This window comes from Sciurus vulgaris, assembly GCF_902686455.1.
Source record: "Sciurus vulgaris genome assembly, chromosome: 3".
Lineage (NCBI taxonomy): Eukaryota > Metazoa > Chordata > Mammalia > Rodentia > Sciuridae > Sciurus > Sciurus vulgaris.
In genome coordinates this window covers 11292400-11436578 of record NC_136463.1, presented here as the reverse complement: position 1 = coordinate 11436578, position 144179 = coordinate 11292400, and the positions used below count along the sequence as shown (strand labels likewise).

Sequence of the window (144179 nt, the reverse complement as noted above, 5' to 3'; positions counted from 1 at the left end):
AACTTTCTTAAGTTCACATACGAATACACCACCAGTGAAACTCCACATCCTGTACAATCATAAGAATGGGAAGTTGTACACACATACACCATGTGTGTATGCTATGTCAAAATACACTCTACTGTCATGTATATCTAAAAAGAACAAATAAAAATTAGCAATTATTTAATTTCTAGCAGAATAAACTAAGAAACGTTGGCTTATAAAGAAAAAATTTTACATAAAATAAATTTAATTATAAATAGCTAAGACTTAAGGCAGAAAAACACATTATGACTATTGTGGCCCTAATTTTTGTCTATTTCTTTATTTTGTTGAAATTATAAATATGACTGAATGTAGACATAAAAATTTTAAATGCTTAACTTACAGTATATCTTTTCTTCCTGAATAAAATATTGTTGCAATAATAGAGCTATGGTGTTAATTAATTGGGGGAGGGGCAAAAATATACTTTCAAGTCAGTTTTCAGCTTTCATGCATTTGTTTTAAGAAATAGATATGCAGGTCATTGGGCCATTGCCGCCGGGAGTGATCCTGGTTCCCACCACTGAGAACATTTTAGGCACGGATGTTCTGGTCCCTTGTGACATTGAATATTAAGTGTCCCCTGCAGGAATATGTGCCCTCCCTGGGGTCATATCTGAGTCACCACTGTGAGTCAGAAGCTCTAACTCTTCCAGAGTTGCTCAAGCCTCAACAGGAGACCTGTTAAGGCAAGATGGCATCACTAACGGAGAAAAGGCATTTCGTTTTTAGATCAAGACCCGGCCCAAGCAGGAGTGGTTTGTGCCACTTTGTCACGGCATATAAATCCCATGTGTTCTGTCAAAAAGACCCCTGGAGAGCAGAGGCTGGCCGGAGACTACCGCAGGCGGAACGAGAAAGTTCCCCTGCAGACTGGCACGGACCTGTGGTCGCTATGGAGACGGCGGCGGCACGTCCCTGAGGTTGGTGCACTCTTATAGATTACGTCGAGGCCTTCTGCTCAATTTCCCTGTGGAATGATCAAGATCAATTTTACACTCAGGTGCAGCAGCTTGAATGTATTTTCTCTTTCTTCTCCCAGGGCACCTTAAGGTCTCAGGTCTCTGGCATTGATAAGTGGGACTTGACCACAAAATCGAGTCTTGCCACAGGCCTTGGCCCCTTGGCCATAGGCTACATAGATGGCATCTTGATGTCAGGTCCTACCAAGAACAAGTGGCCACCATGCTGTGCTCAGTCACCAATTCGATAACTGACGTTGGTCCGGACGGGAGTCCAGGTGGGATTCGAGGACCCGCCCAGCACCCTTATACCGTTTCTCCTGCTCAAGTAATCAGTGGAATATTCCAGAGACTATTCAAGATGGTCCCTGCTGTGTCCATTAATAAAAGGATGCCCAGCAGCTGGTGAGGCTCTTTCGACTCAGAGACCACGTATACCCACCCGGGTGTCCTTCTGGTCCCCTTCGTGGAAGTGCCATGACAGGCAGCCACCTTCAAATTGGGTCCTTCTCAATGACTAGCACTGGAAGCTATTCACCAAGCCACGGCAGAGCCAGCTGGCTGGCTGGACCCGTAGGTGTCCCTTCCCCCCATGAGTGCGGACTGGAGTCCATGGCAATAGGATTTGCCACTGAGGTGCTTTGGCTTTGACTTCCAGATGTGCTAGCTGCCTGAAGCCTTGCTGCCCAGGGTGCGCCCTTCACATGGCAGCTTGCTATTGCTCTGATGGAGATGGACCATTTCAAGGGCAAAACACCCGTGCGACTCTGGGACCTCCAGTACCCTTTCTTAACCTGGGTTCCAAATTCCACCCCTAAAGCAGACACCCCAAGCAGAGTTCTATCACAAGATGGAGACGGCACATCCAAGAAGCAGTAGGGGATTCCAGTGAGACAAATTCCACGCATGCGTGATGATGTCAGAATGAACCCCGCTGTTATGTTGAACTACAATGCACCAATAAAAACATTTAAAAAGAAGACCCATTCAGGCCCGGACACAAAGGCGACAGTCGACTCCATGAGCTGGTGACTTCCGTGCTGGAGGGAATAGGGCTCCAGTAGGAGACACGACGGCTCCTGCCCTACCTACCCAGGGGCCATGGTTTAAGAAGTTCTAGCTGAAGGCATGGCTGGTTTCTGATAGCTCTGTGAAATTGAAAGGTAATGGCATCCAGTGGGACTTTGTAGCATCTGCCCTCTGGGTGGCTGCCTCTTAATTGAAACTGGAATAGGATGAACTTAGACTGGATGAATTTATCCACTGAGATGAATCGTACATGGTGGTGGAAACTATGTGTCAGCTCACTGGAAATTCCTTCCTCCATCTTTAGAAATTCCTGGGATGTGGCAAAAGGTCTACCCATTGGTTAGGAGACTGACAACTATCATTGTAAGCAAAGGATAAATCTTTGTCACTTTTGTGGGTGTTCACGGCAAGAGGCCTTTTGAATGAGAACAGGAATGGAAGTTTCCAGCCAACAAAGCTTGCATCAGAAAAGCAGTCATTTAAGTTTTCCTCAAATGTAGGAATGGGCTAAATCCAGAGAAATGAGCCTCGAAATCAAAGAAACCAAGGATGCAGCAGAATACTGTACTTTCTGCCAAGAAAACCAAGCAATATAATGCATAGAAATTTGGTTGATAATTGGCAGGTGCATTGGCCTGGCTTGGGTTTGGCAGATGGGTTACATTGGACCTTTATTGGCCAGACACGGTTTCTTCTGGTAACTTCAGCAGCTGACGCTCCTCCTTACATAACGTGTAGATGCTAATGTCACCATAGTTTCCTGGAGAAAAGTCTCTGCCATGTGTCGGTGTACCCTACCAGACTCCAGTCAGACCAGGGCCCTGCTTTTACGGCACAACACACAGCGATGGACACAATTTGGTGGCATAGGCCGAATCTTCCATCTTCCCCACCATCCTCCCACGAAAGGAGCCATGAGCAGTGTCATTGAAGACTAAAACAATTAAAGAGGGGACACCAGGAAGGACTAACAGCAAGTTGCTGTCTTTGCCTCACTGGGGCTGTTTGGACGTCCATACTTCAAGCCACTGAAAGGGAAATACCCTGCAAAGCCTGTTGGGGGATTCTGAACATGGAGGCTGTGAGCACCAGGAAGTCACCTGGTTAGGCTCTGCTCTATCTGAGGAATCCCAAAGTCAAGTGCGCCCAACCTCTACTTTTCTTTAGTCCCTGGGGAAGAGTTTTCCCTGGAGTGGTTTGTGGTTCTGAAATAGCACAGCCTTGACTCTGAACCCCTAGAGGACACAGTGAGCCGAGGTCTGTAGCCAAGGTCTACTTCTGGTGGTTGACATTGTTGTGACCTTTGCTGACCTTTGTGCAGGGGGAGCCTCACCTGAGGCTGGTAGCTGTATCTCCCTGCTCAGCCATTTGTGTGCAGACACGAGGGCTAACTTTTTGTGGCTCCCTTCTTTCTAGAATTGATTTCAGGCCACTCTTGAAGCCTTGAACTTTGACCTCTACCTCCTAAATTCAACGAGACTGCTATTTTCTGCTTCAGCTCTCTTCTTAGCATTGGAAAGTATCAGAAATTTCCCTGAGGGAGAAAACTGGGCAAAAATGGAACTTGGCTAGTGCCTGGTTCTTCTTTCAAGGGTGATAACCCTTCCAGTTTTTGTCTGATTTTGTTATCCTCCTCTGCCTTTGGATAACTCTCCACAACACCACCAATTTTTATCATCAGAAGTGTTGATCTGATTATATCTGATTATATATATATTTTTTCTTGCATGAACTGGTCCTCACTGATAAGGAATCAAATTGTACATTATCTCTGGAGGGGTAAAGCAGGACTTTAAACTTTAGTATCATGAATTATTTATGGCTTCATTTAAACAAGGGGCATTGAAGTATTTTTGTGTTTGAATAAGCTTCAGATTACAGGATTGCTGCTACTTTGAATAGGCATGAAAATCTGAAAGGCACATGACTTGGGGACTTCGGGTCTTTTGGCAAAAAAGAGCGCTTTGGGGGCAGCAACCTGTCTCCAGTGTGGAGACTGAAAGTATTTGGGAGACAAAATATTGACGCTTGAAAGCGGCAGGCTTTCCACTTTTGCAATACTCACTATTTTGGAATATATTTCCAGACAGGGCCTGCCAAGAAGGGTCAGATTCTCGGAAGTCGGAGACATTTGATGCCACCCAGGTGGCCGGAAGTGCAAAGTAAACATCTCATTACTGGTACAAGGCCACGGAGTGTTGAATTCTAGAACCATTCTGGAACTGGAAGTCCACAGCTGTTTTTAAACTCAGACCCCACTGTGGTACCCTTTGAAAAGTTAGCTTGGAGACATAAAGGAAAAATAAAAATGGGCCTTTCGTGTCAGTTCTGGAAATGGAACTCAGTGCTGGAAAAAGAGCAACTCTTGTGAGAGATTTTGTACAGACCACTTCATGGCAGCTTCGAACTCCAGGGGGGTTTTGTTGCTGTTGGTAAATTGCTTTTGGTTTTGAAAAGTTGGCAAAGGAATCTCCCATGTCTTTGCTGAGAAAGTTGGAGACCTTTTACAATGTTCTAAAAAAAAAAAAAGAAAAAAAAAAAAGAGTTGCAACCAAAGTCTTTTTGTTGACATAAGGAAAACAATTAACCCCGTGAAGAGAGAGCCTACAGAATGGGAGAAAATCTGTACCACATGCACCTCAGAGAAAGCACTAACCTCCGGGATATATAAAGAACTCAAAAAAACTCAAAAACCCAAATAACCCACTCAATAAATGGGCAAAGGAACTGAACAGACACTTAACAGAAGAAGATAAACAATCGGTCAACAAATACATGAACAAATGTTCAACATCTCTAGCAATTAGAAAAATGCAAATCAAAACTAAGATTTCATCTCACCCCAGTCAGAATGGCAATTATCAAGAATACAAGCAACAATAAATGTTGGTGATGATGTGGGGGAAAAGGCACACTCATACATTGCTGGTGGGATTGCAAATTTGGTGCAGCCACTCTGGAAAGCGGGGTGGAGATTCCTCAGAAAACTTGAAATGGAACCACCATTTGACCCAGCTGTCCCTCTCCTCGGTTTATACCCAAAGGACTTAAAATCAGTATACTGTGGTGACATGGTCACATCAATATTTATAGCAGCTCAATTCACAATAGCAAAACTATGGAACCAACCTAGGAGCCCTTTAACAGATGAATAGATAAGGAAACTGTGATATATACACACAATGGAATATTACTTAACCTTAAAAAGGAATAAATTACGGCATTCACAGGTAAATAGACGGAGCTGGAGAATATCATGCTAAACGAAATAAGCCAATCCCCCAAACCCAAAGACCAAATGTTTTCTCTGATATGAAAATGCTAATTCACAAAAAGTAGGGGTGGCTAGGGAAAGATAGAGGTACTTTGGATTAGGCAGAGGGGGGTGAAGGGAGGAGAGGGGCACGGGTATAGGAAGGACAGTGGAACCAATTGGACATTATTACCCTAAGTATGTAAAAGATTACCCGACTGGTGTGATTCTACATCATGTACAACCAGAAGAATGAGAAGCTGTAGGGAACATTCCTTAAGCTTATCTGACAGCAGTCACTGACACCATGGTCTAAGTAAGCCAAACAGTCTGAACAGAGAAACTGAGGTAATGCTAAAGACTCGCCATGGAATGAAGGACTTTGCAGCTGCTGAGGCTGAGTTAGGAGCTGAGGGGAGGCCTCGCTTGTTAAGCATCCCAGCAAGCTGTGATGTGAGCTCGCTGTGCTGCCTTGTCTCATGCTGTGTGCAGGAGCTTACCGTCCCCCAGTCCTTTGTCTCAGACTTGTTGCTGGGCAGAATTGCTTAGGCATGCTTGGTTTGTCTACACTACCTCGACATATAGTTCACCTATAGGCTGACTCTGTTATGCTTTCACAAGTGTGTTAACCTGATAGGATAATGTGCCTCTATATGTCTTGTAAATCCTAAGTAAAATTAGATCTGTGCTTTCAGAGCCCGGAGTCTGATGTCCGAGTGCACCAGGTAGACATCGTATGTCCTCCCCCGCAGCGGACCCCGTCTTCGAACATCTACAAGAAGTCACACTCCATTTATGTATGATGTGTCAAAATGCATTCTGCTGTCACATATAACTAATCAAAGCAAATTAGAAAACAGAAGGAAAAAAAGCAAATGGGATGGAGGCAGGGGTTTCTTCATTCTTCCTTGTTTTTTTATTTTTTTCCTAGATAAGAGTAGTTACTGACTGAGGAGACAGGAAGAAAAATAAGACTCTAAGGCAAGACTTCTGGACCCACTGTTACATGTAGGTGTAGGTAGTTGATTTTCTGATATGTAGCATTAAGGATATTTAGTTCTGTACATCTTGAACCAAGAGTGCCCAGCATTAAAATTTAATTAAAATCCTGTTATGTTTAGAAGTTGTGGCCTCTGGGAATATCTTTTCTTTGGATGATATTCATAGTCTCTTTCTATCTCTTGAAAGTCTGAGAGGTCCAAAGCACAGAAACAAAATTTAACATTTACTTGGTTCCTATTCTAGAAAATCAGAAAATCCCTTACTCCGCACTTCCACATTACTCTCCTTCAGGGTGATCTCGTTTGACCTGAGATGTTTACAACGCAGGAATTTTATCTCTTAGGGACCTTTGGCTTCACCCACCATTTTTTTTTTTCTGGGGCTTGAGGTAAAATGGAAGATTTAATCTACTCTTCCGAAGTTTTGTGAATTCAACATCTAAGCTTGCAGCCTTCGGAGCTGCTTCTGTGCTCTGCACGTCCCCCTGGACTTGGCTGGAATGTTCTCTGCACAGTGAGGAGAGCATCAGTTTCACTGGGGTCCCTCTGCCCTCTCTGCCTCTCTCCTCATTAGTCCTCGAGCGCTTTCTCTGCCAAGTTTTTTCTCTGCCCTGCTCTCTTTTATGATGCATTCCCCAAACGTACTGATGTATGTGACTTTAAAAGGAAGTGGCTACCAGCTCATTGACTGGGCAGGGACTGGGGAGAGGAGACAAAGAGGTAACGTGGGGAGAGATGGTGATTTTGGAAACCATAATGCATCATATGGAAGCTGGTACTCCGGGGAACCAGACGGAGGTCCCTCAGGGAAGGACTCTGAGAGAGAACGTCGCCCTCTTTGAGGGTCACCTGTGCTTCCTTGTTTCCTAGAGATGAGATTTGTTCTACTGGACTTTTATTTGGAAGTAAATAATTTTGACACTTATTTTCTACACTTCACAGTACACACTGCCAGGCATAGAAATGCATAAAGCTAATAGATCTGTTTTTCTATCCTGTATGGAAAGAAAATCAACTCTTGGCCATGGTGTGTGATTGGAATATGCCTCTGTCCTCCAGGTGACATGTTCCTGTCTTTCCAGACCACCCAAACTCTGGAACTTGCTGCGTGATTTTCCACTCTGCACATTTGTTCCTGATCTTTTCCTCTTTGGGCTATCTTCCCATCCATCCATCCAGCTGTTGTGCACCTGAGTCTGTGTTCCCCAGAGTCCGTGAGGGTCAGCCAGTTTCACTATTGTAGCACCCTGTCTTGTGACCTTTTCTTGCCCAACTTCTTCTCCTCTTCCTATCACAACAAAAAATCAAGTTCTAGTGTGATTCACGATTCCCGCTTAATGCTCACACCTTCATGACCTGCCTAGATAGCATGTGACTTACAGCACCTATCCACTAGTATCATTAACACACTCAATACACCTGTGCATCCCTAGCATCCGAGCACCAAGTGCCCCCAACACACCCTAAACAGACACATGTCCCTATATGTTACAGTAATAAAACTAAGACAGGCTCAAACCCCAGGGCAGATACTGAGGAGATGAAATAGCCAAAACCAAATAAACAACATTAATGAAAGCACAACCCCCCAAAAAAACCAAATTCCTGGCAGTTTAGCTGAGCTAAAATGAATTCTTGTAAAAAAATAAGTTCTTCTTTCTAGAACTTGGTCAGAATTTTTGATTTTTATAATAAAAAAGACTGTACTTGCATTTGGAGTCCATTGATTTTAAGAGTGTTTTATATTAAAAATAGTCTCTCCTCAGTCAATACAGAGTAAGTTTTATAATATGCCTGAGATGGTTTTAGAGACTTTTTTTTAATACTACTAAACTTCCTTCAGCATGAGAAGGTTAGATTATTATTATTGTGGTTCATTGTTGGGAGCTTCCTATGCTGACTTCGGGGTGTTAAAAGGCAATTATCTACATTCGGGGGTGGTGGCACGTGCCTGTAATCCCAGAGAATCGGGAGGCTGAGACAGGAGGATCTCGAGTTCAAAGCCAGCCTCAGCAAAGCAAAGTGCTAAGCAACTCAGTGAGACCCTGTCTCTAAATAAAATACAAAATAGGGCTGGGGATGTGGCTCAGTGGTTGAATGACCCTGAAGAAAAGGCTATTATCTGTGAGGTTTCAAAACCCTATATTGAATCCCTTCTTCAGCTCACAAGCACTGACTTATTCAAGGATAGATCAAGCTTAGGAGGAAGTTCTGAAGATCCGGGAGATCTGAAAGAGTGCTGTTGGGGGCCATTGCCTCTGAGGGACTTGCATCATTGTGTTTGAGACTGAAAGCCACATCTACGAAATTTAGTGCTTTTAGATGCTGTGTGATTTATCTAGGTCACAGGTTAACTGGGGCTACAGTGCTCTATAATGGGCAAAAACCAGGGCCGATTGCTGATGTCTAACTTTTGGTCTTAAAATTTTATGTCTTTGCAGTTGCTCTCTACCTCCAGCTAGTACACTAGGAATTAGGTAGAAGGTTGAGGTCAAAAGTTGGAGATGAAAGTTCAAAGGGTTTTTAGTGGAGGGAGTGTATGTGCAGTTGGTTAAGGCAAGCTGCTCTAACAAAGATCCCCAAAACTGACTGGCTTTATACTCAGGGATTAAAGCTCTTTCCAGGTGGCACAGAAAGGCCTACCCTGATGTTCAGAGAACTCAAGGATCCAAGGATGACATCCAGGGGCTCATGGGTTTGGATGTGGAAAGATGACCAGTTCATTTTCATTCATACCGACTAAAAGCAGACCCTGTTTTCCCTTCCCTATGTGACTTGTTGCCAGGTAGCAAAGAATTGTTTGCTCCTGGCTTACAGTGTATGCAACTAAAAGAGATGGGAGCAAGATGTCTATGAAGGAATTAAAAGAGGGAGCCAGGCAGGTAGTCCAACTAGGTCACTGGTCCCCAAGGACCAGGATGAAAGGGTAATGCATTTATGAGATAAAAGACAGAATACAAAGTTAAGGGTGGAAGGCTGAGTCTCCAAGCTGCAGGCACACTTTGCAGATTTTATAAGTGGCCTGAGGCCTTGGACAGAGGCAGGGAGTTCCGGCTCAAGGTGGGAAGGTCAGAGTGTGATGTGCACTTTACCGTGGGGTTGTTGTGAAGATGGGATTTGCTGAGCGAGAGGGAAGAAGAAACGCATCTCCTCTTTCCCACGTATATCCAGCAATTTTCTGCGTCTCTGGTTATTGTCTATGTCAAACTATGTCCACTGAGATAGCACAGGAATTCAGCCTTCCATCTCTGAGCCTGTCGGTTTATGGACCACACTGCACCAAGAGCCATTCCTTCAGAACCCACGCCAGCAGGCCACACCAGGGCTCAGACGCTTCAGTGGCTGCGGTGCTGGGCTGAGCAGGGGGGATGCTGCTCACTCCGCACACTCTCCCCTCCTCCCCTGCCATTATCCTGGCCTTATTTTCTACTGCTTCCTCCTTCGCTCTGTCCATCTCAGTTCTGCCAGTGGTATTTCTCTTCCTTGCACACGCCCAGAGTGCTCTCAAGACAACACCCTTAAGTCGCTCTTGTTTCTTCTGCCTGGGAGAGTCTTCTTTTGGTCAACTTCCTAACCACATGGAAAAGAAGGTTCTTTTCCTTTCGGCTTCTGAATTGAGTCTCTCTGTCCAACGGCCCAAGAGCTGAGTGAACCCTGCCAGTCCCACTTGGTGAAGTGCAAAGCAACCTTTCCCCAGTCAAGCCTTCAGATGAGGCTGCAGACCCTGAGCCCAAATCTTGATTACGACTTCCTGTGAGACCCATGGAGCCTCAGAGAATCCAGCTGGGTCATTCCAAAATACCTTATTCACAGCAATTGTGAATCAGTAAACGTGTGTTAGCTTAATACGGTGATTTTAGAATAATTTGTTAATGCAGCAATAGATAACTAATAAAAGAGACTTTGAATGTTGAAGGAAGACATGCTGGATGTAAGTGGTACGCTTGGTGCCCAAAAGTTGGGAATTCACAGGGGCATGTGGGACTTTGCTAGTGCTGGTTGGGAGGAGTTCATGAGATATCGAAAGGCCCTGAGAAGAAATGATAATTGGACAGGATTCACAAAGAATGCCACCAAAATATTTCTTCTGCTTTTTGATGTGATAGTGCTGGGAGAGGGGAGAGGTAGAGAAGCTTGAGAAAAGTAGCACAGTAATGAAGCCAGCATGGAGGAGGAAGAGATTTTAGAATGTGTTTTGTCCATTATTTTCATGACAGTTATTTTTTGCACCAAAGCTTTCACTGCATCCGTAATTTATATTGGTCAAGGGCCTTTTTCCACGAGGAGGGGAACTCTAGGATCCTTGGGCTACAAACTCCCCGGTACCCCACGTGCTTCCATCATACACTCTAAGCTTAGTGGGCTGCCCTCTCTAGAACTCTGGTGGGCTCCATTGCTCATCACCTGCTGGTTGGTCCCTGGGGCTCCTGTCCCTTCTTCTGGCCTGTCTTTTGGGATGTCTGTTAGGTGGGACTGCAATTGACTATGAAATCTAGTGAATGACATCTTGACATCTTGAGCCTGCTGAGTCCATGAAGTGATTTTAAAACCGTTCACTCCTGGTCTGTTCCAACAGTCGGCTGGCATGGTCTCCTGGACCCAGGCACTAGTGAACTCAGTGCCCACAAACAGCCTCTCCCCGGTCCTCTCCACTTTGCTTTGTGGGAAATTTGGGGCCATCGGCCCAATCCGCGAAAACTTTGATTTGCCAAGCCTGATCTTCGTTTCTAGCCCTTATTTTCTGTTGGAACCCCTTCTAACATTTCAATAGAGAAACGTGTTTCATTAACTCTTGGGGAAGGAGTGTGGGGGGTGGGTCACTTTTCCTGGGCTGAATTATAGACTATTAGAAGCGTTTCAGTCAATTTGATGCCAAATGTTTTTGTTCTCCAGAAGTTTCTAATTTGTCATTTGGCACTCCTGTTTTTCAACAATGCTCCAGAGAATTTCCTTGTTTTTGTATTCTCATACTTTCGTGTGATGGAGATGGATGCTAAACGTTTTCTCAACTTGTCATCTTTAAACGGAGAAGCCACCTTCTCGATGGGTTCTGTGAGGTTTGGAATGTGTCATTGGAATCTTGCGGTTGGAAAATCGTGACCTGACTCATCAGTCCAAACTCAAACCCTCTCTCCTCTCTGCCCAGGCAGCTTGGGGCTACACAGACTCCAAAATCCACTTATGGAGCATGTAACGTGGAAATAATAGAACTGACTGCTGCTTAGGTTTTTGTTCACAGTGAGGGAATTTGTATTTTCAAAGGCCCTTAGCACAGTGCTTGGGAGGCCGGGAGTGTCAGCTGAAAGGACTTTTTAATGACCGATTTGAACACAGTCATGCAGTGGGGAAGTTGACAGAATCTTCTTCTCTGCTGCTCTGAAGGAAGAGTCTGATGTCCCGGGTCCTAGAGTGACTCCTGGGCTAGGTTTGCTCCTGTGGGGCGGGGCATCTTCAGCAGATTGAAGCTTAAATCTCTTTTTTTCTTTTCTTCTTTCTTTCTCTTCTCTTTTTATTCTTCCTCTTTCCTTCTTTTGTTTTAGGCTTCCATAGCCTCAAGTTTACATTTTCCTTATATTTAGGAGTCTCAGTACAAATAAAATTTCTCATCACCGCCCCCCCCCCCCCCCCCCCGCAATTTCCCATGCCAAGAGACGTAGAAGTGAGTGCCATTCTTAAAAGGGTCGATGCATCTAGGGTAACCCAAGCATACTGAAGGGCCAGGCTGGGTCTCCTGGGACCGGAGAGGCAGTACTATGTGGACCAACTGGAGTATTGTTAGGAGACAGGTGGTTTGTCTAAGGAAAGTCAGAGTTTTGAGCAGTAGAAACAACAGGCAACCACCACATGCACACTCTTATTTTTCGGTGGTCCCTGCAATTGGGTGGTACACGAATCCCTTCTTTAGCACCTTGGAGCGCCCTCATCGTAAGAACCCTATGCCAATCACGCACGTGGAAGCTGAGGTCAGATGCTACGGAGAGGGGTCTTGTGGGCAGTGTTTTCTGCAGCTGTCCTTCCTTTGCTTTATCCCCATCCTACGGTTTTCATTATTCCCTGTTGACATTCTCCATTATAACACTTCCAATGGGAGCAAATACAGCCAGTCAATCTTCACACATCAGTTTGAACTGATTCGTCCCTGAAGCAATACATATGTCAACCTACTGACTCGGTCATTCCCCAGAGCAGACCTATCTCAAAACAACAAATTGTACATGGTTGATATGGACAATTTTTGTCAATTAAAAAATAAATTTAAATACTAGGGAGAAAAAAAACCCACACAATTGATTTTGTTAACAGATCTTAAACAGTGGTGTAGATTTGTCAGGTGTCCTTATTTTGAGATTTGATGTATTTTGTGATGAACTATTTTTCCTGAAAGCAAGGTAACAACTTCAGTTGTTGTTGAGCTTACTGTGGATTTGTAAGAACAAAACTATGTAACTGGCAGAGAGAATAATGCTTATCTTTGTGTTTATTAGGACAGACTTCATGCTTTACAAATTGCAACATCTGTGTAACATCTGTGAGTCCCAGGGAGCTCTGAAGGAATTTGAAATCAAACTGTACACAAGAGTAACTCTGTCACTTAGTTTATGACGTTGGGAAAACTTCAGTGAACACCGGATGAGCCTCATCTTTAAAAGCAAAATATCATTCTAGTCATATGGAGTCTCTGCTATAAAACTAAAATAACCTCAACATCCATTGCTAGAAGGAAGAACATATTCCCTGGGTGGAGAGAGACTAAAAACAAGTGTTTGGTAGCATTTAGTTCCTTGGACCTTCATAAGATTTGTGACTCTCTCTTATTTTCCACAGAGGCCAGGCTGTCGCTTGATAAAACTTTTATTGTTTAGAAGGTTTAATGAGCTAGATTCTGGACCCTGGGTCAATAGTTTATCCTAGACTATGTCATCATTTTGAGTGTCTCAGTATTTCCTCAAAATTTTAAAAGTGAATAAAAAATATTTTTTTTAGGTGAAGAATTAAGATCTAATAATATCTTTAGAAAGTATTTGAGCCTTCACTTAAGTTGGGTCTCATATAATCTCAGCCATACCAGAAGAACACCATATCACAAGTGGGGATGAGGCAGCCAGTCCATTTCAGGCCAAGCACATACACGTGTGTTACAGATATTTCACATGCACATTAGCATTTGTAATTGTGGTAAAATGCTTGTGACATAAAATTGAGCACTTTTACTGTTTCTGAGTGCACAGTTCAGTGTGACCAAGCAAATTCACACTCCTGAGCATTCCATTGCCAGAATATTTTTCATCTTGCAGTACTGAAACTCTGTGGCCGTTGAATACTAATGTTTCTCCTTCCCCCATCCAGAAGTGGAGGAGATCTGAAGCCCAAGGCCATCTGACACTGGCTTCTTTCTAGCTTTGTGTTTGTGGATAAATCTCACAACCCTGCCAAACCTTGGTTTCCTCTCACATCCTGCTCACCTACTGCATTTTTGTGAGACTCCAATGAAATGCTGCAGGTAGGAGCTCTTGTGAATCATGACATTCTTTTTTTTAAAAAAGTTATTTTTTATTGGTGCATTATAATTATCCATAACACTGAGATGCATTGTTACATAGTCACGCATGCACATAACTGTAATATTCTTTACAGATGGGGTCTGTAGAAACAGAAAGCCAGATGTCCTCATGTGCAATGTTTGAAGTGGACCAAACAATGGGCCTGTCTAATACAATCAAAATGTTTCACTGTCAGACAGATCCTTGCCTGCTAAGTGTCTGCTCTATTCCTGTGGAAGCAGAGATTCCAGATAATGCTTAATTTTTTTTTATAGGAGAGTGAAGCAATACCATTACAGTTGGGATCTAAAAGTGTGCCCCAAAGAGCTCATACGTCAGGCAATCCGGGAATGTTCAGAGGTGAAACAATCAGATCATGAGAGCTGACATCTCATCAGTGGATGAACCCATTTAATGGATTAATCATTGGTGTGGAGTACTGGGTGGTAGCAGTAAGCAGGCAGGGGGTGGCTGGAGGAAGGACATCACTGGGGATGTGACCTGGACTGTATCTGTCCCTGGCCCCTTCCTCTCTCTCTTTTTGCTTCCTGGTTGCCATGGGCTGATAGCTTTCTTCTGCCATGATGTTCTTGCTCTCCTTGGGTCAGGGCAATGGAGTTGGCTGACCATAGACTGAACCTCTGCAAACGTGAACCCTAAATGAACTTGTTCTAAGTTGTTCTTGTCAGGTATTTTGGTCACAGTGATGCAAAGATGACTAACACAAATGCCTACTCTTAAAGAGTATTTACAACAGTGTTGTTCAAGATGAGTAGCTAAATGAAGTATGCAAGTAATTAGCCTAGCTAGGAGACCATGTAGGCCTAATGTCAACCTCTGCTCTCCCTGGGACCCCAGATTCCTTCAGTACACTAAACATCCAGTGGATGGAAAGCTCACCCTTTTCCTCAATTTCTTCACAATTCAACCAGGAAGGGAAGCTTTAGATAGTCAGTGCAAACCAGAACAATCCAGAACAACATATAATCAAATGCCACATTAACTACCACCAACAGGGGTGCCAACAATGACAATTTTAGGAAGATTCCATTGTGAGCTAGGGATAGCTGATGAAGCCTGATGTCAGGTGCACATACCAACCACGCACAAAACAATGGGGGCAGGAAAGATAATCTAGTTAAGGAGTAATCACACGTCCTAAAAGCTAATAGCAATTCTTTTTTATTGCGGGGGGGTACCAAGGATCGAACTCAGGGGCTCTCCACCACTAAGCCACACCCCCAGCCCTATTTCATAATTTATTTAGAGACAGGGTCTCACTGAGTTGCTTAGCGCCTCACTGTTGCTGAGGCTGTTTTTGAACTTGCGATCCTCCTGTCCCAGCCACCTGGGATTACAGGCATATGCCACCATGCCTGGCAAAGTTGATAGCAATTTTGCAGTAATATTTGAGGACTTTTTTTTTTTTAAATAGCTAATATAAACCTTGATAACAATATGCTTGAACGAGACTTGAGCGTGAACTTGAACGTGAACTGAAGGACCTTGCTATGTGACACGTGATGTTCCATCTCCCCTAACATCTGCCATGGTCTTGGGTAGACTGGGGGTTGGGCGGTTACTCTTCCGCACTGAAGCTGCAGTTGTACCATATACTGAAGCAAGTCTCCAAATCACAGTGGCAGAAGACGATCACACTGCAGCTGCACACATTTATGGGAGTCAGCGATTGAAGATGGTGATTGAACAATTCATGATTGGTACCTCAGGAAGAGCCCTAGCTATCAAGGGTGAGCGGCGGGAAACTCAGAGGGTGTTGACACGTGTTGGGAATATTGGTTGCATATGGTATGGGATAAAAAGTAACAGCAAATAATAGATATATATGTTTTTCCTTCAGGTTGCTCCAGTGAACCCTGATCACAAGACCCAGGTGCCAATTCAGACCTGACTATATTACTTCCTGTCGCACGTGTTCACTTGACTTTCGTATCCTCTGATAGTAGACCATGATTGAACATATTTTCTCATTCTCAAAACAAACTTTTTGGAGGAAAATGAGATGATCTTTTTGCTCAGCTTCCCGGCTTCATGAGAGCAACGTACATTTTGAATTTTCCTACTTTCAACTTGCCAAACTGGTTGGGGATATGGGTTTATTTCTCACTCCAGAAGCAAAATATTACCCAGAGGGTTTGACTCCTCCAATATCTCCAGCCAATGTTTGAGATTTTTCAACAGCTGCGGGAAGTCAACAAATAAGAAATATCACAAATATGAAATTTGTTGAGGATGACCACAACCCTAACTTCCCACCTTAACAGACAGATGAACAAAATACTGATTCTACTAACATGAATTAAAGCAAATGCTAATCTCCTCCTTTCCAATTGACTCAACAGTTTAGGGCTCAGTCCTTAAGAGGAGACTACTCTTCATAGAATATCATTAGTCAGGTGTCAGAAGCCCACTAGCTCATTAATTTCTTGCAAGATGGAAATAATATTCAAACATATCTAATTTTTGAATCCAATAAGAAAGTGACAGAAAGAATAGGCCAAAATCAATAAAACCAAAAGAACTAGTGTAAACTTTGATCATGTTAATGTGATCACTCAGTACTCCAGAAGCCAAATTTTTCTCCAAAATAAATGGGAAGCCCAAATTTTTGATGAAGCAAACACAATACTTATCATGTTGGTGTGGATGCAGATCAAAGGTTTAGTGAAAAAAAAAAAAAACAAAGAAAAAATATTCAAAATCTACCTCAGAAGACTCAAAATCAGTTCCCTTTTGATTCAGGTTAATGTTTCTGCATTCAGGAAAACCAGTTATTAAACTTATTCCTTGCCAAATTACATAATGGTATGAATTACATTCATGAGGGACTCTACACTGTTTTAATTCTAATCTACTTTAACTATCAAAATTGAGACAAGTACTAACCAAAGTGCCTGAATTTGACACAGAGGACTTTTAGGTCAGTGAAACTGCCCTTTACGGTACACGTCAACATAAATTGGTCCTAACTCATGGAATGTACTACCTACAGTGAACTCTGAGGTAAACTGTGGACTTCAGGTAACAATGATATGCTAATGTAAGTTTATGAGTCGTAACAAATGTGCCCCTCTGGTGGGGGACATTGGTCAGGAGAGGGATTGTGCATACGTGAGAGCAGAGGCTGTGTGGGAAATCTCTACCTTTCAGATTCGCAAACTTAAACCTGTGCCGTGGAGAGCAGACTGCTCTGCTCCGAGTTGCCCCATAGGTACAGAACAGACGTTTTCAGGCTGTTACATTTGTTACTCCATTTTTTTCTAAGTAGTCGTTTGCCATAAGCTACTCCCTTTGGAGCTTAGTTGCTGGGTGGAATGACTCTACACCTCCTCTGTACAAGTAAACCACCGCCATCTGCCTGGCACCGCCATCAGGTATAAACGGATAAATCCATAGTGCTAGAAAAAAATGACCACCTGTGCACGAATTGAGATAATTATAAGCACTTGGTTGCTGTTATGGTTTGGATGTGAGGTGTCCCCCAAAAGCTCACGTGTGAGACAATGCCAGAAGGTTCAGAGGAGACATGATTGGGTTGTGAGAGTCTTATTCCAATCAGTGATTTAGTCCCCTGGTGGGATTAACTGAGGGGTAACTGAAGTGGTAGGGTGTGGCTGGAGGAGATTGGAATTGTGATGGGCTGGCAGATCTGGCTCCATGAGAATGTCACAGGCCAGACTCTAAGGGAAATGACTAAACAGACTCCATTTTGCTCTGAGACTCCATGTTATGTAGGAAATAAGCTTCTCCAATGGGAACACCCCGCCTCTGTACTCGTCATCAGTTACTTCTCATGACATGTTTAATAATATACAATGGCAACTCCTATGTAGTAAAAATTGCTGTCCTTTGACCTCTATTGCTCTTAACCAATGTACCATGTAAGCAGTAATTGTGTGGATGTTAGCAACCATTCTTTAGTTTGTACCTAGGTAAGAGTCAGTTTGACCCACTTCCCCCTCTGTCGATGATCTCACGATGTTAGTTTGTAATTTTGAATCATAGAAACAGACACTTATGATTGATGTGATTTTTGGTATGAGAACCCCACAACCCTGTGGTTGGGGCTGTTCTCCCAATAGCCATTTTTTGGGGCATTGTGTGAGACAGTCAGCCGGCCAGCTTAATAAAGACTCAAATTCGGACTTCTCAGTGGTGATCGGTCTGTTCTTAAGTTGTGCCCCATAACAAGACCCAAGCTCCAAGCACACCAAGCATTAGTACCTCTCTCTTCCTCCCTCCCCACTCCTAGGGGACTCACCGCCTTCTAGCATATTTGAGCATCACGTAATCCATCACTCCTGAGGCACCCACGGGGGTCCTCCATTCAAGCAGTTCTCTTCCTTCTGCATCAGACGTTGTGAGCAACCCCAGACTGTTGCCCGTGCATAGGAATTCCACCCCGCTGCACTGTGGCTTCGCTCCACAAGCTCCGTGGGAGGGGTCCTTAGATGGGGAGCAGGCCACCCATTTCCCATTTTCCCTCTCTACCCCCCAAATGGCCCTGCCCAGACTTTACTGAACAATTGGGATAAACAAGGGAAAGAGTCCAAGGCTCCGGTAGTCCCCTGGGTGTGTGTGAGAGGCCACCTTCAAGTCACCACAGGATGCAGTGGTGGAAACTAGATTTTCTACATGCCAAAGTCTCAAGAACCAGTGAAAGGATAGAATGCTCTTCCTTTTAATTGCTTTCTCAAGTGATAATTGATGTAGGAGCTCAAGCTGTTCGTTTTTCTTTCAGCATTTGTCTAAGATTTTTAGTCCTTCAGGTCTGAGTCTTTTTATCCTGATTTATAAAATTAGGCATCAGTGGTTCTTAATGACATGAATACTGTGTTTCCTGTGAGAGTAAGCTAAAAACAAATAGGGTTTTGAAGATTTTCTTTCCTTTGTCTCTAATATTGATTTGAATCTTTCAGGTTCCCCTAAACTTACATAGCTTCACTTAGCAAAGTACATGAGATATAAAACATTTCTTGTTGAAGGAAGCGTTTGATGTCACTTCAAAAAAATTTTTTACACATTGCAAACATGGACTGGAAAAAAGAAGACAAGTCCCAGATTACAGCCTGATGGAAACTTGGACTCGAATAGAGTTCTTGGCGATTCTGGAGAGTCTCAACTCTGTACATTGCTGTTGGTAAGGAGGAGGTGGCTCAGGTCCAGAATAGGTGGCCATCAATTTTGTCAGCATTTAGGAAGTTACTTGAAATCTTTGGGATGTCTTGAAAGCAACCAGCAGAGAGGTTACAACGGTAATGAGGTGGATAGAGACAACTACTCCCTGGGGTCCCTTGGTGATCATGTCGGAAGCTGCCTGTTCACCTAAGGGACCCACCATCCACAGAATTCATCATAAAAAATAATATAAATCTATTAAAGGCATAAGGTCTCTGAGATAAAGAGCCTATGTTGAATGATTTTGTTTTGATTTGGCATGCTTTATTTGAGTATGAAAAAATATCTCATATGGTGTTGAAATATTTAAGATACATAGGAATTGAGTTTCAAGAAGAGTATGAGAATTCAGCGATAGTCCACACACACACAGACATACACACACATGTGTACACATGCACAACACAAGGAACAGTACAAAAATCCTGTGGTAATGTTGATTCTCTTGGTCACTGGGAGTTTTTCTCCAGTCACAAACACGTCCATGGCTGAGAATCTTCCAGATGTTTCCATCTTTTAAGGGTTGTGTTCCTCCCAAGATGAGTCATCCTTCTCCATTCCCTGAACTATTGCTTGCTCAAAACAAGCCACTTTTTTTTTTCTAATCCTCCTGCAACCCTTCTTAAATTAAGCAAAACTGGTCAATTCATACATTTTAAGCCTCGGTGTGATACAGAGTCAGGCTGTCCATGGTAGAGGCCAGATGGACCAGTCCTCCTTCTTGCCCTCCGCCAGCAACTTGGCATGGCAGGTTACTCACTCTGCCCAATGTGGACTCTGCTCCTGCTTGAGTCTTGAGCTGTGGGAGGTGAGACCAGAATGAAGGAGAGAAGAGGCGATTTCCAGGGTGGCAGTGTTGAGAGTCCTCTGTCAGTGGCAGCACTGAGATTTCGGTGGCTGCGTCCAATGCTGCTGGCACCAACCATCCTGCAGCCACGGGCTGGCTCTGCAGTCCTGAAGCAGACTGTCCCTGAAGTGTGGCGTTAGCTGTTTTATCCTACCATCAGACTTCTTCTGGTTCCTGACCATATTCTGAGACTAGTTCTTTAGCTTTCCCAGATTTTCTGTGAACTCCCCAATATTTCCATAGGAAACCCTTTAACAGTGACCAAATTTGACTTCTGCTCCTTCAATCCAGACTCTTATGTTGTCTACAAAACAATTTCCTGAAGCTTTGGCTTGTGACTGAGATCCTTCTCAAGTCTCTTGAGACACAGGGTATGTACGTGTGCATCCATGGGTCATTATACGGAAGTGCTGGTTTATCTTCCCAGGAAGCTGGCAGAAGGAAAAGGAGAACAAATACAGCAGAGTAAATGACCTTGATCCAGATCCTTTTTCTATGAACGGCACTATTTTGTCCGAAAGTCATTCAGGAGGGTGGCGAGGATGTGTGCCCACAGATTCTTGCAGGTGGTCATCTCTGACCAGGAACTCTTCGAATTTGAACACTCCTATACCTTTCTCTTCTCCATGGACACGTTCCTACACCATAAGCCGTCCCAGTTTCCTCTCCGAAGAGTGAGACCCATGTGCTGTCTTGTTCTGTGAGTCCATACACCCACCCACCTTGTCCCTACCCATAGCTCCTGCTGCTTATGTGGCCGTGTTTTAGAATAAGTGGTTCTGTCCCTGGTCCCCAAGTGCCCTGAACCGCATGAAAACCAAGGTTGTGATCCGGCCCCTTCCCCACTTTTTACCTTACTGTACTTTAGCTTCTGTATATGAGATGGAAAATATGGCCCTTGATTTTCTGGGTCTGGCTTATTTCACTTAGCATGATGATCTCCAGTTCCATCTATTGACCAGCAAATATCACAATTTCATTCTTCTGTATAGCTGAGTAATACTCCATTGTGTGTGTGTACATAAGTATATCACATTTTATTGATCCATTCATCTATTTTATTTATCCATTCATCTATTGATGAGTACCTGGGCTGGTTCCCTAACTTGGCTATTGTGAATTGTGCTGCTAAGAACGTTGATGTGATTGTATCACTATAGTATGCTGATCTGAGTTCACTGGGACAAACGCCAAGGAGAGAGACAACTTGGTCGTGGGCTGGTTCCATTCCTAGTCTTTTGAACAATCTCCTTATTGCTTTCAAAAGTGATTGTACTCATCTGCAGTCCCACCAGCAACGTATGAGTGTAACTTTTTCTCCAAATCCTCGCCAGCACTGATGATTTTTGTTCTTGATGACGGCCATTCTGACAGGAGGGAGAGGGAATCTCAGAGTGGTTTGGGTTTGCATTTCCCTGATGGCCAGGGATGTTGAACATTTTCCAAATATTTGTTGGCCTTTTGCGTTTCCTCTTTCGGGAAGTATCCGTTTAGATCTTCTGCCCATGTATTAATTGGGGTTTTTTTTGGCAATAAGCTTTTTAAATTCTTTTTATATTCTAGATGTTAATCCCCTGTCAGAGAAGCAGTAGGCGAAGATTTTCTCCCTTGCGGTGGACTCTCTCTTCACATGCTTGATTATTTCCTTTGCTCTGCAGGAGCTTTTCAGTTTGATGCCATCCACTTATTAATTTAGAGGGAAGGTCAGTGGAGTAGAACGGAATTGAAGGGGAGAAAGGAGGGACATCAAAGGGGAGGAAATGCAGAATGGACTTGATAAAATCACCCTAGATACGTGCATAAAGACGCCACAGTGAAGTCCACCTTTACGCATATCCTCAAAGCACCGGTTAACAAAAATATTAAATAGAAGGAAGACCAATCGAGTGGAGGAAGGGGAACAGGGGGAGGGAGGAAGGGAAGAAGAGAGGAGGCACAGGGGACAGAAATACAGCAAATTAAATTCCACGCATGTGTGATTATGTCCAAATGAACTCAACGACTGTGTATAATTGCAGTGCACTAACAAAAGCATTAAAAAAAAAAAAAAAAGAACGAGAAGAAAGAAAACCGAGGTTGTGCTGGAGCAGAGAGACCTTTCGGCACTGGGTCACTAGAAAGGGCAGAGCAGACACAGATGAACACTGTTTCCTTCCGGTCTTGCCAGCATCTTTTCACTTTGGAGGTCAGACAACGATTTGGTCAGAGAAGATACTGTAGATCCTCCCATGGCTGCCTGCGCAATGTGAGTGGAGGAATACACTCAGTGTCCCCATGAAGTCCCAGGCCTCCCTTAGCCTTCATCTTGGCCTCTTTTCTTGGGTTTCCCCAGGTGTGCACAGGTTGGTCAGCAGTCAGGTTATTTTCTCGGCCTTTCTATGGCTTGTCCACTTCAAGGACCTCTCTAGCTCCTGGCTGGTCTGCTGACTGCCTGGAATGGAGTCCCCCACCTCCAGCGCGGAGCTGCGGGTCTCTGCTGCCAGCTCACCTTCGTCCCACATGGACTTTCCACGCAGCTTCTGTGGCCTGAGCCTGGGGCAGGGCCGGGAGCCTCAGGCAGGTGTGCCCAAGCACTAGGGGTTTGGCCAGATGCAGTGGCTCTTCGTTAAGAGGGGCATCTTCACATGTGGCTATCTTTTTTTTCTTTTCTTTTCTTTTTTTGTACCTGAAATGGTTGCTTTTGAACAATTTTGTCCAGTTTTCTATTCGTTTTCTGTTAAGGGGACAATACCTGACCCTGTGGTGTTTTCCCTGGAAGCTGTCCTCTGACGCATCTGGGAAACGAGACAGATGAATTTAAGTTCCCCTGTATGAGGGCTTATTGTTTTTACCAAAAAACAAACAAACAAACAAAAAACCCTCAGTTTTTCTTGGTAGAGTGTCACCATTACAGAGTTATTTTCTTGCCTACCTACAAGGACTCGTTTTCATTTCCCCTTTGTTTTGTGGAATGTTCCAGACTGACACATCTCTCTCTCCCCGAGAGGTTGTTAGCAGCTGTGGTATTGTCAAATGTTTATTTATTGTGAAATTGGGCTGGCCAGATTAGGTTAATTCCTTTGAGATAATCTGCAGATGAAAAATTATACTCTGCTCTTTTGAAACCATTTGTAGAAATGGAGTATTGTTTTTCCATGTGCCCCAAATTTTTATCCATCCTTTTCTTCTTCTCGGGTGTTTTCTAAGTATTTTGTTTTGGCTTCTCTCTTCTTTGACCCCTGTCCTAAGAGTATGGCTGTGATTTTCTTAATTCTAAGCCATCTTAACTCCCTTTTTCAATATGATAGGGTACAAATAAAAGTTGAGACTTCTGTATGCAATAGTTCTATTATTTTCTTCTAAAATCCTTGCACATTTAAGTTAAAAGCTTGCTTGTTGTATCAGGCAATCGAAAGCTATTGAATAACCTGTATCATGCTTTCTACGATGATACAAAAATCTCAAGGGAACAAATAGTTGGGAAGGAACAATATAACCCTTAAACCTGTGTTTCTCAGTCTTTTAAAATCCAAGTTTCCTTTAAACGAGAAGATACTCTCACTGTGCGATTGATATCATGTGGAATGTGTTCAAAATCTTGCTTTCACTTGAGAATACCTTAGTCCTTCAGTTTAATATCTTTGAACTCCAGAGTAGGCAAAGGTTAGAGTTTCAATATCCATTAATACCAGGCTACCTCTATTTTAACTTAAAATTGTAATTAGATGCTCCAAGGGAAAAAAAAATAGCTAATATGACTTAGTGGCATTGAAATCCCAAATTCAACATGGATATGTTATTGGGAAGGACTGAGAACCCACCTCCTTTCCTGCTCAAGAGAAACGTCAGATTATTAATGCTCTCGTCACCTGTTCCCACAGCCAAAAGGGAAGTACACAATATCAGACTAAACCATGGTCAGTTTGTCATCCTGAAACTTCTAGAGTATACAGTGAAGCAGCCCCGTTTAGTAGAAGTGAAAGTGGAATAAGCATTATTTTTGAAGCCCTGGTCTTCAGAAGTAACTTGCATGGTGCTTTTGAGAGAAGAAATAATGCTCTCATAATTCTACCTTTGTGCAAATTGCTCATTGACTCTTTTTTTGTAGGGGTGCATGTTGCCACATTATATATGCATGGGGTGCAACCCATGCCATTTAGGATCCCGTTCTTGTGGCTGTCTGTGACGTGGAGTTACATTGGTCCTGCCTTCAAACAGAAGCACGGGGACGTTATGTCCCATTCCTTCTATAGTCTTAATGGATCCGATTGCTTAACAGATGTTCTTTGCTTCTTTTTATTCAAACTTCTTAAACTGTCATCCTTCTGGAACCCCAGAAAGTTGTCATCAAAACTCAAAATGGTGGCAGGTCCCCTCCTTGCCTCTCCAGTTGGGCAACCCTCCGCACCACCCCGCTTCTCCCAGAGCTAGCTCACTTTTCCCTTTTCCTGAATTCTTTGCTACCCTCTCTTCCGGTCCTGCTGGGGTTTCTTAAAGGAGCCCTGGCTCTTGAACTTTTTGACCAACAGAAAAGGTCTTCCTTCTCATTTTTGACTGGTAGATGAGCAGCAGAGAAGTTCAGAAGTCTGGGTCCACACACACGTAGCAGTCTCCCAGTGTTTATTTTTAAGCATCTCTGCTATTCAAAACCCTCCCCAGAGGAAGCTGAGGAAATGGCCCTCCACATAGGAACCCCGGGAGTTTACGACGAGCACAACTTGGACATGTCCTTGCTTAGACAGCTGCGACCGAATGCTCAGCAGCTGTTGTTCACATTTTGCAAAAAAAAAAAAAAAAAAAAAAAAAATCCAGTCAAATCTGATATTGGATGGGGCCAAATCATGGCCCTGGCCTTTATGCAAACATTGGTCAAGAGGCCTTTGGTTCAGGGCACAAGTCTGAAAATAAGTGGCTCTGGGAACTTTTTGGCTCCCCCTTCTCTCTTCCCCCAGGCCCAGTTCTCTAGGTTGAGACAATGATCTCAGGGCATGTTGGTCTTGCCCATCTCCAGGTCGGAATGGGGAAGGGACTGAGTGGTTTCATGGAGTGACAGGGGTCACTCCACCTGCTTCTCCTTCCGTCTTGCCCCTCCTGTCTGCCTCGGCAACGACTTGCCATCTTATGACTCATATTTTAGAATCAAGTTCAAGGAAATGTACCCTCCAAGTTTTCTCTGCTTCAAGCTTTATATTCACAACTAGGAAGAGCTAAGAGCCAATCCGTCTGCTTTGCTCTCACTTTGTTTTTTGTGCGATTATGTCAGCATAGAGTTTATCATATTCTGTTTTCATTCTGGACGCACAGGAGCTATCGAGACGCTTCAGAGCCAGACAGACTTAGATTCAAATTCCAGCTCTGCCAAGGATTGGATCTAGATGAAGTGCTCGAACTCTTTATGACATGGATTCTGCACCTGTAAAGTGGCAATAATCATCTTTTTGGCTTAAGAATGACTGTAGAAGATCTGGATAATGTCTTATTTTCCTATTCTTGTAGCCGTGTCAATGCTTGACACAAATGGGGTCCTAGAACACATCTATTAAAAAAAAATCACGCAATCCGCTCTGTGATACACACACAGTCTACATTCTCAGAAAGGCAAACTGCTCATGTCAACTCCATTCCATCGTCCTAGTCATTGATTTTGCTGCATTTTCTATTTGAAGTTGAATTTTCCTGCTTTCTCTGGAGCTCAGACACACACAAATTATAACCAGAAGGATCAGTCACATTGTTCGAATATCTGGAGACCATGGGTCAAAGAATGTTCCGGTCATTTTTAGATGTGTAGCTTATTTTTAAATAAGGACATTTGATGGTGATGGTCTTTCACAGGCCCTTCCAGTTTTTCTCCACTGAGTTGAGTACTGACTTCACATTTATCTACCATCTGTCACATACTGGCAGCTGAGAACACAAAGACAAATCCGACATTGTCCTTACCCTTAAAAAGTGATAGTATAAAAAAGATAGCCTCTTCAACAAATGGTGCTGCAAAACTGGAAATCCATCTGCAGTACAATGAGATTAAACCTCTATCTCTCACCCTGCACAAAATTCAACTCAAAATGGCTCAAGGGTCTAGGAATTAGACCTGAGACCCTTCACAAAATAGAAGAAAGAGTAGGCCCGAATCTCCATCATGTTGGTTTAGGGCCAGACTTCCTTAACAAGACCCCCATAGCACAAGAAATAAAAGCAAGAATCAATAAATGGGATGGATTCTAACTAAAAAGAATTTTCACAGCAAAGGAAACAATAATGTAAAAAGAGAGCCTACAGAGTGGGAGAAAATCTTTTTCACACATACTTTGGACAGAGCACTCATCTCCAAAATCTATAAAGAACTTAAAAAACTTCACACCAAAAATACAATGAACCCAGTCAATAAATGGGCTAAGGAACTGGGCAGAAACTTCACAGAAGAAGATGTACAGGTGATCACCAAATATATGAAAAGTGCTCATCATCTCTAGTAAATAGACAAATGCAAATTAAAACCACCCTAGGGTTTCATCTAACTCCAATTAGAATGGCTATAATCAAGAACATAAGCAATAAGTGTTGGCGTGGTTGTGGGGAAAAAGGCACACTCATACATTTCTGGTGGGAGTTGCAAATTGGTGCAGCTAGTAAATAGACAAATCTCTAGTAAATAGACAAATGCAAATTAAAACCACCCTAGGGTTTCATCTAACTCCAATTAGAATGGCTATAATCAAGAACATAAGCAATAAGTGTTGGCGTGGTTGTGGGGAAAAAGGCACACTCATACATTTCTGGTGGGAGTTGCAAATTGGTGCAGCCACTCTGGAAAGCAATGTGAAGATTCCTTAGAAAACTTGAAATGGACCCACCATTTGACCCAGCTATCCCACTCCTCGATTTATACCCAAAGGACTTAAAATCAGCATACTACAGTGATGCAGCCATATCAATGTTCATAGCAGCTCAATTCACAATAGCTAGATTGTGGAACCAACATAGATGTCCTTCAATAGATGAATGGATAAAGAAACTGTTGTGTATATACACAATGGAATAATACTCAGTCATAAAGAAGAATAAAATCATGGCATTTGCTGGTAAATGGATGGAGTTGGAGAATATCATGCTAAGTGGAATAAGCCAAGCCCAAAACACCAAAGGTTGAATTTTTCCACCTGATAAGTAGATGATGATACATAATGCAGGGGGCAAGAGAAGAACGGAGGAACTTTGGATGGTGTAGAGGAAAACAGGGCGGGAGGGAGTGAGGGAAGGAGAGACAGTAGACTGAGACAGACAGTATTACCCTATGCGTATGTATGACTACAAGAATGGTATGAATCTACATTGTGCTCAACCATAGAAATGAAAAGTTGTACCCCATTTGTGTACAATGAATCAAAATGCAGCCTGTAAAAATAAAAATGAAAAAAGTCATAGTATAATGGAGGAGAAATCTTAGCCACAGATGATTACATTTCAAAAAATCCAAGGAATAAATGACTGAAGCTTATATCTATCATTATCATGATATTATATAAAATATTATTGCCTTTTAATTTTTATTTGGTACCTAGTGATATATTCGTGGCTCTCATTTTAATAATTGTTTTACAGGTCTTCTTAATGATATGGGGTAGCCAGGGCTCGACCTCCTCTCAGTGCACCTGACTGTAAATACCTTAGCCATTCTTTGTTCTTAACGATTTGAAGACAGTTGAACTAATTATACATATTTCATTTTTACTTGATACTCCTAAAAGAGGCAGAGGATGAGAGCAAATAATCTAGTGGTTCTCAAATGTCACATGGAAGGCTTGCTAAAGGCAAATGGTTGGCTTCCACCTCCAGAGTTACTGAATGAAGAGGATTGAAATGGGCCTCTAGACTTCGCATTTCCAGCAAGTTTTCGCACATAGTGATCACTTTGGCATGCGGATGACCCTCTGAGAACCCCTGCTTTGAAGAGAAGGGTAGAGAGAGCACAGGCGATCGTGAATTTTTCATGTGGGTTCAAGAGCAATTTGAACCCACCCATGGGGGGTAGTCCACAAAGCAAGAGGAGTTTGCAATTCCCAGGCCCACTGAGTTACCCGTCTTCTCAAGAGACTTCAAAACATATTGCTGCCTTAAGTATTTAATAATAGACCTATATACTGTTTATTCAAGAAAAAATTGAATCATGGCATGAATCTGAAATTTGTTTACTCTTGACGAAAACTCCATTGGTGTCAAATCCAATTGCTGTCTCTGGAGCACGGCAGTATACGCAGAGCAAGCAATCCTCAACGCCAAGGTGAAACACTCCAGGTGTCGAGGGGCTCCAGATTCCCCCATCCAGAATGCTGTGTTTTCCTGTCTCCCACAGAATCACGGGTTTCCTTGGATTCGAAGTCAAATGCCTTTCCACTCACAAAAGGCCTTAGATCAAAATGCTTCTTTCCTTTTCCAATTATTTGACAATACTTTTGTTGATAACGTGCAATATGACCATGGATTGCATGTCATCCTCCTGTCCTCTGGCTTTATCCTCACTACATGTCAATACATGTGAAGGAATTGTGAGCACCCCAAGAAATATCGGGGTTCCTTTGTCCACTGCCTTCTGAAACGAGTGCTCAGTAAGTGCAGGAGGCAGCTCCACGTGAGGACGGCCGGAGCCCTGGCAGTCAAATGTGGTTGAAGTTTGGATGGGCGAGTTATCCATTGTGTGATCGTGGCCAGTTATGTGACCTTTACTGACCCTCTGAGCATCGATCTCCATGTGTAAAACAGAGAAAGGTTGGGTGCCTGAGATTCTTCCACCACAGCAATGGGACATGCGGAGGCTGGACACGGTTGTGGGGTTGAACCCTAAACATGTCTAGAAAGAGGTGAACGTGGGCTTAGATACCTTTGTTGGGATTCCGAGTCTCAGCTTTCTGTGAAACAAAAAGTGCACACTTAAGCCCAACAAATAGAGATAGGAAACCTCTCTGTTAATTGTTTTTATCCATGAATTGGGGGTAGTCACAGGAGGTAATAAGAATTGGTTTTTAATTAATATATTTAGAAGATGAAGAGCGATAATGAGGCCAATATCCAAAGAATTAGTCTAAAAGGCTGGTATGGCAGAATGTCCTAGAGTGATTACCACCCGTATCTACAGCTTTACCAGCTCATCGTCAGGTTAGAAACTATTTTAACAGGATTTCAGTGGAATTTGTAAATAGCAGGCCACTGAGTCAAGAGAGAGAAAACCATGTGAAGTACACAAAATAACAAGCACGTTTCAAAAATATATATATGATATTTATTTTCCATTTTTCACCGACTTGATCATTTGCTCTGTTATTACATTTATCAGCTTTCTGAAATCAAGTGACACATATCCACAGAGAATCAGTTACAATCCAGGCATCTCAAAGGCCTATGTTTGAACATACCACGTAAATGGGACACAGTTGTTTTACATAAAAGTGCAATCTATTCCTAACAGCAGGGTTGGGCTTTCCAGAGTGCATCTGTACCATAGTGTTACCAGTGAGTATATTAACTATATTGATATCAGACATTAGGACCGGCGATGCCTTATTACTCTAAGTCATAACAAACATACTAAAACCTATTCTATTTTTATGAAGATATCAGCTTTTTAAAGTCTCAAATATCCAGAGAGAAAATACATGGAATTCTGACTCTGGGTTAGAAAAGCGTGTTTTAAGATTTCGGCTCAAAAATAGTAAAGAAAATCTGTTTATCATACTCAGAAACTTGAACAATTGTATAAAAGTAAATACATTTATTCAGCATTATACAGATAAATGGAGCCAGAGCAGCCTGCAGAGGCTGGGCTGGAGGCAGCTCAGACAGGCCCTTGGTGCTGTCCCTGCAGCTCCCCGGCATGGGCCCCCTCTCCCCGCAAGGAGAACCATCTCGGTGTGTGTAATATGGTTTCTAAGAATATGATACGGATGCTACCAAAATAAATGTCTTTAAAAAGCAGCCACAGCCTTACAGGGGAACAGGAAACCCTCGTGGCCTAAGGCTCTTCCTGCGGGAGGAGCTTCCACTGCACAGAAGGATCAAGTTCATTATCAAAGTCATCCAGCTCCTGCTCCTTGGAGAGCTCCAGGAAAACCTGCAAATGAATACAGGGGAGGGCTGTCACCTGCCTTCTACAGCTTCAAGCGCAAAGGGCATGCACATCCCAGGCACTCAGCTCCATGGATGATATGAAAGCACCCAGCCAACCCACCTGCTCCAGGGTGGACTGCGAGAGGCTGTACTCCTCCAGGTGGAAGCTCTGCTTGACTGCGGAAGGAGAGTGCGCGTTAGGGGATGGCAGGTTCTCAGGCCTAGATGGTCTTGTAAGTCAACGTGTCGCACAAACGATGCACGTTTGCACGATTTAAAGAGGTGAAGGTCACATTTATCATGTTTTAAATGCATCATCCCCTTAAAAATATACTGATACGTTCACTTAGATGTGGAACAGAAACGGCTCTTGTTCGGCTTGTGGGCCGTGCAGTTTTTGAAGTCTGAGTTTAAGGGAGAACCCGGGGCCGACAAAGCTTCCGTGTAGATTATAGGGGAGAATATCCGAGGTTTCCCTAGGGAGTGGCTCTTTCTAAATGGATTGAAAACCCTTCTTGTTGATCAAAATAGACTGTGAAGGGCAGTCGGAGTTTGGCTAGGAGCCCAGCAGAATGGAAACAGGCCGGCCCCAGTCTGAGGCTAGTGCTGGGCCGGGTGCCAATCTAGGGAGTGCAGGGAATAGCCACATGGCCCGAAGGTTGGGTGCTCAGCCCAGAGAATGGAGAGAAGATTGTGGGCATGACTGCAGATGTGATCGAAGGAGTCACAGGGTCTTCTAAAACCGGGAGGTCGGACTCTCCTCCTTAGGGCAGGTGACAAGCAAGCAAAGATGCCATGGGGCAGTGACAGTTAAGTCAGTCTAGAGGGGGAGTTCTGGTCAGCACAGTTCAGGGTTGCAGAGTGAATGGTCTACCATGGCCAGGAGGACCTGTGGTCAGGTAAAGCACAACAGACCCAGGGAGACGGTCAGTGGCCAGACAAGAGCCAGTGTTCTCATATACTGCCGAAGGCAATAAAGCGCTATGCCGGCTGTTAGAAAGCATTTTCTTTAAATGCACAGATGATTAAGTTTTGACTTAGGTTGGGCCAATATCTATGCAAAAACACATGGAAAAAAAAGAGTCCCACAAAGCCAAGATAAAAATCACCTCTGGCATTCTGTGCCACACACGGGAAACACCTTCTTTGCTATGATTCTGGGGCTCCTAAAATTCAATCTGAGATTCCAACTTTTAAATTGAAGGCATTAGGTCACATTTCGTTTCCCATGGGGATAGAGTATTACGTCATTCAGAATTATCTTCTTTTCAGGGTCTTATTTTAAAGTCATGGTACTTACGCTTCTCCAATTTAAAGAAAGCCTGGGCTAGTGGCTGCACGTTCTCCACTGGTAATTTATAAACCATCAGAGAAGAGTACCTGAGAGGAGAGGAGAGACCAACTGCAGCAGACGCAAACTTACCTGTCAATATCGCTCTGGTCTTTTCTACCTTTTATAATCATGGTTAAGAATGTTTAATGCTGAGACTCTGCCTTAAAATAAAAAATAGAAGGGAGTGGGGAGGTAGCTCAGTGGTAAGTGTCTCTGGTTTCAATTCCTAGTACCCAAAAACAAAACAAAACAAAACAAAAAGCCTAATGTCATGTTGGATGGGTATCATGTTGGACAGCAGATCTTTAGAGTCTCTTCATCTTACTTAACTGAAGATTTATGCCTGTGATTAGCAGTTCCTCATTTCCCCTCTGCTCTGTCTCTGGAAACCACCCTTCCACTTTTGGATTTTATGAATTCGACTATTTTAGATACCTCACAAGTGGAATTGTGCAGTATTTGTCTGTACGTGACTGGCTTGTTTCATTTAGCATAAAGTCCTCAAGGTTCATCTGTGTTGTCATGTACTGCAAAATTTCCTTCTTTTTAAAGGCTGAGTAGTAGTCCATTGTACGTATAAAACATGATGTTTTTAAAATTCCATTCATCTGTTAGTGGATACATAAGTTGTTTTCATGCCGTAGCTGTTGTAAATAGTGCTGCTTCAGTGCAGCCACTCTGGAAAACGGTATGGAGATTCCTCAGAAAATTTGGAATGGAATCACCATTTGACCCAGTTATCCCACTCCTCAGCATATTCCCAAAGGACTTAAAATCAGTATACCATCACAACACGGCCACATCAGTGTTTATAGCAGCTCAGTTCACATCAGCTAAGCTATGGAACCAACCTAGGTGCCCTTCGACAGATGAATGGATAAAGAAAATGTGGTGTATAGACACAATGGAATGTTACTCAGCCTTAAAGAAGAATGAAATGATGGCATTTCCTAGTACATGGACAGAACTGGAGAATATCATGCTAAGTGAAATAAGCCAGTCCCAAAAAACAAAAGGTCGGATGTTCTCTCTGATATGTGGATGCTAACATACAATAAGAGGGAGGGGAGAAGAGAAGTTCACTGGATTAGACAAAGGGAAATGAGCTGAAGCGGGGCATGGAATTGGGAAAGACAGTAGTCTACAGTTCACATATGAACTTTCCTACGTTCATATGTGAACACACGACCAGTGTAACGCCACATCACGTCCAACCACAAAAATGAGAAGTTACACTCCATGTATGTATAATATGTCAAAATACCCTCTACTGTCATGTATAACTAAAAAGAACAAATAAAAAAATTTAAAAACCAAACTGACAGTGCTGCTTCAATGAACACGGGAGTTCAGATCTTTCTTTGAGGTCTTGGTTTTATTTCTTGTTTATATATACCCTGAAGTAAGATTGTTGGGTCATATGGTAGCTCTGGTTTTCTTTTTTAGCTTTGTTTTGGAAGAACCTCCATATACTGTTCTCCACAGTGGCTGCGTCCTTTCGTATTTGCACCAACAGTGTGCAAGCGTTCTGATTTCTCATCTTTACCCAGTTGTCTTCCTTTTCAATAGTAGCTCTTCCAACAGGTGTGATGTTGTCTCCCATTCTGATTTTGATGAACATTTCCCCAATTACAAGTGACACTGAACTTCTTCTTTTTTTTTTTTTTTCCATATGCTTGTTGCATGTCTTCTTTGGAGAAAGGTCTACTGGAGTGGTTAGCCCATTTTAAAATCAGGTTATTATTTAGTTATCAGAATACAGGAGTTTCTTATCAGATGCACAGTTTGCAGATACCCTCCCCCCTGCAGCCTCTGCCTTTTCCCTGTGGATTATTGCCTTTGTTGTACAGAATCTCTTTAGTTTGCTCAAACCCCACTTGTTTATGTCTTGTTTTTGTTGCCAGCACTTCTGGTATCATATCCGTGAACTCATCTCCAAGACCCATGTCATAGGGTTTTCACTTATATATATTTTTTTTCTAGGAATTTTAATTTCAGGTCTTAGGTTTAAGTCTTTAAATGCTTTGAACTGATTTTCACATAGGGCAGAAAATGGGGTCCAAGTTCATTCTTCTGCATGTGAATATCTAGTTTCCCCAAAACTACCTGTTGAAGAGACTATCCTTTCCCCATTGTGCATCCTTAGTCCCTTTGTTGAAGGCCAACTGACCATGTCAGCATGGATTTCTTTCCGAGCTCTCTGTGCTTTTCTGTCTGTCTTTATGCCCGTATCACAGTGTTTGGATTATCTGGGTCATGTGGTATCTGGTTCTTTACTTCGGTAGACAAGAGTCTGCTTGGTGTCAATGAAAATTCTCAGGTGAATCTCTACCCAGAAGTGGGGGAGGCGGCTCACTAAGAGGAACAACTGGAGGGCAGGAGGGGGCGTAAGACAGAGAGTTCTGAGTCCTCAGGGGTCTTGCCTGGCAGTGAGCAGGTGCACAGCAGATGTTCTTCCAAGATTCGCTGTGTAGGCCATATAGCCCATCTCGTAGAGTGCCTGCCTCACATGCTGGAGGCCTGGGTTCGAGTCCCCGGCACTGTGGGATTGCGGAAATAACAAACAAACAAAACCAAGATTGGCAGAATCACCTCCCACCTTACTTTCTAAGCTGAGCACTTGATCCTTGGCTTCCTCCTTCACCTGCATCCTGACACTGCTCATCTCTTAGCCAGGGTGGAGATCTCGGTGCACCTGGTGTACCTGCCAGTACCTCACGTGCTCTCCGACCAGGCTCACACGACATCCCGAACGCACGGTGACATCACCCAGCTTCTGATCGGGAGGTCAGGACTTCAGTAGGTAATGACAGCCACAGTAATTTTCAGTCATTTATTTCTCAGATAAATGTCTTTCCGGCATTTGAAAGTCATAAAGATTTAGATCATATTTGGTAGGATAGCATTTCATGTGGAGAGAGGGTAACTTAACCATCCTCATCTATTTGGCTCTCTCCCTGGGCCTCTGTGATGTATTTCCACTCAGTCACGGACGCACACTGAGTTACTACCTTGCTTTTATGTTTGTACTCTACCTTAGAAATATATTTTTCCACTTTGTCATTATGACTTATTTCTCTTTATTTTCTTTTTTTCTGCCCTCTTTTTTAAATTTTTTTTTTTTCTCCTGAAGGTAATTCTAGGTGTGAAAAGTGACACCGAAGTTAATCTTTGACTTCGGCTATTATAACTTTCCTCAGAATGGTGCCATTATGCAAATCCATACAAAATTCAAAGTATTATTAGCTTTGAAACAAAACAATCGGATTGACGTTCTGGTTTGGCCACTTGTTAGTTTAGTCATGGGACCTAATCTGTCTCCCTGTCAATTTTTTTCCTCTTTATACAGATAAAGAATTCACTTATGAAACACTGGATTTTCACAGAACTTTTGAAATGATCTCATTTTTCCTTGGAATAGCAGTATCTACTTTGAAAGTCTCTGCAAGGATTCAATAAGATGACCAGAGATGTGGACAGTACCTGGTACAGGTAGCACAGCTTTTATATCAGTTCTCTCTTCTCTAGCTTGCTTCCTACTTTGTCCAAAGAAGACTCTTTGCCTGACATTTCCTTTACAGATGGGTGTAACTGACAGGAAAAGAGGGATCCGCAACCGCCTTTACCTTTCCTGCCGAGTGGCCTGGGGGAAAAGCCTGAGAATCTCCGCATGGAGGGGTTCCACCTGTACAGGGGTCTTCACCTTCATCTCCAGCTGGTAATCTTTGCCGAATTTGCTTTTTAGGTGTTGGATGGAACCGATACACCTGGAGGTCGGAGGAGCACGAGGTCATAAGAGAAGGGAAGAAAAGGTGTCGGGTACAATGTTGAAGACCCTTGATTGCTGCTGGCTAACCCCAAGGTCCTAACGTTAAGCCCTGGTGCTGCAGCACTGGCCGTTCATAGTGACCTCTCTCTCGGTCACCAGACAAAATCTTCCAGACACGTACCTCACAGTCAACTGTGGCCTCAAGACAAGCTCTCACCTCAGCCGTCCGGATACCATGATGGCCACGCGATCACACACGGCCTCTGCCTCTGCCATGTAATGGGTGGTCAAGATGGCGCCCCTCTCCGTGTTCCTAATGGTGGCCTGGATGGCTTGCCTATATTGTCAAGAGAGTATCTGTAATTTAGGGAATCTTTCTGTAAGTCCGAAAAGGATAGAAAAAAAGAAATCTTAACTGGGCCTGAATGTAAATAATTAGCAGAAGAGATTAAGCAAGGGAGGACTCAAGAAGACAGGGAGGATGGGTACGGGCCAGCCAGGTGGGAGCTGCTTAGCGGGAGGCGTGCATTGGGGAGGGGTGTTCACAGAATGCGGTGTTTCTGACAAGGTTACGCTGAAAGAGAAATGCTCAGTAAGACAGGATGGCCCGGAAAGCAGTGTCCCAACCGCGGGAAGAGAATAAATGCACAGTGAACAGACACAACCACAAGAACATTTGCAACTTGAGGAGGACTACCGTTCTCACGCCAAGCGCTGGATACCACGTGGGTGGCAAAAATCACCAGACCCACCAAAGCGTGCACTTAGCCACATCAGCACCCAGACTGAGCTCCTTCAAGCCCTAGCAGTGCTTATTCTTCCTTCAATGAAAATTGATTGCGAAATGTTATCAGGGAAAGATATTTTTTGGCAAAGTATTGGTTTTACTAAGGAAATTGATATATACATATATATATTATATATATTCACATTAAGAAATAATTTAAGGGATGATTTTTCAAGGAGAATAACAGTGCACAAACTCCCTCCAAGGTGGTCTGTGCTGGCCCCCATGGGGTAATGCTCCTCACCACATCTGCTGCTGCCCCTCGGGGTCCATTCCGGTGGACGGCTCATCCAGAAGCACCACCGACGGGCTCCCCAGGATGCTCAGCATGAAGCACAGCTGGAACGAGAGGGGCAGCTGGTCCTGGACCTGTCTGCAGGGTGCACAGAGCAACCTGAGTCCCACCCCATACCTTTCGCTTTATTCCCTCTGACAAGGTCTTCACCGGAGCCTTCAGCTGGTCCTGCAGCTTGAGCGCATCCACCAACCTGAAGGAACCCAGCAGAGCCTCAGTGGGCTCCACGGGGCCAGCGAGGGCGAGAGTGGAGCAGAGCCCAGAGGGGGTGCGGCGGGGGAGGGGAGGGCACAGCACTGTCTGGTTGGATCCCCACCCACAAAGACAGTGCTCTTTTGAAAGATAGCCAAAGAATTGTTTTACAGTTTAAATTGTAGTGTTTTTGATAAATTGCACAAATGCATTTTTTTTCTCCCTATGGTTAATTAAGAGAAAAAAAAAAAAAATCAGTGCTTGGAGATCTGAGAAAACCAGTTTCCAGGTGCACATCTGCCCAGCAGGACCTGGGTCCCTGTTTACAGCCTCCCATCCTGAGTCTCCTGTGAAGGGTGGCCCTCCCGTCTCCTCCCCAGCCCAGACCCAGAACAGGCGCGGCTCCCCGTGTACCGTGTAATGGCGACGGCGGCATCCCCTTTTCTCAGTCCCTTCACGGTGGCAAATACCTCCAGGTGTTCCCTCACGGTCAAGTTGGGCCACAGCACATTCTCCTGAGGACAGTACCCCAGGAAGCCAGGGGCGTCCCCTCCGCTGCTGCCTTGGAGGAGCACCTGTGAATGAAGGTCAAACTGTGGCGCTTCTCTGACCAGCTCGGCCACAGCCTTCTCGACACACCTGGAGACGCTGAAGGACCAAATTGAGTTTCGTGCTCTGTATTCATTCACAGGGAAGGAAGCGTATCAGAGTGAATACAGGCACATTAATGTGTGCACAGCCGGCAACGTAATTTGAGTTGAATATCAAAGATCCCACAAATGTGGTGCCCTGCCTTGGTGGCCCCTGGTGATGGCCAACGTTTTCATCACTAACTGAATGAAGTGCCTTAGTTAACGACTCACTCTTTAGCTTCCGTCATGGATGAAATGTCTCTGGGTGCCTTCTATGTGACAAAGGCTGCTGCCCGCTGGGACAATGGATGATGGAGTAACTGTTGCCCTGTTTGGGACTGTTCATTCTATTGAGTGGATCGGGTCATGGAGAAATGAGCAAACAGAACCGAGAGGCCAGAAGGGGTGCTGTTGTGGACGTTTATAAGCCAGGGTGGAGAATAACAGGGGAAGGGACTTGGGCATGTTTGGTCAGAGAACCTGTCTGCTGAGGGGTCATTTCAGCGGAAGAGAAGGTGCCAGTCACGGACAAGGCTGGAGGTGGGGATTTGAGGCAGAGCAACTGAGAGCAAAGTCCTGTGAAGGGGGCAGTTTGATGTGTTATTGGACCCCAGGCAGAGGCAGAGGTCCTGGGGCAGAGTGAGTAAGGAGAGAGGGACAGAGCTGCAGCAGAGGACATGGCCATCAGCTCCTGCCATGTCCTGTAAGACAAGGGGAGGTGACCTGCCAGTCCTGGAGCAGAGTGGTTCCTGAAAATATTCAAGCAAGAGAATGACAAGGTTGAAAACATCCTGCCGGTTGATCCTATTAAGCTCATGTCATGACTTGCCAGTAGTTGGCTTTGTATTTCAGACCTTGCTTCGGTTTTAAAATATTTTGTTTCAAGATGTCAACGAGCAGTTATATCTCCTTCGCTTGCATGTGTAATGAGAAATTCGATGTTGACTTAGGGTCCAGCTGGTGACTGAATTGGAGGGCAGTCACTATGGAGGCAAGGAGTCCAGTGAGGACTTGCTGACTCACCAACATTTTCTCTCAGGTCTCCTTGGTGAACACCTGCTTTCACCGTGGCTCCAGAGGCTGGTGACACCTGCTTTCTCTCCCCTTGAGTGGGATACTTGCCAATAGCGCTGCTGGCTATGTGTTCCCTCTGGGCTGGATGACCCACCCCTTTCCATGGGGTGATTCTACAGACCTCCCCCACTTTATATTTTGTCCTGCATTTCCCCGGACATACTTTCCCAAAGGAATTTTCAAAACTCTTGCCACAGAATTTGGGAGAAAAGTTTTATGTCTATCCCATGATGTCTCTTTGATACACCTGAGCTCTTATTTTGCCTACCTGGCCACTTAATTAGATGAAGTTGAAGTACAAGTCAACCTCACATCCCTGGGGCTCCTCTGTAAGTCATTAATTAGAAACATTCCCAAGAAACAGTGTGTTTGCATAAAAACATATATTCCAGAAGCTAAGCACTCTGTGAAGGATGATGATTATAACTAATAAACATTTCTCGGTTTCTTAAAGCAATTTAACTCAAGATTAAAATATTACATATTGGGAAGATGCTGCTCATTGAAAGTGCACATCTATGTATTATTATTGATTTATAGCTTGAATTTATATGGACTTTGATTTCTGATCTGATACAGAAAATTCCCTTTTACTGCCTTTGAAGATATGGATAATTATTTCCTTCCAGGGCTTGTTTTGTGTGCCAATGTTTGGACTATTTTTCTGTGCGCTGCATTAAATCACTTCCATCATGTAATGACTGAGTGGTACCTTGCTGTTTATAAAGTTGTAACAGCTTTCAAACTTATTCTCAGCGCCACTGGCTAATATATTTTCCACATAATTACCTACCTGGCCAGCAGTTGATTTTGTGTCTCCAGTTATCACCCTAATGGATGTACTTTTACCAGCTCCATTATGTCCTAACAATCCTAAAATTTCACCTGAAAAAAAAAATGGTGACAATGTGATCTAATTATAATAGTCAAATAAAAAACAATAGTCTAAAGTCTCACTACATGATGTGTGGCGTGTTTTATATCCCATTGAATTGTCACACCAACCACTCTGAGAAATTATCATAATTTTCTCTTACATACTGGAGGACAAAAACTCTCAAGAATAAGGTTATGTGCCCAAGGTCACATTGATGGAAAATGGCAAAGTCACTCTTTGAAGCCAGGAGTGTCAGAGTCTGCCTCCTGTGATCCTAACCACTATGTAACAATGACATGAATTGAGGTCATCCAACACCTGCTGGTTGAGATGGCAGGACGTGCTGGTGCCTCCCTAGCCCGTTCTCTTGTGAATAACGACCATTGGGAAATCAGCTGTGTTCATTTAAGAACAACATCATAGCGCCAGTGGTTCACTGGAACAGCTGATAGTTTCACTGTAGATGTGACTGTGCCCCAATTCATGGGGCAAGTGAATTAGTTTAAATTAGAAATAAGACATGTAAAAAGAGCTGTCAAGGTCACCCTTGAGGACCTGCAAGCAAGCCCAGAGGTGGTGCATAAAAGCTTCTCCCCAGGAACCATGGAACTCTAAGGAGAGCTCTGAGCCACCCGGGGGAAAGTCTCGTGTCCAACCTTTCCTCACACAGAATGAGACATTCCTGGTGGCTATTTTATTCTTCCTCTTGGAGAAGCAACGCTTCCTCTTCCCTGCATACTCCTTGCGTAGACAGCTGGCAATAATGACTGGCTTCTGTAAAGGACAAGTGAATCATGTCAGACCTAGGTTTTCTCCATTAACAGAATCAGCTCTCTCCCCATTGCTCTGACCCTTTCCTGCTCAAACCTGGCATCAGACACGTGCCTCTGCTAGGTGACATGCTTAGTGGTCATTCTTCTAGACTTGCAATCTTGGAGAAGAAACAATGTCATTTTCCTCTCCTACAGAAGCAGCCACTCAGGAGCACATTATTTTATAGAGCCTGCCTGACTCCTCAGAGCAGGAGCAAAGAGAACTGGAAAAGCACTTGACTGTCTCATCCGCAGAGGACAAAAGAATGTGCCTTGGCTGGGACTTGACTCTGAATTTTGTACCATGGACGTTCTCCAACAAGCAGAGATGTGCATTGCTTTGTTGGGTTTCTGAAAGCCTTTCTAGGCTTTCATTATTTCAGTTGCACTTGGCTTTATATGTACTCTAAGAAATACAAAGAAAGCTAACTTGGCTTTCATTCTGCCCATAAGATGGGGAAAATAGTGACTGCCTACAGAAGAAGTCATCCTCATGTAAGGCTGAAGGAAAAATCAAAGCACTTGAGAACCAGACTGGTGGACGGGCACATTATCAAAAGTTCATATAATTTGATGAAATAACCTCTTTACATGTTTTACCTCATCGAAGTCTGTGGAATTCAAGGCATTAGCCGTTCTCACTCTTTCCATCTGAACATCTTCATCTTCCCCTTCGGGCTCTTCTGGATTTTGACACACATCAATGCGTCTTGGAGAAATTCTAGAGTCAAACACATCCATTAACAATTGGTTTCTGGCCTTCCTCCTTGTATTTAGAATCCGGCATTCTTTAACCGTCCAGTAGCCTGCGCAGTTAACAAACCATTGCCACCTCCCTTCGGTGCAGTGAGCTCTTACTCCTCTGCAAGCTCCCTGTTTTTGTCAACAGCAGGACTGTACTGAGTGACATCTTATGCATCTTCCATTCTACATAGCTATAGAAATGTTATCTTTTTCAGTGGGTCACTGAAGCCTATTACCTGACAAAGGATTTTTATATCACAGCTCAAGGAGGTGCAATTTTTCTGGGAACCTTAGCTTTGACATTGACGTATTATTGTTATCATGTTCTCGTGCAGAAAATGAGTCGGACTATGTGAAGTCAGGACTGATTCAGAAAATATAAGTTAGGTGCTTGTTCTGTCATGAAGTTGGGCTGTTTCTTTGAGTGTGTGTATTTTCACTCTTTCTCCCCATCCCAAGTCTGGCCCATCACACCCAGCCTTCATCTTGTTCTAGTCGCTCTTCCCTTGACTTCCATTTAGGCAGTCACCTTCTGATTCTCTGCAATAGTGAAACCTAAATGGTATGGGAGACACAGAGGACTACGATTGCATCCCTGAATGGCTCACAGAAGTTTCTGCCTCTAAGTCCCATCTGTAACTGAACCACTTGTGATCCGCCATCTGCCTTCTCACTAACTACTGGGCAGGGAGCAGAGCACAGGCATCGCTGTCGTTGGCCTCTTCACCACGCTATGCCTTCTCCCAGGGTGGACGACATTCCTCCAACCACCAATCCATTCAAATCTATTATTCCTGAAACTGAGCCAGCCAAATTTAACTTTCTCTAGAGCTCCACAGCACAGTGTCAGACAGAGCCTTTTCTTCCCACTTAGTACTGGGGATTGAACCCAGGAGAGCTTTACCATTGAGCTATATCCCCACCCTTTTTAAAAAAAAATACTTTAGATGTTGATAGACCTTTATTTTATTCATTTATTTATATGTGACGCTAAGGATCAAACCCAGTGCCTCACGCATACTAGGCAAGTGTTCCACCCCAGAGCCCCAATCCCTTTTGATTTTTATATATTTTTTTTAAATTTTGAGACAATCACAGTCTTGCTAAATTACCCAGACTGGCCTCAAACTTAAGATCCTCTGGTCTCAGCATCCCCAGTAGCTGGGATTCCAGATGTGAGCCACCATCTTGGGCTGGAGAGTCTCCTAGCTAATGTTTCAGGTCTGTTTCCTCCACTAGAATACAATCTTTATTTTCACTGGCGTTTTGTTCCTACCCCATTCCATCCTGGCACATGGCATGTCTTTGTTAATGGATCGCTTCACACATGGTGGAAAAAAAATCTTAAAATACTGATCAATGAAATAAAAGAATTCATTTGATTTCTTCCAACCTAAAGAAGGGATCCTTTCCCCTGGGTTTCTTCCCAAACTTCCATTCCAGACATCGGAGAATAAAAAGAAAAACGATAAAATGAAGGAAGGGCTAGGAATAAAGAGAGAAAAGAACAATTAGAAACACAGAAAGATCATGGTTTTAGTATCAGCGAGGAACTAGGAGTGAGTGGACTTTACACAGATGTATTTAGGGAAAGCATTCCAAATTTCCAATAACTAGTAGGTAGATTGGGAAACTATCATATTAATTTTCAATCTTATTTAAAAAAGCACCAGAAACAATTATAATGGTGTGATATTGCTACGTCATTTCAGTTGCAGTATTCTCAAAATTTAGAAGCACTTTATCTTCTCTGCTGATCCTTACAAAAATAACTGCCCCAGACTGTCTGTCTAAACATTAAATCTCCATAGGCCACAGACATTTATATCTCCACTTTCAAGAAAAAAACAAAACAAAAAATAAAACCCCAGGGTGTGTTCAAGAACTGAGATTGCTGAGGACAGTAAAAAGCACGATAATCTTAAAGGAAGAGTGTGCTCTTACAATTAGGAAGACCAGAAAATGTTCTCCATTATTTTGTTCGTCATCGAAGATAAAATACGTGAAAAGCTGCAAGAGGAAATAAAATGGTTAAACAGGAAGTTTTTCATTTCATGCATCTTATTCTCATCACTTTGAATCACCCCCAAACAGCCCTGCTAACATTTTCCCTGATTTCCCCAGAGCGTCAGCCAAGTGTCCATTCCAAATGGCCTAGTGAAGCCTGACCTCCTTCCTCCTGGGGTCTCTGAGCTTTTCTTTGAAGCAATAGGATTTATCCATCGTCGAGTGCCTGGGATCTGAGCTAGCCTCCCAGGACAGAGACTGCACTGCGTCACACGCCTTCCTATGCCTGCTGTTCCTCTTCATGGCGTCCCTTCCCTTCCCCATTGTACCTCTCCACTCGTGCACCTTCCTTCCCTCCCTCCTTCCTTCCTTCCTTCCTTCCTTCCTTCCTTCCTTCCTTCCTTCCTTCCTTCCTTCCTTCCTTCCCTCCCTCCCTCCCTCCCTCCCTCCCTCCCTCCTTTTGTACTACCTAGTCAGTTAAAAAAAGGGACTGTATTCACATTGGGTGCTTCTCTAACTTGAAGACTCAAAGTCAAGGGCACTTGATTCACTTGCTTCTAAAGCTAAGCGTGCCTGGGAGAACGATCAGGAAGGCTGCTCTCTTTCCACTAGCCATCCCCTTCCTGTCCATGCCTTAACCAGGGCCAGATTTTCTATTACAGGTCAGCTGGAACCCATTGTCCCTTGGGGAGAAAAATCAGCTGGAATCCACGAGGTGGAAAATGTTAAGTTTTGTGCATGTTCCGCCTGTTGCACTGCCCAATGCAGACTCAGCCTTCACAGCTGGTCGTGAGTTCCTGCACATTGGGACAGACAGGGGCGTTACTTACATGAAAAGATAAGAACAGGCAGCCAATCAGTGTGGCCTGTGGTACTAAAAAGACGATGCAAAATATCACACTATTTTCAGCGATCTCCAACAGAAACACAAGCAGAGAGGACAAGGTGACCTAAGGAAAACACAAATATGCGTGTTAATCACTCCGGATCTCGATATGGGTTCCAAACTGAGATGCGGCTTATCCTACAGATAATGCATTTGAATCAACTCCAACCTCCTCACCCAAACTGAAGTCAACAAGGGTCCGTTACATTTTCTCTGAACGACATAGATAAATTCCTAGGGCCTAAAGCATCATGAATGAGACATGACTGGACAAACCTAAAATCCAATATGCAGAATGTTTTCATTACAGAAAAGAAAAAAAAAAAAAGTTGGCGTGTGTTGCTTTTGGGGAGTAAAATTTGAAACAGTAAATAAGCAATAAGTATAGGGAAAAATTGAAACTTGAAAAATCTGAAAAACTGAAAAACAGGACCAATATCATCAACAATGAAAGCTTCTGTTAACTATCTCAGTGCAGAAAAGTAAGCATTCAACCACCTGGAGTGGCTTACTCAGAAGTATAAAACACAAAATTCAGGGACAAGAGAAAGTCACAGAAACATCCAAGCTCTCAGATTTGTCTTCTCTAAAACCTTGCAAGGGCTTCTTAAAATTTTTGCACTTCTAATTTCTTTGTCTCTGGGACCATTTTTTATTTTATTTTTTGGCGGCTATGAGAATATCGTAACGGTTAATCTCTCATTGTCTTTTTTTCTGTGCTAGAGATATCCATGGCTTCTTGAAGCCTGGAGAATAAATTCCTGAGCACATTATTTAAGGCCAGCCATGTGCTAATCTATGCACCATGAGGAGGACTGCCCGCCCTTCACCTTGATCTCTATCCACGGCCTCACAGGTAGTGAGTAGTTCCTAGGACAAGCCTGGGTCCCCTCCTCCAGGTCTGCTCACCCTAATCTACAGGTGTCACCGCATTTCCCTATATGTGTTGAATCTTGTTCTTCTTCAAGTTTCACTGTCTCTTTTGGTGGGGGGAGTGGGGAGGACTGGGGATCAAACCCAGGGGTGCTTAACCACTGGGCTACATCCCCAGACCTTTTTATTTTTTATTTTTAGACAGGGTCTTACTAAGTTGCTTATAGGGCCTTGCTAAGTTGCTGAGGCTGGCCTCAAACTTGTGATCCTCCCACCTCAGCCTCCTGAGCAGCTAGGATTACAGGGGTGTGCCACTGCGCCCAGCTAGGTCTCACTTTCTAAAGAAAACCTCTGCCTTCATTTTCATAGATAACACTCTCCCTCTCTGGTTTCTGCAAGCCTCTTACTCCATTGTGTAACAGACTTTTAAGGTAGAAAATAACTCTGCAGGCAATCTTTTTTTATCACCTGGTTTTAATAAGTGGCTATTTATTATCTGCCTATCCTTTGAGAACTCTTTTTCTATTTAATATTTTTTTCCTATTATCAGTCTTTATTTGTGACACACCGTGGAAGTCAACAGGTACTTATTGAAGTAATAATTTCCTTTTTGCATCCTGAAGTCACAGGAAATTATAATAGATACTCATAAGTTACACAAATTTTCCCTCCTGATTTAGACAAAAGCAGTGTGGCCTTGTGGAATTGATTTTTAGTAGGGAGTTTGGAGAAGTACATTTAATTATGTTGGTAGAGGAATGTGGAGTCTCATAAGTTTGTGAAGGGCTTTGAATTTACTTCTTTTGCAGGAAAACAAAGAGGTAGAAGATCTCCAAACTTCCCTTGAGCTCAAAATTTATAGTTCTAGAAACAATTTGGCCACTTTTAAAGAAAGACAAGATGGAAATAAGATGGGGAAAAGATGTAGATTTTGAAAAGGATTGATAGGTGAAGAGAATGTCAACTATTTTAGACTGCGATGTTGATTTATTATTCTCCTGAGGACGAAATTTACAATGTTAACTCAAATCATACATGAAATATATAAAATAAGTGTTCGCATGAAACATACTTACGACAGAGAAGCAAAATGACCAAATACCACTATTTTTTCTCCCCTTTCGAAAGATGAATGAAATCACATATGTCAAGAAGATAAGGGACATGGAGTAACCAATCCCACACAGGATCTGAAATCAATAGGAGTATTAAAGACAAATGCAATCCAGGAAGTCATTGAGTCCCCAAAACATTGTTATGGCACAGGATTTGACGGTCATTTATGACAACATACTGCCAATGAAAAGGGTTTGAATATCCAAATCCCTTAATGAAATGAAAACGACATTTGCTTTATGGATATTGTCACTTACTTGAATAATATGATTTATAAATGTGAATATAGTCTCTTGTAAGTTTAAAGCGTAGTCCATTAAATACATAAAAAGGAAGATCAAGCAGTAGAGGGGAACGTCCACCAGAGCCTGCCCAAGCCAGTACGCAGAAGGAAAGAGGCCCGAAATCCACAGCTGGGACCTCATTCTGTTCTGGTTAGGAGAGAGCATGGAGAGAAAAGGGCATTAGTTCTGGATCATGGCGACAGACTAAAGGGTGTGGATTAGTTGTGGACCTGAATATCAGTCTGCTGTGTTGATGAAGGACCCTGATGCGGGAGCTGGTGAAAGACCTCAGAATAATGGAGGCGAGAGGGCTGAGGTGCACGGTCCGTGAGCTCCGGGCGTAGCGGGGAGCTGGGAGCAGAGCTCACCCACCTCGGTCACTGGCTTCCCACCAGAGTCCTGTCTCTGTCACTCTGCGAAGTTACACTAGGTAACACAGGTGCGAGGTAGCGTTAGAATGCCACATAGTCTTTCAAAACCATAGGAAAAACGTATGATTAAATGTGGCTTGTATGATTCCATATACTATATAAGAAATTCCCACATAATATATGATAATGTTGATTATACAGAGTAGTATATAATAGGTATATATTTATTACATATAATGCATACAGCAATATGTAATTATAAAGTTACCATAGACACTGTATTAGTTATAAATTATATAAAATTCATATATTATATATCAGGTATAAATTATGTAATTAATATTATTAAGCTAAAAAATATATATATTATTAAGCTGGAACCATGTTAATCATATTTTATTAGTATTATACATTATGCATAATTAAGTATGTTTTAATTATGCTCTATGTATAATATGTATACTATAAACCATTAAATGTAGTATTATATTTTATATATTTTATATAGTAGTATGCAATCACATGTCACATATAATCATATGTATGTAATTGCTTTATGCTTTAATCTGAATAAAGAAGTTAGGGTAGTTTTGCCATAGTCCACATTCACATATTCACTACCAATCCAAATATGTATATATATGTACATAGGTATAAATGGAATCATAAATATAAATGGAATTTATATTTCTCATCAACCTCTAAAAAACATTATGTATTTTAAAACTATGTGTTAATTGATGTCATTTTAGCACAATTATAATTGAACTATTCTAGTAATTTGGAATTTTTTTTCATTTTAAAAAACATTTAAATTCAGGTGTCAGTGGGCTCAGATGAACCAGGGGATGCTCCTGACCAATTTGCAATGTGACCTGAAAATTCATGTCGAAGTCTCCCAACATCGCACAGGTCATTCAGGTGGGAAAACAGAGCAGGACTTGGTGAGTGACTAGATACGGCGCAAGGCAAGAGAGGAGTGAAGGACAAACTTGGGTGGCTTGGAGGGTGACTGAACACCTGGCACTTCTGTTGATGAACAAGAAAACAGCCAGGGGGTGACATGTTGAAGAAAATCACAAATCCAGTTTTGCAAGCTTGAGGTTTGAGACCTCTGTGATACTTACAATGGAAATGCTGAGAGGGGAGTCTGGAGGTCAAAACAGAGGTCAAAGCAGAGAGCCAGGACGGAGTCAAATGTGCGAGTGACCAGCAGGTAAGAGGACTTGAAACCCTAGCAGTAGCTGAGCTTAGCTGGGGAACAGCAGCATCTATCATGAGAGGAACACCCAGGCTGAGAGCTGAGGATTCCCCAAATCTAGATTACACAGAGGGGCAAGACCTCCACAGGAACAGAGAAATGATGGGCAAGGTCTCAGGATAAGGATAGTGAAGTTGTGGCACAGCCAAAGAACGTTCTGGTTCCCGCCGGAGAAGTTTTCAAGTCTGGGCTATATCAACTCCAGAGCGCCCGACTGCTATATCACATCAGTAAATGGTATTTCTTGGGATGCCTGCAGGTTCTGCCCTTGAAGGGGGTCACTTCATGGGCCATGTTCTCTTTTCCTGGGCAACCGAACTTCATTTAGAGAGGCAGGAAATGAAGCAGAGGCAGGCGAGAATGAGTAAACAGGGGTACTTCTGCCAGGTCTCGTGGATTTTCCATAATAGAGTCACAAAAATGGAACGTTAAAGGTTATTCTGTTGACATCTGTGGCCAAACCAATGCGAGGTAGCCTGGGATGATCGTATAAACTCACCCCTCCGTGACTGCCACTCAAAGACTGGCTACGGAACCAGAAGCATTTTAGCAGGATGCTTGGGGGATTTGTAGGATGAATGAAAAGATTCGTTTGGATGAATGCAAGAGTGTGAATCAGAATTTACAAATTGTTGGTTCAACACTGGAGTTGCAGTTTCTAAATGCTGACTTTTCCAATATGTCTCTCCTCTTATTTCAACACTATCTTTTAATTAACTTTTTTGAAGTATAGTTTTTAAACAAGAATAAGCATACATGTTAGATATGCAGCTGCCTAAGGCTTGATGAACACACATATTCCACAAGGCCAGGAACATTTCCACCCTTCTCCCAAATTTCCTGCACTCCTTTCAAGAACCTTCACTACTGGTTACAAAAAAAACATAAACCTGCCTTTGGTCACAATTGGTTAGTTTTACCTAAGAATTTCCTCCTTTGTGTCTGTCTTCATTCTTGGTTCTAATATTCCTCTGCACCAGTGGATTTATTATTTTTTCTTCTTTTATACTGCTGAGTAATATTCCATCATATGACCATACCAGAATTTACCAGTTCACATCTTGATGAGCAGTTGTTTTTTTCAAGTTGTTGACTAGTATGAATAAAGCTACTGAGAACAGTAATGTTCAAGTCAATGTGAATTTCTTTTTCTTTCTCTTTTTTTTTTCGGTACTGGGGATTGAACCCAGGGGCACTTAACCACGGAGCCACATCCTCCCAGCCCTTTTTATATTTTATTTTGAAACAGGGTCATGCTAAGTTGCTGAGTTTGACTTTGATCCTCAGGTCTCAGCCTCCTGAGCTGCTCGGATTGTGGGTGTGTGCCAATACTCCCAGCTTGCTGAGTCACAGCAAGAGGTGTATTTTTAACTTGACAAGAAACAGTCAAACTGCTTTGCAAAGTGATTGTACAATTTATGTTGTCACCAGCTGCTCATGACAGGTTCTAGTTTCACCACATTCTTAAAAACTTGATTTCTCCAGTCATTTCAACAATATTCATGTTGTGTAGAAAATCTTTTGTCAGATACGTAAGTAAGGTGAACATTTTTCTACCAGCCTGTGACTTACCTTCCCCCCCTTATTGGCATTTATACAAAGAGGGTTTTTACTCTGATGAAGTTCAAGATCATCTTTTTTCTTTTCTCGTATACACTACCTCTTTCTCTTCTAAGAAACATTTGCCTACCACAGGGTCTACGATTCATTTCAAATTAACTTTGGGTATGGTGTGAGGTGTGGGCTAAGAACACTTTTTCCATTTTGGTATCGAGCTGTTCCAGTACAATTTACTGAGAAGTCTGGCCTTAGACCTGAGAGGAGGTATAGAAGGGCTTAGGGCGTCAGAACAAGAAGGTGGGTGAGGAGATCGGGTCGAGCCAGAACAAAGGAGCAGGGAGAAGGCCTTCCAAGGAGGGCAGCTTCCTGCTTGACGAAAGTGCTTGTGGACACAAGCAGGGACCCAATCAGACAGACACTCTGTACCTGTGCCCTTAAGCAAAAGGGTTTCAATAGAAAAACTAAAACAGACACATGGACGGAGGGCCACCAATGAATGGCGGTGAGGAGCACGTGGACAGGGGAGGAGAAGAGGAAAGTTGGAAATCCAGAGACCATAAAAAGAACAAACCCACTGGACTCCTACTGGACTCCTGGCTCTGGAGCCCCTTCTCCTGTTGCTTTTGCAATAAACCTGCTGCTTGCTTGCTATCTCTGTGTCCTGTTCTTCAATTCTTTGCTGAACAGAGTCAATGAGCCCAACACCCCTAGATGGTAACAGCCCCATGTGAGCTTCTAGGCAGTTTTATTGAAAATCAACTGATGACCTGTGTGTGCATTTATTTTTGAGAAATGGTTATTCCATTTCGTGTATCTACCCGATTATTCTTAACTAACACAACAGGTTCTTAAATACTATAACTTTGTAATGAGACTTAAAGTCAGAAGCACAAGTTTGTGTCAACTTTTGCTTTTCTTTCCCGAAGTTATTTTGTCTATTCTAGGTTCTTTGTATGTCTGTACAAATTTTAGAATCATTCTCTATTATCTATTTATTTATATACACCTATACTTCCACTTATAAAACTCCTTATTATTTTAATTCCATAGAATTTAAGCCTGAATTGAATGCTCAATTATATATGCATAAATATCTTCATGGAAAAATCTTAACATTGCGGTTAGCGTCTAATTAAACGATTTACTGGAAGTTTCCGTGACTCATTATTACCTTGTAGTCGTCAATGCTGCTCATGGCAATGTAAGGAGGACAAGTGGACACCAAAATCAGCCAGAATATGGTGTATCCCAGGAACTCAAATGGATTATTCCATATGTTCTGGAAAAGCGAAGAGCACAACGAACTGAAGGAGTGATTCCTTAGTTCATTTTCTGGAATAAAATTTTAAAACACTAATCAATTTAATGTAATCCTGCCACAAGTCCCTTTTGAGATTCTCAGTCCTTTCATTATCTAGCTTTGAAGCTTCACTTTTCATCTTTTGGCTTCATACTCAAATTTATAGGTAAGGAAATCAATTCAGAGAACATGCATGTGTTAATTGCCTCGCACAGTTGGAAAGTAATAACAGCAAGATTTTAGGCCTCTCCTTACCTTAGCCTTCTCAAATTTATTCAGATGCTAAGTAATAAACGATAATTCACATTCAGCACTTTCAATTTTCTAACCGATCTTATTTAGAATGTGCTAGCCTGTCTCAAAAGTCATATCCCTGTGCTAGTATAAGAAGTCATCCCAGGAACATCAGGAACAAGATGGATATCGGTTTAGGATTCACAAGTAGAGATGAAGTACTAGAAGGGAGAGAGAAAGGACCAGAGAAAATTTATTGCTGTTCCTGATTGTGGCCCTCTTTAAGGATGGAATATCTGCAATCTGTCTGGAAGACAGAGCGTGTTATTTTCATGATTCACAGTTGTGTGAGCACACTACAGAAGGAGGCTATAACCAGATCCTGGTTGACTTCAACCTGGTCCTCAGAAAGACTCTTGCTAACCACAAAATCAATCATGAGAATAACATTTACTGTCAGAATGCTTCCCAAGCACCCCAAGTGCAGGCTCAGTCAGGCCTCAGTGTGAATCCATTGATTCTGGGTGGGACAGGACATGGTGGTCTGAAACTCCATATAGCTCTTGCTTTGGGGGCAATGAGAAGGTAAATATGAATAGCCAATAAAATGAGTTGCTGGAGATATGGATTAAAGTAAATCTGTGGGGTACACAAATAAAAGATAAACTTAGCTGGCTGGTATTAGACTCATTCTAGATAAAACAGGAAGCCCTCAGAGAGGGAATTTGCTAAATTATGGTATCCTGCTTTTAGAAAGTTGAAAAGACCTTCACAGTCATTAAAGGTTAAATGAACCATACATAGTACACATTCTGAAATTAATTAATGCTTGAAACATGACTAAAACCTTCTGCTTTAATTATTGAATTCCTTAAACACCCTCAATGAAAGACATCTTTATTTCCTGAGCACACAATGAGATGGTATAAGAAGGTGACACAAGATCTTTGTTAAGCACATGAAAATATTAATGGATATGTGGTTCATTCTATATAAAAATAGGTAAATGAACAATGTTCATCGATGTTGTCATAAACACTAGAGTTGCGTGAGATGTAAACAATTTGAGGATCACTTGCATTCATGTATGTGTTTAACAAAAAACTTATTTAGTACTTATTATGTTCTAAGTCTTTTCCTAGGTAAAAGGTATTTATATGCAGGTGTTTGAAAAATACATGATCCCTATATTTCCAAAGGGGTGAAATATATTTACGAAGTAAACAGATCATTACAAACTGTGATAGGTACTCTGTTTTCCAAACTTAACAGGCTGTATGTATTCCAATCTCTTGGGCCTTTGTTCAGAAATAGGAATTTTTTGGTCCATATTTGGGAAAACTTATTTGGTAGGTCTAGGGTAGGCCATCAGAATGAATACTTTGGACAAGAAACTGGCATGATTCTAACGTAGACAGTATGCAATTCTAGGCTGAACTTTGTCCTGAATTCTCTTCTTTCGTAGCATTTCTTAAAGTGGTAAAAACTTCACCCCTTCTTCCTTCCTGCCTTCCTTCCTGCCTTCTTTCTCTGATACCTCCTTCCTTCTGCTAGTTCATTAATTTTTTGCTAGTCACAATGCCACACAATTTCATTTTTGTTATTTCATCTTTTCTTGGGAAAATGTCTTGTTAGTTCTACTCTGCAAGTTTTAAAAATCTGAAACTCTGAAAAGCAATTTGATTTTCCAAAGTTGCAGAAACAGCATGAATCCAAATGTTAATATGTAACACAGTGGTTCACTCACCAAGAATAAGGTTCCAGCACTTAAAAGCATGATCCGGGAGGAGCATACACAGAGTTCTACTTACCTCCCAAAATGTGCTTGTGTCAGTCTGAATATGTGCTGATGGAGAAGCCATTCCAAGTAGCCCGTTACTAACAATATCCATGAGTACCGGGAAGCAATTCAGTCTTTTGGTATTGCATGCTAATGAAAAGTGGTATTTCTAAAACACAGGCAAATTTATAAATTACAAAGATCTTTGTTTTTTTTTTTTTTAATCCATAGATGTTAAAATTTAATACTTTCATTTCAGATCACTTTTTAACCCTTTTGTTTCTGTTTCTGTTTTACGTTTTCTCAGTGCTGGGCAATGGAACCCAGGGCCTCACACATGCTAGGCAAATGTTCTAACACTGGGTCACATGTTCAGTCCCAAGTTTATGTTTTTAATGTGGTGCCAGATAATTTTTAAAAATCCACAAACACTTTATAAAAAAAAAAAAAAACACTGTGGAAATAAGAACAAATACTAGTATAAGAAAACATGTATGTAGTAAAAAAAAAAATCATGCATTTGATTTTCAGGATGCCAGTGTCTTGCTTAATGCTAGAATTAGGTGTTGGATGTTAATTGTTTAAGAATGAATATATGTATGAGAAAGTCCTTGAGAGAAAATATGGATTCTTCCACTTAAATGTACACTTGACAAGGGGTATTTCTACAGTATGTATTTTGCTAATATATATAGTTTGTGTTGGTAAACAATGATAGATGTACAAATTTATCATGTATTATACCAATGAATACAATTTGCTAAGTAATAAATGAAACAGTACTTGTTTTTCATTTTCTATTCTTAAATTGGAGACTGGAGTATATTAATATTATGTTAGCTTCTCACACCTTTGGTAAAATTACTAAATAGAGACCAGCATACCTCTTCATTACCAGACACTACAATGGCTCCATTATAAGACGGGTCATCTATGCCATTTCTAGCTCCAGCTGCATCCACCTCCACAGCTATGTTCTGGTGCTCCACAGCATGTACGAAGTCATCAATGCTTGCCCCTAAGGTGTAATTTAACAGACATTTACAAACTGAAAAAAATCAATGTCAATGTGCGTAGTTGTTACAATCAATGACAATTAATGTCATTTACTGTAATATGGCCTGGGAGGATATTTTCCACCTGATAACGTGCTTGCTATTGTGAATTAAGAACCTATGCATTTCTCAAGGAGTTCACTTCATATGATTATTTGCTTATGCTTATTGATAGTATATAAATCTTTTAAAACACCATATGACTTTTGAAATAGTTTTTGGTTTTGGTTTTGATTTCCCCTAGAATCTTGCAATAAAGATTTTAATGACAGATAATTCCTATTAATTAACCATCAAATTTACTAAAACTCATTTCACTATTGCAAGACTATTAATTGAATTTCAGAATGTTTCTTGGTATAGGAAAGCAACCTGCAGAATGGTGGTTAATGAGGGACTCCATGGCCCTCTCTCCAGAACAACCATAACTATAAAAATTACTAAAAAAAAAGAAGCCCAGCTAGTTAAAGATCTCTGGAAACTGTTCCAAGGGTATACATAAAATGAAGAAATATTTATTCAAGCAAATCTGCTAAAACTTGGTAAGAACACTTCTCTGAACAAGTCAGTAAGCACCTGAAAAGATGTTCAGCACCATTAGCCATTAGCAAGCTTTTCACTAGATACCCTGTGATGGATGTAATGAAAAGACAGGAAACAATGAATGTCCACAAGGATATGTGGGAATTACACCCTGGTGTGAATATAAAGTTTTTTACTCTGAAAAATAGTTTGGAGATTATGGTAAGAAATCATGAACAGAACCTCCAATAGTTATGGAATAACATGAAAAGACCAAATTTAAGAATTATTGGGATTGAGGAAGGCACAGAGATACAAACCAAAGGAATGAACAACGTATTCAATGACATAATATCAGAAAATTTCTCAAACCTGAAGAATGAAATGGAAAATCAAATATAACAAGCTTATGGGATACCAAAATGTACAAAATTGCAACAGACCCACACTCAGGCACATTCTAATGAAAATGCCCAACATACAAAATAAAGATAGAATTTTAAAGGCTGGGAGAGAAAAGCCTCAGATTATAGGGGGAAATTAATACAGATACCAGCAGATTTCTCAGCCCAGACCCTAAAAGCTAGAAGGGCCTGGAAAAACATATTTTAAGCTCTGAAACAACATGATGCCAACCAAGAATCTTATACCCAGCAAAACTAACCTTCAGATTTGATGATGAAATTAAAAACTTCTATGATAAACAAAAGTTAAAAGAATTTACAAATAGAAAGCTGGCACTACAGAACATTCTCAGCAAAATATTCCATGAGGCGGAAATGAAAAACAACAATGTAAATAAGCCAAAATGACTGGGAATACAAATCACAACTCAATAATAACCCTGAATGGTAATGGCCTAAACTCATTAATCAAATGACAAAGACTGGTAGGATGGATTTAAAAAATAAAACCCAACAATATGCTGCCTTCAAGAGACCTATCTCATAGGAAAAGACATCCACAGACTGAAGGTGAAAGAATGGGAAGAAACATATCACGCACATGGATTCAGTAAAAAAGCAGGGGTTTCCATCTTCATGTCAGATAAAGTGGACTTCAAGACAAAGTTAGTAGTAAGGGATAATGAAGGACATTTCATACTGCTTAAGGAGACATAAATCAACAAGACCTAACAATCATAAATATTTATACCCCAAATAATGGAGCGTCTGTGTACGTCAAACAAACCCTTCTCAATTTCAGGAATCAAATAGACCAGAACACAATAATACTGGGTGACTTTAATTTATCTCTCTCACCACTGAATAGATCTTCTGAACAAAAACTGAACAAAGAAATCATAGAACTCAATAATACAGTCAATAATTTAGACTTAACAGACATATATAGAATATTCCATCCATCAATGAGCGAATAGACTTTTTTTCTCAGCAGCACATGGATCCTTCTCTAAGTAGACCATATGTTATGCCACAAAGCAACTTTTAGCAAACACACAAAAAAAATAGAGATACTACCTTGCATTCTATCATATCATAATGGATGAAATTAGAAATCGATGATAAAATTAAAAATACAAACTACTCCAACACCTGGAGACTAAATAATATGCTACTGAATGATGCATGGATAGCAGAAGACTTTGAGGAGGAGATTAAAAAAAATTCTTAGAAGTAAATGAGAACAATGATACAACATATCAAAATCTCTGAGACACTATGAAAGCAGTACTAAGAGGAAAATTCATTGCATTGAACTCATTCAATAAAAGAATAAAAAGTCAACAAACAAATGTCCTAACATTACATCTCAAAGCCCTAGAAAAAGAAGAACAGATCAACACCAAAAGTAGTAAAAGACAGGAAATAACTAAAATCAGAGCTGAAATCAATGAAATTGAAACAAAAGAAACAATTGAAAAAATTGACAAAACAAAAAGTGAGTTCTTTGAAAAAAATAAACAAAATTGATAAATCCTTAGCCACACTAACAAAGAGAGAAAACTCAAATTACTAAAATTTGTAATGAAAAAGGAAATATCATGACAGACACTAATTGAAATATAAAATATAATTAGAAGTTATTTTGAAAATCTACACTTCAACAAAATAGAAAATCTCAAAGACATGAACAGATTTCTAGAGACATATGATCCACCCAAACTGAATTGGGAAGACATACGCTATTTAAACAGATCAATTTCAAGCAATGAAATAGAAGAAACCATCAAAAGCCTATCAACCAAGAAATGCCTGGGACCAGACAGATTCTCAGCCAAGTTCTACAAGACCTTTAAAAAGAAGAACTAATACCAATACTCCTCAAAGTATTCCATGAAATAGAAAAGGAGGAAACCCTTCCAAACCCATTCTAAGAAGTTAGTATCACCCTGATACCAAAACCAGACAAGGACACATCAAGGAGAGAAAACTTCAGACCAATATCCCTGATGAACACAGATGTAAAAATTCTTAACAAAATTCTGGCAAATCGCATACAAAAACATATTTAAAAGTAGTGCACCACGATCAAGTGGGGTTCATTCCAGGGATGCAAGGTTGGTTTAGTATGTGGAAATCAGTAAATATAATTCATCACATCAATAGACTTAAAAGTTAAGAATCATATGATCATTCCAATAGAAGCAGAAAATGCATTTGATAAAATACAGCACGCCTTCATGCCTAAAAACACTAGAAAAAATAGTCACAGTAGAAACATATCTCAACATTATAAAGGCTATCTATGCTAAACCCAAGGTCAACATCATTCTAAATGGAGAAAAACTGAAAACATTCCCTCTGAAAACTGTAATAAGACAGGGATGCCCTCTTTCACCACTTCTACCCCACAATGTCCTTGAAACTCTAACCAGAGCAATTAAAGAGACCAAGAAACTAAATGGGTATATATAGGAAAAGAAGAACTCAAACTATCACTGTTTGCCAATGACATGATTCTATATTTAGAGGATCCAAAAAATTCCACCAGAAAACTTCTAGAACTAGTACATGAATTCAGCAAAGTAGCAGGATATAAAATTAACACTTATAAATCTAATGCATTTCTATTCATAAGTGATGAATCCTCTGAAAGAGAAATTAGGAAAACTACCCCATTCACAATAGCCTCAAAAAAAAAAAAAAAAAACAAAAAAAACCAAAACTTGGTAATCAACCTAACAGAGGAGTTGAAATACCTCTACAGTGAAAACTACAGAACACTAAAGAAAGAAATTTAAAAAAATCTTAGAAGATGGAAAGATCTCCCATGTTCTTGGGTAAGCAGAATTAATATTGTCAAAATGGTCATATTACCAAAAGCACTACACTGATTCACTGCAATTCCAATTCAAATCCCAATGATGTGGAGATTCCTTAGAAAACTTGGAATGGAACCACCATTTGACCCAGCTATCCCACTACTTGGCCTATACCCAAAGGACTTAAAATCAGCATGTTACAGTGACACAGCCACATCAAAGTTTATAGCAGCTCAATTCACAATAGTTAGATTGATTAACCAGCCTAGATGCCCTTCAATAGATGAATGGATAAAGAAACTGGTATATATACGCAATGGAATATTATTCTCCATAAAGAAGAATAAAATTATGGCATTTGCAGGTAAAAGGATGGAGTTAGAGAATAGTATGCTAGGTGAGATAAGCCAATCCCAAAAAAACCAAAGGCCAAATGTTCTCTCTGATAAGCAGGTGCTGATATATAATGGGGGGGCAGGGGTTGGCGGTAAGGGAAGAATGGAGGAACTTTGGATTGTGTAGAGTGTAATGCAGGGAGGGAATGAGAGAGGGGGAAGGAAAGATGTTGGAATGAGACAAACATCATTACCCTATGTACATGTATGATTAGACAAATGGTGTGACTCTACATCATTTGTAACTATAGAAATGAAAGTTGTTCTCCATTTGTGTACAATGAATCAAAATGCATTTTGCTGTCATGTGTCACTAAATAGAACAAACAATAAAAAAATAGCTTGGACATCCTTAAAAGGTTAAACATAATCATCTTATAACCCAACAATTTTATTCCTAGGATGATATCCCAAAGAAATGAATCCATATGTTCACACAAAAACTTATAGATCAACATTTTTAAAAGCATAATCTATAATAACCAATTAATGGGGGGAATCATCCATCTGCTGGTGGGTGACTAAGAAAATGAGGTGTAGCTCTACTATGGAATATTATGCAACAATTTAAGAATAAAGTTTTAATACATGGATACATACTACATTTGAAACACATCATTACCTGTTTTATTAATGATCAATAATCGAGTGAGAGGGTCCTGTGGCTGTTGTCCAGGAGCAAGGAAGTACAAATGAGGACACAGTTCCCAAGTGTAACTGTTCTGATGGGCTTTCACCAAGATGTACTCCAAAAGAAGAGGGGAAAATCCAACCATCAGAATCAACAGCCTGCAGGGATAAAACTGCCGATGTGAACACCATCGATTCCTAGTTGTTCAGAACGGTCTGAGCAGATGAGAACGTGATGAGATCAGGAAATTGTGAAAATGAAACACACATTTTTCGGCCTCATTTCTGGAGCAGTCCATCCTTTCTCTCTCCTTAACTGGAGGGGATAAACTGTAGATTCATCCTGTGGTCACTCGCCTCACTCTGGCCATTGTGTAGCCCATGCCCCTCCGTGTGTCCTGTCCCTCGTGCTCACATCCCGCCTGCCTCCCAAGCTCCAGAGTGAGGCTCTGCTCTTGGTTCGCCATTGCCCAACACCTCCCCCCCGACTTTCTTCACATCCACTCCTCTTCCCACGGTCCCTACTTGTTAGTGACATGATTTCTTTAGTTTACAGGCTCAAATTGTTGTATTTTACTCTTCATTTTCCTATATTCTCCATTCAGATTCAAATAGAAAAATCTTCTTATACTCTCATTCTTACTTCTCATTCATTTCTTACTTGGAAACCTTTCTCCATCCTTAATTTATAATTATATTGTCTCTGGCATCAGCAAAATGACTGGCTTGCCTTCAATTCTTCACTCTCTCTAGAGTGTTACGCAGTGTTTTCAGGTTCATAGTGAAGATTTTTCTTAGATCATGCTCAATAATATTGAAGATTTTTCTTAAATCATGCTCAAATTCTCATTACTGATGTGCTTAGCAAGTATTTGCTGAGATACACTTGTGTGGCAGGCTACCTATCTCTTTAGTTCTAGAGTGTTTAGAGACAAGGCATTGACAGCCCAGGTACCAGGAACTTCAGGGTAGCAGAAGGAGGTAATGGGGGGTCTCAGGAGCAGGGATGGTGTCTGTTATGCACAGAGTGGGAATGAAGAGTCAACTATTTATAAAGACTGGAGGAGAATCTCAGTGTTTAGGGAAAAAGCCAGTAGAATAACCACACAGCATCTCAATAGAACAGGGCACTAGGATATGGATCCTGGGAAAGAGGATCCCTTTCCCAATGTGTCTGTCACCTTTCATAGTGACATTGGAAGGAGAGGAAATAGTACAGGGAAGCTCACATCATTTCAACCTTTCCTCTAGAATTGTCTCTGGAACATTCCACCCATTAGTCCCTTAATAAAAAACTACTCGGACCACGGATTAAATAAGTATTATACTTTATCCAGTTTTGAAGACACAGGGATCTTAAAATTATTTTCACTTTTTCTGTTGGTTTTACGCCTTAGTTATTTTTCATACATTCGCTAAGGAAAAAACTCCGTGGCCCTCTGATACTCACAGTGATAGAAGAGCGTTTCTTTCGTGCTTCAGCTTCAGGAAACGAACCTTTGCCATTGCACAGATTTGCTGCCCCCAGAGGGCCATGCCCCCTGCTTTCTCACTCTTCTCGGGGAGTGAAGAGAGGATTTGTTCCATCTCGACAAGTCTTTCAGTGTCCCCGGCTCTTTCCACCTGCGCTTCTCCTAGAATGTCGACATCTGCAAAACACAAGAGAAGCAATTCGATAAATCCCACTTTGGATGCGTATTATTAAGCCCACCGCATGAGTTTGTTTTACGGCAGTTTGAGTCTTTTACATTACTCTAGACGTGGCTTCACTGGCTGCTGCCTTCAGCTAGGGAAATATTTAAAAGATTCATTTTTTTGAACAAAACAAAAGGAGTGGAGCAGAGTTCTTAGATACTTTGAAATTACACTGTACATTTTATCTGAGCGATCAGATAAAAGTGCAAGGTCATTTTAGTGCCTAGGTGTCATTTGCAAATTTAGTAAAGGGAGCAATCTTTCTTCTGTGTGTTCACCAAGAGAACAGATTGACATGCTACAGATTGACATGCCACAGATTGACATGCTACACACTGGGAGTGAGCTCTGAATGATTAGCTACCCGCCTGGGGGTCAATTATAAATTGTCATTACCGGAGAGATTTAAGATGTGTTCAGTGTCTGAGGCTGCATTCTTTTGCCTTTGCCCATTCTCTACCATCTCTAGATGCCCAGGACTATGCCCACTGTATGATGCTTTTAAAATAAGCCTGACCCAAAACCTCAGAAAGCACACCCGGAAATGCACACGCACAACCACAGACAGGAAAACAACACTCTGAACAAAGACATTGAGATCTCAAACGAGATGGTGGCACGCAGCACCTTAAAAGAATGGTTTACAGTGATAAAGAGTCATCATTTTTAATCCGTTAGACAGACGAGGCACCATGAAAACGAAAAAGATTAACTCTCATCCAAAGAGGGGCTGTTCCATTCAGAGGGGAGAAGATGCCTTTATCGGCGTTCGTCCCTCTGGACGGGCAGAAGGAAGGCCCATCAAAGGCATGAGCCAGGGGCCAGCAGCAGGATAACGCACTCTCGTGGTCACACCAGGGCTGCCGTGACCACCTGGAATCACATGGTGCCCAAGTCACAAAATGAGTCCACCAGTTCTTTCCCACGGGGCTCCACCAAGTGCATGAGCACAGTGCCCAAAGGCTGCGGCAGGAAGGAAATACAGAGCCACAGGAGGGTGCCCAGGGCCTCCTGCGAGGCATCAGGAAGGTAAGCAGGACCTTCCTGTGTGAACTACAGCGTCCACCGAGAGCCAGCCCCTGGATAAGTGAGCAGAAAGAGGTAACTGAGGACAGAGGGGCCCTGGCTGGGCACAGTGCCCTGGTCACCATGCTGATGTCTGGGTGCAGGGCCCCCGGCTGGGCACAGTGCCCTGGTCACCATGCTGATGTCTGGGTGCAGGGCCCCCGGCTGGGCACAGTGCCCTGGTCACCATGCTGATGTCTGGGTGCAGGGCAGGAAGACGGAGAGGCGGCCGGGACAAAGCTTCATCGGAGTGGAGGGTCAGCCTCCATTCCCAGTGGTCAAACACATAAGCCGATACATAATGAATACAATAAAACAGGGCGGCAGGCTGAAAGTCAAGGAAATTCTGCTGCTGAGGGATTTGGTGGTAGGGCTGAGCGCAGTCAGGACCCTGCTCTGGAAAAGGGCAGAGGCACTCTTGGAACTTCATAGCCTAACAGCCATTAAAAGGAGGGTGTGCGCTTTCCCCTCTTTCCCACCCTAACTCATAGGTTGTCAGACACCAGCAGCCTGGTAAGTGCCTTGCTCTCTCACCCTCCAACATTTTCAGCTTCACAAACCAGGTGCATCAGTAAAACCAGTGAAAAACAACCTGAAGGACAACTCTGTTGAGGAGATGCCAAAGCAGCGAGTTCCCCGGCCCTTAACCTGTGATTTGCATGATTTGTGTTCTCTTAAAAGATACAGGGACCCATCCCATCCTTACCATAGGCCAACACAGCATCACTAGGAGAGAGGTAATTCTGGCTCCAGAATGATCTCCCTCCAAGTGCCCCCACAGGACAAGGAAAAAAACACCTTCGAAAGGCACCCGAAAGCAATTAACACTGCTGAGCTCTAGTCCACCCCTGCAAGCGGTCCTTTCCCATGCACAGCACTCGGCCTCTCCCTCCCTCCCCACCATCTTAGCTTCCACGCTGTGGTCTGGAGCTGCTTCCTTTCTCAGAATTCCCAGTGACAGCCTCGCCTGTGTGTTTGCGCCCATGTGACTCGATTTCACTTCCACCCACACCAACTCAGAAGTTCCTGCTCTTAGCACCAGGGCTGTCTGTATGTGGTAGAGAGATCTGGAGAATTCAGCCTCAGTGCTATAACTCAACGGCATGCGGAAGGGAAAGACTGGATTTCACCTTCAACTCACTTGGGGGTGGGAACAGAATAAAAGCTGTCCAAAAGTCAACATTGCCAAAGACAGATCAGATCCTTTTGGCAATTTATAGCGGCATCCTTACAAAAGAAGAGTCAAGACGTTTTCTGGGCATTGCTTTCTTCAGTCTTTACTGTTTTTTTTTTTTTAATTATTATTATTATTAATTTACTTGTCCATGATACAACAGAAATTGCATAGCATGTGAAGAAGCAGGAGATGTAACTGACAGGAAAAAGAAAAGCAGTCAAAATCATCACTGATGCGGGTCATCAGCACGTGGCCCCATCTTGGGTTTGACCCATGTGGCGTTAAAAATATTTATGATTTATTTTCAGGTCTACTGGAAAATATGAACAATATTTGTGAGCCCATAAATAAGTTTAGTAGAGAATCTGAAACTATTAAAATATGAACAAATGGAAACATCTGGATGAAAAATACAGTATCAGGAAAGCAGAGTTTAATAGCTGGCTTCAGAACAGTTTGTGAAGGAGACAGCTGTGATTTTGAAGATGGGTAAATAGACATGGTCCAATTTCTTTCCTTTTTTTTAAGACACTGTCTAATTTCTAATACAAAGAAAAACAAAGATTGGAAAACCTAACCGGAAAATTTAATGTCTGTGGGACAGCATCAGATGTCTAATTAAGATTTTTTTTTATCGCTGGTTTGTAGGAAATTTTATAGTTTCTTTTTCTTAAATTATTATTTGAGGTTCTCAAGTTTTTCTGATCTGTGGGATGATATTTGGTATTGATTTGGGAATTTTTTTGCTCAGTACAAGAATTGCTAAAGGGCGTTCCTTAGGCTGATGATACTAAATAAAATGTCAGATTGGGAGAATTAGGAGCCCAATAGAGATATAACATATGGGCAAATAAAACAGAATATTAAAATCTGTTTTATTCTCTCTGTGTCTCACTTCTTTCTATCAATGAATCATCTATCTATATCTCTAAAGATAAAGATACTGATTTATACATACATACGTGAATGTGACGAGTGAAGGTATAATAATAATAACTGAGAAGCACATATAATTACAAGGCATGATAGAATATATCAAAAAGGAAAAGGGAAGATATGAGTGTATTCACTTAAAGGTAGTTATATTTTGTGTGAAGCAGTACAGCAACATTGAAGCACAGGTTATTATAAATAAATTTTCCTAGTGATCATGAAAAACAACACAAAAAACTGCAGCTAAAAAAGAAATAAAGAAACAAGTTATGTATTACTAATAAAATATCATGGCAGGAAGAGATAAAAAAAAAAAAGCAAAGAATAGATGGGGCCAATAGAAGAGATTTAAGCATAACCTGAGCAATAATCACATTAAAATAATCAGAAATAAAAGAAAGGTCAGGGGAGTAGAAGAAAGGGATTGAAGGGAGAGGGAAGAGGAACAGGATTAGGGAAAAACAGTGGAATGAATTTGACTTGACTTTCCAAGGGTGAATCTCACAATTAGGTATATTCACAAGACACTAATTTTATAAAAAAAAACGTGAATAAATAGAAAGGTCAGTGGAGTAGAGGAAAGGGAACAGGGTCAGTAGGTGGGGGAAGCCAAGGGTAAGTACTGGGGTCTTGATCAGAGCAAACTATACTTCATGCATTTATAATTATGTCAAAATAAATCCTGCTGTTATGTGTAACTATTATGAACCAAGAAAAATAGGTGTAATAAAAGTAAATGGACAAATGCCACTTATAAGAACATTATTGTAAGATTTGTTTAAAAGTAAAATTCAACTATATACTATTGATAAGAAACCCCTTTCATTTAAAAGCACAGAAGGTTGTAAAAAAATTTCCAGTGGAATAAAATACCATTCAAATAAACACATTAAAATCAAGGCACCTGGATTAATACTAGACCAACTGGGCCTCAGGTGAAGTCCATTATCAGAGTTGAAAAGGACCCTTCGAAAGGATAATGAAGGCAACACACAAGGAAGACACGAATCCCACCTGGGCGCGTGCTAAAAGAACAGGGGTTCAAAGTGTAAGAAGTAAACATTACCTAAGTGAAGAGAGAAAAAGATAAAAAATAGACACCGACAGAGTCACAGCTGAAGATTTAAAAACCTCTACTCATCATCGTTAGAAAATCTAAGCAAAAAATAATTTGAAAAACCACTAAGATCATAGAACATTTGAATAATATTATCATCCAACTTGATTTAACTGACATTTACACAACTCTCAATATAACTGAAGTTCTATAAGAACATATGTTCCATATGTACTGTAAATGCACACATATGCATTTACATATATTTACATATATATACTTATATGACATATGAATTTTTTTTTCTATTGGGTTGATTATCTAGGATTTTTAGTACTGATTAATGGAAGTTCTTTTTTTTATTGTAAACAAATGGGATACATGTTGTTTCTCTGTTCGTACATGGAGTCAAGGCATACCATTTGTGTAATCATAAATTTACATAGGGTAATGTTGTTTGATTCATTCTGTTATTTTTTCCCTCCCCCCCACTCTTCCCACCCCTCTTTTCCCTCTATTCAGTCCTTCCTTCCTCCATTCTTACCACCCTCCTTATCCCTAACCCTAAACCTAACCCTAACCCTAACGCTAACCCCTCCCACCCCCCATTATATGTCCTCATCTGCTTATCAGCGAGATCATTCGTCCTTTGGTTTTTTGAGATTGGCTTATCTCACTTAGCATGATATTCTCCAATTTCATCCATTTGCCTGCAAATGCCATAATTTTATCATTCTTCATGACAGAGTACTATTCCATTGTGTATATATGCCACAGTTTCTTTATCCATTCATCAACTGAAGGGCATCTAGGTTGGTTCCACAATCTGGCTATGGTGAATTGAGCAGCAATGAACATTGACGGGGCTGTATCTCTGTAGTATGCTGATTTTAAGTCCTTTGGGTATAGGCCAAGGAGTGGGATAGCTGGGTGGTTCCATTTCTGAGGAATCTCCATCCTGCTTTCCAGAGTGGCTGCACTAATTTGCAACCCCACCAGCAATGTATGAGTGTACCTTTTCCCCCACATCCTCTCCAACACCTATTGTTGCTTGTGTTCTTGATAATCGCCATTCTAATTGGGGTGAGATGGAACCTTAGGGTAGTTTTGATTTGCATTTCTCTTATTACTAGAGATGTTGAACATTTTTTCATATATCTGTTGATTGCTTGTCCATCTTCTTCTGTGAAGTGTCTGTTCATTTCCTTAGCCCATTTGTTGATTGGACTATTTGTATTCTTGGTGTAGAGTTTTTTGAGTTCTTTAAAGATTCTGGAAATTAGCGCTCTATCTGAAGTATGAGTGGCAAAGATCTTCTCCCACTCTGTAGGCTCTCTCTTCACATTACTGATAGTTTCCTTTGCTGAGAGAAAGCTTTTTAGTTTGAATCTATCCCAGTTGTTGATTCTTGCTTTTATTTCTTGTGTTATGGGAGTCCTGTTAAGGAAGTCTGATCCTAAGCCAACAAGTTGAAGGTTTGGACCTACTTTTTCTTCTACAAGATGCAGGGTCTCTGGTCTGATTCCAAGGTCCTTGATCCATTTTGAGTTGAGTTTTGTGCAGGGTGAGAGATAGGGGTTTAATTTCATTCTGTTGCATATGGTTTTCCAGTTTTCCCAGCACCATTTGTTGAAGAGGCTATCTTTTCTCCATTGCATATTTTTGGCCCCTTTGTCTAGTATGAGAAAATTGTATTTATTTGGATTTGTGTCCATGTCCTCTATTCTGTACCATTGATCTACCTGTCTATTTTGGTACCAATACCATGCCATTTTTGTTACTATTGCTTTGTAATAGAGTTGAAGATCTGGTATTGCGATACCCCCTGCTTCGCTCTTTCTACTGAGGATTGCTTTAGCTATTCTGGGTTTTTTATTCTTCCAGATGAATTTCATAATTTCTTGCTCTATTTCTGTAAGGTACATCATTGGGATTTTACTTGGAATTGCACTGAATCTGTATAGCACTTTAGGTAGTATGGCCATTTTGACAATATTAATTCTGCCTATCCAAGAACATGGAAGATCTTTCCATCTTCTAAGGTTCTCTTTAATTTCTTTCTTTAGTGTTCTGTAGTTCTCACTGTGGAGGTCTTTCACCTCTTTTGTGTGATTGATTCCCAAGTATTTTATTTTTTTATGCTATTGTGAATGGGGTAGTTTTCCTAATTTCTCTTTCTGAAGATTCATCACATATGTATAAAAATGCATTGGATTTATGAGCATTGATCTTGTAACCTGCTACTTTACTGAATTCACTTATGAGTTCTAAGAGTTCTCTGGTGGAATTTCCAGGTTCCTCTAAATATATAATCATGTCATCAGCGAACAGGGATAGCTTGAGTTCTTCTTTTCCAATTCGTATCCCTTTAATTTCTCTGGTTTGTCTAATTGCTCTGGCTAGAGTCTCAAGGATGATGTTGAATAGAAGTGGTGAAAGAGGGCATCCTGTCTTGTTCCAGTTTTTAGGGGGAATGCTTTCAGTTTTTCACCATTTAGAATGATATTGGCCATGGGCTTAGCGTAGATGGCCTTTACAATGTTAAGGAATGTTCCCACTACCCCAATTTTTTCTAGTGTTTTGAGCATGAAGTGATGCTGTATTTTATCGAATGCTTTTTCTGCATCTATTGAAATAATCATGTGATTCTTAACTTTAAGTCTGTTGATATGGTGAATGACATTGATTTCCAGATGTTGAACCAACCTTGCATCCCTGGGATAAAACCCACTTGATCGTGGTGCACTATCTTTTAAATATAGTTTTGTATGCGATTTGCTAAAATTTTGTTGAGAATTTTTGCGTCGATTTTCATTAAGGATATTGGTCTGAAATTTTCTTTCCTCTATGTGTCTCTGTCTGGTTTAGGTATCAGGGTGATATTGGCTTCATAGAATGAGTTTGGGAGGGTTCCCTCCTCTTCTATTTCATGAAATACTTTGAGGAGTATTGGAATGAGCTCTTCTTTAAAGGTTTTGTAGAACTCAGCTGAGAACCCATCTGGTCCCAGACTTTTCTTTGTTGGTAGGCTTTTGATGACCTCTTCTATTTCATTGCTTGAAATTGATTTATTTAAGTTGTGTATGTCCTCCTCGTTCAGTTTAGGTAATTCATATGTCTCTAGAAACTTGTTGATGTCTTCGAGGTTTTCTGTTTTGTTGGAGTATAGATTTTCAAAATAGCTTCTAATTATGTTTTGTATTTCACTCATGTCTGTTGTGATATTTCTTGTTCATATATGAATGTTTTTAAACCGATAAGAAACATTCACAAATTGACCAAACACTACTTCAATAAGTCTCAATAAATGTAGAACATTTACATCATAAAATCATGCATTTATGGCTGCACAAAAAATTTATGTGAATTACAGTAATACATAAGATATCCACAAATATTTGTAAATTAAGCAACATTTTTTTAAGTGATCATGTATGCCAACCTCATCTTATCAAATTGGACACATCATTAAAGATGTAAACATTATAAAATAGAACCCAATAAGAATTTTAGAGTTGAAAATAGTAGCAACTAAAAACAAAAAATTTCACTGGCAGAACTTAACACATTTCAGGAGGTAGAAGAATCAGTGAACATGACAAAAGATAAATTGAGGTTAGTCTGGCTAAGGAACATAAATAAAAAAGAACAAAGAAGATGAAGAGGCTCAGAGAAATGTAGAATGTTATCAAGCACACCAGCAAACACCACAACAATGGCAGTTTCAGAAGGAGAGGAGAAAGAAAAGAAAAAAGTCTAAAAACTTCCCAATTGGATGAAAAACACTAATTTCCATATCCAAGATGCCCAATAAACTCCATGTGGGATAAATGTAAAGCTCTAAAGACATAAACAAGCTGTCAAGAGCAAGTCGGAAAGAGAATCTTGAAAGCAGTAAGAGAAAATAGCTCATAGTAACAAGGCATCCACAATTAGTCTAAGCACTGACTTCTCATCAGAAACTATGGAGGCCAGCACACAGTGGAAGTGCAGAGTGTGCAGAAAGGGAGATAAGAATGTTCTGTCTGAAATTGATCTTGGACTGTGAGGAGGGAAATGAGCTTTGGATGCAGGAAAATGAGCTATGCATCCCTCGGTCAAGACAATATTGACAGAGGATGCATCTCATCTTTGCATAATGCCTGAGAATGGCATTAATCATGGAGACCACATTTTGCAGTCACATCTTTGGAACATGTCTTCTTCTTGAGTTATGAACTGCATTGCCTGTTGTAAATATTTTCACATGATAATTTCCATGCATTTTATTTACCTGATTCATCAATTGCTGATTTTCCTTCTAGCTTCAGGAACACTTCATTCAAAGTTGTCATGGAAACACCATAATTCTCAATCCCCAGGCTGGGACTGCTATCAAGATCCATGTAAAGTTCTAAAGAATACAAACAGAGCAGTGAATCAGAACAGAGAAAGCATGGGAAAACCGAGGACATCTTTTCAAATTAAAATAAGAAAGTATATGAAGTTATACTTAAGATATGTCTAGTTTATTATGAAATGTTAGTTTTAAAAACTAACATTTCATAATAAGTAATCTTATTCTCCAAATTCCATGTATTTTCTATTTTATAGTACGATAGCCCAAGCATTACTCTCATGATCAAATATTAGTTTATATTCATTTATATTTCTATTACAATTTCATTTAAGTTTTTTTTTTTTTTTACTTAGTTATTATGAAACTTTGGATTTCTCAACTGTAAGCCTAATTGCTTGAAGAGTTCTTTTGAGAGAACAGATACAAATGAGAGTCATTCATGCTGTAACTAACAAGAGGAAGAACGTATTTTTTGAAGATTAGATAGATGGTGAAGAATCTTCTTCATATCACAAAACATCTGTCAAAGGCAGACAGAGGATCCAAGTCATTTTAAAATTTGTTTCTTATTCTGAGAAAGGAAGAAAAATTTCACAAGTTCTATTAGAGAATAAAGAATTGACTCGGAATTTCTTAGGCCAGTAGGAATTTTTATATATAAAAATATATATATATATATAAATATATATATATTTTTATATATAAAAAAATATATATATATTCTAGCAATTTTCATAACCATTCCTTCATCTAAAAATACTTTGGCATCAGTCATTGCTCAAAAAGCCATGAACAATGTACCTGCCTTTGTGGACCTGAATTGTAGTGGGTAATTAAGCTGAAATAAAAACCCAGTTCTAAGACTAAAGTAATTACAGAAGACCTAAGGTTTCATTCTGGATTGTGGTGGAACAAAAGTTAGAAGCTTCCATTCTCAGCTAGCATATCTTATACAGAAAGGTAGAAAAGAAGATTTTCATTGCTAACAAGTACCATGTGTTATTCTTCAGTCTACCTAAAACTTTCACAAACTTTTGATAAATTTCAATCACTCTAAAAATGCACTAGTTAGCAGTCTATGAACACTTTGCTGAATGCTTCTAAGGAATACCTGTGCTATAAAATGTATATTTGAGTGACTTTATGGAATAATTTATGTATCTTTGTTAATCACACATATGGCAAAGTTAATTGTTTCAACCGCTCCATGTAAGCCTTCAGAGAGCTCATTGTTGGGGAGCAGAAGGACAAACAGAATTAATAAACTTCTGTCCATTAGCCTGAAAGTTATCACAACGGCCTGGCCAAGAGAAATAGTTTTATCATGGGGCTATTTAACAAAGTTAAGCCAGAGGTTTCAACCATTTATGTTCATGTAGAGTTATGATTACTAGAATGTTCTTCTATATACCACAAGGGGAACAAAGTTTAAAAGAAGCTCTCTAAAATGCCCAAGCATTACTATCAGAATATAATAATATTTCCCACTATAGGCAATTATTATTTGACTATTGATTTGATCATGTTTAAATACCTGAACAACATCATAAGCTCTCAATGATGTTAACTATAAAAGTTACCATTATTTTTTATTATCAATATTATTTCCATATTTAATTTCATGTTTCTATAAACATTACCTGGAAATCTATAGGTTGTTTCTAAGGGTAATGTATAGACAAGCTTTCCTTCACTTTCTGCTGATAATTTGGCATCAGGGATGTGCTGTTTAACAAGGGATGTTATCTTTTCCCGAGCACATATTTCATTCAACTGCAAACTGGTGTTAAAAAAAAAAGGGGGGTAGGGTATGTTATTTAATAGTCTCCAGTAGCATGAAAATAAAGTCTAATCTCTACAGGACAAAGAAAACCAGCTAAAATCTAATTCAAGAAACAGGACAAAAACATGAAATAAGAGGACAAAAATCCCAATCATATAAATGTAATGCAGGAAAGCGAAGAGGAAGTTAATCAGAATTACTGGTCAGATTACTGAGGGATGGTCCCCAGAGAAGGTCAGTTAGTGATTCAGCTCCTTAAATGGAGAATAACTACATGGTAGAAATACCAGGAACGCAGCGAAGATCAGGACTAAGCAAGACAGACAATATTGACCATTATGTTCAACAGAAGTTTAAGTTAGCTAAATAGGATTATCACACTAGTTTGAAAGAACAAGGGACTTTTGATAGTCATAGATGCCAAACAGGTTCAGTTATTGAGTTTAGTCATGCAATGCAAATTTCTTAGTATGTGATAAACATCCCACTAAGTGCTCAGGGTATAAGATGAATAAGACAGCATTAGCCTGCTCTTAAGGAATTATCTAGGTTAGGGACACAGGAAGAAAACAGATGAGTAAACTAATTATCAATAGTGGTAAGTGCTATGAAGGAAATCAGGTTATAGAGAGAAACTAATTATGGATGAATGTCGGTTTGGGGAGCTGAGATCCCTAATTTTGGGTTGCTTGCTAGTGTTAACTCCAGAACATTGAATAAAAACAAAACTTCATTGAGAAGTTCAGTCATTCAAACACACCACACTATTTTCCCATTGTAGAAAAGCAAACAAATAAATAAAAATTGACTAAATCGAGGTTATTGAGTATACAGTAGATAATAATATCTGCAGTGATTTTACCTTGAATCTTGGTTTTCATCATTTGAAAAATCTAATTTAACCTATCTTAGCAGTTTCCTCATTAGTAAAACAGAATAATGATTCCTAACATCTAAGGTTGCCAAGAACTGAAAAATAGTGATGTTGACACTTAGCCCTTAAAAATGGTAGCTGTTTTATTTAGCTAAATGCTTCAGTCAGAATTATTCTATTTGCTTATAAGGCATGCATGAACTTATAAGGATATAAGTTATTCATAGAAGCAGTGAAATCCACTGAGGGAATTAGCCATGATGTGGTCCTGAAATAAAACAATTCTAGAAACGTTTCCTGGCCCCTTACAAAAACTTGAGGTAGGTGTTCTCACTCTGTGAGTGGTACACAGTGTCCTTCCTCAGGAGCTTTATACCTTGGAAGGAAGGGCTTGGCAAATTTTTTCTGTATATGACTGGATAGCAAATATTTTAGACTTTGCCTGCAAAAGCTCTGAGATCTCTGTTTCAGCTACTCAACTCTGCTGTTGTGTCTCAGAAGTTCCATAGGTATAATATGCAAGAGAATTGCAAGATGGGACCCTACTCTAACTTTATTTACAAAAACAGGAAGGGGGCTGGATTTGGTCCATGAGCCATAATTTGTTAACCTCAGGCTGCGAAGAAGAACATGAAGTTATTATGCAAATTACTGTCCAGAGGCCCGTGAAGAGACAGACTCATGAATTGGGCAGGGATCCCGACTATCGTCTTTTATTTTGAGAGCATCGTTTGACCTCAGTATTACACAATATTCTAGGCCACATCTCATTTATTTTTCTATAACCTTACTTGTAACCAGGAGTTACCATGCCCAGCTTATAAGTGAAAAAACTGAATTTCAAAGAATTTAAACAACTTCTAAGAAGAGATGCAAACTAAATGCTTCAGGAAATTAAGAATAAAATTGAAACATTTCACAAAACAGGAAGATTAACTGGGTTCAAGGAAACAGCTAGCCTCAAAAAAATAAATAAATAAATAACAATGGGAAGTGTAGATCACGGTAAGACATGCATAAGGAGCAATTAATATTTCACTTTATCTAAAGGGTGTTGAATTGGGTCAGAGAACATGGTACAGGAGTCAAGATAGATCAGGTCACACACTTGGCTACATGGTTTGGATTCTGGTAGGTAAAATGAAACCACTGAAGTTTGTTTGTTATGTCTTATCATTTTAGCTTTGCTTTCTTTTTAAATACAGGTGATATAAATCAAAATAACTAACCAATTAATATAGAAATCAAAATATGGACTTAGACACTAGATTTGAAGCTCAAAATATCCAAAATCCAAAATATCCAAAATCAATTCCTGACTCTATCACATATTAACTTAGTGTTATGGTTTGAATCTTTCCCTCACAGTTCATGGGCTGGAAACAATCCCAGTGCAATGCAGTGTTGAGATGTAGGAGCTTTAAGAGGTGATTAGGTAATGAGACTCTCTCTTCATGAACAGATTAATACCACTGTCATAGAAGTGGGTTAGTTATTGTGGGAATGGATTTCTGATAAAATGATGAGTTTAACCCCTACCCTGCCCTGTGTGTGATCTCTTGCCCTTTCTCCTTCCACCATGGGATGATGCAGCAAAAAAGCCCATGCCAGATGTGGCCCCTCAACCTTGGACTTTCCAGCCTCCAGAACTGTAGGAAATAAATGTTTATTCTTTATAAATTACCCAGTCTCAGGTACTCTGTTCTAGCAGGACAAAATAGTTTAAGACACATAGGGAGTCTATAATTATTTATCTGTAGAGTAAAAGCAACAACGGTTCCTATCTCAAAAATCAAAGATGTAAATAAAATAGTGTTAAGTATCATCCAAATAAATGACAGCTCCAACATGCTACTATTCAAAATACTAATAATCGAGGGGAATGCAAAGGAGAAGGACAAGAAAGAGGAGGGAGCCCTGGAGGAGTTGAAGCAAGTAGGTTACTTAAGAAGTTATATTAACACACTGGGTGAGAGATGATCAGGCTGTGAAGGAACATAGCCGTTGAAAAAGCTCCCCTCACACACGTTTCAAGAGACCAGGCATTGTGAATATATTTTCTAACATATGGATCTGAACTTTTGCTGCCAGTTTATATTCTCAATCTCAAATGTCAACAAAGTCGACAACTCTAGTACACACAGGCTTTCTCTACCTATAGCTCCACACAAACATGTGCACGTGTGCATGCAAGCAATTGCTGTATAATGATAACAGGTCTGCTTGTCATGTTTGCTTCAAACACCAAAAAGCCCAGTTCTCCTTTACCAGCAAAGCCTTCCCTGGTGGCCCGACCTTAGTTGGTATCCGATCCCCCACTTCTTCTTCAGAAACAACGAAGAACCTGCACACTTCAGTTTCCCCTTGGAGAGAAACACTTTCCTATCTGAAAAGGAAGAAACAGAGAAGAAAGTATGTTAGGAAGTTTCCCATTTGTTTTTAAGAAAAGGCAGTATGATCTAACTCCAGTTCAGGACTGTCTACAGTTTCAGAGACAGAGCTAGTCAGGACTCAGTGAGCCTTACTTTACGTTAATCTAATTTATGTATTTCAGGTTATCTTTCTGACAACTCATCAGGGAGATTCAACTATATGGATGGACTTTCTATTATAGATAATCATCACCTAACACATTTTGATGGATCAAACATTTAAATGTTTTGGATATTTCAAGTTGATGTGTCTTTATTCTGAGAGAATTAATCCTTTAGAATACAGACTCTACTTACTTCACTGGAAGAGCATGCTCCCACATAATCAAATGACACAACACTTACAAGATACCTGGAAATGGTTGGAGGCAAGATGCTTTGTGCCCAGTTCATCTCACCACTGGTGGTACAGATCACCATGGATGGCTAGATTGCTAGCATTAGACACAGCTGTTCAGAATACCAATCCACATTTCTCAAATACCCTTAAGTCCTCATGAGGCTATTTAATGCAAACCAGCAATGACCTGCCAGGATGTCAGCCTCATCCATGAACTGCGTACTAAACAGGATCACACGATCTGTTTTACGCTCTTTTAGGAGGTTCCAAATTCGGTGTCTTGTAAAGGGATCCATTCCAGCAGTGGGTTCATCCAACAGGAACATCTGCAGAGGAGGGATGTGTGAAGAAGAAATGTGTGCATGTATGTGTGTGTGTGTGTGTGTTTCTCCTAAGGTGAAGGTCTTCCAGAAAACAATGTATAAAACCATATTATTTATTTGTATTTATATACTTACTTATTATAGTACTGAAGGTCAATTCCAGACCCTTGTGTATACCAGGCAAGCACTGTACTATTGGCTATATCTCCCATCCCTTATTTATATTTAAAAGGTATTGTGGTTACTATTTTGTTCTTCTTCTGAATATTTTATTTTCAGTATTTTATCAAACATGTCCTTTTCAATGATAAGGTTTGAACTCTCACCAAAACGTTTTACATTCTAAAATTTGAATTCGCCCATCAAGTTAGCTTGACTCACCTGAGGATCTCCTAAAATGGCAATCCCGAAGGTTAGTTTTCTTTTCTGTCCACCACTTAAGTTTTGAGCAAGAACGTTCTGAATATTTTTCATTTCCAATTCCAGCAAAACTCTTTGTGTCTAACCAAAAGACAACATTTTATGTCATAGACCAAGATTTATTTCTTTTTCCCTTTGTTTAGTTTTTAGAGGCAAAGCTGTAAAGCGTGAAGGTTGAAAGCATGGATCCTGTAGCCCAACTGCCTGACCTTGAACGCCACCCCTCCTTCACCTGCTGCGTAATCTCCATCAAGTGGCTTATCTCTCTGAACCTCAGTGTCCACGTGCATAAAATGGGGATCACAACAGCATCTCTCTCATAGCGTTGTTCTAAGGACTAAATGAGTTCTACATTTAAAGTTAAGAACATGCTCGGCACATTGTGAACCGTCTAAATGTTTACTATTGCTTCAAGCAGATTTTCCTCTTCAACGTTTACTGAGGATTCACACGCAGATAATTAATAAAAGAAGGAAAACACTGCGAATAGGACTTAACAATCTCATTTTGACCAATACATTAGTTTAAATGTATTTATATACCTCTTGCTCCACTTCTTGTGGTGGAATCCCTTTTATTTTAGCAAATAGCCTGAGGTTTTCTCTCACGGTAAGGAAGTCAAATTGTACATTGGATTGTGGACAAACTCCAGTGATCTTGATGATGTTTTCTAGGTCATTGATTTCTGAGAGTTTATTATTGTAGATGGTGACAGAACCTATCACAAAGATTCTACATTAATATCAGAATAATGAGTAAAACAGATTATTTCTAAATAACATAAAATCACTATCAATACACTCATCAAATTTTAGGTTAAACTGCTTTATCTTCAAGGTTTATACTATTGAGGCATTATGAATTTTCATTTCAGTTGTACTATAAATTGAAAAAAAAAAGTTCCCATCTGCTGTGTTACTCCTGAAGATGTCTCTTACCCCTCGCAATTAGGTTTGACTAGATGCTCACTGAGGACTTAGAAAGTGTGAAGCCAGCAGAGCTAATGAACAGCTACATACTATGCCGTCTTCTCTTGCTGCTGGGAGCATGGAGAACATTGGGTAAAGAATCCCAAGCTAGCTTCTTGGGACATGAAAGCCCACGCAAAAATAGGGGTGTAGTTGTCCTATCTGAACCCTTAAATATGCGAGCAGGCACATGTTAAATCACCCAGTCCCAGTTACATGGTTCAGAACAGAAAAACTGCTCAGTCAACCCACAGTCATGAGAAAAAGAATAAAACATTTTTAGTTTCAGTCATTAAGTCTAGGAGTATTTGTCACGCAGCAAGAGCTGACAGATACATATAGGAATGCTAAACTAATGACCATGAAGATAATTATCACAAAATACTTATATTCTATATATACTAATTAAATATTACAAACCTCTGTAGAACAATATTACACATATATTTCCATTTTTCTTTGGTATTTATGTTTGTCGTTAATAATCAGAGGATTTCATATTAGCAGCTTACTTGTTTGTCAACCTGACTGTGGAAAAAAGAACTCACCTTTGGTGGGAACTGACAGCCCACTAAGAATATTTAACAGCGTTGATTTTCCAGCTCCACTGTGACCGAGTATTGCAGTGATTTGGCCTTCATAAATGTCAAATACCAGATCTAGGAGGAAAAAAGGAAAAGAAAGGAGGATAAGATAAAAGAAGGAAGGAGAAGAGATGGGAGGAAGGAAGGAAAATAGTAAAAATCAAAAATAACATTCTGTTATGGAGCCAATGAATTGTTACTTTATTTCCTTGAATGGTTGTGTTTTCTAGCATGAATACATTGTGTTAAGTTAAAAATAAAAATACCCTTGATAAACTTATTTTTCAAAATAATCTTTCTAAAAATTTTTAAATTACTTGATTTAAATGAATGAAACATGCCTTATACTCTTAAATTCATTACCATTGCCTGGCATATGGTAGGTGGATATTAATATTTATTGAATGGGAGAAGAGATCAGTAACAGTCACATGGGTAAAACTTCCACCAGGTAAGTTTCTCCTTTCAGAAAAAGAAAAAACATAGTATCTACCAATAGCTTTTGGATTATAGAAGAAAAATTTGAGTTTGTAGGAAAAATATCTATAGGCTACCTTAGTATAGATTTTAAATACATGTAATTCTAAAACCCTCACTTTTTCTAATTTTCATAAAGTAAAAGTGATGTGTTAGAAGGGAAATTTTATGATGTGGTTCAAATAACTTTTAAAATCTGAGATACTATCATTAATTGCTCCACAAAAGCAAAACAATTTGAATTTAAATCATAAATTGACACCAATATAAGAATTTTTTTTTTTTTTTACCTTTCAAAGCTTCTATTTTATCAGGTTTTCCTTTATATTCTTTTGTAACATTTCTGATTCTGAAAAAAGGAAAAAGAAAAAGAAGAGCTACTTCAAGGTGACAGTTCTCTTTGGTCTGTAATTCTAGTTTGCTGCCAGAATCAGATGAATCTGATCTTCAGGATAGGAGGAGAGGTAGTAATCACTCTCATGCAGTCCTGGCTGTGGTACAGAATTCTTCAAGAATCCTGCAGAATACTCCAGTTCTGGCTGGGCATTAGCCTCACCTGATGAGTTTTAAAACTTTGTGCTTGGGTCTTATCAGTAGACTCTGATTCCCTAGATTGGGGCATGGTCTAACATCGGTTAATAGAGAACAGGACCATCTCTGGACTGCAAAGCTAAGGAAGCCAGACCAAGAGAGAACATGGGCAACCAACACTGGGAGGGTCAGCGTGAACCACAGGCACAGGCTGGTGATCTCTTGAGTCTCCATCTCTGGAGGATCCTTAAAAGGTAACCAAAGAAGAGAGGCGGTGCATCCACAATGAGGCAGGGAGCTTAACGGGCTACCCACCTGACTCATGCCCTCAGCACCAATTTGCTACTGTGTTATCTTAACCAATGTACTAGATCCAGGTAAGTTTCAGTATTTGCAACCTGAGAATTTGGAATGCTTTAGGATTGTGTTGCAGGGTACATAAAATATTTCATCTTACATGCACAAGGCTTGACTCATGGTTAACATCCAACAAGCTTAAGAGAACGTTGGTTACAAGATGGTGGTGGTGGCAATAGAGAGGAATGGAATTAACATAGGCTGAGTGCTATCGTAAATCTGGAATTCCAGATATTTTATCTGCATGCTTTTATTCTAGTGGGTAAGTGGAATCCACAAATGAAATCAAATTTATGTTATTTTGTCATCTACTATTCATCAGACAAGTCAGGTTTTATTCATATTAAACTAATTAGGTTTTCTCACTTCTACTTTGATTCCATTTTACTCTCAAAAAATGAGAAGTATCATAAATGCAATGTGTATAAAGTGTGAGTAAATGTTGCCGAAGAATTGAGGGGGGCTAAGGATGGAGAAAGAAAGAAATGAACAAAAAGTCTGAGAATCCAAGTGAGAGTTTTGTTGACCTGTCCTCACTGGCAAAATAGAAGTTCCTATTTAATGTAGATGCCAACACTACACGGGGCTGGAAGGGATTGGAAAGTGATGCATGTGTCACGGGTAGTTTGGGGTGGTGACCTCTACAGAGCCCAGGGAGAGCTCTGCTTGTCTCAGATGCTAACTCTTAGCTCCCCAGCCTTGGCCTGTTCTCTATCAAGATCCTTGTTACCTGATGGCTTCTTTCCCTCGGAATTCTGGAGACATTGGTTCAAAAGAGTTATTTGATGAAGGACTAGAATCTATTTCATCTTCAAGGATCACACGATCAGCCTGTGGTTGTCGTGACCAAAATGAGGACTTCAGGAAAAACAAGGGTGAACGTCTATGTCCAAATTCATCTGCACGACCAGAAGACAATTAAATACAAGGTCAACCAACACTTTTAGGGAGGAGTGACATTAATGCACCCTGGCAATACAACCCCTTTGCTGCTAAGCCTGTTGGTCAGCAGCAGAAGGCAATGCTTTTTTGTGTTTACTGTAGGTGCTTGGTATTAAACCCAGGTCCTCATGCATGCTAAAGAATGTGCTCTACTAGTAAGCTATGCCTCAGTCCCACCAAGCATGTTTTGACATGTGCAACTTCATAAGGAAAAAAAAAATCACCAAGATATCCCCATTATAATAGTTATCCCTATAGGAAGCAATGAAACTATGATTAAAAAGCTTTCAGGAGCAATTTTAATAAATACTCAAAATTTCCTTAACCTCAATGAAGTCAGATGTTGGAATAAAAATGCAAACTTTTCTGAGTCTGTTGAATTCTGTGTCATTTTATTAGCAAAGGAAAGTACATTTGTAAGAAAGGGGAATAATGGGGCAAAAAAAATTTATTCAAACTTTAATAGAGTGGAATTTCTAAAAAGCAACTTTATGTTTCTGTTTTATCTCATCCCTAAATAATAACTTTCCTTGGAAGCAAGTTTATGATATTCTGGGGATGCAGCTCAGTGATAGAGGGTTTGCCCAGCATGCATGAGGCCCAGGTGCAATCTCCAGTACTACTGCAATTCAAAAAAAAAAAAAAATTCTAGATTTGTGTTTCAGATGGAGAGCCATGGTTTCAAACTGCCATGCTAACTAGCTACACAAAAGCAACCCTAAATTTTCATGATTAACAGACCCATTTAGGAATGAGCTTTCTAAGCATCTCCTTAAAAATAACTTAAGAGGATTGAAGTTCAAGCAAAGGTTAGTGATTTAATACATGAAATTCAGACTTCAGTTCTAAAGAGTCTCAAGGCAAGGAAGACATGAAGGACTAATGCTGACAACTCTGTTTATCTCCTTCCTATTGATGCACAAAGTAGTTCTTATTAAAAAAAAATTTTAGTTGTAGATGGACACAATACCTTTATATATATATATATATATATATATATATATATATATATATATATATATATATATATTGTACTGCTGAGGTTTGAACCCAGTGCCTCACAGATGTGAGGCAAAGGCTTTACCACGGAGCCACAACTCCAGCCCCACAAAGTGGTTTTTAACATATAAATTGCACATGGATTAGGAAATCTGTTCTAGGAAAGGGCATTATTCAACTGATGTTTAATTTTAATCATATCACCACTCACTTGGCAGAATTTTTTCAAAGTACATCATCAATGCCAGATAGAGGAAAGTGTCAAATGCCAACATGAAATTTGTTGCTATAATTAGATTTGAGCCGTCCGATGCATGGAGAAGTGCATTCGAATTTAAGTCATAGTCCAAGTGTAAGAGCTGAAAATTTAAAAAAAAGATAAATTACATTTGTGGTATATTTTAAATACTAAGGGTAGGTGCAGGAATAAAATAGTTACGTATTGTCTCATAGAACATTAAATAAGGAGATGGACTACTTTATGGTTGTCAAATGGATCAGAAGGCATGGACATTTGAGAAACTATAACACTGTTTAAAAACTTCAATGATGGAAAGTGTGTTCTAAATGAAATTGGAGCATTAGGAGGAGGTAGGGAAACATGGCAAAAGATGGCACTAGGTCTTGAATTTAGACTTTTACCAAATAGGACTCAGTCAAAAGATGGGGTGAGTCCTGAGAATTTTTATTCTGGAAAAAATAGCACTAGTATGTTTAAAAATCCCCAGTAGGGAAAGTGGGTGGGTCTATGATATCCAAGTGAAGGAGCGCTTTATAATTAACAATTCTTTTCTTAAGCACTAAATACCAGATAGTTGATGATTGGCATCACAATTTATTTGGAGGGAAGTCAAGGTGCATTCAATAAAAATAAAATTTTTATGAAAAGAAACAGTTTACTAGTTAATTAACGTATTTTCAAGGTGTTTTTAACTTGATGGTCTTTTACTTGGTGTTTGATGGTCGTATGTTGTCTTCAGTTGCTAAATCAAAATATGAACAGAAGCTGAAGTCACAAAAATGCAGAGCAGAAAAGTGGTCACCAGAGGCTGGAGTGGGTTCAGAAGGGAGGGGATAGGGATATATGGATCCCTGGGCACAAAGTTACTTTAGAGGGGATGAAGAAACCGAGGGTCCTACTGTACATGGTGTGACTAGAGTTCACAACAACATGCTTGCAACATCAGATATATATTTGATTAACAGCTAATGAAAACACTTTATATGGTCTCCAAAGAATTGTGTTCATCATCCCCCCCCCATACCTTTCTAAATGGTTTATTTTGCTGAGATGAGTACTTTCAAAGCTTTTAAAAGTTCAGCTTTGCAAAATCAAAAAGTCTAGATGAGGGTTTTAAATCTTACCATGCCGAACATGAGAACAATTACAGACTCTTCCAGAGAAGAAAGATCCTATCTATGAACCATCAGATGGCTTCTTACCTGGGACATTCCAAGGGTGAAGGCAAATGGGCTAAGAAAACTTAAAATCCACTCCAAGGACACAGGGAGGTATCTGTACAACGCTGTGAATCCCAGGCTCCCCCAGAAGACTGTAAGAAGGAACACTACCAAGCTGCTGAGGAAAGACTTCTTCACCAAGACGCTCATCAAGAAAGCCAGAGCTATCTGAACGAGAGAAGACCCAGTGGGCTCAGGTTCCTCCAGGAATTACTAGTAGCATGGTAACAGGAGGGATTTGACATACAACATTTTAATTTTATCATTAGTTTGCATATAATTCATGAAACTAACATTTGGCAAATTGTATTAAAAACTGGCATTACAAAGCAATACTATTCCAATTGTACCTATTTATAGATTTTTTTCATGCAAACAGAGCAGGCAGAAAACAGGTATATAGACTGAGTACATCTGAAACCAACAACTTGATTCTTAGGGCAAGAGAGGGACAGGGAGAAATTTAATTCAACTCACCAGTGACAATCCGTAAAGGAGAAAAAGGGTAAAAACCACCATGAAGTTGGGCAGAATGAAAAACCGGATAGATTTTATAATAAGTGCCAAGAAAAAGGCCATAACGAAGATGAAGCCAGCATAGAGCAAACCCCAGGAGAGCCTGGTGTGGAAACAAAGTTTTGTTTTAGTACTTAGTGTTCTGTGGAAAAAGAGAACCCACAAGGTATTCTACCATATATATTTTGGGGGAGGTTACCAGGGATTAAACTCAGGGACACTCAACCACTTAGTCACATCCCCAGCCCTATTTTGTATTTTATTCAGAGACAGGGTCTCACAAGTTGCTTAGCGTCTCACTTTTGCTGGAGGCTGGCTTTGAACTCACGATCCTCCCGCCTCAGCCTCCCCAGCTGCTGGGATTGCAGGCGTGCACCACCATGCCTGGCCTAACATAATTGTTCATTGTTCATTTGCCACTCACTCATTCAGCCACCATGCTCTCATTCAGCAGATGTTTATTGCATATTCTAGAACATGCTGTTACAAGCTAAAACTTTTGGATGCAATTCATAAGGGATTAAGAATTTTTTTTTTTTTCCCAAAAAATGATTTCAGGAACACACACGTGCCCACAAACACACATCATTGTGGGGAAATAATTAGGTTTCCAGCCTGATGGATTTTGGTTGCGACATTTCATTTTGGATTCTTACTCTGTGACTGTGGAAAAACTCTGTAACTACCCTTTACCCCTTTATTTTTCTGGACAGTAGATAGTTATGCTATGGTGGGGACTTGGCACGGTGAGGCTGTGGGGCACTGTTTTAGTTCAGGGTGGCACCTCTGTGAATCCCTGATGATCCTTCCTCTCTAGAGACTCAGCGTGAGAAGCTTCGTAAACTTCCTTGGAGATAAGAAATTCCTCCTATTGTGAGATTCTGTCACTTCTCTGGATGAGACATCAACTAGTCTATACACTTGCCCTTAATTCCATTAGGTAGAATGCTAAAAGCAATACCATCCAAAGAGTCCATTATGCTTTCCTCATCAATTTATCTTTTTGGACGATGTTCTTTAGAAAAGTATAATGAAGTAATGATAATTTTAAAAATCAGAAACAACTGCAAAACCAACACAATAATATCTCACACCTATAGCAATGATTATGTGTTGGGCAGTGTTTTATGAACTTGGTAAATATTAAATCATCTGCTTCTCTAGGCAGAAATGCTATTTCTGTGTTCGACTCATGTTATGGACAGAGAACCTACAGAACAGGGATGTTAACAGTCTCAAGTCTAGGTGTTTGGCTCTAGAAACTCCAGATTGCACTGCTCTGCTATATTTTCCTCTGATATTAGTTGAATAAAGAGTTCAGTACTGATATTTAGGATTTTAGCACGGAAGGAACGCTAACTCCTAATGAGTCACAATGTGCACGACCCGCCTCTCTCCCTAGCTCCACTGTGATTTTACTTCCTTCTCCCTATAAACATCAGCTCCATGCCCTGCCAATTAATTACTCCCAAGATCTTGCACGAACCTTGTCTGCTCTTGGAATTACTCAACCTTCAACTTTAAGATCAAACTACCCAGCCCCTATCCACAACCCTATTCTGCCCTCTTATGTCCTCAGAGACACTACCTGTTCTTTAGCCTCAAAGGAGCTCCTGATCCTTGACTTCTTGCCCTTTCCTTCCCGGCCCAGCTGGAATTCCACTTCTCTCTGGCAGTGCTGTCTTTCCCAGCCCCCTCTTGTCAGTGGGCTCAGTGGCTGTCTCCATTGTCACAATTGCCCAGCAACCTAAACCTGACTGGGGGTTCTTCTTCACTCAGAGAAACAGTCACATTCAGCCTCCTCCTGGTAAACATTGTACCAAGGGTAACTTATTGCATTCAGAGGAATAAAGGGAAAAGTTAGAAAATCTGAGGGTTTTAATAAAGACGCATTGGAGAGGCCCACTTTTCCCGAGCGTCTCCACGGACAGTCTCGTGCTACAGCCGACTCACCAGAATGCTGAATCCCGCAGGCCCATCATGGCCATCAATCTCTTCATCTTCTTCCTCTCCCTTGTGACATTGATAGACGCGTAGTAAATGAACGGGGAGAAGGAGATGATGCAGAAGAAAATGAAAAAATCAGTTATAACTCCTTCTTGACTGATGAAGGGCTGTATCTTCATGAATTTTCCAGTAACTGACATCAGCTCCTCCATCGCCGAACGATTTGTAGTGGTCTGAAGAAAGATGATAAAAATTAACATTTCCACCCTGAGTGATGTTTCATCTTCCTTTTCGTCTTTGCTGTTTCTTTTCCTAGAAATGTGCCATCCTGTCAGGATCTGATGCTAGCCTACAGTTCCACATCCGTGTCCAGCACTGGCCCACTGGGATTCTGGAGTCCAGGCATTCCAGGTTCCCAGAAGCCTTAGAATTCACTGTTTGACTATTTCCCCACATAATGTCACTTCATGGCTTGTTTGCAATGCCTTTTCTGACCTTATATTTCACAAACCCCTCACCTCAAACTTCAAATGTAACTGCCAATTTCAGTAAGAGCCCTTCCACAGCATTCTCGGCTGGGAAATTTGTTTATTTACAAGGACTTGTTTATACGTCCATGAGAACCTACTTCTGTTCTATTGATTTCCTTATTATATCCTAACGACGTGTATCAACTTTAGTAAACTTTGTGGTAACGCGCTACAAAGGATTAAATCAAAGAACAGGGCTAGCCATTTATATTTTCTTCCATGAACTTCTAGTGCCTCTAGTATCATCCCTTTGCAGGGAAAATAAGTTTTCATGGAACAGTTTGTACTCACTTCTATAATAGCAGCATTAATGGCAGCTTGAAGAGCCACGAAACCTCCGTTCCAGAATATTGAGATGTAACAGTCAACATCATCTTCCAACATGTCAAAACAATGAGCTTCGTGAATAAAAAAGAAAAGAAACGATCATTAGGATTATGTCGATCCTGATCACAGGAAATGGACTTGACATGGCCCATTATTCAAATGGGACTTATTTTGACTCAAAAACATATGAAAACACAAGGGATAGCTGACCTACGGAATGTTCCGCCTGGGATCAACACCCTTGTAGTCAGCTTCCTCAGACCGCCTTTTGTGCTTCTCTGTCAATCAAGAATTTTGTGGAACTCCTTTCTGCTTTTGTATTGTGCAAACAATATTTTTTTTTACTATCAGTTTTCGACAGCTTTTCACCTCTGTGACCAAAAGACCTGACAAGAATAAAGCTTGACACTCATGGTTTCAGAGCTCTGATGGCTGACTCCATAGCTCTGGGCCTGAGGTGAGGCAGAACATCGTGGCAGAAGGGCATGGTAGAAGAAAGCAGCCAGGAAACAGGGAGTTCTACTCACCAGGGACAAAACATATACCCCAAAGGCATGCTCCCGGTGGTCTACCTCTCACCCACACCCTTCCTGCCTACAGTGACCAACAAGTTAATCCATTCAAGCAGAGCAATGCACCAATTAGGTTAATGCTGTCATCACCCAATCATTTCACTTCTAAATTTTTTTGCATTTTCAAACACTTGAGCTTTTTGGGGACACCTCATATCTAAACCACACAATATTCTTCAAAACAGCAGGATCTAGTATGCATTGAAAAACACTGGACTACCGCTCATTCCAACATTAGGTACAGCACAAATATAATGGACGGCCGAATGGAAGTTTGAATAAGTGAACCCACTATGCTTAAATCATTTCAATCAGAATGTCTTTCGAAGAGAAAGGTTTATTTAGAAAAAAAAAAAAAAAGGAGATCTACCAGTCCACTGATATTAACATATTTAATGTAGCTTTAACTATATTTCGTATGTTGAATATACTTACAATATATTTAATGAAGTCATAGTAAGGTGATATTCTTTAATAAGATTAATTAAAATTAAATATAGGAACTAAATGCATATTGTATCAGGATTTTAAATATTTAAAAATTATTTTGAAATAGTTCAGATTTACAAATATTATAAAAATAGACACATATGTACCTACTGCCAAACTTTAAAAATAAATTATTACAAATACAGTTGAACTTCCCTGTGGACTGTCTAAATGTTCTTTCCAGAGCACCAAGCCTTTAGCTAGCTAACAATGTTTCTGAACTTCATTTTTATGTATGTCTTTAAGCATTTTACTGTGTACCCCTAAACTATATAAGTAATTTTTTAAACACAAACTCTATTTAATCCATAGATCTCATTATATTCATCATTCTGTACTTTGCTTCAACTGTGATATTTTATGACTTTGAAATCTGCATAAATAGCCCTATTTCTTTCTTCTTTTTATTATGAAATCCCACTGCAGCAATGTGAACCAATCTATGTATTTATTTATTCTCCTGTTGATGATATTTGTGTTCGTCCTTTTTTTCTTTTTACTGTTACTCCCAACCCCCATTTAAAAAAAAAGTCTCTCTTGCTGTGGATATCCTTATAGATATCTTCTTATGAATCTGTGTGTATCAGTCAGGACAGTCTATGATATATGATATGCTACAGTAACAAATGACCTCTCAATCTCAACTTATCACCACAAAAGCTTATTTCTTACTCAGGTTACAAGTTCAGCAAGGCTGTTTTATAGGAGGTTGGGGTATATTCCATTCCACATTCAACTAAGGATCTCCAAATGAAATGAGTTTCCTGCACTATTACATGTTACTTATTCTGTTTTCAGAAGCAGGTGAAGAAAGATGAGGAATTCACACTTGGTTTTAAATGCCTTGGGAGAACAGGTAACCGGTCTTTAACATAAGGATGCGAGTTTTACTAAAAATATTTTTATGATGATGGGTTGTGTGTTATTCACATCTTGAACTTTAAAAATAAAATTTCTCAATTTTTGCAGAATTTGGAAAATCGTATGATATTGGATATGTATTCTCTTTGCTACATATCCTAGTCAATTCTTTGTAGTATTTGCTAATTTTTGCCAATCTAATGAATGTGAAATGAAGTCACAAGTGGTTTCAAAATACAGTTCTCTGATTGCTAATGCAGGCAAGAATATCTCCATGTGCTTATTATCAATCTGTGCTTCATGTTTTATGAAATACCTGCTATGTCTTTTGATAATGTCCTATTTTGAAGTATTTTTCTTATTTATTCAAAAAAATCTTTATATATCCTAGAATTCATCTTTTGCTAGTATTATTTCTTATCAAACTATTTCTTCAACTTAAATTTCTCACTATCTACATGGTGTTTTTAGATAATGAGAATTCCTTGATTTTGATCTACGTGAATTTATCAATCTTTTATTTTATAGTTTAAATGTTTTTTATTTTGCAAGAAATCCCTTCCTACCCAATAGTTATAAAGGTATTCTCCTATAATGACTTCCGAAAGTTTTACAGGACTCTTCTCATTCCAATTTTTTACCTAGAATTGGTTGTTCTGTATGAGATAATTTTATTTTGTTCTTTATGGAGAGACGTTTTCCCTGCAGTTCCCAGTAGTAATCGACAATGTCCTCTCAGTCATATATAAGTTTCCACGTTTATGTGAGAATTTGGGGGGGATTCTCTCTTCTCTGTCATTGGCCTATTCACCTGTGGCAGTAACATAATCTTAATTTCTTATTTTTGTTTTTAAAACTAAGTAGTTTGGATACTTGGTTGAGATAGAAAAAAAATCTATTATTCCTCTGATTGGAATCACAATATGTTCATGAAGCAAGTGAGGCAGCATCTACATCTTAGTAAGCAGAATTGTAAAAGTGATGCCCCACCATGACTGTCACCCTGATTTAATACCCTGTCCTCCAAGTGTAGGGGAAAGAAACCCTGAACATGATGCTAGAGCGCCCCATGATTTTATGAAGAGGTACAATCTGCCAGAGGAAACCATCCCCTGAGGGCGCCTAATCTAATCACATGAGCTCTTTTAAAAAGCAGCGAATTTCTAAGTTGCAGCAGAGGGGAAGTCGAAGTTCTGACGCAAGGAAGAGACTCGTGGGGCTGTGGCTGACTTTGAGGACGGAGGAGTGTTGGACAAGAACCAGACAGGGTCCCCACGAGTCCAGAGGGTGACCCCACTGACAGTCAGCAGAGACATAGCCTCAGTCCTGCAGCTGCAAGGAGCCGAATTCCCTCAAGCACGTCAACAGGCTTGGAAGCAGATTCTCCTGCAGGGCCTCCCGAGATCCTGGTGGTCGTGGGCCTCACTTCCTCCCTGTGAGATTCCGAGCAGAGAGGCCGCTGAGCGCCTCCACTTCTCCATGCACGACCGTGAGCTCACTGTAAGCTGCCAGGATTGTGATCATGGGTGAGCCGTGGGACACTAACTGGACAAAAGTCCCTAGGATGGTCTTTTAAAATAAACTTTTATACTTTCTCCGTAAGGGTGACCTTAGCTTTCCTACAAAATTTATTTCTTTTCTCCAGGAGAACATTTTAGTTGCCATTGCTTATTATTTAGTTAATTAGTTAGTGGTATCTTTTTGAAAAAAATCATAGGTTCCAACTAGTTCTTGTTCATATTTTATACAATTTGTATTTCTTCAATCTTTTAGACTTATATTTTCATTTTTATAATTCCACTGGGATATGGATACACACACACACACACACACACACACACATATATATATTTAGCTTGGAGAATTCTCTGGACTCTCATGGTGCCTTGTTTTTATACACCAAATGGTAAATATATAGTGATCATATATTGAATATGTTAGTGTACCCAAAAATGAATGCACTTTTTAAAATGTGTGGAATGACATGGACATCACCACAATAGACAAGGATGCTCTAACTTGACATACTGGCATCTATTCCTATGAATGGCTCAGACACAAATGAGATGGTGATCAGTGGAATCACATGACTGGAAAGTTACCTGAATGGTCCCTGAGTTCCTTCCTTACCGGGATTCTGTTTCCCAATAAGAATTTCAGATGATACCAGTATGTGTTTGTAAAGATGACTCTTACTATCTCATCATGATAATCTGCTGCTAATTCTTTAATGCTTTCTTCATCTGCTAGTCCCATGACTTCTTTACCTGCCATTAAGAGAAGAGGATGTTATTAGTAAATCACCAGGAGGCTCATCTTCGAGGTATCATGTTCAATGGCTTTTACTGGAGTTCTTTATGAAAACAAAATGAAATCATATACTGACTTTGGGTAAGTCATGAAATCTAAAATGTTGGGGGAAGATTTTTCTCAAGTTCCATTTAGATATCATCAGAATGAATACATAAAATTTAGTTATTTTTCTTCCACATGTTGTGAATATTGAGCCAATTTCAATAGCATCACATATCATACTATACCAGTTAAATGGTTTGTAGAAGAATTAGTATTCTAATGAATCTAGGGAGATCCAAGATGGCGGACTAGAGGGAGGCTGCATTCCTTGTGGCTCCATAACTCCGGTTTCAAGCAGAGGATATCTGTTTCTTGGTGAGGCCCTTTTTGCTGCTTATCGCTCCCCTGTTGTTTACCCCATTTGTCTACTGCGATCACCTGCAGTCTGCCAGCATATCGATGCCTTTTTTGAGTGCAGATTGCTCACTGTCAGGTGCCTATCATCCACCATTTGCCTGCCTCTTGCCTGTCCATTGACTGCCTTTCACCTACCCATCACCCACCATCCAAAGTTCACCTCCCGATTGTCCGACAGCTGCCAGCAGACTGACGGCAGACCGCCAGTGGAGCGCCAGCTGCCTGCTGTTGCCTGGAAGTTCACTGTCACAGTACCTGCAGGTTTGGTTACACGTGGCTGCCGCCATTTTGAAACAACAGCCAGGCCCCATAGGACCCCTGGCCAGACTGACTGAGCCCCATCTCCAAGATCTCTCAGCCCAACCCATCACTCCCTGCCTCTGGGGCCCTCACATCGACTGACTGCTCCCTGCCGCCAGGACCCCCAGATCAACTGACTGCGTCCTATCACCAGGACCCAAGACTGACTTATTGCACCCAGCCTCCAGGATTCTGCAACCACATCAAACACACCCACCCTCCAGGACCCCTGCCTGACCAACCACACCCTGCCTCCAGGACCTCCAGCTGACCACATCCACACCCTGAGCTGCAGCTCTCCATTTGCCAACACATTTGGAAGCCAGAGCGGCCACCTTGGATAATCCTGGAAGCCATAGCTCCGATCTTTAGGTGGGGCAAATCCCATCCTGAGACGCCTGCTGGAGGCTTGAAGCTCATTGTCAGGTACCTCTCACGCACCAGGCTACTGAAGACTGGGAGGTTTCATTACTATATGACTGTTATAGTGTAGATTTTATTTCGTCTCCTTACTGAACAATTTTAAGTTTTTATTTATTTTTTTTTTTTTGCCTCTCTTTTCCTTTTGTTTACCTGTTCCCTCAGAATCTCTTTCTCCCTTTTTGCATGCTAACATCCAATTTCTTTTATTACACTCTCACCCTTTCTATTATCTAGAACTTCTGTATATTCTTTTCTTATCCCATTAACAGCTACATTCTACATCCCTCTGCATCCTCTTTGTCCTCCGTTAGAAACGGCAGACCTTTTTGCAAATCTGTTTGTTATCCTGAAGATAATAGTTGAACTCATTCTGTTTACTATGACAATTTTGTTATTGTCCTCATAGGGGCTATTTGGTCTAGAATTGCATAGTGACTGAATTGGGCACTGCTAATATCGATCTCCCCTTAAAGAAAAGGTTTTGGAAACCTATAGGGCCACTATAAGCCTACAGGGGGAAATCTGCAATACCCCAGATCTGCACTGCTAGAGGGGAAGATACACGAACGACATGAAAAAACAAGGGAAGAAAATGATCCAAACAAATCTAGATTCTATAGTAATAGAATCCAATGACAGTATGGTAGAAGAAATGTCAGGAAAGGACTTCAGATTATACATGAATAAGATGATTCGTGAAGCAAAGGATGAGTTAATAGAGCAAATGCAGGCAATGAATGATAATACCAATAAGCAGTTGAAAGAGCAACTGCAGGAAGCAAAAGATCATTTCAACAAAGAGATAGAGATTCTCAAAAAACAAACAAACAGAAATCCTTGAAATGAAGGAAACAATAAACCATATAAAAAACTCAATGGAAAGCATCACCAACAGACTAGACCACTTGGAAGACAGAACCTCAGACAATGAAGACAAAATATTTAATCTTGAAAATAAAGTCGCCCAAACAGAGAAGATGGTAAGAAATCATGAACAGAATCTCCAAGAACTATGGGACATCATGAAAAGACCAAATTCAAGAATTATTGGGATTGAGGAAGGCACAGAGACACAAACCAAAGGAATGAACAACCTATTCAATGAAATAATATCAGAAAATTTCCCCAAACTGAAGAATGCAATGGAAAATCAAATAAATCTAAAATTGCATATAGATATACAATTAGGCACTTTCTGATACTCTGATACTGGAAATAACTATAGTTATTTTCCTGTACAAATTCTGACAGTAAGGATAAGAAGCTCAAAAAAAAAAAAAAGAAAGAAAGAAATTTTTCAAAATATGTGGAGTACCTATGTTGACATAACTTAAAAGAATCCCATTTTCCAGAGCTCATGTTCAGTGCTATCTAGATGTCTCATTGAGACTAAGAGAATAGAAAGGAATACAAGAAAAGTCCTGAGTCGGGTGGAAGTGTCAAAGATGGAGGTGGAAGCAGCATGCATTTTGACAGAATCGATTTATTCTGAAAATCTCTTCCTTAAATCTGTATGATGAGTAAGTCACTGTTTTTATTCAATTTCCATATTTATAAGCTGAACTTAATGAGATCTAGTATTATTTCAGAATATTAATGGGATACAGAATCATAAAATACAGAATAATATTATTATAGCAAGATAACATTTGATTAGTACAGAATAAAGTCTTTGTAAAAATTCAGCACATGACTGTTTCTAATGAATATTGTCAGCATCATTGCACGTGTGTTTGAATCAGTGTTGTGAGAAGCACGACTTCACCAGACTGAGGCCCTCGGGAAGATGCCTATGAAACAGGATGTGAAGGCAAACCCTTCTCTGCCCAGGCTGGGAGGTGGACTCACGGTGCAGAGTTGAGGTCAGTGTACCCTCCTGAATCAGCAGTGGATGCAGTGTTGGCAGGTGAGGGGCATGAAGCAGACATGCAGACCCAGGTGTTAGCAGTGGTGTAATGGTGGGTGAGGTTGATGGAAAGCAAGTTTGGGAGGCTTCATGTCCACCTGGCCTGGTAGTGTGCAGTGAAGCACAGGCAGCAAAGAAGAGCCCATAGCAGCCTGGCAACCGAGGCCACAGAGACTCCAGATAACCAACGCCTCAACACACCCTACGGAGAGGCTGGACTTCTGGATAGTGACTCCAGTGAACCGGTCTGAATTCAAGCCCAACATTAATGGTTGCCTGGGCTGCACAGAGGTTGACAAAAAAAGAAAGAGAGTTGATATAAACTTCCTGAGACTGGGAGGAGCAAGATCCATAGGTTTCCCTTGCAGTTATGCCCTTTGTGAGGATTATGGTGCAGAAAATTAACACCCAGTACCGTCCAAGTCATGTTTTTGTTTAGTTCTCTTAAACTCATGTATAATTCACATACCACAAAATTCAGCCTTGGGACTGAACAGATCCATGCTTTTTATTGTAATCACAAAGTTCTGCAATTCCTAAGTCACTTTGAAGTTACAACTCAACTCTTAGTTACAGGGTACATGGATTCCCCTTTGATTTATGCATTTCTATTTGTAAAGAACACATGTCATTTTTATCTGCCGACATCCAATACTCCTCATAAAAACACACTCAGATTCATTTGGGATACCACCCTTCCTTTGCTCACATACTAACTTGGATGGGGTGTTCACGGTGAGCTGGGAACCCAACCCATAGGTAATGACCATACTGTATTCTCCTATCCAAAGGGAATAGACCTTGGTGGACTGATACAAAACTAAATGCACAGTTACCCATTTGTTCCAATGGATACAATTCCTGAATTTATTGTGAACTATAGGGATAGATCTGTGCTTCTTTCATTGTAACTGTGTATCCAGTTGAGCTTAAATCTAGATCTGCAAACCGACTCTGCCTCTGTGAAGGAAGAGCCAAGCTTGAATGAAGCCAGCACCTGAGATGACGGCCTCAACGGTGGAAGATATTTCATCCTCTGCTGGCCATAACCCCCTGGCCAGCCCTGCATTTAATCCTGTGCTTCTTTAAGTTAAACACGACTTTCCCTGAAAGACAGGTCAAGCTGGAATTCTCTCTCTCTCAATGGAAATATGCATGGAAAATACAATGCTATTAATCTTACTTTGTATCTGATGATAATGAATTCAGAGAAGCCAAGGACTTGCCAGAGGTACTACAGCCACAGAGTCACAGAACAACCCTTCATTGTCAGTGTCCCTACTCTCTAAGTTCAGTTTTGTGGCCTCTGTGCTACTCTGCTTCTCTAATCTCAGAAAAGTGTTCCAGAAATTATCTTGACAGTAATCATTCTCTTTTTTACCATTGGTAAGGATTTTAACCCTGAAGGGTGAAAAGCTGAAATGCAGAATACTCAACAGAATATTTAAATATAGTAAAATATCTTTTGCATGTTAGATGAGAATCAAATGCTTATAATGAAATCCAAGAAAAGATGAATTTTTTTTTTTTTTTTTTTTTTTTTGGTGGTGCTGGGGATTGAACCCAGGGCCAAGGCAAGCACTCTACCAACTGAGCTATATCCCCAGCCCCAGATGAATTGTTCTTTATCTATAATAACAAGCAAACACTAGGGCAGTGATCTCCTTCTGATAAGAATCTTTCTTCCACAGATCCATACCAATGAGTCCCTAAGTCCTCCTGCTCTTTAAGGAACACCAATTTATATTGCCTGCTTTGCCAAGCCTCTAGAGACCAGCAGGTTTCTTTTGGAGAGATTTTGTCCTCTCAATGGCAATCTCTTGCTAGGCAAGCAACATATTTCAATTTTGAGTTAGATTTTGAGTAGTGGCCTCTTAATTCCATCAAAGGGGAAGTATATCCAATTTCCCACTCTAGGACTTTTGATAATGGACACAAGTTTATCAACTGAAACGTACATTAAATGCATGCATCTGCTTGGATGCAGACATCAGACATTCCTTGTGGGTTGCTAGAAAACTTACCTGTCATGAAGGAGGTAGTAGCTACTTTACTCATTATCTGTTGGGTTACATTGGTGACAGGTGAGTATGCGATTGTAAATTTGGATCCACTAAATGAATCTACCCGTCCCAGGTCCACGGGAGGCAGTGAAGAGAAGTCCTGAATTTGATGGCCATTAGGATACAGGTACAAACAAAGTAGGAGGAACAATGCATTCATCCATTCCTGCACGACCCAGGGCAAAGGAGAGAGAAAATGATGATTTCGAATTATTCATCCACAGTCCTTTGTCATAGAATTTGTCCCTTTGTTCATTTTTTCAAATTTCAACCTATCTTGCAATATGCACCATTTAAAATGTGTAGAGAACAAACAGTAATTTCAACGGACTAGTAATAGTAATTCAAATGTATTGAGCATCAGTACCCATGCTAAAGTATTGATCGTGAGAAATGAAATGTAACAGAACAAGGTTACTGTCATCTAGCATTACCTTGGTAACCCACTCATTGATGTGTTTGATTCTGCTGAAAGTCTGGGCATTGAAGAGAAATCTCCAGAGCATTGCTCATTTGGTAACGCTCTAGGGATTACCTGCCAAGTGTCAGACATTGGAAATTCAACAGAATGCTAACGAGGAACGCTGTTTTGGTAATTAGTTATAAATCCTGGTCACTTGCAAACTCCCAATAAGAAATCGCCATATTTCCCAAATGCATAATTTTAGAAAGATTTCACAATGGATATACAGTAGAAATCCCATTTAATTGAAAATGCTACCTTATTATATCTAACTGATTTTAAAAGATACCAAAGTTTAACCAGGCTTTTTGGTACATGGTCCGATTATAGAGTAATGCTAATTTTCTTCTTGGCACTTAATACATTTCCAAACTTTCTACTACTTCTGAAGAGAATGAATTATTTTTTAAAAAGGAAAGAGATTCTAAAGTTACCTGTGGGTTGATTTGTTTGCTTTGTCTTTAGAACCTCACTACCTATGAATGAGTGGGGATACTAGTAAAAGGAGGCATCATTGACTTTTAAAATATTTATTGAATTCTCAGTTCTGACAAGGCTTTATGCTTTTAAGTCCTCAATTTACAGGTCTATGCCAACTTAAAGGCCTTCAAAGAGATGCATAGTCTGAGAAACAGATTCTTCTGCTATATAAAGGATTTTCATTTTATTTTTGGTAGGGGGAGATGTATTTAAAATAAAAAGCATAAATACCTCTCAGGTAATGTACATTTTCCTATCATAAATACAAAGTAGCACAGATACTGGATCATACCATTAAGGACTCTCTCTTCATTCTCCATTTTTTAAGAATGTTCTTATGTAACAAGGCCCAAGTTTGTTGACACACGCTTATCTCTCTCTTACTCATGCTGCCCTGTTTATGAGAAAGAAGGGGAGAAAATATGTAAATATAAAGTTCTTAAGAGAACTAATAACCTGCAAACATAAAAGAGCGCCTGATAACTCCAGTATCCCACAGGAGTGCTTAGAATCTGGGTGTTTATGAGTTAGCCTATTATTACTCCCGGGCCACCTTGCCTGGCTTCCAGACTCTGCTCCATCATTGATTTGTGATGTACTCTGCCAGTCAACCCTTTGCAGTCTGCCCTATGAAAATGAGTATGGCTCCTTGAATTATCACTCTTGCTAGCTGGCATGATGTTCAGTTTTGTCCTTAGAGGACTTGCCTTAGTCTGTTTTCTGTTGCTGTAACAAAATACTCCAGGCTGGGTATTTTGCAAAGAGGTTTATTTGGCTCACAATTCTGATGGCCAGAGGGTCCAAACAGCACGGTCCTGGTATGCTGGGAATGGTCCCCTGGTTGCGTCACAGTATGGTGGAAGAATGGAACGGGGAACCAGCTATATCCTGAAGGGGCCAAGCACATGAGCTGGTCTTGCTTTACAACTTGCTCTCCTGAGAACCAGCTCACTCTTCAAGACCTGCATTAATTAGTCCCTTCCAAAAACAATGTCCCCAGTAACCTAATGACCTCCCACTAGGGTACACCATTTTAGCTCTACCACACTGGGGACTTGGTATCCTGCATATGAACTTATCGGGAACACACTACTTCCTGGAAACTTCCTGTCCTCATTCCCAAGCAAAGGTAAGTTGTTGTGGAGGTTTGCTGTGGGGCCCCTACGTGGATTCAAAGCAGAGTTAGGCTACCTCTGAAGGAGGTAAAAGGCCTCCCTGTAGATACAGGTGGGAATGGCTGGTAAACAGGGAAAGGGAAATGCTGAGACAGACCCACCCACAGCCTCCGTCCTTAGCACCGTTTTAAGACAGAGGCTGGAGCAAGACATCTACAATGGCCCAACCACATCTGCACTCAATGAGCAAAAAGTCACAGGGGTTTACTGATGGGATGGAGGTGAGGGAATGGAGAGGGACAGCCTTCGAGGCTCAGGTACACAGAGCCAGAGAACGCTGAGGTAGAACAGTGACAGAAACAAGAATCTGTAACTCCCAGACCCATACTAAGCACAAGTGTATGTGTGTCACTCTGAAGAGTGTGTAGGGTGTCTCCTTATTTGAATTTGTATCATCTTGCTTGTCACAGAGATTTTTCATGTTCAATGTCTATTTAGATTTCTTCTGTAAATAGTTTTTTCTGTACTTAGGTTTTTTTTTTTTTTTTTGGTCAGATATTTCTGTAGGCATTCATTATTATTCCAGGTGCTTATTTGTGGCTCATGTATTAGCTTTGTCGATCTAGAATCAGTTTCTATTTCATCATATGCAAATTTTAATTTCATTTTAGTCAAATTTAACAACTGGTTTCTTTGATTCTGTATTTCTTGTGTTTGTCCTGTTTAGAAAGTGCTTCCTTTTTTGGAAGTTTTAAATATACATTCTTTCAGTTTCTAATAGTTTCAAATAGTTTCTCATTATACTTACCTCTTTTAATCCATCTAAGTTTATTTTTGTAGGAGATGTAAGACAGTGACCTACAAAGTTGTTATTGATTCTTTTTTTTTTTTCCTTTGCATTTATCAGGCAAGTTGTCCAGACACCAAATACTTGATGGTTTCTCCTTTCTTAATTCATTTGTTATGTTTGCCCTCTCAAATACCAGATATATATGTACATGTGTACATATACAATATATTTATACAAGTACATGCATATGCATTTTAAAGTATTCTACTCTTTCGATTAATCTCTTTGTGTATTTCTTACAGTTTAGTAACTAGAGCTTCATAATAAGCCTTCTCAAGTACTAGGAAAGGTCTTTATCCTTTCTCTTCAAAATCGTCTTCACAATGCTGGGACCTCACCATTTGTGGTAGACACCATGGGTTCTTTTATTTAAATTAAATTTTTTTTTTTTTTTTTTTTTACAGTCTGCATTTGGATCCATTGTCCACAAATGGGGCACATCATTTCTTTTCTATGATTGTGCACAATGTAGATTCATACCTTTTGTGTCATCATACATGTACATAGGATAATGATGTCTATCTCATTCCACCATTTTTCACACCCCCTCCCTCTCATTTCTCTCTACATGATCTAAAGTTCCTCCATTCTTCTCTCAACCCCATTCCCCTCACCCCCATTATATATCATCATCCACTTAACAGGGAAAACATTCGACCTTTGGTTTTTGGGATTGGCTTATTTCACTTAGCATGATCTTCTCTAATTCCGTCCATTTATCTGCAAATGCCATAATTTTATTCTTCTTTATGGCTGAATAATATTCCATTGTGTATATATACCACCGTTTCTTTATTATTTGAGATCATGGGTTCTTTACCAAAATTTATTTCTTTTCTTTCTGAGCCCAAAGTCACACTCCATTCACAATGACCCTGTTTTTCTAGCCAATGGAATGTAAACATAAGAAACATGTATCAGATCTGGGACATCTTAGGAATTAGGTGTGTCTCTCTGTGACCTTTCCTCCATCCACCAGCTACATGCCTTAGGAGACAAAGGGGCCAATCAATGAATGGAACCCTGCTTTCCTAGACCATTATTGGAGAAAAACCAACTGCTGGCTGGAAGTATATGTCTTACATGGTTTAGTCAGCAAGAAATCATGTTCCACTGGATTTGAGCCATTACAAGATTTTTGGCTAGAGTTATCCTCATGGCATAACATACATTAACCAGTACAATTTTCTATATAAATGTTAGAAACATTTTGGCAAATTTCTGAATAAATGAATAGTGATCTAATTGTGGTTGCATTTAATTTATTCATTCATTCAGGGAGAATTAATATTTTTTGGTATTACATTTTCTCCTACATGGAAATTATTTCTTTTCAGTTACTATTTTATATCCTCTAGTCATGGTACATTTTTTTTTTTTTTTAGTCTCTATAAAAGACTCATTGAATTCTTTTATCAGAATTACAAAATCTATAGCTCGCGACTGTTGTGGGGCACAACTTAAGAACAGACGGATCACCACTGAGAAGTGCAAATTTGAGAGTCTTTGTTGGCCGGCTGGCTGAATGTGTTGGGTTGTCATGTTTGACTCCATGGAAATGCTACAGGCCAGGCTACGTGGGCAATGACCAAACAGACTCCATTTTACCCTGAGACTCCATGTCATGTAGGAAATGCTTCTCCCGTGGGAACAACCCACCTCTGTACCCATCAACAGTTGCTTGGCATAGCAAGCGTGGCAACATAATGTAAAATTGTTCTCTTTTTGATTCCTATTTCTTAGACAATGTACTTTGTCAACAGCAATTATCTAGATGTTAGTACCCATTCTAAGATCGTTTTGACCCACTTTGCCATCTGCTTATGAGTTTAGATCTCATGATGTTAGCTTGTAGTTTTGAATCACAGCAACAGACACTTATGATTGATATACTGACTTATGGAGAAAAATCGTTGAGACCCTGTGGTCGGGGCTGTCCTCCCAATAACCATTTCTGGAGCATTGCGTGAGACAGACAGCCCGCCGGCTAATCAAGACTTCTCAGCGTGATGGGTCTGTTCTTAAATTGTGCCCCACAACAGTGATTAGCATTTCGGTGTGTTACTTATGTTAAGTACTAGTTTAAAGAATTGCTACTGATTCTATATATTAATCTTATGTCTTAAAACACCAGTGAATTCTCTAGTATGGCATTTTAAAGTCTCCTGTATTCTTTTTATTTTCTTTTTATTGGTTCTTTTTCATTATTCATAACATTAGGATTCATTGTGACATAATTATAAAAGCATGAAATATAATTTGTTCTAATTTAGGTCCTAGTATTCCCCTGTCCCTCCCCTCCTCCTCTCTCCCCTGTTCCCCCTCTCTACTGTACTGATCTTTCTTCTATTTACATATTTCCTGGGATATTCATATATGTCCATAGGAAAGTGAGGTCAGATTCATTCCACTGTCTTTCCCTATCCCTTCCCTCCTCCCTTCTATTCATTCCCCTTGGACTACTTCACTGATCATTCTTTAATTTTTTTTATCCATCCCCCTTATTTATTTAGTTTCTGCATATCAGAGAAAACACTGGACTTTTGACTTTTGGGGACTGGCTTATTTTGCTTAGCATGATAGTCTCCTGTATTCTAATACGGTCATTGACATCATCTTAAAATAAGCTTTTAATCTCTTTCTCCATTTCTTGTCCTCATTCTGAGCAGGGGTGTTGGGGTCCAGCTGGTGTCCTTATCATTCTGATTTAAGGGCAGATCCATGAAAGTTTTACCACATCTCTGCTGCGGTTGGTAAATGGTCTTATTAGGATGAGGAAGGTTGACTGATGTTCTACCGTAAACCAACTGCATTTTGCGTTTTATACTTTGCATTTTGGAAACTATTCTCCTTTTATAATTATACTTAATATAATCTTCTAATGTGTACATTGGGTGGGTCTGTTCTCTCATGTTTTCCAGAAAATATTATAATTTTTCCCAATGTGTCTTTTACCACTGAACAGAACTTGCCAGTGTTTTACTTGGAATTGTTCGTGGTCCTCAGTTATGATGAACTATGACTTTCCGCCACCGCCCTTATGTGATTTTAGCCTCCTTATGTCAGCATGGCTCTGGGGCCATTTCTCTGTTTCTCAGTTCCCTAGTGCAGGGTGATCTTATCCTTGAAGGCTAGTAACTTACTGATAAAACCTTATAAGTCTGCTGTCTTTGGGCTGAGGATAGGCTAGATTCTTATTGTTGTTAATGAACAGAGATTTAATTAATTAATGACAGTTTATTTGGGTTTTCCATTTCACCTTGATGAAATTTTGGCCATCTTTACTGCAAAAGATATATCTATATATTTCTACTGCAAAAGCTTTTACACTGAATAGCATAAAGACATAATTGAAAATATCTCTAAATGGTTTTTTAAAATCTTATATTTATGTGTATTTATGTTTTCCTCTATTTTTAACCTTCTTTCGATTTTTTATTGATTACCCTGTCAGAATTCTGAATTCCTTAATGATCCTTAGAAAACCATCTCAGCGCTACTGCTTGATCATGTTATTATTTTTTTCTACTTTGTTAATTTCTTACCTAATGGTGGTTTTATTGGTACTATTTTAAGGATGTTTGCTCCGCACCGTGGCAAAGAACATGGCCTGCGTAGCTGGGGGCGTGGTCACTCCAGGGCCTTTGATTGATTGCATCCTGGCCCCCTTTCTGCACCCCTGCCCACGTCCACACCCTTTGTCGGTCAACTTTGGAGTTGCTCCCACATAGTAGACTATTAGTCTGACCAACGGAAGGTGGGGTGAGGCCTTGAGTGACATGCTCGCTCCCTCCTGGAGATCACTGCTTCCAGGGCAGACCTGGGCAGGCACCGAAAGCCAGTCTGAATCCTCTAGTCCTTCAGTGGAGGCAGTCAGCAGCCCCCACAGACATGACCGAGTCTCTTCACCCTCACCGGCCTCCCCAGGCGCTGTGGTGTGAATGCTTGCACACACTCGTATGCTATTTGTTGTTGTTTTTTTTTTTAATCTCTGAAACATACATGTAGCAACAGATGTAAGTTACTTAGAATTGTCTTTTTAGCTCCCACAACATTGGAGCTTCTTTGTTTTTAGTGACTTTTCACTTTTTAACAACTTTGATAAGAGAAATGACTCTTCTGGAAGATATCCTTAACATCTTTGAAATTCCTTAAGACTTCCTTGATAATGCAGCCTACTGTACTAGTTGGAAGGTTTCCAGGTGTGCTCACTTGTTAAATGTTTTGTAGGCGTCTGTTCACTCTTTTTAATTGTGCGCCGCTTCACATCTTCACCATCCTTTCAAATGTTAGATTTACTTGGTCGATTACTTCAGGGTTGGGTTTCATGTTAATTTTCCACTTTAATGATGGGTTTGGCAATTTCTTATTGTATCTTTGTTTAGCATGTGCCTTAAGGCTACGTGGTTGGGTGCAAACGGCAGCTCCTGTCCCAATGGCAGGTTGTTTCTCTTTCTGATAACATGGAGTCACTACTTTCTTTAGCTTAACATTTGTATGATAAATCATTAATAATTTCTCAACCCTTGGCTGAATTTTTAAATATTTGAATAAGCATGAAAAATTCATAACTGCTTTTATGTTTAGAAATCTAAACCAATAACTGTATCTGAGGAAGTGCATTATGTCACGCATGGACTTTTGTTTTGAATGATCATGCATTGTGTTTTATTTTTGGATCAAACCTATGTTTTCTTTGCTCTCAGTTTTGTCTATCTTCTTACCTTATTGTCTATAGTCTTATTGATTCTTTTTAAATTGGTAAAAATTTCTTCTTTTTCCACCTGTTTCTCTCCTGTCCCAAAGATATGACAGGTAGAGTTCTTTAATGGTTGCTCTAAAATTTTGGAGTTTCTCAGGGAATGATACCTTATTTTAGAAGAGCTTACCATTTTTATTATCTCTATCTTCTTACAAATATGGTATAGGTATTTCAACTTGCCACTGAGTTCCAACTTGATCATCCTAGTCATTCTTAAATAGAAATGTGTTCAATTTTTAAAGTACATATACAGTGAAATTATTTTTTACCAACAATATTGAGTGACATATTTGGGACTATGCTTAAGGTAGATAGTAGACATTTCACCCGAATTGGGCTTGGGTTGGCCTCTGCTGGTTTAAAAATCCACCACCCTTTGTCCTGTGTAGGGTTATTTTACTATGAAGCTGCTTCATAGTAAAATTTACCTATGGCCTGCATCCTCTAGGGTTTACAACAGCAATAAACCAGAGCTTTTTTTCTCTAATAGAAGCAGCGAATCAGTTTTATAATATTCAACATTGAGTAAAGAACATGTAGGTGTGTGTGTGTGCGTGTGTGTGTGTGTGCATATGTGATTTAGTGGGGAAATTTATACATATGTTTTATTGCAGCAGGGATACAAAATTCCTCTGAGGCTAATACTACTGCCTCCTCTTTCTACAGCCCCAATCGACCAGGATGACACAAATATGATTTTCTGGGTCTCCCCTGAAAATCATGGAATGCAAGTGCTTTTGTAAGGTCTTTCCTGGTGGAGGAATGAGGATGTCTGAGCTGCATTATAGAAAGTAAAGAGATTCTGGAATGCTTGCCAGTTTTCTAGGAAGCATGCTAGGAATGTGACTTGAAGGACAGGTCAGGACTTTTGACCACAGAGCCAGCAGCCCCATGGTGAAGAGGTCAGTTGACTCTTAAGTCCCGACTTCTGAAGCAAGTGGTCTCCTCCCTCTCTGCAGACCCCATGTGGGTCAGGAGTGGACACCACATGGCTGCTGTGAACTCATCCACAGTGCTGAGGAGTGGGTAGGAGCCCACCGGAAGCCCTCGTCCCAGCCATGGGGACAGGATTACACACAGGGTGCTGCTGTTCCCTAGTCAAAGCTGGGGTGAGGGGGTCCAGGGGCCAGTTCCAGTGGGAGGCCCATTGACCAAGGCGGGATCGGAGGGTATTGACAGAGGGAAAAAAAACACAGGTTGTTCACCGAGGCTGGAAGCAAGTCTAGCACACGAGGAAAGAGGCCAGAAAGCCCTTGGGAAAAGAGGAGGGAAAGAAAATTTCAAGAATGAAATGGCAGTAGGTCAGGCGAGGGTGCTGAGCTCCCCTCCGGCGTTCTTAGTGCAGAGAATTCAGGATGGGACTGACAAGGGGTAGGATGGCCCAGATGGTGATCTCCTGGCTGTGGAATCAGCCACAGCCCAGAGCAGCATGGAAACTTCAATCTCTTTCCACCCCTTCGCTTTTCCATTGTAAATTAGTATTGCAACTTTATTTCTCCCCAACTGTCCTATATTCTACAGTTTGTAAAAAGACTGATAACATGAATTCCTTAATATGCATATGGCAAATAGTTTCCAACTGGAATGACAGACTTATCTTTTGATGCTGTTTTAAAATTCAAAACAAAATGATTACCCTAGAGAAGCATGCATCATCTGTTTACCACAAACCACGTGCATTCAAAACAATGTCGTGATAAGGAAAAGCTATACCTATTTCACATTTCGATTCAACTCATGATATTCAAAGATTCTGGAAAACTCAGATTTCAAAAATTCTTACAGCCTGAGATTGAGAGAAAGAGATGATAAGAAGATTTCTGTAAATGTTCTTGGTAAACAGTCTCAAAGTCAGAAAAACACGATTATAGTGCAATAGACGTGTGAAAAACTATAACTTCAAAAACAACTCAGACTTACAAGTCAGTTCTGAACATTTTAAGTTCTTCATAATCAACTTGTTAGCCAATCTCAGCTTATTCCTGCTCTCAGTTTCTAGTTTAAAATAATACCACAGATGCCTACTTTTAAAACCCTCATATTTTAATTCAATTGTTTTACCTATCTAATATTAAGCTCCAGATATCAAAACACTTCAAAATAGCCCATTCATTTTCAAAATAATTTCTCAACAGATGTTTAACATTCAGTTCATAAAACCTTATTATTTTTTGAAGGGAAAAAGAAAAAAAAAAGAAAAAGAAAATCCCCCAAGACCTAAACACAAACAAGAAACCACAAAATAAAATAGAAAACAAAAAAACAAGATGAACTTACTTTTGGGAAATTTGAAGCAAGGAATCTAGAAACACAGTTTATCCACCGGTGACTAACTGAAAGAAACAATGCACATTTTTTTTTTTTTCCCCCCCCTGGGTCTCTAGCACTTCTCTAGAATTTGCTTTAACTGTTTGACTTCTGTAAAAAGGTCCCCGTGAAGACCGCTTTCAGAAGGGAGGTAATGATGTCAGAGTCGGCCTTGCCAAACACCAGGCCCACGTGATCACGCTCTGGGCTGTTAGTCTTTTCATTGATATTCAGCCAGTTCCTGCTGGGCAGTGGCATTTATGCGTGGCTGCGGTATCATATTATAAAGTGCATTCGGAAAGAGGAAACTCAATATTCCTAAGCTTTTAATATTCGTAAGCTTTTTTCTGTTATGCCTAAGATGATTGGGGCTAACATCAAGGTTTAAAGCACTCTCTTTAAACCAGTGGAAAAGAAACAGCTTAGTCCCAGAAAAGCTCTTGCTCAGGACTCTGACAGTCTCTCTTGGATAATCAAGATCTGCGGTCCCCTCCCAACGCCCCCCCCCCCCTTTCCCAGTTTTATTTTCATTCAGTTCAGACTCTTCTTATTTCCCTTGAGACTTATCCTCTGACCCCTGGGTTATTTACCAGTGTGTTGTTTAATTTCCAAATATCTGGGGTTTTTTTCTTGCTTTCTTTTGGTTTTTGATTTCTAGTTTGATTGTTATGATCAGAAAAAGCTAAAATTTTCAAGACTTATTTTTTTAACCAGAGGATCATCTTTCTGAGTGAATACTTCAAATGCACTTGAAAAAAATGTGTATTTTGATGTTGTTTCATTTGGCAGACAGCATAATCGTTAGGCCACATCCAACACTGGTGAGACTGAGAGTTGTGAAGATTTTCAAGTCCAAAGCCTGTACATTTAGCAGTTTGATCTGTTAAAAAGATATCGAAAAAAAAAAAAAAAAAAAAAAATATCAGTAGCTGTGCAACCAGAGAAATGAGAAATTGTGCTCCATTTGTGTACATGAGTTGAAGGTTGCATTCCGCTATCAGGTATAACTAATTAGAACGAATAATTTTAAAAAAAGATACTGATAGCAGAAAGTAGGATCAATTACATTTGTTTTTGAATTAGGTCAGCCATATATTTAAGAAAAATGATATAAATATATAAAAATATGTTATACATTTCAAGATTCTGTTAAAGAAATTTACTTTAAATTTCCCCTACCTGGTCCTCTGAGCTAAAACTATGTTTATTAACTCTCTTAAACAAAGTAGCAAGTGCCCACAATATATTTGGAAATGCAATATAAAAAGGAATCAGTAAATATATAAAAACAAAAAGCACACCCCCCCAATTAGATATTAGTTTTCTTTATGTACAGTGTTATATAGTGGATAGGTTTTCAGTTTATTCACATCAGATATAATATGTAATCAAGTGTTGGCGTTTTCTAAATTAATTGAACATAACTCATGAGAAAATACACTGAAAACTGTTTGAAAATTTAGTATTTATCTGAAATGTTCATTAATTTGGTCATTTGAACTATTAGTTATATAGAACAATGTATATTTATTTTAAATTTTTACTACCTAATAACTTAAATTCTTCATTTTACAAAGGATCTAATTTTCATATTTCTCAATTTGGATTCAAAAACCAACAACCAGCGGCCTTGGTATGTGTCTCAGTGGTAGAGTGCTTGCGTGGCATGTGTGAGGTTCTGAGTTCTGGCCCCAGCACTGCAAAGAAAACTGAAATACAAAAAGAAAAGGAAAGAAGGAAGGAAGGAAGGAGGGAAGGAAGGAAGGAAGGAAGGAAGGAAGGAAGGAAGGAAGGAAGGAAGGAAGGAAGGAAGGAAGGAAGGAAGGAAGGAAGGAGGGAGGGAGGGAGGTGGGGGGAGGGAGGGAGGGAGGAAGGACAACCAAAAAAGCAACTCAATAAGTTAACAGAAATTTTGTAAAACTTCAAGATGAGTCACAAAAGCAAACACTGTGCTCATGTTTTGTGACTTACTTTTCTTATATAACATCTCTGTGTTTTGACTTTAGGCTCATAAAATAATGTTTTATAACTTTATTTAGGCTAATAAAAATAATAAAATAATTAGTGGAACGTTCAGACAGAAATTGAAAAAAGTTTTGTTATATTTAGTATTTTAAATAGCCTATCAAGGTAATTTTCAAAAAGTTAAGTGATACACAATTAAAATGGAACTCAACCTACCTATCATCCATTATCTGTCTATAATCTATCAATCATCTATCTTCTTCTGTAATTTACCTATTGTCTACCTATCTATCTAATATCTATTAATCTAGCATCCTTCTGTAAGTTATTTTCTATCGACCTACCACCATTATGTATTATCTATCATTCTATTGTCTATGTATAATTCATTATCTGCCTAGCGTTAATATCTAAGTATCTATATATCTACATATCCATCTATCTCTCATGATCAGTGTATCAACTAGCCATCACCTATGTACGCTTTCAATTCCCCCTCCCTCTCCCCCTCCCCTTCCCTCCCTTGCCTGTGACTGAGTGATCTTGACCAGTACTGTCACAACTTCAGTGCCTGCTCTTTTCCTTCTGGCATGAAGATTCATTTTAGCATTTCTGTGTAAAATTACAGCATGGGTTTCACAGTAGCTTATGCCAAATGACTGGCGTTATAATCAAATATCAAGGCATAACATCGAAGCTATAAAAATAATTGCCTTACCAAACAGCACAGGCTTATACAGAATCATAGGCCACATGAACTTGAAGGCTGTTCCGGTGAGAGGCGCTTCCACTTCAGTAAGGGGTCACCTTCCTCATCAAAATCATCCAATTCCACACCCAGGAGACCTCCTGGAAAACCTGACTGGAGGGAAGAGAAAAAGAAAGGACAAAAATGTCCCACTGCCTCCTCCAGCTCCAAGTAAGTGGCAAGTAGGCGACTCATTCACCATTGCTTTCACATGCAGATGTAAGTTCCCTCAACCATCCAGTTGCACCAGGGTGACCTGTGAGATGCTAGCATTCCAGGTTGACAATGTAACTGCCAAAGGATGGACTTATTTTAGGGGTTCACATGTCATACATGTGTATTTACATATACAAATGAACACCTATCACCTTTCTGTAATTTAGTGATTATTATTAATATGTATGTCTCTCTCTCTCTCTCTCTCTCTCTCTCTCTTTCTCTCTCTCTTTCTCTCTTTGTCTCTCTCTTTCTCTCTCTTTCTCTTTCTCTCTTTTTCTTTTTCTTTCTTTTTTCTTTCTTTCTTTCTTTCTTTCTTTCTTTCTTTCTCTCTCTCTTTCTCTCTTTCTTTGTCTCTCTCTTTCTCTCTCTTTCTCTTTCTCTCTTTGTCTTTCTCTTTCTTTCTTTTTTCTTTCTTTCTTTCTTTCTCTTTCTCTCTCTCTTTCTTTCTTTCTCTTTCTCTCTTTCTTCCTTTCTCTTTCTCTCTCTCTCTTTCTCTCTTTCTTTGTCTCTCTCTTTCTCTTTCTCTCTTTGTCTTTCTTTCTTTCTTTCTTTCTTTCTTTCTTTCTTTCTTTCTTTCTTTCTTTCTGCTGGGAACCAAACCAAGGCTTCATGCATGCTAGAAAAGCACTCTGCCACAGAGCTACATCACCAGCTCAAGGGTTCATGTATTTTTACATCTAGATGGCCCGAAACATTGACATAAAATACAAATAAAAAATACAAAAGTATCTTAAGAAGTCGAGGTAATAAACATTCATGGACCAAGCGTGTCACGATGGTAAAATACACCAGTGCATTTGCTTGTACTTAAGAAAATGTCTCCATGCCAATGCTGCACAGTCAGGGCATCTGAACTGACAGGGAAGGAGCAGCACCTGCCCACTTCTTTCCTGTCCATGTGTCCATGTTTTGCACTGTTAGCACAGTGGCAGGAAGCTGTGGGAGGAAGACACTTGAAAAGAAAAGCAGTGGGAAGTTATAGAGAAAGATGTCAGTGTTTTCCTAGGAAGAAGACAGCTTCGCGGACCTCTTTCCAGAAGCCACCTCAACTTGACCCTAACCAGGTTGGAATCTCTTCTGATTGACCAAAGAAGACTGAGAAAGACAGTTAGAGCTGAAACGGGGGTTCAGCAAACTGAACTCACACCACCAATAGTCCTAGGCCAGGACCAACAACAGCGGCAATCTGGGAAGAGTGACAAATGACCTAGAAATCTGGGGTGCTCAACTTAAAGAATGAATAGAAGAAAGTCACTGTGACTGTAGAAGCTGTCCATGGGAGTCATGGATCTCTAGAACCAGGGATTTGAATCTCTCCCTTAGAGCAGGTGACATCCAAAGATACCATTGAGCGACAACAAGGAAACAGTAGAGAGAGAGAGTTTCTGTGAGCAGAGCTCATGGGCTAATAAGGAAAATAATCAAGGAAAGAGACCCAAGGTTGTGCTGAACCTGTTAATGTAGGATGCTCAGTGGCAGACTGACACAGACCACGAGAGAACAAGTTCTTCATGCTTGTTTGAGAGGCCTGTGGCATAAACCAATGAAATCCTTTGCAGATGCCAGGAATGCATCGCAAATACGGTGTGCTTAATGTGTGTGGCGTTGCACTCGAACAAAATACCATCTCCTTTGATGAATGGAGAGCTGAGTTATGCCTTCTCTCACCATGTACACCACAAAACAAACACGAAGAGACATCTTGTACCCAGCAATACATACACACAGAAGCAGAATGCCTTAGCCCGGAGGTTTTGTGCTCTTGGATTTCAGTGGGAGGTTGTGACAACTTACCACCTTATAACCCAATGCAATATGTCACTTAGATTATGCTAATGTTTGAAATTGTATGCTTCCTGGAGTCCCATTTTGAAATTATATTTTTTATCTAGCTTTAATTTGAAAGAAGTCTGGGCCAAATGTTACACATTCTCGACGGCAATTTGGGGAAGAACAGCTGAGAAATTAGATTGTCTTTTTCCTGGTTTTCAGGCCACGACCTATGACTGAAGCACATTTTTATAAAACATCATTATGGTCTTAATTTGTTAAGTGTGAGTCTGGTGTTAAATGTCAGCCTAGTAACTGAAGGAATCTGGTTCACAAGAAGCATTAGGGGACAGAGGGTAAAAACAGTCAGCTGAATATTCAGGGTGAGTGGAAGGAATGGGTAGGGCCAGTCCAAATGGCATTCTGAGTCTTAATTTTGACACTTCTTACCTTATTTTTAAAGGTGCATGCTTGACTCTGCACAACTGTACAACTGTACCCCAAACAAGAACTCAGTGTTCTGGTGATACCCTAACAGTTGGCAGCTATCATGGAAAGCTAGGTTTATTCCCCAGAGAACTATTTCTCCCTTTCCTCCATTGACAACCAAACTGGATTCCTAAGTATAGGTGAATGAATGAGTCTTTGATTAGAAGACTGAAAGTATGCAGGAATGCACAATATCCATAATGCATTACTTAGCTGAATATATGTTTATATCACATTTGAAAATCAGAATTAGATGTGAATTCATAAGATTCAATTTCAAGGATTTGTGGAGTAACAGTGCTCATCCACAATGCTGAGTTATTGTGCCTTTGTGATGTGCTTATATTAAATAATGAGTCAAAACTGACTGAGTGTATTGCTGTGGCAGATAGGAAGCTGCTGTCCTAATTCTCCATTTGTGGAAGAGACTGCCCCTCAGCTTTGGGAGCGTGGCCAGTAGACAGCCTTCGGACATCAGTACCTTCAGGATCATCCTCAGGAGCTGTGTTGGACATCTTTTCATCACCGTGACCCAAACAGCTGACAAGAACAACTTAGAGGAGGAAAGATTTATTTCATCTCATGGTTTAAGAGGATTCAGTCCATAGTTGGCCTGTTGTAAGGCAGAACCATCATGGTGGAAGGACATGGTGGAAGCTGCTGAGCTCGTGGCAGTTGGAAAGCACAGAGGTGGGGAGGAAGGGACTGGTGAGAAGATTTAAGTCTTTCTAGGACATGCCGCAAAAGATATACTTCCTTTAACTAAGACCCATCTCCCAGTAGTCCTTCCAGCTATCAGTGGAGGCATATATCAAATGGATGAGATCAGTCCCCTCCTGATCCATCTTTGCCTAAATTCCTCACCTCTGAACCCTGCTGGTTTGGGGACCATGCTTTCAACACATGACATTTTTGTGGGACATTCCAGATCCAAATCATAACAGCTGCTGAGACTCGGCTGGCTCACGGTCACATTCTTCGTAGGGCAGTTTGTATCCCGTGACCAAGCGAGGTGGTGTGTTATCTAAGATTTTCTTGTTCTTGCTTCACAACACAATTTCATTTCTCATTCTTTCCCATCCTCCTTCCTCATCTTTCTTTTAATAGATATTAATCCCTAGTAATTATCTTGCTTTCCGAATTCCAATTTAGTGTCCTGTGCTAGAGAATCCAATATTTGTCGTCAGAAAAGGTTCAAGAAAGCAGATGCTGAGTTGGTATTTTGAAACTGGATTATTTCCTGTCTGGGAATGAGAACCCCATCGAGATTGCTGATCGTGGAGGTTGCTAAAACTTGTACTGTTGAAGAATTGGGAAATATGTTGATGAAAGAGAATGTGTTAGCAGACAAAAACATATCAAGGATTGGGAACTTATGGAGGTAATACTTAATATAAGACTAAAGATATTTGATTTTTTTTTTTTTTTTGTCAAACACCATTGATGGATTATAGCTGATGTAGCCACTAAAATTTTAATAGAAAACTGAAAGATATTAGATAATCTAGATGTTCCACCAGCACCAACCTATAAAATAACCATGACAGATTTGCTTAACTTATCTTGGCAGTGATAAAGGATGGGATTATGATCCTGCATGAGGGGAGGGCCAGGGTCTACACCCAGTTTGAGCACTGATATAGGTAAATGGTCTTCAGGTGGTCCAGAATGGTGACAAAATGTTATTGGGAATGCTGGACAGTTTTATTCAATCTACTGCCAAACCTAAATGTGGAAACAAAAAAGTAAAGAATATTATTATTAAATAGGGGGATTGTTGATTCAACTGTGGAAGGCATATGAGGGAAATGGGGCACAAAGAGTAATTTATAAATAAAAGTTCCATCATATAAGAAAGTCATATAAGAGACATGTCAATAATACCCATAGAAGTACTCTTGGAATGATTCTAATGGAGTTCTATGTTTTGTTGACATTTAGGACGCTGTATTTCTTACTGAGGACCCTGTTTGGAAGGTAGCTATTGGCTTCTGAATATAAACATACTACTTTGTCCAACAGAAGCGTGGACCATTGTGTAATTATTTGCCTAGGGGATGACCTGTTGAGATATCAGGGACATACAATATGTACCACCTACCTGACTTGTCATAGTGTCATGTAAATAATGCCTGTAGACTGCATTTTCAGTTTTGGCAAACTGAAACCAATGTCTTTTAGGGGTGACTCGTCTAAAAGTCACGGACCTACCACTGGCAGCTCCAATGTCCACAGGTGCAATGGGAAGCTCTTCCAGATGTGTACATGAACGCATCTATGGGGATGAATTCTACCCTGAGGACATTATCCTGGGAAACACATAATTTTTGGATTAAATTCTACACTCAAATTGTATATACATGAGAAATAATGGCAACATGGTTAGTGGATAATGCAGCGGGCACAGAGACACTTTGAAAGACGCTGGAGTGTTCAATCCCAGATGAGCTCAACTTTAACGAGGGGAGATGTCTTCAGGGTTATTTTGGAAGGGAGGGAAAGAGCATGGAGCTCCTGGACAGACAATGCAACCTCTATAAAGTGTACTCAGCAGATGGCATCATAGGGATTAAAGGTGGGAAGGAGCCATCAGCACAGTAGAGACAGATGTGGGGCGAGGACAATGGCCTGAGATCATGGAAGCAGAAAGAGAAGGAATTAACTTACAGAGCTTCGTGTCTGTGGGATTTATAAAGTAGGAACTAGACTCTGTGTCGCTGCTTTTTGTTGCCAAGGTCCTGCTCATAAACAAAACTACCAGTGCAGTTACTTGGAAATGGGAATCTATTAAACTTGAGTAAGATTCTGCTGGTTGAAAGAAGTAGACATAAGTTAAAATATAGACAAGCGTGAGTCCATGTCAGTAAAATCTTAAAGGGTATGAAATAATCCATGTGGTTATTTCTACAGCACTTGGATTTCCAACCCACCCAGATCCATGACCACATTTGGCATATGGACAAAAATTTTGCTGGGAAGGCTGAGAAAATATAGTGGTAATTCTAAATGATTTATTTGGTAATGGTTTTAATATAATTTATGATGTAATCACTATCTGATAGATTAATTTGTAAGATTAATTTGATTGATTTTAATGAAATATGGTAATACAATGATCCAGTGTATGGGGAAGACTGACTTAGAAACTACTGAAGATGTTCTTCTGATGGGAGACAACTGGCTGGAGGAGGAACAGAATTTGCTTGTAATAAGTTCACACATTGAGTCCATCTGTCCCTTCCTTCCATAAACTTCAGATTTTATTGGTGAAAGAAGGCAAAAGATATCAAGTTTGTGAACATTTGCAAGCAAGGTATACTTATATGAAATACTTACTAAATTGAAATACTTCTTTAAATCAGAAATTCACAGCATTTTTCTATAAAGGGCCAGTAATATTTTAGGCCTCATGAGACACATGGTCTCTGGTGCATGTGCTTCTTTGCTGTGTTGTTGTTATCTGTTTACCACCCTTGGAAAAGGTGCAAATCACCCTTGGCTTGCCAATCATACCTACAAAGCTGGGAGCTGTACTTTAAGGCCACTTTAAGGCAACACCTCTTGGTCATGAAAGGACAGAAATATTTAGGGCTTTGTTGTTTGTCCTTTTACTTCTTTTGTTTTACAAATGCTGCATACTATGCAGGGAAATTAAGGATAATAAGGGATTTATAATCAAGCAGGCTTGTCCAAGAGCCAGTGGGTGGGTGGTGTAAGGAAATGGAATCTTTCGCCCAGACTGGGACTGCTCTGTGCTTAGCTTGGTGGGTGTTTGGGAGTCTGATACTGACCGTTGGCCAAGATAAGAAGATGAGTTGGCTACGATGTGCATTTTAAGTGTGCACACTTCCCTGATGGGATCCGGGGTGGCTCGACTGCCTGATACGAGGATGTATAGATTATTCCTGGTTTAAGTGCTTGCACAGCCTGGCATGGCTATGTGAATAGCAGGGTATAGAGGATCTTGCTGAAAACTTTTTTTATTTTATTTTTATTTTTTTGGTGGTGCTGGGGATTGAACCCAGGGCCTTGTGCATGCTAGGCAAGTACTCTACCAACTGAGCTATATCCCCAGCCCTTGCTGGAAACTTTGACCCACACTTTCTCGATACATTTCTCGCATGTAACTTGGCAGTACCTCATGCAAACAGGAAGCACATTCTGCATGACCTAGAAAGAATTCTGAGAATGACTCTCAGGGCCCCCATGTACTCTTTCTTTGGTTCATATACTTTAACTTCACTAAAGCTATGTGAGGGGTCTGGAGAGTCCTTTCAGATATCTGACCCTATGCAATCCATGCAACTTCCCAACGTGGCTTATAAGGCCGGTCTTACTCTTAACACCAAAATAGAGAGATCACAAGGCATGAAATATGGGATCACTCTTGACGAAGGAATGTTGCGTGTTTTAAGTCTATGATTTGGAAAAGGAAGGAATTCCACTATCAGCGCTGGTATTCAGCATTGTATGGAAGGTCCTAGCAGTGTAGAAATGAAGACAAATAAGGTAAATGATAGACTTACCAGAAAGAAGCAATATCTTCAGGGCGGTATTTCCACAACTTTGGATTGACAAAGTATTTTTTTTAGAGAAGACACAACAGAATTAACCATAAATTAAGAAATCCTGTTCATTAAAAAGAACAATTGAGGTTTTTCAAGATGGCGGCCTAGAGGGTGGCTGCATTACGTGTTGCTCCAGAACTCAGGATTCAAGAGAGGAGATATTGAGACGCTTGGGACCAACTCAAAGTAGCCGGGTGACTCTCACCCCCTGGGGGGGCATCCCGGATGGGACGGGGGTCCCGGAACGCAGGAAACTTTGTGAAGTAGAACTGCCGGCGAGACGCCCCTCCCCCTGCTGGAGCGCCATAGAGGAGGCAGCTCGGCACAGCGCTGGGACTCGGAGCAGCCACTGGGGCTCCGGCGGCTGCCCGGGGGAGGAGTGGCGGGGAGAACTGTGTGGACTCAGGACACCGGGGCCTGCCCTGAGGAGGAGGAGAGGAGCGTGGCCACTTGGATTCCGAGAGACTGCGCCAGAGCTGCAGGCGGTTGCCAGAGGAGAAGCCGCGCGGCGAGCTGTTTGGAATCAGAACGACGCTTCTGAACCCCGGGACCTGCCCTGAGGACAAGGAGGAAGAGGAGCAGCCGCTTGGATTCGGGTGACTATACGGGAACTACAGGCGGTTGCCAGAGAAGGGGCTGCGTGGCGAGCTGTTTGGACCCTGACCACTTCTGAACCCCGGGGCCTGCCCGGAGGAGTAGGAGAAGGAGGAGAAGGAGCGCGGCGGGTCCTTTGGACTCGCAGTGACTGCATTAGCGCTCCAGGCGGCTGCTCAGAGGAGAAGGCGAGTGGTGAGTTATTTGGTCTTAAAGTGACAGCTCCTGAACACAGGGGGGCTGCCTGGAGGAGAAGCGTGGTGGGACGCTTGGTCTTGAGGGACCACACCAGAGCTCCGGGCGGTTGCCCAGAGGACCCGTGCAGCGGGTCACGTGGATTCAGAGCCACTCAGAGGGACTGCTCCTGAACACCCGGGGGGTTATCTGGAGAAGGAGGAGGAACGGGCAGGGTCACTTCGACTCGGAGTGATTGATTGCCCCGGGCTACGGGTGGTTGGTGGGAGGAGGAGGCACGAAGTGAGTTTCTTGGACTCCTAGTGACCGCACCGGCATACTGGGCGGCTGTCTGGAGGAAGAGGCCTGTGGCGGGTCTCTGGGACTCAGAGCGATTGTTCGGGGCCACAGGTGGCTGCTCAGAGGAGGGGCCACGCAGCCAGGCGATTAGGTGCAGAACAGGGTCCCAGGATCTAGGAGGCTTCTGGGTGGAAGAGCCGCACAGAGACAGGCTTAGGGCGGAGCGAAGGTTCCAGGCCTATGGGCAAATTCTCTGAGGAGGGGCAGCCTAAGGAGATTCATCTGCGAAGGGTGAGGCTCCCAGGCCCAGGAGGTAGGGCCGGGCCCCTGGAAACTTTGCAGAGGAAGGCAGCCCAGCCCAGGCAGTAGCTGTAAATTGAGGGGAACCTCTAGGAGGAAACTGACCAGCGAGACCTCCCCACCGGGTGAGTCTTCCCTGCTGGGTGAGGTTTCCCACAAGGACGGTAAAACCAGAGGCTCAGGCCCAAACAGGCCTTGCCTCAGCTCACAGCCTAGGTCCCCTTTGGATGACCATAGGTCAACAAGTGGAGGCACCTCTGCCCACTAGCAGGGAATATACCCCACCTGAAGGCCACCACTCCTAGAGAGGCAGCTTCCTTGTGGAGCACCGCATTATCAACCTCCTCCAAGACTTCAGCCTACTGAAGACTAAGAGGGATATATATATAGAAATCTTCAGGGTCATTGTAAATCAACAGAGGAAATCTGCAATATCTCAGCGGTCCACTGATATCTGAACAACATGAGAAAACAAGGAAAGAAAATGCTGCAAACAAATCTAGATGTTACATCAATAAAACCCAATGACAGCATGGCAGAAGAAATGACAGAAAAGGAGTTCAGAATGTACATAATTAAAATGATCAGAGAAGCAAACGAGGAGATGAAAGAGCAAATGCAAGCATTGAATGATGAGATGAAAGAGCAAATGCAAGCATTGATTGATCGCACCAATCGACAGTTAAAAGAGCAAATACAGGAAGCAAAAGATCATTTCAATAAAGAGTTAGAGATATTGAAAAAAAACCAAACAGAAATCCTTGACATGAAGGAAACAATAAACCAAATTAAGAACTCCATAGAAAGCATATCCAATAGGATAGAACACCTGGAAGACAGAACCTCAGACATTGAAGACAAAATATTTAACCTTGAAAACAAAGCTGAACAAACAGAGAAGATGGTAAGAAACCATGAGCAGAATCTACAAGAACTATGGGATATCATGAAAAGGCCAAATTTAAGAATTATTGGGATTGAGGAAGGCCTAGAGAAACAAGCCAAAGGAATGAACAACCTATTCAATGAAATAATATCAGAAAATTTCCCAAATCTGAAGAATGAAATGGAAAATCAAGTTCAAGAGGCTTACAGGACTCCAAATACACAAAATTACAACAGACCCACACCAAGGCACATTATAATGAAAATACCTAACATACAAAATAAAGACAGAATTTTAAAGGCTGTGAGAGAAAAGAACCAAATTACATTCAGGGGGAAACCAATACGCATATCAGCAGATTTTTCAATCCAGACCCTAAAAGCTAGAAGGTCCTGGAACAACATTTTTCAAGCCCTGAAAGAAAATGGATGCCAACCAAGAATCTTATACCCAGCAAAACTTACCTTCAAATTTGACGATGAAATAAAATCCTTCCATGATAAACAAAAGCTAAAAGAATTTACAAAAAGAAAGCCAGCATTACAGAACATTCTCAACAAAACATTCCATGAGGAAGAAATGAAAAACAAAGAAGCAAATCAGCAAAGGGAGGAACTATCCTAAAGGAATTGTCAAATAAAGGAGGAAACAAGTTGTGTCAAACAAATAAATAAACAAAATTTTTAAAATGAACCAAATGACCGGGAAACCAAATCATTTCTCTATAATAACCCTGAACGTTAATGGCCTGAATTCATCAATCAAAAGACATAGACTGGCAGACTGGATTAAAAAGAAAGATCCAACAATATGTTGCCTGCAAGAGACTCACCTCATAGAAAAAGATACCCATAGATTAAAGGTGAAAGGATGGGGAAAAACATACCATGCACATGGACTCAGCAAAAAAGCTGGAGTATCCATCCTCATTTCCGATAATGTGGACTTCAAGCCAAAGTTAGTCAGAAGGGATAAAGAAGGTCATTTCATACTGCTTAAGGGAAGCATAAATCAGCAAGATATAACAATCATAAACATCTATGCCCCAAACAGTGGCTCATCTATGTATGTCAAACAAATCCTTCTCAATTTCAGAAACCAAATAGACCACAACACAATAATACTAGGTGATTTTAACACGCCGCTCTCACCACTGGACAGATCTTCCAGACAAAAATTGAGCAAAGAAACCATAGATCTCAACAACACAATCAATAATTTAGACTTAACGGACAGTTATAGAATATTCCATCCAACCAAGAGTGAATACACTTTCTTCTCAGCAGCACATGGATCCTTCTCTAAAATAGACCATATATTATGCCACAAAGCTAATGTTAGCAAATACAAGAAGATAGAGACACTAGCATGTATTCTATCAGATCATAATGGATTGAAGTTAGAAATAAATGAAAGAGTAAAACACAGAAACTATTCCAACATCTGGAGATTAAACAATATGCTATTATATGATGAATGGATAACAGAAGATATTAGGAAGGAAATTAAAAATTCTTAGAGGTAAATGAGAACAAAGAAACATCATATCAAAACCTCTGGGACACTATGAAAGCAGTACTTAGAGGGAAATTTATTTCATGGAGCGCATTTAATAAAAGAAGTAAAACTCAACAAATAAACAACCTAACACTACAGCTCAAAGCCTTAGAAAAAGAAGAACAGAACAGCACCAAAGTAGTAGAAGACAGGAAATTGTTAAACTCAGAGCTGAAATCAATGAAATTGAAACAAAAGAAACAATACAAAAAATTGACAAAATAAATAGTTGGTTCTTCGAAAAAATAAACAAAATTGATAAACCTTTAGCCACACTAACAAAGAGAAGACGAGAGAAAACCCAAATCACTAAAATTCGGAATGAACAAGGAAATATCACTACAGACAGGATGGAAATACAAAACATAATTAGAAGCTATTTTGAAAATCTATACTCCAACAAAATAGAAAATTTCGAAGACATCAACAGGTTTCTAGAGACATATGAATTGCCTAAACTGAATGAGGAGGACATAAACAATTTAAATAGACCAATTTCAAGTACTGAAATAGAAGAAGTCATCAAAAGCCTACCAACAAAGAAAAGTCCGGGACCAGATGGGTTCTCAGCCGAGTTCTACAAAACCTTTAAGGAAGAGCTCATTCCAATACTTCTCAAAGTATTCCATAAAATAGAAGAGGAGGGAACCCTCCCAAACTCATTCTATGAAGCCAATATCACACTGATACCTAAACCAGACAGAGACTCATCAAGGAAAGAAAATTTCAGACCAATATCCTTAATGAACATCGACGCAAAAATTCTCAACAAAATTTTAGCAAATCGCATACAAAAACATATTAAAAAGATAGTGCACCATGATCAAGTTGGTTTCATCCCAGGGATGCAAGGTTGGTTCAACATCAGGAAATCAATAAACGTAATTCACCATATTAATAGACTTAAAGTCAAGAATCACATGATTATTTCAATAGATGCAGAAAAAGCATTTGATAAAATACAGCACCCCTTCATGCTCAAAACACTAGAAAAAATAGGGATAGTGGGAACATTCCTTAATATTGTAAAGGCCATTTATGCTAAGCCCATGGCTAATATCATTCTAAATGGTGAAAAACTGAAAGCATTCCCCCTAAAAACTGGAACAAGGCAGGGATGCCCTCTCTCACCACTTCTATTCAACATCGTTCTTGAGACTCTGGCCAGAGCAATTAGACAAACCAAAGAAATTAAAGGGATACGAATTGGAAAAGAAGAACTCAAACTATCCCTGTTCGCTGATGACATGATTATATATTTAGAGGAACCTGGAAATTCCACCAGAAAACTCTTAGAACTCATAAGTGATTTCAGTAAAGTAGCAGGTTACAAGATCAATGCCCATAAATCCAACGCATTTTTATACATAAGTGATGAATCTTCAGAAAGAGAAATTAGGAAAACTACCCCATTCACAATAGCCTCGAAAAAAATAAAATACTTGGGAATCAATCTCACAAAAGAGGTGAAAGACCTCTACAATGAGAACTATACAACACTAAAGAAAGAAATTAAAGAACACCTTAGAAGATGGAAAGATCTTCCATGTTCTTGGATAGGAAGAATTAATATTGTCAAAATGGCCATACTACCTAAAGTGCTATACAAATTCAATGCAATTCCAATTAAAATCCCAATGACGTACCTTACAGAAATAGAGCAGGCAATTATGAAATTCATCTGGAAGAATAAGAAACCCAGAATAGCTAAAGCAATCCTTAGCAGGAAGAGTGAAACAGGGGGTATTGCAATACCAGATCTTCAACTCTACTACAAAGCAATAGTAACAAAAACGGCATGGTATTGGTACCAAAATAGAAAGGTAGATCAATGGTACAGAATAGAGGACACGGACACAAACCCAAATAAATACAATTTTCTCATACTAGACAAAGGGGCCAAAAATATGCAATGGAGAAAAGATAGCCTGTTCAACAAATGGTGCTGGGAGAATTGGAAATCCATATGCAACAGAATGAAAGTAAACCCATATCTCTCACCATGCACGAAACTAAACTCAAAATGGATTAAGGACCTCGGAATCAGACCAGAGACCCTGCAGATTATAGAAGAAAAAGTAGGTCCAAATCTTCATCTTGTTGGTCTAGGACCAGACTTCCTTAACAGGACTCCCATAGCACAAGAAATAAAAGCTAGAATCAACCACTGGGATAGATTCAAACTAAAAAGCTTTCTCTCAGCAAAGGAAACTATCAGCAACGCGAAGAAAGAGCCTACAGAGTGGGAGAATATCTTTGCCAATCATACTTCAGATAGAGCACTAATCTCCAGAATCTATAAAGAACTCAAAAAACTCTACTCCAAGAATTCAAACAGTCCAGTCAACAAATGGGCTAAGGAAATGAATAGACACTTCACAGAAGAAGATCTACAAGCAATCAACAAACATATGGAAAAATGTTCAACATCTCTAGTAATTAGAGAAATGCAAATCAAAACCACCCTAAGGTTCCATCTCACCCCAATTAGAATGGCGATTATCAAGAATACGAGCAACAACAGGTGTTGGCGAGGATGTGGGGAGAAAGGTACACTCATACACTGCTGGTGGGGCTGCAAATTAGTGCAGCCGCTATGGAAAGCAGTGTGGAGATTCCTTAGAAAACTTGGAATGGAACCACCATTTGACCCAGCTATCCCACTCCTTGGCCTATACCCAAAGGACTTAAAATCTGCATACTACAGAAATACAGCCACATCAATGTTCATAGCTGCTCAATTCACAATAGCCAGACTGTGGAACCAACCTAGATGCCCTTCAATTGATGAGTGGATAAAGAAACTGTGGTATATATATACTATGGAATATTACTCAGCCATAAAGAATGATAAAATTATGACATTTGCAGGCAAATGGATGAAATTGGAGAATATCATGCTAAGTGAGATAAGCCAATCTCAAAAAGCCAAAGGACGAATGATATCGCTAATAAGTGGAGGTTGACACATAATGGGGGGGAGGGAAGGGTTAGAGTTAGGGTTAGGGAGGGGGGCAAGTATGGAGGAAGGAACTACTGTATAGAGGGTAAAGAGGGGTGGGAGGGGTGGGGGGAAGGGAAAAAAATAACAGAATGAATCAAACAACATTGCTCTATGTAAATTGATGATTACACAAATGGTATGCCTTTACGCCATGTACAAACAGAGAAACAACATGTATCCCATTTGTTTACAATAAAAAAAAAAAAAATAAAAAAAAAAAAAAAAAAAAAAAAAAAAAAAGAAAAAAAAAAAAAAAAAAAAAAAAAAAAAAAAAAGAACAATTGAAAGTGGGCCCACAAACTATGAAATCAAAGGAGATATTGTGCATCATCCTTAGAGCAAAGGAGGACAGTAAGACAACATGTCCCCGGAACATGGAGTCCAGCCAAGTCATGGACACATGGACAGCAGCCCCAGTCCTGGTGGTATCTCAGAGGACACGGACATCCTCTCATGAATGCTGGGAGTTAGGATAAGTTAATGTTAGCTAAAGGAAGTTGCTTTTCTGCATCTGTGCCATGACAGCAGCTTCTTGGGATGCTGGGCATACAAGGAACAAAGCACACTAAGCAAGCTAGTTTTGCAGTTTCTGCAGCCTAATATATAAAACCCCTTACCTTGTGACCCACTGGCACAGCACTGAGGGCACTGTGGAAAGGACGTGTATCCCTTGTCCAGTCAGCCACCACCGGACAAAACTCTGTGAGGGAGAGAAGGCGCCACCAGGTGAAGCATGCTGAGGGGTGGAGATGATCCTGTCCAGCCATTGCCTCTGGACATCTCGCCAAGTCTCCTGTCCACTCTGTCACCACTGGACCTTCCCCATAAGTACTTCCCCATAGGCCTTACTTCTCGCCCCGTGCCATTTCCAGGTATCTTGGCCTCCTGACAACCTGTCCCACTTCCCTAGCACAACCTGGCTGTGGATGTTACATATTAGCAGCATATATCCACTCCAGATCTACCCAACGAAGGCACTCATGTTCATAGAGTATACTTGAAATCCTGCAAGTCAATAAGCAAAAGGCATGCAACCTGATTCTTTCAAGTGGTCAAAATAACTCATTTGCTACTTAATGCATGCAAAAAAGTATCCAAAGGATGAATGACCACGTGAGAAGATGTTTAATACTGACATTTATCAGTGAAATATAAATTAAAATCATGAGAGATTCCCCCTATGCCCAGTGTCTACTATTAAAGCAGTAACAATATGGAAGTCTGAGAGTCCTCACATACTGTTGATAGAATTATAAATTTTCACGATTACTTTACAAAAATATTTGACAGTATCTACTATGAGCAAATACCTCTTCTGTGACCTGGCAATTGGTGTCCTATGCCCAGATTCAAGAGAAGTGAACACTTTGTTTCCTCTGTGCATGTTAATTTTATGTGTCAGTCTGGCTGGGCTAAGGCATCCTCTTCCTCCTGTCCTTGCATTTAAGTATTTCATGTTCTTGGGCCTTTGGACTTGAGCACCATCGGCCTCCCCCTTCTTGAGTCTTTGGGTGCAAACTGGAACTGTACCAAATTGACAATGGCAAATGGTGGGACTTCCCAGACCCCATAATTGCTTGAGCCAATCCTCTTAATAAATCTTTATATATCTTAAGACAGACTATCTATCTATCTATCTATCTATCTATCTATCTATCTATCTATCTATCATCTCTCTATCTCTATATTCCATCGGTTGTGCTTCTTTGGAGAGTGCTGATGAATATATTTGCCAAAAGAATGTATAAAAGGATGCTTATGGCAGCTTTATTCATAACAGCTAGGTTGGCTAAATAAATTGTATTATGTTTATACAGTGTAAAATTACACGTCAACGAACAAAAGCAATCTGTCGCTGTGGATGTATTTCATACATGATGTTGAGTTTTTTAACAAGCTGAGCACAGCATAGATAAGATGTGCAGAGACACAGAGGCTGGAATGGGAGGCACTCAGTCGGGTGCCTCTGACCATACTGTCCCCGCAGCTCCCTCTGGCCATATTGACCCCCTCTCCCCACAAGGAGAACCATCTCAGTGGGTATAATACGGTTTCTAAGAATATGACATGGACGCTACAAAAATAAATGCCTTTAAAAAGCAACCACAGCCTCGCACAGGAACACAGAGCCCTTGTGGCCTAAGGCTCTTCCTGTGGGAGGAACTTCCACTTCACTGAAGTTCATTATCCAGATCATCCAGCTTCTGCTCCTTGGATAGCTTCAGGAAAGCCTGAAAGGGGGAAGAGAACAGAGGCAGAGGTCACCCCGCCCCCTGCAGTTCTGAGTGCATCTCACGCACTCAGATTTAGTGGAAAGTCACCAGAACGGACCCACCTGGGAGAGGCGGTACTCCTCCAGGCCCAAGCTCTGTTTGACTGCAGAAGGATGAGTATACACTAGGGGTTCACATATTTTAAATTAGCTGACTACTGAATCTTCCTAGAGCACATGTGTAAATGCAAGCAAGCACCAAATGGAGTGATAAGTCAAACATTTCGGGAGAGGACTCATTCGCTTGGGTTTGGAAGGGAAGGAGGCAGTGCTGTGTTCCTACTTTGCTGAGCAATTTTTGAGATCCATCTTTAAGGCACGAGGCAATACTGAGGCTCTTCCTTCCCTGCGTGTGAGACCATGATTAAGCAGTCTTGGCAGAGAAGCAGGTGGTGGAAGGAAGAGACATTCTAAATAGGGGTGCATCAGGAAATAGCTGAGAAGGCCCTCAGTGGCTTCCTAGGCAGCTGACGGTTTTCTAGCCCTTTTTCTAGAACTCACTGCAGCTTGCTACTACTCAGATGGAAAACGCCTCTGGTCGACAGGGAAGAACCATTAGAGTTACAAGAAGAGCCCCATACACTGGATTTGGGTGGAAATAGGCCACTAAAAGTCCCAAGCCACTAATGATAGCAATGACAATGACAGATCACACGGCCTGGAGAGCTGGGGTGCTCGTGATGGCCTCAGGTGCTACCAACAGGGTCAGAAGACACTTTTGGAGCTAGGGAATCAGAATCTCTTCCTGAGGGCATGTGATAAGCAATCCAAGATATCGCTGAGCAGTGATACAACAGTTCAGGAAATAAGCTGCCCACAGCAGTGCTCATGGGCTAGAGTTCCAGAAGGATGAAACGAAATAGCCCAGAGGGACTAGTAGTTCAATTTGCAAGTGGAGCCCACCAATGGAGAGGGGTTATTCATGATCATACAGGAAGTCTGTTTCTCGTGCTATAGTTCAAGCCAATAAGATAATAGGCACTACAAGGAAATACATCTTAAATACCGCATCCGAAGTGAATATATATCTACAATCTAAAATAGTGTGATCTCTTTCAATGTGTAGTGATTTTTGTCTTATCTCACACTGTTATATGCGCCAAACAAAGTAAAAATACTAAGCAAAAGTGAAAACAATCTGTCATCACTTGCAGCGCGCGCACACACACACACAACCCTCTCTTTCTTGGTTTTCTGCTTCTAGAATTCAAACTGAAATTTTAAAGCTGAGACATAGTTTGGTATGTCCCAATTCATCATCTCTGTGGGTTAACCTTGAATTTGGGCACTATCCATTTCCCAGGGTCCCTCCTCAAACTGGCCTTTCCTATCTGTCTCTAATCTGAAGAAGATCTGTGGTAAGGGTCATCCATCCAGCAATGGCAATTGATAGACCATCAGAGAGGAGTACCTGTGAGGGCGGAAGAGTGAGGCTGGCCTCTGGTACGCAGGGCACCACTTATGGCTAACCTAAGTCCATGGCAACCATCTTCCATGTCTTTTGTCACATATGAGAGAGTTTGACCCAGCAAAACCTTCTAGAGTGAATCCACAGTCGTTAAAGGAAGACTGTCGACAAGAAGGAGGGTTGGGAGAGGAGGTGAGAATCAGTTTTGTGTCTCAGTCTCCCTGGAATGAAACCAGAAGGGACAGTCTAGGTGACTTTTTGAGACCTGCCTCTGCCACACAGGGTCAACCAGGAACTCAGGGTCCTCACACCCTCCAGCAGCTTCCTGAAATTTCCAGGTACCTTGAAAATCTAGGCACATTCTGTCAGAGTCTCCCCTTCCCCCAGCCTCTCCCCTCACTCAGGCCGAGCTGCTCTCCTCATGGGGTAAAGCAGATGGGTCCCTGAAGGCCAAGCAAACATCCTTAGGAATTTCTCATGAGATTTTGTTCAGGAGCGCCCAACGTACGTCAGCACTAACAGGTACATGTTTATCTACTTATTGCTCACAGATAATCAAAACAAGTTAGATTCTACCTCAAAGGATTTATTTTTTCTATTTATGGGGTAGTCAATCCCACCCACCACACTTATTAATTATTAGGTGTTTGTGAAGCATTTGAATTTAGCAATATACTGCACAGGTTACCTTTGTATGATCCTCTGGGGGAAAAAAAACGAAACAACTCTTGCCGTTCTGGATTATTTCTCTCATTGATGGGCCTTTACACCTTTGTAACTCCTAGTTCATCTGTCATATACGGCAAATTCTAGGAGAAAATATCCATATAATTTTTCTAGGGATGGTGTCGTCCATGAGATGGCACTAGGATACTTACCCATTTAGAATAAAAAAAAAATAAGGACTATATTCTAGTTCTGCCATCAATCAATGCTCTCTTACGCCATCTCATGTGTTTCTGTATGAAGTTTCTATTAACAAAGATGCTCAGAAAACCTAGTTCCTGAATTCCTTGTAAACACCCAGATCTTCACCTGCGATTCACTGGAATGACAGTACCTACTTTAAGTTTGAGATGAAGACTACCACAGTACCTGGCGCATAGTAAGACCACAACACACAAAACTTCAGTTTTTTAAAAAAATTATTATTATACATTATTATTATTATTATTTTAATTTTTGCAGACTGCATTTTGATTCCTTGTACTCAAATGGGGCACAAACTTTTGTTTCTAGGTTGTGCACAAACTTCAGCTTTTTAACCCACCCTTTCTTCACTATTGTATTTATTAATTTTTTTTTCTTTCAAAAACCAGGAGCCATCTTTACCTTTCCCGCTGAGCTACCCGGGGGGAAGCCTCATCTCTGCTTGGAGAGACTCCTCTTGCCTGGGGTCTTCACCTTCAACGTGATTTTGATAATGATACCTGTCCTTACCTGACTTTGAGGGATGTTCCCTCTTAATACCCTGAAAGGAAACAAAAACGGTCAACAAGAATCTCCACTCAATGAATTGTATAGTTGTGCTTTGAGTAAGAATTTGTCAATTTATTCTTCAATATATTATTTAAATAACTTTAAACAACTAATGAGTAACATTTTTTTTTCAAGTTGTCACCTGAGAATTGCTGCATAGAATTCTATCTATTCATCTCCGTCTACTCACCCGTCCTAAGGTTGGTTTTGTCTCTCTGATTATCATCTTATGGGTGTGCTTTTATCAGCTCCATTATGTCCTAATAACCCTGAACCTCTCCTGCAGAAAAGGTGCATTAATAGTAGCACTGTTATGGTTTAGAGATATAACATGTCCCCAAAAATCTCAGGTGCCAGGCAATGCAAGAAAGTTTAGAGGCAAAATGATTGGGTTATAAGAGTATTAACCTAATCAGGGCACTATTCCACTTAAGTGAATCGACTGGGTGGTAACCGTAGGCAGGTGGGGTGTGGGTGTGGCTTCAGGAGATGGGTCACTGGGGGCGTGCCTTTGGGTACATATTTTGTTCCCAGTGAGCGGAGCTGTCTCTGTTTCCTGATTGCCATGTCCTGAGCTGTTGTAGTCTGTGGTGATGGTCTGTCTCACCTCAGGCCCAGATGGAGTCAACCATCTATGGACTGAGACCTCTGAAACTGTGAGCCCCAAATAAATTTTCTCCCTCTAAAATTGTTCTTGTCAGGTGTTTTGGTCCCAGTGATGAAAAAGCTAACTAAAACAGCAACGATCACTAGACGTCTCCCTATGTGATTAGTGCTATGTGCATTATATACAATGTTTAGTTGTTACGATGACACAGACAAGGGTTAGAAGCTCTCTGAGTGTGCTAGTTGCCCAAGGTCACACAGACCGGGAGTGACAAAGCCACACTTGGAATCCAGGTATGCCAGATGCAGGGAGCAGAAGTCAGGAAACAGGCTCCTCTTACCCCATGGTCAAGATTCAGAATGTGCTAGCACAACTGCAGTGAGGTCTCTGGTGGGCAGCACTGGGCGCTGGGTAAACTTAAATAAAAGAAGATGTCACAGTTCCAAGGGTTTATGTGAACAGAAAGCTTGTGATTTTAGTGTAGGCATAAATGATTCCTTGTTCAAAGGGTTTAATTTTCATTTGGAAAAGAAACTCTCAAGGCCTCTCTGCAGGGCCCAGGAGATAGCAGAGTTCCTGAGTGCAGAACTCTGTTCAAAGTTTAGAGAAACTCCCTGAGCCAAACACAGAAGAGGTACTGCATCCAACCTTTTTTAACACAGGAAGAGGTGTTTTTCGATGCTATTTTCTTCTTTCTCTTAAAAAAGAGGCATTTCTTCTTGTTTGTGCACTCCTTGCATAGACAGCTGATAATAATGGCAGGTTTCTGTAAGTGACAAGTCACACCAGGGAATCTCGCACACAAATGCACACACACACACACACACAATATTGACTCAGCTTGTCTTTCATATCTTAGTACTTCCACTGTGTACTTACTGGGTTGCTGCATCTATTTCCTACCACTCTGACGCTTGACACTGTTCTGTTGAAAACTCATTCTCCCTCTTGGGGGCCATAGGTGTGGCATGTCTCCATGTGTAGTTGCTTTTTAATATTAATAATCAATATATAATTAGAAACTTGCTGGAAAAAACATTGGGAAGGTTTTACTGTATTGGGACACAAAATAGTACACAATAAAAATTTAGTAGTAATACATAGATAAAATATATGAAAATAAACAATTGTAGCTATGCTTGAGTTAAAAGGAGACTGTGATTACTTTAGGACAATAATTTCTAAATATAGATGGATAAAGAGGCATTCCTCTGAGCTTGGATGCAGTGTTTAGCCTATGTTGCTTTCCTAGTTTTAATAGTTGATTCTAGAGATACTTTACATACTAAAAATATTTGGGTTAGTCATAAATATAATTTGTGTTTTTCCTATGTTTAGTCTAATTCTTTAAGAATCAAAATGAGATTGTAGTCCGCCATTAAATGAAATAGAATAGACTAAATATTAACGACAAGTTGATTTCTTTGCCCTTTGTTAATAATAGTAAAAGCTTTTCACTGTTGAACACTGGAGTTCATGGTAAGGGTAATTTCTCAGAAAATCTAATGATGAATTTGTTCTGGAAATTAAAAGTTAACAGATCATGGTGCCCTCAATTTAGCTGGGGGACAAGGTTGTTTTAATTTAGCTGGGGGGCAAGTTTGTTTTAATCTAGCTGGGAAATAAGGTTGTTTTGATCTCAGCTATCATACAGAAAGAATGTGTACTTTGAGAAGAAGCATAGATTGTACTTTTGAAGGTTTTTTTTTATTTTGAACTAATCATAAAATGATACAATCATTACTAAAGAAAAGTATATAAAAAGGCTGGCAGAAAAATAAAGATAGAGATTCAGCCTCAGAACACTTGGTGTCTCTGTCTGCTGTTTCTCCACTGCGCCGACGCCTCGTATCCACCTAGGACCCCCAACAGCTGCTAGGACTGGACCCTGGCACTGGGTGTCTTTGGTTATTCCCACTATCATCGATGTAATCTCATTACTGTCCAATAAATAGTTATTTGAAAACCCCAGAGCTTTCTCTGTACTCACATAGAAATGGCAAGAAACTATCATCTCTTTTTCAATATTTCTAAACATTCTTTGAAAACTCATCTAAACCTTAAATTTTATCTAAAAGTCATTGTTTTAGATTTTAATAATATCTTATTCCAAAACAATAAGTCTCTACAACTCTTTATGTCCAAGGATGAATTATTGTTGGCTCTTGTAGAAGACATCGAATTGCTTTCTCATCTCATAGCCTTTCTTTAATTCATCGAAGAGAAAGATTTACTTTAAGAAACAAAAAATAAAACTGGTGAAAGAAAGAGCAAGTAAGAAGCAAGCATAACAAAACCTATCTTCATCACTCTGCTTGGTAAATGTTGATGGATTTTCCCTTATTGTGCTTTATGTTGTGTTTTGTTTTGCTTTATTTTTTTTTAATTTGTTCTTTTTAGATATACAAGACAGTAGAGTGTATTTTTTACTTTTTAAAATTTGTTTTAATTAGTTATACATGACAGTGGAATGAACAAGGATACATCATATATAATGAGTATAATTTCTCATTCTTCTGGTTATACATGATGTAAAATCCTACCAGTGGTATAGTTATTTATGTACATGGGGTAATGTCTGATTCATTCTACTATCCTTCGTACCCCCATACCCTTCCCCTCCCTTCACTATCCCCTACCTAATCTAAAGTTACTTTGACATATCATAGAGTATAACTTTCACCATGATGTGGAGTTACACTGGTCGTGTATTCATATATAAACAGAGGAAAGCAATGTCCCATTCATTCTATGCTTCCCATTCCTATCCCCACCTACATTCATTCCCCTTTATCTAATCCAATGAACTTTTTATCCCTGCCCCTTATTGAGTGTTAGCATCCCCATATTAGAGAGAACTTTTACCCTTTGATTTTTTGAGATTAGCTTATTTCACATAGCATGATAGTCTCCCAGTTCCATCCATTTACTGGCAAATGCCATAATTTTGTTCTTCTTTTTGACCGAATAATATTGCATTGTGTATATGTAGCACATTTTCTTTATCCGTTCATCTGTTTCTTTATCCATTCATCCTTGCATCTAGGTTGGTTCCATAGCTTAGCTATTGTGAACTGCGCTGCTGCGAACATTGATGTGGCTGCATCACTATAGTATGCTGATTTTAAGTCCTTCAGTACATGCCAAAGAGTGGGACAAATACATCAAATGGTGCTTCCATTTCAAGTTTCCTGAGGAATCTCCATACTGCTTTCCAGAGTGGTTGCACCAACTTGCAGTCCACCAGCACTGTATGAGTGAACCTTTTTCCCCACATCCTCACCAACCTTTATTGTTGCTTGTATTCTTGATAATTGCCATTCTAACTAGAGTGAGATGCAATATCAGGGTAGTTTTAATTTGCATTTCTCTAATTGCTAGTGATGTTGAACATTTTTTTCATATATTTGTTGACTGATCATATTTCTCCTGTGAGGTGCCTGTTCATTTCTTTGCTCATTTATTAATTGGGTTATTTGTTTTTTTGGTGTTAAATTTTTTGAGTTCTTTATATATCCTGGAGATTAATGTTCTATCTGAGGTGTAGGTGGCAACATTTTCTCCCATTCTGTAGGCTCTCTCTTCACATTCTTGATTGTCTCCTATACTGTGAAGAAGTGTCTTATTTTGATACAATCCCATTTATTGATTCTTGATTTTACTTACTGTGCTTCAGTAGTCTTACAGAAGAATTTGGTTCCTAAGCCAACATGATGGAGATTTGGGCCCACTTTTTCTTCTAGCAGGCTCAGGGTCTCTGGTCTAATGCCTAGGTCCTTGATCTACTTAAAGTTGAGTTTTGTGCTGGGTGAGCAAGAGAGGTTTACTTTCACTTTGCTACATGTGGACTTCCCGTTTTCCCAGCACCATTTGTTGAAGAGAGTATCCTTTCTCCAATCCATGCTCATGGTGCCTTTGTCTAGTATGAGATAACTGTATTTATGTGGCTTTGTGTCTGTGTCTTCTATTCTGTACATTGATCTGTCGTGGAGTATTTTGAATAGAATTTGGATGCCAGGTAAATAGTTGGAGAACTATCGTTCAGAATTTAAAGTAAAAATAATCTAGTATTTTAAATTTAGATGTTATGAGTGCTTTCAAACGACAAAATATCGTCAGAGCTTTTTAACAAGAAAAGGAAAATCCACTTAGGCATCCTACTGGGTAAGTTATTACAACATTGGCTAAAGAAGCTTTCCCAATACCTGAAAAACTAAAAAAGCTTTTCACAGTGAACACTGTCAAATGTCTACGGGATGAAAAGAAAGCAAAGAAATCACAGCAGTGCCATTTCCCAGCAATGAACGTTTTAGCTGCAAATCTGAAGACTGAGCTGATATTTCACCAGCCAAATTAAACTTTCAAACTGACACATGAGGCCGCTCCCACCATTTGACTTTCATTTATCTGTTATCAGTGCCAGTGGCCCATGGAACCAGATCTGTTTTTAAGGACAGTGCTTGACAACAGAGGCTAGCATGGTTGAAATATTCAAAATATGAATAACTTCTGAATCTCATGGTTTTAACTAGGACTAAGTGTTAGCACAAAAAGACCCATCAGGATGCAAACTTCATGAGTCATCTCAGCTGTTTATTTGGGGGGTGGTGCAGGGATGAAAATGGCGCCCGTGGACCCACTTTCCTGGTGGAAAATGAGCCATTGAACAAAAAAGGGACTGGGTTTACATAGGTTATTTTGAGGGATGCTCAAGTGTGCACATCAGTTTTCTTGGACATTCAGGAATCTGAGCTTTTTTTGGTGGAAGTTCTGGGGGCAGTGTCTGGAGAGGATTTATCTTGGAGGAGATTAACACCTCCTAGAGACTGTTACTTTAGAGGTTATAAAACACCTCCCTGTCTGCAGCCCACACCTGGAAAACACCTGTCTTGAGAGATGAAGTGCGTAGCCTTCGTTTTTACTTCTTCTTCTCAGGCCTCGTTATCTTGGGAATTTCTCATTCTCCATTTCTATTACTAAGGATAGGAATATTTGCACCAACGCTGCAAAAGCAGTAAAAGGTCAAACTGTTGTGACTGAGCACAAGTCCAATCAGAGATCCTCCGGGGAACACTTGACTACCACATATAGGAGAAATTGCCTGTGTCTTTTGAAATATTCTGAGTGAGGCAGTAAAAGGAAAGTCTTTTATTAAAGAATATCCCAAATATCCATCTTCTCTCCAGGAAAAGCACTTACACTGTTGTTTGAGTTCTGAACTGAAGCACTTTCTTTGAATATGGAATTTCTTTTTTTATCTCAAAGAGAAATTGATCAACTGTCAGTCTGGAATTTGGTGAATGTTTTCTCCAAACTAAATGGAGTGAGTCATCACTTCAAGAGACACAGCTGATATGATCTCTTGCTTGTGAGAAAATCCGAGATTTTAAACAAAACTGAGAATTTTGGAATTTATGGACTTATAACCATCACTAGGAGGTTGACAACTTCCTGAAACGTAAATACTTTTCTGATGAGAGTGATAGTGATTTTAACAAATATGGGGGTTTTTTTGGTATTGAACCAAATATGTTCACATTTAGAAGATCTTCAATAACTCATAGAGTTAATAGTTGACAATTGACTGATTCGTTTTTTAAAAAAACATGCACGGATTAGGGACCAATTCAAAGGGCAAGACAGACCAATGAATTGTAATATAAGCAAGAAAAAATAGTTTAATAATATGCTGTCAGATTTCACATTGTAATTAAACTTAAAGAAACTATCAATTTTCTAATTTGAGCATGATATCAAAGAAAAATATCCATAATTACCTAAAAACAAAATGTATTAACACATCTCTGATTTTCTTAACTGTTTTGTGAGGTTGAATTTTTCTCAACATTTGTGAGCTAAGTATACGGGGAATTATACTTTTGACACCAAAATGTAGACATTATCAAGGTTGCTATGAGAGTAATGAGCATTTAAACTCAGATCTGTCAGGGAGGATTCTAGCTCTAGGATCAGGCACAGACCTTCCTCTTGCATGATTGTCAGGTTGACCCTTTCTGTTCTAGTCCAGTTCACACCTTCTTAACAAGAGAACTACTCAACCCCTTGCCCATACTGATCAAAGATGCTACCCTAAAGAGTCCTGGAACAGAGATCACTCCACTATGGTGGGAGGACGGCCAACCCTCCCGGCTTGCCTGGATGAGGGCTTTCTTAGGCCTTGGGACTTCCAGTACTGTCAGGAAACTACCTTGGCAGCAGGAATTTCTTTAAAAGGGGATTTCTAAAGTCCCAGGCAAATGGAGATTTTCAAACGTAGATTCCATAGACAAAGGAGGTCTCAACGGAATTAAGACGATTCTGGTTGTGTTCTTGAACCTTGACTATTCCAAAGTGTCTAAGTCCAGGGTCCTTTGATGCCTGTTCCCATTTCCTTTTTGACTCTAGTCTGATAGAAATTGTCCCCGATCTCCTTGCTGGGCTTCTCAATTTCTATGTTAGTCACCTTTGCATCATTGTGACCAAAGTACCTGACAAGAATAACTCAGAAGAGGGACAGTTTATTTGGAGCACATGGTTTCAGAAATCTCAGTCTATACCTAACCAACTGCATTGCTCATGGCAGAGGAAAGCTGCTCAGTTCATGACAGCCAGGAAGCAGAGTGGGGGGAGACAGGGGGAAGGGGCCGTAGGGAAGACGAACCCTTCCAGGCACGACCCCAGCGACCCACCTCCTCCAGTCATGTCCTAAGTTACCACCCAACCTGTGCAAACTAGGATGGACTGATTAGGTCACAATCCATGTGCTTTACCACACATTCCTGGGTTGACACAGGAGGCCCTGTAGGACACCTCATACCCAAGCCATTAAACCATTTTGTGGGTTTTTTTTCTGTGTGTTTATTTCACGGGGAATTCAATGAATTTCTTGTATCTGGGAATTTGTAGTTTTCATCATATTTTGAATTTGCTTTCAAATTTATTTTCTGTCATGTCTGTCTCTTTTCCCTTAGGTAATTCAATTAAATGCATGGTAGCCTGGTTAATATTGTCTTATGAATCATTAAAGCACCATTTATTTTTTTTCAGAGTTTTCTATTCCTCTGTGTCTTGTACTCCATAGATTACTTTCATTTAATTTTCAGACAGATATATTCTTTATAGAAGTCGCACTTGATTTGTTTTTATAATTTTCTTCTGTTCTCGCCATATTCATCCTTTCGGTTAAATTCTTAAGCAGATTAATATTTTCTTTTTCAATATTATTTCGGTTAACTTCTTTGTCATTTCCGTGTCTGTTCTCAACTGAGTTTCTCCTGGTTTCAGCTCATAGTTTTCTGCTTCTTTTAATGTCAAATAACTTATTTTGGATGTTGGACATTGTGAATTTGACATTTTGGGGTGTTGGATTTTGTTTTCTTACTCTAAGAAGATTTAATAAAGTCCTGGGAAGTGGTTATGTATAGATCCACTTGCTCTTCAATAAGTCTTATCTTTAAGCAGCACCTGCTTCTGCTACTTCAGCTTTTGCTTCTGCTTTTGTGACTTCTTGTTCTTCTTCCCTTTGAAGGATATATGTTTACCATGCTTATAGGAAGCTTTACTCTAGGGTTAATTTAGCTCTACTCTTAAGGAATACCCCTATGGGTTGAATCCCTTGGTGAACCCCTTCGACAACTGATTGGAACTCATATTTTGCAGACCTGTGTGGGCTCCTGGCTCTGCCTATCTTCGAGCTATCTGTCCATTCTTGACTTTGTAGAGCTTCACTCTACACATGCGTGGCTTAGTGTTAAGAACCAATGTTAAGCAACTCTCCCACGCTGTTCTGTAGCTCTTTCTCAACATAGCTCCTTCTTTTTCAATTCACTGCCACGCAGATTCTAGGAGCCTCCATCCCTTTGAACTCCAAATTTCTATCTCTTCAGTGTAATAAGACCTCTGACTATTTTCTTGGGATCTTCCTTTCTCTGTTCTATGAAATATTCCAGGAAGAAATTTGTGATAAATGTAGAACTCAAATTGACTGTTTCCTTCTCTTAGGAATTCCAGTCCTCTGCTGTCTGTTTTCTCCATGTTAAAAACAGATATTCTATTTTTTAATAAAATGTTCATGGTAGGAGGTCAAATCTCATCCCAGTTTTACCTTTAGTCCAAAATGAATGAAGTAACTCATTTCTTTCTTTCTTTCTTTCTTTCTTTCTTTCTTTCTTTCTTTCTTTCTTTCTTTCTTTCTTTTCTTCTTTATTTCTTTTCTTTTCTTTTTTTTAATTGCTATATGCTGTAAGTATACTGAATTGACTGCTCAGTTTGTAAACTTGCATAACATTTTAAACAAAAATCTTATAATCACATTATTATCAATTTCTAAATATTTAAATTAACAAAAATTTCCATTCTTTTCTATTACCTTATAGTCATTGATGTTCCTTATGGAAATATAAGAAGAAAAAGAGGAGCTCAAAATAAGCCATAAAAGGAGACAGGCTATATCCACAATCTGCTTGTAGCTGTTCTCCTGAAAATGTGAGCAATGCAGTAAACTCAAGGCACAGAGCTGAAATTAATTTTCTGGAATGTTCCTCTCAAAAACCATTAACCTCATTACTTGAAATCATGCTTCACATTTGAGACTGCCATCTCCATTCATTATAATTCAGTTATCAATATAGGATTTTCCTTATATATTCAATTTTATAAGTTAAGAAGGTAATTGAAAGAAGTTGAATGAAAAATAGCAACAATTCTTTCTTCATGAGTGTAAAATTCTAAATCCACTGGCATTTAATGCTGATTAGCATTTAAAAATTTTTTTTATTGTACATAGACACAATGCCTTTATTTACGTTTATGCAGTGCTGAGGATCGAACCCAGTGCCTTACGTGTGCTAGGCAAGTGCTCTGCCACTGAGCTACGGCCCCAGCCCCTGATTAACATTTTTATGCCCTTAATAATTATCAAGATATCTTCACAGTTGAAGTTATTGCAATCAACTCAATATTCAAAAGCCATGGCTCACAGATTTCAACTCCTAATTTATCCTTTATTGTTTATACACAACTACTCAACTAATCATATATGGAAATGTAGTAATATATGTAATGATGTATATGTTTCATACATAAAAACATAGAAGTATAAATTATCATATATATTGTATATATTTTTTACTAGACTTCTCTGGGCCAAATGATTATGAATTATATTTTTATATTTTTCCTGAGCTCCAAATAAATATAGGTTGAAGAAGGCAGAGTAGAGAGACATGAAAAGCAAAGGAAAATGGAAGTCTTCAAAGAAAACCTCACACTTAATGTATAGCTAATACGGTTCCTAACAGGCTTCAAGATGTAAGATTCATCAACTGTTTTGAACATCAATTCTCATGTTGCTCTCATTGTTCACAAATGCTAGTGTCCTGTGGATTAAACATCCTACTGAGGAGACTCAAATCAGAGTTGGGGGTCAGCCAGGCAATCAGAAAACACCTGCTGAGCACAGTCTGGTTCACTCCCATGAGGACATGCAGCAACACTGTCAGAGAACTTTCCAGAGTTCTCTGCGAGCTGGGAAAGTTCAGGGGCAAATCTGTCGATCACAGCAAAACTACTGACTTGGGCAACACCACAAAGTCTAGATGTTTAGAAAAATCCTGCTTTTGGTGCTCAATGCTTGGAGTTACCTGGGACAATAAACAGATGCATTTTGACTAATGAAATAGATAGATTAACAGAGTCATTAATCAAAGTTAAATTTATGGATAAATGAACACAATCATCCCTTGGTATCTGGGGGCAACTACTTCCAGGCTTCCTGTGGAAACCAAAATCTGCAGATGCTCAAGTCTTTAAATAAAATTGTGTAGTATTTTCATATAATCTGCACTTATCCTGATGTGTGCTTTAAATCATCTCTGGCTTACTCATGATATCTAATACAGTATCAATGTTAAATAAATAGTTGTACTGAATTGCTCAAGGAATAATACTGACAACATAATTCTGTATGTATTCAGTACTGACATTTTTTTTCAAATATCTCCATGCACCGTTGGTTGAATCTGAGAAGGCAGAACCTAAAGATAGGAGGGCCTATTGTCTAAGGTCAACTGTGCCAGTTGGTATCAGACTCACATAGCTAATACAGTATCACATTGTAAATGAAGGCTCCATTTTGCTTGGTGGCTTCAGAAACAAGGAAATCAAACCAACATCATAGTTAACTAATGAAATATTGTACATCATGTATTAGAAAATTAATATTTGATAGACTTACCAAAGTTTGTCCTGAAATTAAATTTCCTTTTTTTTTTTTTTTGCAGTGGGGTAGAGTACCAGGGATTGAACTCAGAGGCACTCAAACACTAAGCCACATCCCCAGCCCTATTTTGTATTTTATTTAGAGACAGGGTCTCACTGAGCTGCTTAGCACCCCGCTAAGGCTTTGAACTCTTGATCCTCCTACCTCAGCCTCCCGAGCCATTGGCATTACAGGTGTGCACAACTGTGCCCTGTCCCTGAAATTAAATTTCTAATACTTTCTTTTTTTTTTTAATTATATCTGAAATACTTTTTCTTTTTTCTTTTTTTTCTATTATTATTTAAACAAATGGGATACATGTTGTTTCTCTATTTGTACATGGAGTAAAGGCATACCATTTGTGTAATCATAAAGTTACATAGGGCAATGTTGTTTGATTCATTCTGTTATTTTTTTCCCTTCCCCCCCACCCCTCCCACCCCTCTTTTCCCTCTATACAGTCCTTCCTTCCTCCATTCTTACCACCCTCCTTATCCATAATCCTAAACCTAACCCTAACCCTAACGCTAACCCTTCCCAACCCCATTATATGTCCTCATCCACTTATCAGCGAGATCATTTGTCCTTTAGTTTTTTGAGATTGGCTTATCTCACTTAGCATGATATTCTCCAATTTCATCCATTTGCCTGCAAATGCCATAATTTTATCATTCTTCATGATGAAGTAATATTCCATTGTGTATATATGCCACAGTTTCTTTATCCATTCATCAACTGAAGGGCATCTAGGTTGGTTCCACAATCTGGCTATGGTGAATTGAGCAGCTATGAACATTGATGTGGCTGTACCTCTGCAGTATGCTGATTTTAAGTCCTTTGGGTATAGGCCAAGGAGTGGGATAGCTGAGTCAAATGGTGGTTCCGTTCCAAGCTTTCTGAGGAATCTCCATACTGTTTTCAGAGTGGCTGCACTAATTTGCAACCACACCTGCAATGTATGAGTGTACCTTTTTCCCCATATCCTCGCCAACACCTATTGTTGCTTGTGTTCTTGATAATCGCCATTCTAATTGGGGTGAGATGAAATCTTAGGGTAGTTTGATTTGCATTTCTCTTATTACTAAAGATGGTGAACTTTTTTTCATATATCTGTTGATTGCTTGTACATCTTCTTCTGTGAAGGGTCTGTTCATTTCCTTAGCCCATTTGTTGATTGGACTATTTGTATTCTTGGTGTAGAGTTTTTTGAGTTCTTTAAAGATTCTGGAAATTAGCACTCTATCTGAAGTATGAATGGCAGATATTCTCCCACTCTGCAGGCTCTCTCTTCACATTACTGATAGTTTCCTTTGCTGAGAGAAAGCTTTTGAGTTTGAATCTATCCCAGTTGTTGATTCTTGCTTTTATTTCTAGTGCTATGGGAGTCCTGTTAAGGAAGTCTGATCCTAAGCCAACAAGTTGAAGGTTTGGACCTACTTTTTCTTCTACAAGATGCAGGGTCTCTGGTCTGATTCCGAGGTCCTTGATCCATTTTGAGTTGAGTTTTGTGCAGGCTGAGAGGTAGGGGTTTAATTTCATTCTGTTGCATATGGTTTTCCAGTTTTCCCAGCACCATTTGTTGAAGAGGCTATCTTTTCTCCATTGCATATTTTTGGCCCCTTTGTCTAGTATGAGAAAATTGTATTTATTTGGATTTGTGTCCATGTCCTCTATTCTGTACCATTGATCTACCTGTCTATTTTGGTACCAATACCATGCCGTTTTCCTTACAATTGCTTTCTAATAGAGTTGAAGATCTGGTATTGCGATACCCCCTGCTTCGCTCTTTCTACTGAGGATTGCTTTAGCTATTCTGGGTTTTTTATTCTTCCAGATGCATTTCATAATTTCTTGCTCTATTTCTGTAAGGTACATCATTGGGATTTTACTTGGAATTGCACTGAATCTGTATAGCACTTTAGGTAGTATGGCCATTTTGACAATATTAATTCTGCCTATCCAAGAACATGGGAGATCTTTCCATCTTCTAAGGTTCTCTTTAATTTCTTTCTTTAGTGTTCTGTAGTTCTCATTGTGGAGGTCTTTCACCTCTGTTGTGAGATTGATTCCCAAGTATTTTATTTTTTCGATGCTCTTGTGAATGGGGTAGTTTTCCTAATTTCTCTTTCTGAAGATTCATCACTTATGTATAAAAATGCATTGGATTTATGAGCATTGATCTTGTAACCTGCTACTTTACTGAATTCACTTATGAGTTCTAAGAGTTTTCTGGTGGAATTTCCAGGTTCCTCTAAATATATAATCATGTCATCAGCAAACAGGGATAGTTTGAGTTCTTCTTTTCCAATTCATATCCCTTTAATTTCTTTGGTTTGTCTAATTGCTCTGGCTAGAGTCTCAAGGACGATGTTGAATAGAAGTGGTGAAAGAGGGCATCCCTGCCTTGTTCCAGTTTTTAGGGGGAATGCTTTCAGTTTTTCACCATTTAGAATGATATTGGCCATGGGCTTAACGTAGATGGCCTTTACAATGTTAAGGAATGTTCTTCCCATTACCACAATTTTTTCTAGTGTTTTGAGCATGAAGCGATGCTGTATTTTATCAAATGCTTTTCTGCATATATTGAAATAATCATGTGATTCTTAACTTTAAGTCTGTTGATATGGTGAATGCCATTTATTGATTTCCGGATGTTGAAGCAACCTCGCATCCCTGGGATAAAACCCACTTGATCATGATGCACTATCTTTTTAATATAGTTTTTATGCGATTTGCTAAAATTTTGTTGAGAATTTTTGCGTTGATGTTCATTAAGGATATTGGTCGGAAATTTTCTTTCCTCGATGTGTCTCTGTCTTAGGTATCAGGGTGATATTGGCTTCACAGAATGAGTTTGCTAGGCTTCCCTCCTCTTCTATTTCATGGAATACTTTGAGGAGTATTGGAATGAGCTCTTCTTTAAAGGTTTTGTAGAACTCGGCTGAGAACCCATCTGGTCCCGGACTTTTCTTTGTTGGTAGGCTTTTGATAAACTCTGCTATTTCATTGCTTGAAATTGATTTATTTAAGTTGTGTATATCCTCCTTATTCAGTTTAGGTAATTCATATGTCTCTAGAAACTTGTTGATGTCTTCGAGGTTTTCTGTTTTGTTGGAGTATAGATTTTCAAAATAGCTTCTAATTATGTTTTAATCGTGTCTGTTGTGATATTTCCTTGTTCATTCTGAATTTTAGTAATTTGAGTTTTCTCCCTCTTTCTCTTTGTTAGTGTGGCTAAGGGTTTATCAATTTTGTTTATTTTTTCAAAGAACCAACTATTTATTTTGTTAATTTTTCCGATTGTTTCTTTGTTTCAATTTCGTTGATTTCAGCTCTGATTTTAATTATTTCCTGTCTTCTACTACTTTAGGTGTTGATCTGCTCTACTTTTTCTAGGGCTTTGAGCTGTAGTGTTAAGTTGTTTATTTGTTGATTTCTACTTCTTTTTTTGAATGTGCCCCATGAAATAAATCTTCCTCTAAGTACTGCTTTCATAGTGTCCCAGAGATTTTGATATGATGTGTCTTTGTTCTCGTTTACGTCTAGGAATTTTTTTATTTCCCTCCTGATGTCTTTTGTTATCTATTCATCATATAATAGTGTATTATTTAATCTCCAGGTATTGGAGAAGTTTCTGATTTTTATTCTGTCATTTATTTCTAATTTCAGTGCATTATGATCTGATAGAGTACAAGGTAGTATCTCTATCTCCTTGTATTTGCTAACAGTAGCTATGACATAAAACATGGTCTATTTTAGAGAAGGATCCATGTGCTGCTGAGAAGAAAGTGTATTCATTCTTTGTTGGATGGTATATTCTATATATGTCAGTTAAGTGTAAATTGTTGATTGTGTTATTGAGATCTATGGTTTCTTTATTCAATTTTTGTTTGGAAGATCTATCCAGTGGTGAGGGAGGTGTGTTAAAATCACCTAGTATTATTGTAGTGTGATCTATTTGATTTCTGGAATTGAGAAGGATTTGTTTGACGTGCATGGATGAGCCAATGTTTGGGGCATAGATATTTATGATTGTTATGTCTTGCAGATTTATGCTTCCCTTAAGCAGTATGTAATGTCCTTCTTTATCCCTTCTGACTAGTTTTGGCTTGAAGTCCACATTATCTGAAATGAGGATGGATACTCCAGCTTTTTTGCTGTGTCCGTGTGCATGGTATGTTTTTTCCCATCCTTTCACCTTTAGTCTATGGGTATCTCTTTCTATGAGATGAGTCTCTTGCAGGCAGCAAATTGTTGGATTTTTCTTTTTAATCCAATCTGCCAGTCTATGTCTTTTGATTGATGAGTTCAGGCCATTAACATTCAGGGTTATTATTGTGATATGATTTGTAGTCCCAGTCATTTGGCTCATTTTTGTTTTTGGACATGATTTGGTTTCTCCTTTATTTGGCTATTTCTTTAGGCTAATTCCTCCCATTGCTGATTTGCATCGTTGTTTTTCATCTCTTCCTCATGGAATATTTTGCTGAGCATGTTCTTTAATGCTGGCTTTCTTTTTGTAAATTCCTTTAACTTTTGTTTATCATGGAAGGTTCTTATTTCGTCATCAAATCTGAAAGTAAGTTTTGCTGGGTATAAGATTCTTGGTTGGCATCCGTTTTCTTTCAGGGCTTCATAAATGTTGTTCCAGGCCCTTCTAGCTTTTAGGGTCTGGATTGAAAAATCTGTTGATATTCTTATTGGTTTCTCCCTGTATGTAATTTGATTCTTTTCTCTCACGGCCTTCAAAAGTCTGTCTTTATTTTGTATGTTAGGTATTTTCATAATAATGTGCCTTGGTGTGGGTCTGTTGTAATTTTGTATATTTGGAGTCCTATAAGCCTCTTGTACTTGGTTTTCCATTTCATTCTTCAGATTTGGGAAATTTTCTGATATTATTTCATTGAATAAATTGTTCATTCCTTTGGTTTGTTTCTCTAAGCCTTCCTCAATCCTAATAATTCTTAAATTTGGCCTTTTCATGATATCCCACAATTCTTGTAGATTCTGTTCATGATTTCTTACTATCTTCTCTGTTTGGTCAACTTTGTTTTCAAGATTAAATATTTTGTCCTCAATGTCTGAGGTTCTGTCTTCCAGGTGTTCTATACTATTGGTTATGCTTTCTATGGAGTTTTTAACTTGGTTTATTGTTTCCTTCATTTCAAGGATTTCTGTTTGCTTTTTTTCAGTATCTCTAACTCTTTATTGAAATGATCTCTTGCTTCCCGTATTTGCTCTTTTAACTGTTGATTGGTGTGATCATTTAATGCCTGCATTTGCTCTTTCATCTCCTCCTTCAATGCCTGCATTTGCTCTTTCATCTCCTCGTTTGCTTCCCTGATTGTTTTAATTATGTACATTCTGAACTCCCTTTCTGACATTTCTTCTGCTGTGCTGTCATTGGGTTTTACTGATATAGTATCTAGGTTTGTTTGGGACATTTTCTTCCCTTGTTTTCTCATATTGGTCAGATGTCAGTGGGACTCTGAGATATTGCAGATTTCCTCCATTGGCTTATAGTGTCCCTGTAGATTTCCAGTGTATCACCTCCCAGCCTTCAGTAGCCTGAAGTCTTGGAGTAACTTAATAATGCAGTGCTTCCAAAGAAAGCTGCCCCTAGCCCACTACTGCTTCCAGGACTTGGAGCTGGCTCTGTGTGGAAAGGCTCTCACTGGGGGGCCTGCTCCAAGAAGCTGGAGAAGCTGGCCATGTGGGAGGAGCCCACTGCCAGATTGTGCAGGGCTGCCTGGGGAAGACTCTAGCTGCCCTGCCCTACTCTGATAAGCTGCCCTTATCCGAGCCTGCCACCCAGGCCGAGCTTCACCTGGTGGGGGAGACTCACCCCGTGGCTCTATTTTAGTCCGAGTCTCTCAATGCCTCCCCTTCTTGATTCCTGGAATCTGGAGCGACTGGAGATGCAGTCACCCTCTAGTCCCCCATCTTGGATCACCCCCAAATTTCTAATACTTTCTTACTGTGGGATTTTTTTTATATTTCTTGGGCACACAATGAGATAGGATATGAGAAAGTAATTTGAGACTGTACTGGAGCATATGAAAATCATGTTGAATGCATGGTTTATTCTGCATACAGGTGGGTTAATGGTATTTGTTCTCCTGTATGAAATCTAGACTTGAAGAAGGCATGACATACATTAATAACCTCTTTTATATGTTAATTTAGCAGATATGTATTTAATGTTTACCATGTTCTGGCCTGATGCCAAGTTAGAGGTCATAAAATATCATTAAAAAAGGCATCATTCTTTGCTCAAACATCTAGCTAATGGAGAGAAATGTAATTATCAGAGACTAATACAAATAATTACAAATGATGATAAGTATTTTGGTTTTCCAGAATCACAAGATCAGATTATCTCAGATCATATGAGATCAAATTTTGTGAAGAAAAAAACATTTTTTTCTTGCCTACATATGGAAATGCTGCTTTCGGTGGGACGGGTTGGACACTGAGAATTTGTGCTATTTGATAGAATCTGGAGTAATGATGATGTAAATGAAAGATGATCTCCAGCAAATCCCTCCTGCCATATTCTGAATATTGATGATAATACTAGGAAGACGGCAGCAACGCCCAGTGGCTCAGCGCTCAGCTATTAGGAGGATGTTTTTGTTTTGCTTTGCTGTTCCCTCTGTTTTCCCATCTTGAAGAGCTCAGTGATTTCACTAGCCCAGAGTCCTCAGAAAAAAGTGTTTGAGGAGTCAGCTCCCCTTTGCATTTAGAAAATTAACGCTCTGAACAGCGTCCTGATCTTTCAAAACCAGGGCGCCAGGAAGCAGCAGAATGCTAATCCATTATCTGGGGCTCTACTCAAGAACATTAAGATCCATTAAGATCATTCCAAATGGAATAGCCTGGGAAACTCCTGACAGAGCAGAGTCCACAAGGTCATACGCCCAGCTCAGGAAATGTGCTGGGTCGTTTGAATGCTGATGGGGTAAACATTCTGAGTAACCCGTTACCAATACATCACCAGAACTAGGAAGCGACTCAGTCTCTTGGTATCACAGGCTAGAGAAAAGGGGTAATTCTGAAATAGAACAAAAAAGGCTCTGTATCCTGAAAGAGAAAATATAAGATTAGTTAGTAAAATGTGTAGTCTTTTCAAATACTAATAATGTAGTAAATGCTGAAAAGTGGCCCACGTACATTACTAGATTTTCAATTTCTTTTTCCTCGAAGAAGCACAAATCAACCTTGCAATTTAATAATGACCTAATGTTTAAATATTGGCACATAATTAAAATTAAAACCAAACCCATATTGGGCCAAACTAACAATGAGACTGGCTGTGTCTGATTTGGGAATCATCTCTGATGCCCTCTGGCCTAAGGCTTTGCAGAGCCAGGAATAGAGTTTTTATAATTCAATAAAATAAAAATTTTAGAGTGTGCATTCTACAAAATTCCAGTAAGGATAGATGAATTCCGAAGGTTCGGTTCTGTTCTTTGCAACGTGTTTTGGATGATATGCATTTGACTGGTAAACATTGCTTAGGTGAAGAGCTGAGTCATTCGAGTCCATTATGATTATACCCAGGAATACAATTCACATAATCTGTGAAAATAGCAGTCCTTGCATTCTCTTAACTAGATTCAGAGCCGTAAGTGAAATGAAATGAAAACTGTGTTCCAGCACAACCACCTCCTCCAGTGTGAAAACTTTGAAGGAGGGAACAACAGGAAGAAAGGGAGCCTTACATAATCAAGCTTTTTGCCTATCGCTGACAAATGACAAATTCGATGTGTCAGTACAATAACATAAATATCGTGACTGTCAACAAGTGAGATCAAAGAATTTTAGGTACTGTATTTTAACATTTTTTTCCTGCTTTTCCATGTATATATATATTTTTTAATACAATAATTGCAAGACACCACAGCACTTAAATACTCACTGTGTGAAGAGAGCTTTCCTCTTAGGTTTTAATTTCAAGAAGTGAATCCTGGCAACTGCCCAGATTTGCTGCCACCAGACAGCCACGCCAACCTTTTCTCTTACTCATTCCATTAAGGGAAGAGAAAACTTGTCTCATGTCAACAAGCCTCCCTGGATTTCTTGTCCCTTCAGCTTATGTTTCTTCCAAAATACCAATATCTGTAAAACAAAAACTAAGCAGTATCTTCTAAGTGCCATCTCACATGCTTTTGATTGAACCTCCTCTAAGAGTATTCTTTGATCCAGAAATTCAATAATCTTCACTTATAGAAGGAGGAGAAA

The 144179-nt window shown here is 40.1% G+C and overlaps 1 protein-coding gene across 1 annotated transcript; it reads right to left on the bottom strand.

Annotated features, from left to right (window-relative positions):
• Window positions 1-29079: 29079 nt before the first annotated feature.
• On the bottom strand, window positions 29080-103363 carry ABCA8 (ATP binding cassette subfamily A member 8). Its single transcript, XM_079130244.1, has 39 exons — window positions 103308-103363; window positions 94596-94697; window positions 93322-93526; window positions 88059-88223; window positions 83999-84105; window positions 83184-83410; window positions 81192-81333; window positions 80697-80882; window positions 79465-79612; window positions 78043-78211; window positions 76715-76773; window positions 75912-76022; window positions 74938-75113; window positions 74357-74476; window positions 73840-73978; window positions 73176-73266; window positions 69864-70003; window positions 68158-68277; window positions 59408-59606; window positions 57950-58116; window positions 53014-53147; window positions 52161-52298; window positions 49987-50094; window positions 45597-45770; window positions 45300-45413; window positions 43295-43414; window positions 42402-42467; window positions 41851-41942; window positions 40314-40434; window positions 39558-39675; window positions 38818-38909; window positions 36733-36893; window positions 36244-36319; window positions 36076-36170; window positions 35262-35381; window positions 34902-35042; window positions 31243-31322; window positions 30064-30119; window positions 29080-29946 (listed from the first exon to the last, which is right to left on the bottom strand). Exons 2-39 carry the CDS (start codon window positions 94689-94691, stop codon window positions 29848-29850), a joined length of 4872 nt encoding a protein of 1623 aa, XP_078986370.1. The 5' UTR covers window positions 94692-94697; window positions 103308-103363; the 3' UTR covers window positions 29080-29847.
• Between the last annotated feature and the right edge of the window lie 40816 nt (window positions 103364-144179).

What these genes read in the sequence shown, in the direction of transcription:
- ABCA8 (XM_079130244.1), bottom strand. Translation starts at nt 94,691, where the DNA reads ATGAGTAAGAGAGAGATAAGCGTGTGTCAACAAACTTGGGCCTTGTTA. An exon ending in GGGATCGGATACCAACTAAG is followed by an intron (nt 70,004 to 73,175) that starts GTCGGGCCACCA and finishes TTTTAACACCAG; the next exon opens with TTTGCAGTTGAATGAAATAT. An exon ending in ATCAGCAATTGATGAATCAG is followed by an intron (nt 59,607 to 68,157) that starts GTAAATAAAATG and finishes TGTGTTTTGCAG; the next exon opens with ATGTCGACATTCTAGGAGAA.